At 40.2% G+C, this 124849-nt stretch overlaps 4 protein-coding genes across 5 annotated transcripts; 1 reads left to right on the top strand and 3 right to left on the bottom strand.

Moving 5' to 3' along the window:
* Positions 1-43379: 43379 nt before the first annotated feature.
* Positions 43380-85080, top strand: LOC124292520 (QRFP-like peptide receptor). Its single transcript, XM_046729639.1, has 6 exons — positions 43380-44098; positions 66286-66407; positions 69384-69507; positions 70702-70904; positions 80818-80959; positions 84042-85080. The coding sequence occupies exons 1-6, from the start codon at positions 43739-43741 to the stop codon at positions 84456-84458; spliced, it is 1368 nt and encodes a 455-aa protein (XP_046585595.1). The 5' UTR covers positions 43380-43738; the 3' UTR covers positions 84459-85080.
* Positions 85081-93562: 8482 nt separating this feature from the next.
* Positions 93563-102925, bottom strand: LOC124292540. 2 transcript variants are annotated; one of them, XM_046729661.1, is made up of 6 exons: positions 102884-102925; positions 100753-100837; positions 99499-99552; positions 98357-98473; positions 97694-97804; positions 93563-93679 (listed from the first exon to the last, which is right to left on the bottom strand). In XM_046729661.1, exons 2-6 carry the CDS (start codon positions 100826-100828, stop codon positions 93663-93665), a joined length of 375 nt encoding a protein of 124 aa, XP_046585617.1. In that variant the 5' UTR covers positions 100829-100837; positions 102884-102925; the 3' UTR covers positions 93563-93662. The 2 variants fall into 2 exon arrangements, with proteins under 2 accessions (XP_046585617.1, XP_046585618.1); XM_046729662.1 differs by having other exon boundaries at positions 99499-99543.
* Positions 102926-104467: 1542 nt separating this feature from the next.
* On the bottom strand, positions 104468-109544 carry LOC124292539. The gene is made up of 7 exons (XM_046729660.1): positions 109445-109544; positions 109016-109100; positions 108517-108540; positions 107609-107725; positions 106278-106394; positions 105873-105983; positions 104468-104549 (listed from the first exon to the last, which is right to left on the bottom strand). The coding sequence occupies exons 2-7, from the start codon at positions 109089-109091 to the stop codon at positions 104539-104541; spliced, it is 456 nt and encodes a 151-aa protein (XP_046585616.1). The 5' UTR covers positions 109092-109100; positions 109445-109544; the 3' UTR covers positions 104468-104538.
* Positions 109545-116675: 7131 nt separating this feature from the next.
* LOC124292552 lies at positions 116676-119864 on the bottom strand. The gene is made up of 7 exons (XM_046729686.1): positions 119672-119864; positions 118850-118934; positions 118598-118621; positions 118133-118249; positions 117639-117755; positions 117178-117297; positions 116676-116763 (listed from the first exon to the last, which is right to left on the bottom strand). Exons 2-7 carry the CDS (start codon positions 118923-118925, stop codon positions 116753-116755), a joined length of 465 nt encoding a protein of 154 aa, XP_046585642.1. The 5' UTR covers positions 118926-118934; positions 119672-119864; the 3' UTR covers positions 116676-116752.
* Positions 119865-124849: the final 4985 nt, after the last annotated feature.

Here is a 124849-nt window from a genome sequence, read left to right as displayed (position 1 = left end):
TCGAGCCTATCTTGTAAGAGATTGGCGGTTCCCTCTGGACGGGCATTTTCAACACCATGTCTTTGGTGTCAGCAGACTGATATCAAGTGTATCAAGTACACTGCCGATGTATCAGTTTTACGGACCCCTCTGAGCCCTTTCATGCTTTGGGCCTCATTTAAGAATCCTTAAGATAAGCAGAGAGTGGCCCTAACCTACTTACACCTAGAGGACACGATGTTCTTATAAATGCTGAACCAAGGTAACGTGCTGCTTATACAAGGAGCTACAAAGGAACACTTCTCGCCGACATACTGGACATAACACAACCACACCATAACTTGAATATTCGTATTGAATCCAGTGAGTCTCTGAAAACAACAGATACAGACACTGACTGACTGTCTGTCTGACTTAGCATGGTTTTACGCATGTTTAGCAATATTCCAGCAATAGCACGACAGGGGTCACCGGGGAATCGAACCCGGGCCTTGACCGTGATGAGCGAACGCTTTAACCATTCAAACGTCCGTTTGTATAGAGAGGATTTTAAATTAGGGCAACGTGTGTCAAAGTGAACTAAACTTGGGACTTAAAGAGGACTTAGCTGTATTCTCCTGTAGTAAAGAGACGTGGGAAATTAGTTAAAAAGACTAATAAGGCGCCTGGGTGCAGGTTGTGAGCGTCAGTGCAGCTTTAACGACAGAACAATACTTCATGGTAGCGATCATCACAGAGCTCTGGAGAGTCACCAGTACTGATGATGAACAGCCTTGACCTTCAGTGGGACATTTGACAAGCATAGAGCTGGAGATCATTTCAGGTGTAATAAAGTACACAATGTTTACTTGTTGTCTGGAGATCGAACATTTTCTACACAGTCAGTCATATGAAACAATTAGAAAATAATATTGAACATGTGTCGAAAGTCAGTGTTGTTTCTTGTCTTTACTGAAATACAGAAAGGGTGGGAACATAGTGCACCTATTATCAGTGTGTTTTGAAATACAAAATATTTTAAATGGCTGAATGTACTTGCAATTGTACAATATTAAGGATTGTGTGCAATGATATATTTGGCTGAAGACATTGTGAAATGGAATCCAGGAATATTATCGTATATTCCTAAATCCCTAATTTAGATAAACAAACCCAAATGGCATTCGTTTTTATAGTATAAGATATTCATAAAACGAAAACATTAATTTTATAATGTACGTAAACATTAGCATTAACAGATTTAAGTGTTATTATTCGATACTGGGAAACCCTCGTTTCACTTTCACCATTTCGTCTTTACTTCGCACCGACTGATCACTGACATGTACTGCAAACAGTACAAGGTAAGAGTACGGACAAGGGCACAGTTGAATCATCTGAAGTCAACTACCTTAGACTGTCTTTTCATAGGATAGAAAAAATGTGGATTTTCGAAAAAAGGGACAGCGGATGATACAGAGAATAACGTGCTCGTAGCTCCAAAGAGAAAATATGTTGCTTTGTGAATAAGTATTGAGAGTCAATTCACGACCGGTACTCGTAGCTCGTAGCTCGTAGTTCCTAGCTCCTAGTTCTTAGCTCGTAGTTCTTAGCTCGTAGTTCTTAGCTCGTAGCTCGTAGTTCTTAGCTCGTAGCTCGTAGCTCGTAGCTCGTAGTTCTTAGCTCGTAGCTCGTAGAATAGTCTGAACTCAATCTGTGCGTGAATGTTCAGTTTCAGTAGCACTTCCTCTGTATATAGAATAAATCGCAGGGAGACATTAGAAACTTCCATGAAGCGTTCCTTGAAACTCACTCTACACCCACCTCTCACCTGCATTATATCATCAATGAAAACTGAAAGCTTTGATTTCAAGATGCAAATTATGTTTTGTGAAAGATCCACATCTTTGTGAACTTGGGACGTGAAATCTTTAAACACAATCAGTGCTACTTTAGCACAGCGTAATGATCAATTGTCTCATCCTTGCCACAAACTAGTTGTCTATCGTTGGAAACGCCTATTGGTTCCTGGCAGGTTTACAGTGACCACTGATTGAGACCTTTACATAAGGATGCACTCCTTTGATTTACACTGGTTCATGATCACACCAGCCGGTCCCCCAGCGGGCAGATCCCGCAGAGTCGGGCAGGATGGTTTTTATCCAATTCAACGACAAGATCCCATGTAATTTAGATTTCAGCGTGGGGAAGTTTTCATCTTGAACAGGCAGCGTCGTCGTAATAACTCTGATTTAGACAAGTAACCATTCATTAATTGGGGATCAAACCAAAATGCTGTGAACATGCATCTCACTCAAGTCTCGACTGGGATTGTGTTTCTAATATGGTTAGAAGCCCATCAAGTATATTGTAAACGTCATCAACGTGACAGATATGCCAAAGTATATTTCTACTTTCAAATGCTAGTCATACTTATGCATAAAGTGATTTCTTCTTATGTTTCACATGTGTCATGAATCCATGTGGGTATGTTGTTAGGTTTGGGAAGTTTGAAGAAAAATCGACCACGAAACCACTGAACCACTCCACTTTCTATTCCTCTGTTTAGCGATAGGAGAGTTTAGATCTGACGATAAGATCACATATCGTAATTTCAGCGGCAAAGACTGAAAGAAACGATGTCATAAGAGCCGGATGTCTGGTCATTTAACAACACAGAACTGTTTACAAACAGATCAATAGGCTCTGTATACGGCGTGTGGTATTGTGGACCTTTGCTCTATTCAGTAGTGCAGATGGCGACCTAATTGTTAAATGATTTACCTACCTACCTATCACCCTACGTCCACTGACGTTCTTATTTCAACCATTTCAACCTGCATAGTATCTCGAGTTTGTCGCCAAGACCTTAGCTCTGGACAAATGAAAGAAAATGAATGAAAGTTAAGAATTGTTCTGGGATCCTATCGGTTAATTTTCATTTCTTTCGTATTTTTTAAATAATGTAACTTTATTTCTGGGACTAAATGTCAGTCTACTGCCTCTCATTAGTCTTCAGCTGTCCTGACGTGGCCGTTAATGTCACCTGTCAGTTCGGCCATACTGCAGTCGCAATAGACGCCATCATGTACAACGTCCAAGGATACGTTTGTATGTGGTGTGTTTATTTTCTTCAGGATTGTATAAATAATGTTCTCATGAACCCATCATCATTAACAGGAAAACAACGAGATTCAATGGACATTGTATCATGGCTGGAGCTATTTGAGGAGGAGTCAAAAGTTCAGGCAGTAGCGCGTGAACTGTCCCTAATCTGGGACTACAGTGGGCGAACACAGACGGGAGCAGGGCGACACTCTCAGATAATGGAATCACCATGCGCTCATTCAAGGACAGTCGCTCACAAATTGCATTGCAAAGTCTTCTGTGAAATCCGCAGTGATTGATTCAACTCGAGCTAGTAATTCAATTAAAGGTTATTTGTGGACGAAAATGGTATTTTTATCACCAATAAATTCTAGAATGGTATATGAATGAGCGGTTTTCCCGTTCAGGTGCAAAGCTACATCAGATTGTGAACGGCTTTGTTTCACTGTGATTAAAACTCGCGTGATGTTAATGTTTCAGAATTGAACGTATAAATGATTCTACCCTGTAACCGCCTCCGCTTCTGGAGTGGACAAGGGTTTCGACATGTTCAAGGTGAACGCAGTTTAAAGTATCGTGACCCCACTAAATCACCGAAACATTAAGTCCCTCAGTGTATTCCCCCCGTGTAGCGTACCGCATGTATCACATCTTTTGTCATGTGTTTTAGCCACCAAGTAGAAAGTTAGTTTGCTTAAAGCCATAACCGCGACACACGCACGGCTTAATTTGAATTAAGGTGTATTTTTCAGATATTTGCAGACAAGAAGAATGATAATAATAATACCAATCTTTCAAATGAAGCCTGATAAGCCATATTTCAAATAACTTATTTACTACGAGTCAGTAGGGGTGAAACGGTACGCTCTTACCACGGTACGGTACGTATTGCGGTGCAAGGCCTTCGGCTCGGTTCGTTTGGGTTCGGTATATTAGTCTAGTCAAATGTCTAAGAAATGTGGATTTTAAGGATGCATGAGGCATTTTTGAGTAAAAGCAAGCAAACAACATTTTCTAGGGTAGTTTTTCGTGCTGAATACGAACCTTGTTTGCTAGCTCAAAAATGCCTAATTAGGTCACAAATTGGGTTCAAAGGTCAATGAGTGCAAAATTCAAATTTTTCTAAAAGTGTTTTATTTATCATTCTCCATCCATACAATGAACTCATTTTACAATATATTGATTAATAATGTTACCACGGGATTTCAAAATGTTGGATTTCATGGAAATGCTGAAGGAAAAAATTCGTATTTTTGCAAATATCTCCCTAATGGAGCGACTTTTAGTATTTACTTATACCGCGGTATACCGTTTCACCCCTACGAGTCAGTGAGTTGGGTTAACATGGCTAAGGACAATATAATCACGGTGTGTCATCCAAATGGGGAGGAACGCCCGAAACGGTACAGGTCTGAGATGGTAACCACTTTAGTGAAACCCACCCACAGGTAGGGTGCTGCCAAACCTAGACATATAACCAGTGAAAACTTTGATTTGAACTCTCTGTCATGGGCCTCCCACGGGATGCAACTCTGCACAACGAATCGCGGCGCCTCAGACGAATTGGCCACCAAAGCCCTCGTCACCATGAAACCCCGAATAAAATCCCTGTTGATACAAAGTAAAGATGTACTATTCATTCAGGTTACCAACAAGTGCGATTGTCAAGGCGCACTGTTATCCGAGTGTTATCCGACTATAATCCAATGTTTTCAGGTCTGCGTCTCGCCTTCAGCATGTTCCAGAAGTTATGAAGATGTAAATAGTAACGTACATCGATCGAGACTTATGATTTATTAAATCAATGTCGTCTAAGTCGAGTCATAGACAGCAACTGAGAGACTGAGACGTATCGACACTCCCTGTTTGCAGTTGAGTTGGTGAATATGTTTCAACAACGCTTAATAATTCAATGATTACTAGTTGAGCTATATCACGGAGGTCTGAATCAGACAAATCATTGATACCAGACACACAACGATCCACGACATCCGGCATTTTGTCCAAACACAGCCGGATTAGACAATATAGTCAACCAATCCCTAACACCCGTATATCAGAGAAAACAGAGCACACGCATCCTGGTCATATCATCTACGCCACTGGTCTTCATTCGCATCAGCATCACACCAAGATTTCAAATCACCCCAAACAAAAAGGAGAGACGTTCATTTCAAAACGTCTCATATAATTCTTACTTTTCACGATCTTAAAGGCACAAGGACTTTCTCAAACAACTCTAGCGCGTTTGGATCAATGAAACACACATTGTGGTGGCTGTACGCTGCATAACGGTCTGACAGGCAACACCACCGAGCTCGATGACCTCATGTATGTTGGACATGCGTTACTTCCCCGAGATGTGTCCCGAGACTTCTGTCATCCAGTGCATGCATTGTCTTATTAAAATAGAGTAATCTTGGGCATCATTTTGTATGTCGGTGCTAATACTGAAAAGTAACATGATATGTAGCCATCCCCGGAGGGCCATCGACATTAAGGTCTTGTTAGCCAGTTTCTGTTGCAGGGAGTCTGCTATATGTAATAGAATCACAGTGAGACACATGGACGCTAACAGGAGTGTGTGTTTGAAGAAACGTCGATGCTTTTGCTCTTATACAACGGATCACTGGATTGTCTGGTCCAGACTCGATTATTTACAGACCTAACCGCCGCCATAGCTGGAACATTGCTGAGTACGGCGTAAAACTAAACTCACTCACTCTTGTACAACGTTTAGACTGACTGACTGACTGAGTTTGGTTTTACGCCGCTTTCAGCAATATTCCAGCAACATCACGGCGGGGGGACACCAGAAATGGGCTTCACACATTGTGGCCATGTGGGGATTCGAACCCGGGTCTTCGGCGTGACGAGCCAACGCTTTAACCATTAGGCTACCCCACCTCCCCTACAACGTTTAGAACGTGACAGTAGTTGGATTGCTGCTTGCTACTCTTTGTCCCAACTACAGATGCACAACTGAATATATCTGTGTTACACGTGATAAAAAGGGGGTTAGCCCTAGGTCAATATGGCGAATGACTGGCCTCCCGAGGTGCTGTGAGAAATAAATCCGTTTTTCATATGAAATCAATTACATGATATGAAAACAGACGCGATAAAATCTCATCGGGCCGATGCCTAGTCTATAGGAAGCATGTTTTATACTGCTGCAAGCGAATCAATTACCAGAAGTCGTCCTAACAGGTATGGAAGCAAATGTTAAACAGGGAAACCAGGAAGCAGTACATATATCCATATATCTGTGTGTGTATGAGTTACCATTATCACGGTAGATCTGCTACTTGTCATACGTGGCCTATCTACAGCATAGGCTAACTATAACAGGCCAGTTGGTAACACGACTACTATATCGGGCCTAAACAAGATACAATTCTCCAACATGGCTTAAATAGTCCATTAAAAAGTGCAATTTGACATTCATACTTTCTTTTTACTTTCACACTAATTTCAACATATATACAAACCTAAATGGCAGATATGTTTATAAGTGAACATCTAGAAGATGTCTTGATTGAATAATTTCATCTGAAAATGTCCAGTCAACAACAACATCAGTGACATTCATACTTTCTTTACTCACACGACATCAAAACCTAACTGGCAGGAGTGAACATCTGTGAATAATTTCATCTGAAAATGTCAGTCAATATCAGTGACGCAACAACGACATGTGTGTCCATCAATATCTTGTGCGCTGCAAGACATGCTCGCAGTCTTTGGGGCATTGAAAGACACACATTTCTCAGGAACAGCTGTTGGATGGTCTGCAGCCTCTGATGGTCTGTGGTCTGATCATGACACCACCCCTCCAAAACGATCATGTTCAAGGACACAGTTTGGCGCAAGTCTTTCTCCTTTACGTCGATAAATCTGTTGACGTCCATCTGCAAAGGATAAGTTAAACCTGGATTCATCTGAAAAATGACATCTGGCCATGTCCTGTTGCCAAGATTGGCCCCATTTGCTGCCCATCGCTGTCTGGCAAGTCTGTGGCGATGCAATAAGGTTGGACCACGGTACGGGTGACGACACCGGATGTTGAAGGCAGCAAGGCGTCCTTGCACCTTTGGGCGCTGAAATGACGTTGACTTGTCCCAATTGTCCTCCTTGCCTAATCATCAGCTGTTTGGAACCGATTTCGCAAGTGTGAAACTCGGATATTGCGGTTTTGTCGAGCTGTTATCACAGGTGGTGCACCAGGTCGCGGACGATCAGCAACACTTCCGGTAGCCCGAAACCGTTGTCTGAGTCGACTTACAGTGGATGGATGCACATTAAAGTGCCTGGCAATCATCACATCTGAAGCACCTTGGCTGACCATACCGATAACCTGATTCCTTTCGTCTTGTGTCAAGTGTGGCATTTTCTCAAAGTGATTGAGTTCCACAATTCCTTGTGCTTTTACAGGGCCTGGGTGCAGGTAATGCATGTGCACAACGTGTTTCATGAATGTGGTTGTGTTTACGAGAAATGTCAAAGGTTCAGTTTTAAGTATCAAAGTTCATGTGAGAGGAATGCTCCGGGACTCGAACTCGAAATGGGCCAGAATAACAGCCTTTTATCCCTACATCCTCTGTATCGCAGGAAAAATCTTATTTGTAAGTTTCAATAGAACTTTAACTCGTAAGTTTCAGGACAACAAATACCAATTGCTGTTTTTAATGGCTGTCCGACACGCTCAGTATTGTGAGATCAAATCTGTTGTTCGTGTGTTAGTTCATTAACGAACATGAACACCATTAAATCCATGTCCTGTGTCAGACATTCTGGTTTGGTTTTATCGCTTCATGTAATCGTGCGTTATATAAGTTCATCGGACTTGGGTTCGATTCCCAACATGGGTGCAATGTGTGATGCCCATTTGTGGTGTCCCCCGCCGTGATATTGCTGGAATATTGCTTAAAGCGGTGTAAAACTGTATGACTATGTCGGAAAAATTCTTCATATTTCCCTGTTCATTCAGTTTATCATGTTCTATGATTCCTCTGTATCACGTCGCATGTACACTCGGTGTAATGTGCATATCCATTCATTCAAATTACCCAGTATACACCCGGTCCCTTCTCCACTGTACTTTCGTTTCGGCTCGATGACTTGGTTGACACATGTCATCGGTTCCCAATTGCGCAGATCGATGCTCATGCTGTTGATCACTGGATTATCTGGTCCAGACTCGATTATTTACAGATAACATAATGTGGACTTAGATTGAAGTAACTAAAGTGACTCGTTCGAGGACAATAACATAATGTGGGCTTAGATTGAAGTATCTAAAGTGACTCGTTCGAGGACAATAACATAATGTGGGCTTAGATTGAAGTAACTAAAGTGACTCGTTCGAGGACAATAACATAATGTGGACTTAGATTGAAGTAAATAAAGTGACTCGTTCGAGGACAATAACAAAATGTTGGCTTAGATTGAAGTAACTAAAGTGACTCGTTCGAGGACAATAACATAATGTGGGCTTAGATTGAAGTAACTAAAGTGACTCGTTCGAGGACAATAACATAATGTGGGCTTAGATTGAAGTAACTAAAGTGACTCGTTCGAGGACAATAACATAATGTGGACTTAGATTGAAGTAACTAAAGTGACTCGTTCGAGGACAATAACATAATGTGGAAGTAACTTAGATTGTTCGAAGTAACTAAAGTGACTCGTTCGAGGACAATAACATAAAGTGGACTTAGATTGAAGTAAATAAAGTGACTAGTTCGAGGACAATAACATAAAGTGGACTTAGATTGAAGTAAATAAAGTGACTCGTCAGAGGACAATAACATAAAGTTGACTTAGATTGAAGTAAATAAAGTGAGTCGTTCGAGGACAATTACATAATGTGGACTTAGATTGAAGTAATTGAAGTGACTCGTTCGAGGACAATAACCTAATGTGGACTTAGATTGAAGTAATTGAAGTGAGTCGTTCGAGGACAGTAACATAATGTGGACACATTACTCAAGCATATTGCGCTGAACACATGGCGCCCAGACATCATGTCGTCGCGAGAGTCTATGAGTGGCATGTCATCCCTTGCTTAGATAGGACGGAATCCGGTGTTTTTCTCTCAAAGGACCAGTGCTACACCATCCCATTGGAATATTTTACAACATTAAGTAAATGATTTCATGAAATGTATCAAGCGTCGAAGGAAACTTAAGACCCACGGTCGTCCCAGTAACATCATGCTGAATAGCTCCAGTTATCGATCATTTAAGTACAAGAACAAAATACAAGTGGTTATCTTTACAAGTGATTTAGCTGCAAGTTCTGGTTGAGTCAGTATACATTAGAAGATAAAGTCACGTGGCTCAACAGATCATTCCACAGTAAAGCCATACAAATGGACTTCACGTTTTGCAAATTGCCAGAAACCGATGGTTATTGCTTTTAGTCCTACTGTAATTATAAATAATCGGTCCGTGATCAGCTGACAGGCACATCACACAGGAGCCCCATGATGCCAGTGGTTAAACAGACCCGAATATGTAAGCCTATCGTTATGTCAGTGAAGACTTTTGTTCCACATGTCAAGTTGAGAAAATAGCGCGCGTAACAATGTAACTGAAGGAATATAGGTTTTTCGCTTAAACATGGTATTTCATTATTTTGGCTAAATTTCGACTAGAACCGCATCTCATTCAAAAACCCGCAATATATTTTTGCATCGTGCAGAAGGAAAACGGGAAAAAGTCACGCATTAAAACCTAGTGCCACTGCATCAAAGAGCTGGTGGGCAGCTCTATAGCTGATAATGACCAACTTTCCATACAGAGGAGTGCTGGACCTGCAGCTGTTGGTATGTGTGTTATGATGAGGTGGATTTAAGTTACAAAACATCAAAAGACACTTATGATGCTTTTTTATCATATTACATCTAATGTGTTTTCAAATTAAATTCATGAGTGCTTTTCCCCATTCCCCAAATACGTTTCGAAATTGAAACGGAACGTAGGACGTAGGGAAGTATCGATTATTGGGACTGTTTCCAGTGTTAACAAAACAAAACTTGCTTTATTGCCGAGGAAATATGTAGCTTCACTAACAAGAGATCCTAGTTTGACACTGCATTGAGTATACAAAATATACCCCGGACTAGGCACAGTGGCTCAATACTGGGCCTCCATGGCCAGCTAGATACACATACTTAACAACAACGCCAAGGTGATGTTGATATGCGGATATGGAAGACAATAACAAATATGATGTCGTTAGGTACCAAATTGAAAAAAAATGAACCATTGAATAATTGAAGACGCAGCAGGGATTAAATGTACAACTTGAACTTAAAACTACAGAAATACTACCCAGTAGAACGACGGGACTATTCCACGTGGCAGCTCTGTGGGTATCATGACAAGGTCAACAAAACTGGGAAACGTTCAGGGGCGAGAGGTGTGTATGTGTGTTAGTTGTTAAAACTATGTTTCAGCAACTGTATATATGAGATGTCATGCCACTGACGCACAACCGAACATATTCATGCTGCATCGAGCTGATGTGAAGGGCAGATCGGTGGTGGTAGTGTCAAATGTGGGTAAACCTGCCACAGTGGAAGAACAAGCCTAGGCCATGTGCAAGGAAAAGTAACGACCAGAAGACAGTGAGTCAAATCCCATGGCCGTACGTGTTTCCCATGATCAACTATATCTCCGTCATTTCACCTGAACCCAATATAACACCTATAGTTGCCCTGTCACTCTCGACGGTATCATCAGTTTACACATTCACAGCCTCAATAAGACAACGTGTGTTCCGGATTCGTATTTAGGGTGAGTGAGTGAGTTAAGTTTTACGATGCACTCAGCAATATTCCAGCTATATGGCGGCGATTTGTAAATAACCGAGTCTGGACCAGACAAGCAAGTAATCAACAGCATGAGCATCGATCTGCGCAATTGGGAACCGATGACATGTGCCAACCAAGTCAGCGAACCTGACCACCTGATCCTGTTAGTCGCCTCTTAAGCATGGGTGCTGAAGATCAATTCTTACCCGGACCTTCACGGGTCTCGTATTTAGGTCATGGGCAAGAAGTGCCAGACAAACCTTTACTCTTATAGTAGACACCAAATTGTATCAATGAATTCTCATGGCCATTCTCAGCGCCTTGACCTTTAGCATGTTGCATGTGAAGTAAACCCTAAGGGACCATCGAATTTAGTTCGTGATAACCGTACTTCGTCAGTGACAAAAAACAGTTCTTTCTATCCGTCATATTGTAGAATCGATTACCAACTTATGGAAGCGTCTCAGCTTTGGAAGACGGTAAGTCAGTTTACAGAAACATCACTCTCGAAACACTTCATCCCAGTTGGATATGCATCATCCGCCAGTGTCAGGAGTTGTGTCTCCGCTTCCCCACATTGTGCATCAACCTTTCTTCCTTGAACGTCTCTCCTGATGTTATCCATCGCACCACTGTATGTCTGCTGTGACGGGTGCACACAATCATGGACGCATAATGTCTCACTACCAATGCCCTGAAGACTAACTGTCAAACAGATATTTCATCAGGCAAGTTTTTAAGACAGATAAACTATACACAAAACCACCGTTCGTCACCATTTCCTCTTGTCTGAAGCAATATAACAAATCGTTGAGATATGTTATTCCCCCGTGTATGTGTACAGTGTGTAAATAATGGGAGCAGGTTTCGCAGTGTTGTGAATGTATATACTCAGTGTTAATCCCAGTAGAAGTAACCCTTCCAAACTGGACCTCAGCTACATGCCAGAATATGTTGTTTAATGTGTAATGTTGTTTAACGCCGCATTCGGAAATATTTCATGTCAACCTCGGCGTCTTGCAATACTCTGGCCCAGACAAACCACTGACTGAAAACACAAACTAGGCTCCACACAGGGTACATTGCCACACAACCAGCAACGTCACCTGATTTGTACAAAGCAACTTTAGCGCTACGCAATACGTAAGTGTATATTATGGTATGGGAATTACGATCATCTTAGCGCTAGGCCATACGTAAGTTTATGTTATGGTATGGGAGTTACGATCATCTTAGCGCTAGGCCATACGTAAGTTTATGTTATGGTTTGGGAGTTACGATCACCTTAGCGCTAGGCCATACGTAAGTTTCTGTTATGGTATGGGAGTTACGATCACCTTAGCGCTAGGCCATACGTAAGTGTATATTATGGTATGGGAGTTACGATCATCTTAGCGCTAGGCCATACGTAAGTTTCTGTTATGGTATGGGAGTTACGATCACCTTAGCGCTAGGCCATACGTAAGTTTATGTTATGGTATGGGAGTTACGATCACCTTAGCGCTAGGCCATACGTAAGTGTATATTATGGTATGGGAGTTACGATCATCTTAGCGCTAGGCCATACGTAAGTTTATGTTATGGTATGGGAGTTACGTAAGTCAAGGGATCCTGGTTAGAATTGATCTTCAATAACCCATGCTTGTCGTAAGAGACGATTAACGGGATCGGGTGGTCAGACTCGCTGACTGAGTTGACACATGTCATCGTATCCCAATTGCGTAGATCGATGCTCATGCTGTTGATCACTGGCTTGTCTGGTCCAGACTCGATTATTTACAGACCGCCGCCATATAGCTTGAATATTGCTGAGTGCGACGTAAAACGAAACTCACTGACTCACTCGTAAGTCTAGGTTATGATATTGGAGGTACGATCTCCTTAGCGTTAAGATCGGTTTGTACAACGGAATCCAGGTCACCCAGCATGTGATACTGGGGCACCTTCTTTCACATTATTAACACGGGGAGCAAACAGATATGTAATGATCTACCACAAAATTAAATGTATTTCCACGAGAACCTGGATTTAGCCCATCACTTCCATCACACATTATTCTAAATGTCATTGTATATTCTATCATCAATGATGTATACCGAAAGATGCACATTCGTGCTAGACGATATAACTTAACTACACTTATAAAAATATTGGCAATAACTTTCAGTTACATTCAGAATGATGTCATCTAAACGTTCTGTGGTGTATGAAACATGTCCCATAACATAATAACGTGTAACCATCACTACAATGGATATATCAGCATGCACTGCGTTCCATTTTGTATGATTCCGGTTTTTGCAATATATGAGTGTGGCACTCGGGCGGCTTACCCTAAACGCCCATTAACGGTAAGCTTTTCTTTTCTTTAGAAAACCTATGTGACCAGATTCGAAATCAATATCAAAACATCTTTTTCAACAATGATAAAGATACGGTTTAACAGATTGTATGAAATGATTCCATGTAGCAGGGCAAATAACGCAACCATGGGTACTTCACCAGACAGGATCTTATGAAACCTTACCAGAAATGCCTATATGTATCTATAGAAATAGTGAAAAGCGTAACAGATAATGGCGTATTATATTCCACTGCAGCAGCAACATGATAAGTAAAACGGTAAGTCAAATGGCATTGCCGGAAGTGCTTCAACTCTCATCAAGTAGGATGTCAGCATCTAAGACGTCACCAGAAGCGTTGTTACGTTAAACGTATCACCAAAAGTGAGTTCTTATCATGTTATGAAGAAAGGGATATATCTTGTCCTGAAAATGAGCTTGCAGCGTTGAACTATTTGTCGCTGCTCGTAGCTACAATTATTATTACCAACATCTAGTTTACAGACCATGTGCTATGACTACGATGTGGATGATTCCTTACTTCCCATTATAAGCTTGTGACAGACTTGATGAGTCCATTAGTTTCAGATCAATACCAACATGAAAGAGAGTCCGTCTGTACGTGACACGTTGGTAGACCGACTAATTACTGAAACTCTTACTTACAAACCATGACGTCTCTTGTTCCCTAACTCCCCCAGAAGCCAGATGATCTGTGGTATTGCAGTTCATACACACGTGATTAGTGTCAGTTTGCTGTCCATTCCCCACACGTCCTGGACACTGAACTCAATTGGCTGTGATCTCTGCAAGATTAGGTAAGCCAGTACAAAATGAGAAAATGAAAATGTTCTGTTTTGATGAGCGGATCTCGATCAATACAATACAGAAATATACTTGTTTCAACGTTGGTGCTACGAAAATGTCAAATTTTGAATCTACGTGTCATTATAATTGAAACAGAACGGAAAATGAAACTGTTAAAATCAGATCTCGCATACCTAGCAATGACAACACGAAGATGGATTGTTTGCAGAAGAACGTCAGTCAACGGGAACTTAAATATGTTATAGCAGTTTGATTCAATCGATAAGTAATTAACCTGAATAATAACCTGATGTCAAACTGTTACACAGACACGGCCAACAACGGCCTACAGTGGCCTACGGCGGCCTACAGTGGCTTACGGCGGCCTACAGTGGCCTACGGCGGCCTGCAGCGGCCTACGGCGGCCTGCAGCGGCCTACAGCGGCCTACAGTGGCTTACGGCGGCCTACAGGCGGCCTACAGTGGCCTACGGCGGCCTGCAGCGGCCTACAGTGGCCGGCGGCACGTCAGGGCCTACTGGCGTTTACGGCGGCCTGCAGCGGCCTACAGTGGCTTACGGCGGCCTACAGCGGCCTACAGTCCTCACGTCAGGACTGGCGTTTACTTGTCATAAGAAGAGCTTACTTTCAACGAAACTATCTATGATACGTCACGTGACTTTATTACGGACGTTGTCAAAGTATCTTTGCCTGGTAAGCGTGAACATTTAACCAGAACTGTAAAGATGTGATTCTCACCGACTGCTCGGTAAATCTCAGTCACGAGTCTATAGCAATAGTGATAGTCCGCTTCTATGGCGCTCATATCCAGGCACAGTGCCTGCTCACGGCGCTACGTACATCACAATCCCCGGTCATAGGACACTATCGTACTTTCTGATACTTGTTCAACTCCCTGGGGACCATACAGCCATGCTGCCTCTTAGGAGCAATGAACTTAACACTCACATTGCCAGCACATCCTCACAGGTACCCATTTTACAGCTGGGTGAACTGAGACAATGTGGATCAACAAACCGAAACATGAGTCTCATTAACCTATTCACACAATGACCTACTTTTCAGCCGATCCGAATTTTCTCGTGTGAAAGTGAAATTAGACATCACAAACAACTATGGTTACACTGAATTCCAATTTCTTGTGTCATATGAAAATGGTATTTACAAATGAATCTTGATTCTAAACTTTAATGACATCGTATTTCTACATTTTATGGTGTAGGCAGCATGACCTTACCTAAGACGTCACAGACTACCCCATTGTGATGAGGTCGTAAAATGATTCACAATGCATCTGGCTCACTGGTTACACCTGCTTTGTGTATCAGTGTAGTTCTGTAACGCACAATGTGATTGATATAATATCAATTCCGTACCAGACCGCCAAACGTTTCTAGCGGCAGAGCCTCGTTTTGAGAATTCCACGATTTCCAGGTGTCAGTGCTCGCTGTTCGACACAGCACGCAGCACGTATGTTTGCAAGGATTATAATTAGCGTAGTGTTGCAAAATGCAAGTGCTCAGATGTATAAAATAATACTGATTAATATTTATGTATCCAGTTAAATGAATTGGTCTCAAAATTCTGGACTGGTTATTGTACTAAGTTGCGCAATAGGACGGGACACGAAACAAGGTGCCTCCACCGGGAATCGAACCCTCGGCCTTCAGCGTGATAGGAGGGCGCCTTACCACTGCACTATTGCGCTCCACAGAACTCAGTGTAAGGAACTATGAACACTCGTCACGAATCTAACGCAGACACGAGTATATTGCACAAGTGTTAGGAATTAGGCACAGCCGTCATTAGTGTTATCAGTGTTTGCAAATTACAACCCCATATATTCTTTCGTGTATTGAGTCAAGAAAATATGTTTTGACGTATTCAAGTTTCAGGGCGATATGTGACCAGTAGGGATGTATCAGTAGACTTGGTTGTGATGTATAGTTTGTGTTGCTAAGCAATACCAAATTCCGTTTAAGATGAAAGAAGAGGACATTACTGGTCTGGGAGACACCAGAATATATGTCCTTCATCCACCCTCCCCAAAACAAACTTACAATGTCCTGCAGCACGATTCAGTGTTACCCACCGCCCTTACCAAGTATTAACCTGTCTCCGTTTTGTGGCGGAATATCCCTAAAATACAGGGGCAGACAGAGCTCACAGCACCCAAAGTCCATATTGATATATGCACGGATCATGTCGTAATATTTGTTAGGCCATTTGTTGAATAATCACGGTTTTGTCTTCAATGGCGACTGACAGTTTAAAGGTACTTCGCACTGCTTCGTCGACAACAAATAAATACACCTGGGGAAAATAGATGGCTACAACCTTTTTCGGCCATGTGAATTAATAACTACTGCGCTGACGTCAAATCTATCATGTTGAAATGACAAGTTTGCTACCATTTCTTTGCCGTCAATTAATAAAACGACCACGACGGTTTAGGAATAAGGAATTAATTTCAATGACTGAAAACGTACCTGACTTCAACATGGATGTTAATGTTTCAGACTTCAGGTGTAACGTGATTGGGTGACCTGGATTCCGCTGTACAAACTGATCTTAGCGCTAAGGTGATCGTAGCTCCCATACCATAGCCTAGACTTAGTTTAGTTTTACGCCGCACTCAGCAATATTGCAGCTATATGGCGGCGGTCTGTAAATAATCGAGTCTGGACCAGACAATCCACTGATCAACAGCATGAACATCATCTGCGCAATCCCGTTAGTCCACCCGATCCCGTTAGTCGCCTCTTGCGACAAGCATGGGTTACTGAAGAGCAATTCTAACCCGATCTTCACGGGTTTGACTTCCAGTGACGAGGACGTCAATAGTGTGTACACTCTCATATACATGTCTATCGTATTGAGATCTTGACTGTGAAGGATGAAGTTGAAGAGACTATGGGGAGTGTTGACGAGTCTGGTAATTGTGGTATCAAAGTTGGAATCCGGGATTTTAAAGGGGACTATGTGACTAATGCAAATATTCCTGGGAGTGTATGCATTCGTAAACGTGTTTCTATGCCACAACAATAATCTCGTATCAACCGACAATCTTCCTCCAGGTCTTCAGGTTCCAGACACGTCTCGCCAAACATGCCAAACTGCTGGCATAGGGCTCTAATTGATCGCCCTCCTTGATACGATTCAATATTTGTTATCAAATGGGTAATTCAAGTTTCCCACAGACGGGTACTTGTGGCAAAGGGTTGTCAATCAACTAAGTTAGAGCAGGATGCGATCTTTGGGTGTTGACGCAGGGTGTCAAGTAACTGTCAAGTTCTTAAACTGATTCCTTTGCCGATATTTTTGTGTTAGTTTGCTGATAACCAAATTCTAACCGAGTTGGGCGTCCACCAATTTGGTAGAAAAATTTCTGCGTTAATAATGTCTATTATTCGCCATCTTTCGCCGTCAGATTTAGCGGCAGACCCTATAGCAGTGATTCACGTAGCACACAAAGGGTAGCTGAAATAGTTTTATGAAGGATACATTCTCATGTCGGTGGTATCCTCCGTTGAAAACATTAGAAACACATCTGCACTGTCAACAGTATCTCCAGCTGAAAGGGAGAACTAAGACAAACAGCCACCCATGAAGATGTGTGTTAACTTTAGGGAATGATGGTCCTTCCTTTGTGAGCGAGGTTCAAGAAGGGAGGATACAAAGGCCCTGGACTGATTCCCGAAAGGTTAGATCATAAATGACCAAATTAAACTAATCTAAACTGCATGAGAATAACAAGGCCAAGGGTGTTTTATTCCACCATAAAACGCTGTCTGAACATTTTCCGTATTTTTCATATTTGGCACCGTCAGATTTCCAAATCTTCCCAAACAATTATGCAAATATTGATAACGTCATATCTGCTGTAGGAGACATATTAACCCACCTTGGCCTTCTTCACAGGGGGATCCAGTTCTCGCTGGTATCAATGTAAGGATCTAGAAGGTGATGTTGAAACATATTTAGCTTTCAAACACAGTCTCCCACGGTTAGGATCAACAAGGTTCAGTCACTTCTCGTTGCTATGGATAATAGTTCGTGTCGTTATCAAAGTGTTTGCATTCGCTGTCAGACGAAACTGATTAATGTCTTCTTGGTGTATGAAATTAGCTCCTGATAGAAATGTTGTTAAATGACTTTGAACATGAAGTTATATCCAAATATATGTAAGTAATCGATAACTGAGACCAGGGTTATTGATATTATGAGTAATGCGTTTCAATCGTACGATAATTGACGGCAGACTAATTCTTAGCTTCCCATTCCACAAGGGAATGGGTGTTTAAGGGCAAGACTTATTTTAAATGAGACTAGTGCTGTACCTTTGACTGGCGCATTGACCGTTAAGTGGAAAGGAAACGTCTCAGCAAGTCATGAACTATGTGCGTTGGACAGAGAGTATCTGGGTGGGTGACATCGCTCGACGAGTGTGGGTCCCAAAGGTATGTCTGGTTGTGGCCAAACACAGCCTGCAAAACATGTGAAGCAAGTCAGCTTGAGTGGCTTGAGGATGCTAATACAGTCATCTGTACTGTGATGTCGTGTTAACCCTAGCTTGGTGTATCCTCCAGAGAAGACCAAGAAAACTATTTGTCATGTTTTGCACTCACACATGGTTATTTATGACCTGACATGCATACTATCTGCTTGCCAAGTGCGGACAGGACTTCTGTCTGAAATCACCGAACACCTGCCAGCTTCGAAGCATTCCCCATCAACAGTGTCAGTGTTCTGCAAACATGCTAGTTAGTGCCTGTAACCATTCCCCATCAACAGTGTCAGTGTTCTGCAAACATGCTAGTTAGTGCCTGTAACCATTCCCCATCAACAGTGTCAGTGTTCTGTAAACATGCTAGTTAGTGCCTGTAACCATTCCCCATCAACAGTGTCAGTGTTCTGTAAACATGCTAGTTAGTGCCTGTAACCATTCCCCATCAACAGTGTCAGTGTTCTGTAAACATGCTAGCTAGTTAGTGCCTGCTAACCATTCCCCATCAACAGTAGTCAGTGTTCTGTAAACATGCTAGTTAGTGCCTGTAACCATTCCCCATCAACAGTGTCAGTGTTCTGTTAAACATGCTAGTTAGTGCCTGTAACCCTGTAACCATTCCCCATCAACAGTGTCAGTGTTCTGTAAACATGTGTTCTGCAAACATGCTAGTTAGTGCCTGTAACCATTCCCCATCAACAGTGTCAGTGTTCTGTAAACATGCTAGTTAGTGCCTGTAACCATTCCCCATCAACAGTGTCAGTGTTCTGCAAACATGCTAGTTAGGGCCTGTAACCATTCCCCATCAACAGTGTCAGTGTTCTGTAAATATGCTAGTTAGTGCCTGTACGAATCCATATCTTGGTTAACCTTTGAAGTCACCTTGCAACAGCATAATAAATATGTATTGCAAGTTGTTTAGTCTGATCTTTTGACCTCAATAGAATATATTAAATATTTAATGATATTATTGCAGTATAATAGTATAATAGACCTGTGTTAGTTCAGTGCAGTTGGCTCGTCACGCCGAAGACCCTGGTTCGAATCCCCACATGGGTACAATGTGTGAAGCCCATTTCTGGTGTCCCCCGCCGTGATGTTGCTGGAATATTGCTAAAAGCGGCGTAAAACCAAACTCAGTCAGTCAGTCAGTAGTTCAGTGCATTATCGATGTTAAGTGGTATTACTGTTTTACTTTGCCAACAGTCTATTGCAATAAGACCGTGGGAAGTAATCGACAATTCGATCAGTCGTTGTGTTCAGCTTGTCACCATCTAATTGCAGCCAAATGGAAAGGTCAGAAGGGACAGCGAGTAGTAAAACGTCACTCATTTGAACTTACATTGTGTGATTGGAACAACGCTTTCTTTCATACATCATGTCGGTGACAATGACATAGAGTACATAGACATATGCACTACAGTGTTTGTGATCGGTGTTACAGCTGTGTGAGGGCGAGAGCGAAGGATGCAAATAGATGTCAATGTTGCGTGCGCCACCTGGATATTTGTGTTTAGCTGAGTCTCCCCATAACAAAGTTACAGTGTTCGGAAACTCTGTTGAGTGATACACCCAGTCCAGGCCGACTTGCAACCTGTCACCATTGTGTGGCTGAAATATCCCTGAATACAGCGGAAACTCAACCTCTTCCAACGAGAGGCTTATTCCGTAGGATTACTAAAGATATCTGACTGATTGAAAAGGCATTAGGATACTGCTAGCCCCATAACCAAGTTATAGCAACTTGCTTGGTGACCACTGGTTGAAACCCCGCCCAGACAAACAAAACAAACAGGAAAATACTGGAAATGAAAATCAGAAAATAGTCAAACCATACATATCTAACACATACTGACTGTCACAAGAATGATAATCCTTTACTACATTTTAACCATTTGCAATCCGAGAGTTTTATTTTAACCTGCAGAACCTAAGCATACACCCACGAAGAATCCTTCTGCGACTAATACAGGACCACACATTGCCTCAATACCGAAGGGGAGGAAGACTTTCACTGGAATATATTGATTTGTAATCAGCCATTGTATTGTAACAACTGCCAGGGGCAGATTGAAGTTTCATTGATTCGACGTTTCTCCACGACAAATAGTTCTGGTTCTGAAATGATTGTAACTGGAACTTAAGGCGAGAAACAGGGGACCATTCAGTTGGTAAAACCCTAGACAGTAAGTCTAACTTGACTAGTATATCAGTCAGTCTATTACTATTCGCCTGGCTTCTTTAACTAGGAAGGTTATATTGTCTGCCCATAGTCATTGATGTAATATAGACAAACTAAGCTAAACAGCCAGACCAGAAATAGCCATATCTGAACCAGAGAGGAAAAGAACTTTCCCACCTTACAGGGATCTCTTATTACCACATTTGGATTGGGTCCTCTGACGTCCCGTTCTTACTAATTATATCATTGTGTTTGGGCAAGATCATCTGGGTGACGCCTGTAATGCTCACAGACGTTTTTAGTGCATAGATTATTTTACTGCTTACTATTTTCTTTGTAATATAAATGGACAGACTTGTTAAATACCTACGTCTTGGAGAATAGAGAAGTTTGATAATAAAGCTATCCTGTAGACCGGTCAGTTCAAGTAAGTTAACATTTAGCTTCAATGTGTAGAACCATAGCAACACTTGCCGAGACAACGATTGTATGACCTGCGTGAAGAACACATTATAATGCATACTCACCTCGTAGGTACGTTCAATATAATATCTGATTGACGTTATATTTACATTATTCATAGAATTAGAGTTGGCACAAACGAATCCGAAAACAATTACTCAGCAGGTTATGATTTATGATTTAAAAAAATGCTTTATGATTTGAATGGATGACCAAATGGCGGAACTTCGACTTGGTATCGCGTCTGACCGAGTGCAAAGCAACAGCAGCATATAATATATCAGTACAGATTATACGTTTTGTGGTGACTGTTGGTGGTAGCAAATGATTGGAGCACTGGTACAAGGTCGACCACTGTCGGCGGAAAATCGTAGAATGTAGATTTACCCCCTCCCCCCTCCTCCCCATGTAAACCGCCATAGAGGCTCTTTCCTTCAATAAGTATCGATATGACAGTTTCTTGTACGTATATAACAGCTATACGAGGGATACAAACCTTACATGGCCTGATGAAATATAGCACCAATTCCTTCCAGCTTCCTGAGTCAAGAGTGAAGATACCACTGTTTCAAGGCATTCCGCAATGGAAACATCTGCACATTCAAGAGTGGACTGAAATACATTGTTGGCCCTGCTGCTTATTGCTGCTTCAGTTGTTTACTGCCCTGTATCGTCTTTTATGATTTTTAACCTGAAAATCTGTGTTACTGTATGAACTGTTTACTGCACACTGTGTGGCCCTGGTCCTTATAGTAAAATAATGCCGATGCGCCGTTAAATTTTATCTCACTCTCGTGTGTTCATATGTTGATTTCACAAATAGTTTCGAACTCTGGGTCAACATCTTCGTTTGACCTCATGACAAAGCGACTGATAATCAAGCATTCAAGTAGTGTATAGTTGTACGTGAGTGCTTGATTATCGTCTTGAATGGCGACATTGTAGTGATCATTGCGCCCCTAGTTGACATCCTCCCCTCTTGTCTCACAGTACACATTTAGTTCTTCATTATTTACGTCAAGGAGATTCCATGCAGTAGGCATGTTTTTCATGGAAAGCAGGAAAATGGGACAGGAGTTACATTGTAAATACATTTAACAGACACGGATGCTTTTGTTCGCGTTCGCGTTCATTTGTTACATTCTTGTGCAATGTACAACGTAAGTAGTTACTACGGACTTTCATATAACATACCGACTGAAAAAGATCACGACATATATGAATATATCACTTCAACGCCAGAGAAAAATCCATTTTCCAATATCAACCGAAACTGATTCAGTTGGGGGTAAGAGGCAAAGGAGTAGTGGGAATTGTATGAATGGATCACTGAACATACAGTGCCCTTCTTTCTGTATGTAACCCTGACATACCGAGAGTGAAGAAACAGAGTCAAGAAATCGTCAGAAATATATGTTGTCAGTATGTTTCTAGTTGTTGATACATGTATTTTACTTCGTGGTGTCTATGTACATGACATACACGTCTGTCAGTAGTTACAGAACGATGAACTCACCAAGACAACTTCATTCTCCTGGCAAATAAACAACTTCTAGTCCTCACTGTGATATCTGTGACACTACTCAGGTTAAGCCATTTGCGTGGGCATCTCTGCATAATTCATACAGAGACGGCTTTGTTCAAACAATACCGCAGCCACTTTATTGATATTTGTTTTTTATATGATGATTGGGTGCACATATAGGCAATAGGATGGCACGGAGAAGGTTGGGCGAGTGTGCTTGAAGATTCGAAGGATTACTCGACAGAACACCGAAACTGGTGCACCGTTCATTTACATATCATGTATATTGTATAATTGTTGTGGCTAAGTGTCATTCAAGTGTCCATGCAATTCGTTCCAGCGATCAAATCCATCAGCTGACATTTGAGAAATTGTCTTTGTCTCTTGATAACATAATACTGTAATATCACAGGTTGCAGGAGTCCCTCTTTTGTCAACTGTGAGTGAGTGAGTGAGTGAATATGATCTTTCATCGCTTTATGCTATTTTCCAGAAATATCACTGCTGGAGACACCACGATTGGGAATCATATATTGTGACAATGTTGGGGAGCGAACTGTCAATAACAAACCACAATGTCCTTACACACATGAAATACTGATGTTTAGTCAGGTGAGCTAAGAAACTGTGGCTAGCCAAACTAGCCGAGGAATCCCAAGCATCTCACTATTTTATATTACTATTTGGAACGGTAATATACTCCGATAACATATTCACACTTCTCATGCTGACAAAATATTAGGTACAAACTTTGAATGATTGTTAATCCCTCTTGTATTTACAAGTATTTCAGATTTCCCTTTGCTATGAGATATTACTTCCTGCAATCCCGCCCTATTCAATATTCAATAGAACCGGCAGTCTCCCTGTTGCATTAGTGACAAACTGTACAGTGAAACACAAACAGTGAAAGTACGGTACCTTGGATAATTTCAACCTACAACCAACATGTATTCCTGATCGCCAGTACAACCAATCTCATCTGACGTCCAAAGGGTATCTGCCCATTTATTGAATATCTGTGTATGGTGGGGAAACTTACATCACATGGGATAATGATACATCTATGATGACGAAACGAAATGGCAGAGAAGGACCTGTGTTAAAACTGACGCTATGTAATGTGCACGCGTTTTAAGGTTTGTTCTGTGTCCGCTTGTGAGTGTTTGTTATTTCTTTTTCTCAGGCATCTTAAATGAATATAATTTTAAATCCCAAAGGTTTTGCCCACATGACAAATGAGTGATTGACTATTTGTTATACCTCTAAAAGATTTAAACCACTTGTGCCATTAAAACGTATTGCCAGTAATGACTGTATAAAACTCCTCTGTACTCTGTGAAGAAGGGTTTTCCAACACAAGGCCTCCATAACTTTACCCGCTCCGTTTCCGTTGAGTGTATGCACTATGATGTAGATATAACCACTGTATTTTCTAAGCTGATAATAAATTGGCATAATACATTAATGTTTTGACAACAAACGTTAACACAGTCTGAACTGTTGAAGGAATGTCAGGATTCATTCTGGGTCAGCCCACTTTGCGCTGAGTGACGGGGGTGAATTACAGAAGCAAAACTTCTGATGGAACCAATTAGGCGAGTTGTAGGAAGACCTGGACTTCAGATATAAATGTTGATAGCTGACGGGGCAACAGACCAATCAAAATCCTATACAGCTTCTACATTTCACCAGCATGCAGGTTCTGGTACTTTGCATGTGACGTTTTAAACAAATAGTCCTTCGTGCATCATCATCTCAAGTATTATCTGTCTCTACTCTAGTTATTGAGCGTGTAGGATATCATTGATAAAGCATACCCCATACATGCGTCTTTTACTTGATATCACATTGGACGGCAGGTTTACATGGAACAGACAGGACAACTCTGCTTTTACCAGCCACTCAATTAAGGAAGTACAACAATTCAACCTCCATCCCTCCATCACGTTTTGATCGTAATTCGAGTGATGGTTGTAGCTGGAGCTTAAGGCAATGCTGTACTAATTTACCGCATGGAAGTGAACCTAATACGACATTTTTATTCTGCTGCATTTACTTGGGACATGGGACAATACTCGGGGTCAATTCAAGGAGCATGAAAAACAAACAACAAACTAGGCTCACTGCGTAGCCATTAATCTTCACACACAGATTACATATATGAACCTATGGCAGATGATTGTCGCTTCTGTCTGCATCTGACATGATTGTCGATTGTATTGGTGAACGGACACAATCATGCGTCTTGATGCCCTATCGATGGAGACAATACCCACCCAACAGCTATAAGATACGAACCGTGGACCTTAAAACTCGAGTATTGCAGCCACCGGCTGCAATTAAGACATTTATTACTATCAGTTTGATTGGCAGTGAATATTTGAAGTGAGCTACCAGTATCTCGATTCTTGAGTATGTGTTCTTGAGACAAAGCATTTGATCTGGGATACAAGTATGTTTGTTACTCTAAATTTCGAACATTGAATGTTGAATATTTGTAATTACCAACAAGATGTCTCCAGTTGACTGGCCTCGAGTGTCACCTCACAGAAGGGGAGTCGGCGTACCCCTGTCCTCGAGTGTCACCTCACAGAAGGGGAGTCGGCGTACCCCTGTCCTCGAGTGTCACCTCACAGAAGGGGAGTCGGCGGCACCCTGTCCTCGAGTGTCACCTCACAGAAGGGGAGTCGGCGTACCCCTGTCCTCGAGTGTCACCTCACAGAAGGGGAGTCGGCGTACCCCTGTCCTCGAGCGTCACCTCACAGAAGGGGAGTCGGCGTACCCCTGTCCTCGAGTGTCACCTCACAGAAGGGGAGTCGGCGTACCCCTGTCCTGGAGTGTCACCTCACAGAAGGGGAGTCGGCGCACCCCTGTCCTCGACGTCACCGTATAACCAACTGAACATCTCTTAACGCGTAAACACAACACATTCATCTCATATTGATATTTTACAAAAATATATCCAGCTATGTTTCTGTCGGTTCAACACGAAAATACCTTCAAATCTTCACTTTTATGATTTAGAAATGAACTCTATTCGCATTCATTCTCTTCGGTTATTTCACAGAGTACTCAAACAAAATTGTCACGATCTTTTCTTTATAAACAAACACGGCTCTCGGTACAATTTGCTAAGTGATGAATCCACTATATCTTGTACAGAAAAAAAACAAACCCTTGAAAAATGTTACTAAAACCATTTCTTTGTTGATACAAGTTAGTCGCACGACTGGCCTCAGTATGTAATGACATTGATTTCTAAAAACGTCTGTAAACTGAAGCAGACCACAATGTGTCACATGACTGAATGTCTCGTGGGGATTCCGGCTTAGAATTGGTCCCGAAAAATCTATGCTGGCCGTGAGAGGAGACTAAATGGATCAGATTTGGTAACGTGTCATCATGCCCTGGCGGCATGGCTCGATTTTCACATCAATCACTTGATTGTCTGGTCCTGAATTACAGGCTAACGTCTTATAGCCGGGTGCAGCGTTAAACAAACAAACATGATTGAATGACAAGTAATAACTTAAACCTGATAACACCAAGAATATATTGTGTATCTTATGTGTGATCAAATCACAGTCGTGAACCATCTCCTCTCATTCACAAAGCACATGCGATTTGTGCACATGCATTAAACCTCAGTGTGCAGAAAGGATGGCTGCCGTGACCACCGTGTTGACGATTGTAGAAGAATCTCTTGATCATTCCCAGTTATCATCTTTGTAGGGATAACATGAGTTGTCCAGAAATTGGTCCCCAATCCCAAGGCCAATGTCAGAGACTAAGCTCGCTTGTTAGTTAGGTTGTCATATCAATTTAATGTTAATTATAAAAATAGCATCTCATTGATGTATGCGTGGTCGGAGGAGGTTGGCCGATTTGTCAAATAGTTATCGAGTGTGTTCAATTTATGTTTTATGAATGCAACCTGCTATTTCAAATTTCACATCAAAGGAAGTGTAATGGCAGGATTACTGATCTTTGACATCAGTCGGAAACACGTAAATCAGGAACTGATAACTAAACACCTGTTTTCCTTTGAAAAGGGAGATGGAATTGATACATTGTTTGCATAGTTTTAAGCCCACACAATATATAACTCACACTGTCGAGACTCTTATCACATACCCATCTTAGTGACAAATGCTCCTTGTACAGCTGTCATTTAATAGAAATAGAATCATAGAATTACTACACTGAAACTATACTAAATCTACCAAACAAAAGCATGCAGTCAGTATTTTAACATTGATCTTTATTATGCAATTTACGCTCTCTGCGTTAGCAGGATGAGCTGTCTTCAAGTTGCATGACCTAAACCCATTAAAGTATAATAGCTTTATACCGCTTGTACAGTAATTCATGTAATATCAATGCCGGGAACATACTTTGTGCTCATGTTTGTTTCCGTGTAACGAGCTTGTACCACAACCAAACGGCAAGGGTTTATAATGTCACTGTGGTATAGATCATAACGACGGAGCCTCTGTAGTAGTGGCGTACTTCATATGAAATGGCGATAATGATTCCAAGAGGAATTGAATTCTTTCATCAACAGACAACAAAATAGTATATTTTTTCTCTGAGCGGAATTTTTTCGAGGAAGCAATTATAAATATTTCGTGGAAATTGTTTTTTCATCAGAACATCGTTATGCAGATAGTCCATGAGGATGAGGATGACATTTTCTTCCATTTGGAAACCTTGAAAAGTAAGTGACATTGAAGGACGCGATGACGCGTATTCCGACGTCTTGATGTTAAAATTGAACTTTTGGGGAGTGTAAAGAACATGTGATATTTGATAAGTCATCCAATTTGAGTGCGCATCTGCACGAACGACAAACAATTCCGCCCAGTGTCAACGGGTATTTGTTTTGTATGATTGTCTGCATATATATGTGCAGCACTGTCAGAGGTTTGCGTGTATCGTTGATGGAGCACGGGACCTCTTATTGGTGGAGATGTTTCATTGTGCTTTTATTTGCTGTCATCAATCATCTGTCCACCACCTGCCGTGAACTGGGTTCTGTCATTTGGTTGAACAATGTAGTCTATTACACCAGTCTATAAGCTGTTTTACTGGCTGTCCTTTATAAGTACCATTTCAACACCAATATATCAAAGGAAGGAGTTTCCATCATTATCACCCAAACACGACGGTGTCTTCTGTCATAACGGTACCAGTGTGAACTGAAGGTCAAGGTCGGTATACAGCTGGCCCCCCAAAATAGCATATAGGGCCCTTAAGTAGGTCACGGCACTTAGTACTTCCGGTGACAAACAACGTTTCATACCTTTCCGAATTGTCTCATGGTTGTCAGTTGACAGTAAGGAACCGTATATTCTTGCAGGAATAACACATTTCCAATCTAACAGTCCCCAAATTAGCCAACTATTACGACTGTCAACACCTGTGACAGCCAAGCATGGTTGTACACTTGATTCGGTCTACTAAGGTCATATTTGGCTGTCGCGCAATTTGGAACCAGAACTGTTTTTTGAATATACGCTTGTCACCGGAAATCTGGTACCGGAAGTAAGCCGGGCCCCGTCTCGCATATCGCAAGTTAGCGCACGCAAAAGGGAGCGGGGAAACAGCGTAGTACCGGAAGACTTACAGGCCCTATTCACATTCTGAAAGGTGTGTACTTGTTGGGATCGAGGACTTAACACATCACTCACCCACGCCTGGTGACATATTCCACTTGTAAGAAAAGAAGAAACAAGATCAAGAGTGGGGAGTACACCCAGTATGCAATGTGGATACAGCACAGTGTACGTTTTGAACAGGATTAGGAACACATATGTACACTGCTTGGTGCTGAGTCATAACATATTATGCTCCATTTACCCTATCTTCCTTCCCCCCTTCTCCCCCCCCCCCCATACATCCATATATTTAATAAGTATCGCTGACCTGAATCAGTCGCTATGACATATGATCGTACATAATGACATTACACTTATGACATTTGCAATAATGCTCTAATTACCCCTTTACAAAATACCACACTGATATTTAGTTTATCGTTTTGTTTATAGATGTGTATGTTTTTCTCAATAACAAGTTGATATGAGTATAATCTAAATATTTTCAGCTCATCTATATTTCTAGTGAATCACTTATGATCTATCTACCATACCCGTTGTATTGCATTGTTATATTTATTGTATTTGCCTGCGTTGTTTACACACGTACATGTATGTCCAGCTGTCGACGTTCAGAAAGCTATTGTATTTTCATTATATATATATGTTACTAAGAAATATGTCCATTATATACCTGTGACAGTGCCTGTACCAATTCCTGTGCCTGTGCCTGTTTGACTGTAATTGTATGTGTATGTGTGGGTGTAAGTGTGCACATTACTCGTTGACAATGTTGATAAATAATTAGCGACCAACTGCATCAGTTTTTAGGCTAAGAACATTTCAACCACCCCTCTAAATGATATGCGTATTATTATCGAAGTTTTCAAATCTGCTTGGCAACTCAGGTGAGAGAATTCCTTCGATGAGGGCCATACCATAAAAATGTGGTAAGCATACTATTCGTATTCTGTATTTCAAGTGTGTGTCAACTTTGGTCGAAAACGGATGGACCTGGAGTTCCTACAAAGTGACATTTTAACTTTGCATAATCAGTAAATTAGTTATGCACAGTTAAACTGTTACTTTATCAACATGGTCCCCACTTGTCATCACTGACAGTTGATGATGTAACTTGTACTTTAAACGAAAAAATGGTCTACATCATTCAACGGATTTGCATCTTAATCTCTGTGATGAAGATTTATAACGCTTCTAGAATTTGATTTAAATTCAAACATTAATGCAAATGTTTAGAAATTTGAATTGATTAAGGTACGTGTACAGTTTCCAACTGATAGACGTCCTTTACGGGGGGCAATTTGTCCTTAATGTCCCCATTAATCAAAGTGTTCTCCTGCAACATATTCAACAAAGGCCTCAACAGATATATTGATACCATTATTCGTTTAACCAAACCATTCAACGACACTGACAGGAAAACCGTTTGTAGTTATTGTTTAATCCCTATAAAAGTATTTGCCAAATGTCGTGCTGAAACAGTATACCAAGCGATTCAGTACTCCAAGCGATTCAGTACTCCAAGCGATTCAGTACTCTGCTTACTCGTGGTATTGCTCTCATCTATGTCTTATATGTGGTCATTCAATTTCATTTCTTTCAAACAAGATATGGATATATTCAACTGACCAATTAAGATGTGTTTGTTAACCAAAACAAAATTTCAACATATGAAAAGATATAACATGTTATTGTAACAATAATTAAATATACAAACAGGTAGGAAGTAGTTTCGTTCCTTAACAGAAATTATTCAAGTCGTAATTTGTCAAAATATATCAAATCGAACAAGGTATTTCTATTTCGTGTCTTAATAATTTCCATATACGATATCTTTTCTACATGATCCGTGTCCAATCCCAAAGGAGATTTGCTCCAAACCAGCATCGTGTAACAACAGACTCGACATTTATATACGTAAGACAGGAAAGAGAATTCCCGATTGATAGTCTTGTGATCTGTGAGTAAACAGATCATTCTGCGGCACACGACGATTCCATCACATCCTTGTGGATCTGAATAAATGACCTGACTTTGTAGCCATTGTTTTGGTCTTTATACTACTAGGGATAGATGTGGCTCACGTGGATCCCTTTCGTATTTAACAGAAAAATACCAAGGTATGATTTTTTACTCTTGAGAGTTTCTGGCTATATCTGTACATACAAAACTCTATTGTTCCATAGCATGCGGTTCAACATTAAATGTGTTCCTTATAAAGCTAATTAAATATCAAACAGTGAAATATGCGAATATGTTGTGTCTACAGTTAGCGATAATCGTCACTTGTTTCTTGTTTTCAACATCCACAATGAACGATAATCGTTATGTCGGTAAATGTTGGCCGGGCGCATGTTTTAAGAGAGACGTTTGGACATACAATTCACTAACAACAAAATTAACTCAGCTTTTGAACCAGCAGTCTCAATCCATCCTACTCGGTCTCTTTAGACAAATGAAACTTGCCCGACTCACAGGTAAAATGTCGGCACCAATACGTTGCAAACAATTATTTTCCTGTTGGTGAAATAAACACTGACAGGCGGGGCATGATTTACTTCACAGTCGACCCAATGTCGATGATATATTGTTTGAAAGGACCAGAGACACATACATTACATACGCTGAGTGATACCGTCAATAAAAGTACCTGTATCTGCTCAAACTAATTGTGCCTAGACCCAGTTTAGTTAAGAAAAAAGAAATAGTATATTAAGCGATCGTTTTCAATTTTCGGAATGCATCAGTGAATGATATATAATAATAGTAACACACCATTGATTATTCAAGTAATCAGATTAACAGACTTGTATGTAGAATACTGGTGGACTGGAAAGAGATGTGTGAAACATACCCGATGCCCTAGCCTCCACTGATGCGAGTAGAGAGTTCAAGTCATGTGTGAAAACAGATTAATTTTATAACTCTCCGCCTGAATCATTCGTTATCATCTGTGCAAAGTAAGTGGTCATGTATCAATGATTTAATCAAACATTTGAGCTGCAACCATTGCCATTTGGAGAGGAATACAAAGGCAATCTTATCGACACGCGCGTGAAGACGACGTTATTCATGTAGTTTCCACATCGGAAGTGAGTTCATCTTTACACCAAATGTAATCCGTTTCTGATGATTTTCAACTCTTGTTATTCCTTTCATTGACGTGTGATATACATATATGTGTGCATGTATATACCCGTGGAGATACGGGTTAGAATGAACCTTCAGTAACCCATGCTCGTCGTAAGAGGGAACTAACGGGATTGGATGGTCAGGCTCGCTGACTTGGTTGACACATGCCATCATATCCACATTGCGTAGATCATGCTGTTGATCACTGGATTGTCTGGTCCAAACTCGATTATAAACAAACCGCCGCCTTAAAGTTTAATATTGCTGAGTGTGGTGTAAAACTAAACTCACTCACTCACTCACTCATGTATTATGATATATGTACTGCCTAGTTGTACAGCGTAACAATTACTTCATTCTTTTATCGCCATAGCTGTCTATTCTATGAATGACTGACGATGGTCGCAATGCAGTAAAAGTAATTCTACTTAGTAGAAATGTCGTTCATGTTCATGACCTGGCTATTGATATCCATCATGGTGGTGTTAACTCCGTATATACGGTGATGTTTATGTCTATATGAACTCGTTGTGGCGTGCCACTTTGCACTGCTTCGATCAATAGTTATCAAACATCAATTCTTTGACCGTATCCGTATGTACCGTACTCGATAACATCCGATAAAATATAACTCTATGGTTTGATGATCCTGGGAGCGCTATGAAAAAGCGTTCTTGATAGTCTACTTATAGGTTGGAACGGCATTCGCCAGCAGCAGTAGAACCGAGTGATGGCACTGAAAACATGATGAATTGATTCCTGATAGACATGTCTGGGTAGGACCAACAAACACAGCTCCAGCTTGGTGTAACCGATAGGGCAAGTGTATCTGACAACGTATCTCCTGGGAATATCTGAATAAAAAATGGATTTGCGTTCAGCCAAAAAAGGTGAAGACAAGCGGACCCCCAAACAAGGTTAACCAGAAATGACTTTGATAGCACAATATCATTTGTAACGCTCACACAGGAAGATGAGACGATCGGTTATGGGCCAATAAACCTTTATCTGACTAGCACAACAGAATGTTAGCACGTAACAGTGTAACACGGTCAAATGAAACTAGGCAATTGTATTATTTCTTGAAATTCAGTCACATGCCATGTGAGCTATTGTGTTTCTATGAGGACTTATGGTAATGATAATGAACCCTGTCCTCTGCAGGCGTCAACACAAGGCACAGACGGGTATGCCGTGTCTGTGAAGGCACGTACGTCAAGGATACATATATTGTCCCAAACACTGTGTATTGGTATATGTAAAAGACATGATCTTCTCGATGGATTACACAATGGTTCGAGGATCACATCATGAAAAGTGCTTAAAGGTCCCCCAAACCTTTAGATCCTATAGACGCTGACTGTATCACGATCGTGACTATGGAATGAAACGCCAACAGTGGCCACTTTGTATCTGTCATCTCAAGTGTCTGTATATTTATTCACATTGTAGAATCTTGGGCCATTGGCCCTGCTTTCACAACTTGACACATGTCGGTATGCCACGAAGCAAACCATAAACACGTACAACGACGTGTTGCAAGTGTTCTCAGCATTGTTAGTCTGGAAAAAATGTTTTTCGATCGAGGTCTGTACTTCGATCTGGACTATCACTACTGTGAATTCACACACGGGAAGGAATGGCAAGCCCGGCGGCCACTGCTCTCATTGATAGTTAATACCGACTTACTCAGTTGGGGGCACATGCATCTCAATTAGTTCAACATCCTTATAATTATCAGGAATGTTCACCCACGTGTTATTAACGTTACAACTCCCGTGACTCTCGCACATAACGTGGATTTATTGCAGTCCCGGCGCGAAGGTCGCTTTGAGAAATGAGTCCAGATTTGATTGTTCCTAAGTGACGATTCCATTGAAGGGATACCCAGGTGCTGTAGCAATGTACATATGTGGAGACGTAGCCATGTAGCGGGAAGTGAGTTAATTACCACCGTACAGCTGTATCCCAGGAATGTGAATAGGGTTACAGGGCAACGATAACAATACAGTTGCCAGTGGAGTTCACACTCATGTATGTAATATCTGTCCATGGACAGCTGAGAAATGGTGACACTTATAGTGATGTATCCTCTGATCAGAAGGCACTCGTTACCATTATGAGTTTAGTTTATTATTTGTGTCAGTGACCTATAACTTAGTGATAAAGAAGTTAATGCCTTGATGTCTAATCAGGGGGCAGCTGAAGCTTTTCAGGGTTCTTAACAGTTTTCGTAAGAACACTTTTTTAAAACAAATTCCATGGATGTAAATGATATCTGGTATGCATGTTTTGTTCAATGCATTCCCAGTGCTTGCATTAACCTCATCTATAATCATCATGATATATAATGACTCAGTGAACCTATGGCGACCCAAAGTTTAGGTCAGATGAGCGTCGCTTGCAGACCTTCCCGAGCAGGTGCCATAACGTTAGCAGGAGTGAATCAGCGACTTATGTTTATGCCACCGCTATTACATCTACATCGTAGATTTCTGGGAATTACAGACTGGGAGAACATTCCAACATCCACAAGGGACATCAAAAGACAGTATAGATTTCGTGATTGTACTGTTTGCTTGTTCGTTAAGGACCGCTATATATACCATGCCTCGCTTGATAATAGTCCGCTGTTGATGTTAACCTATGCGAACCTGTCCGATCTTTATAACTACTCAGCTAAAGTTTAACCCACATAGGAACTGGAACTCGAGCTCTCTGCATTCTCACAATGCCTCAATTAACATTACAAGTAGGTATTATGAGAGTGCCAAGAACACATCTACTCTCTCACAAACAGCCATACACATGTGCAGTTATTTGGAAACAACTAAATCATAGGAACACAATAAAAACAACTTTTAGGAAAACAATAAAAACGTCAACTTTTTAGGAAAAATGTTATTACACCCAAGATCTGCGTCAAGGAAGCTCGATAATATAATAAGCTTACCTTTTACCCATGAACTGATGAAGCTCGATAATCACCTTACACCCAAGATCTGCTTCATGAAGCTCGATAATAAGCTTACCTTACACCCATGATCTGCTTCATGAAGCTCGATAATAAGCTTACCTTACACCCAAGATCTGCTTCATGAAGCTCGATAATAAGCTTACCTTACACCCATGATCTGCTTCATGAAGCTCGATAATAAGCTTACCTTACACCCAAGATCTGCTTCATGAAGCTCGATAATAAACTGCTTCTGCTTCATGAAGCTCGATAATAAGCTACACCCAAGATCTGCTTCATGAAGCTCGATAATAAGCTTACCTTACACCCAAGATCTGCTTCATGAAGCTCGATAATAAGCTTACCTTACACCCACCTTTTACCCATCTGCTTCATTACCTTTTACCCAAGATCTGCTTCATGAAGCTCGATAATAAGCTTACCTTACACCCATGATCTGCTTCATGAAGCTCGATAATAAGCTTACCTTACACCCAAGATCTGCTTCACTCGATAATAAGCACCTTACACCCATGATCTGCTTCATGAAGCTCGATAATAAGCTTACCTTACACCCAAGATCTGCTTCATGAAGCTCGATAATAAGCTTACCTTACACCCAAGATCTGCTTCATGAAGCTCGATAATAAGCTTACCTTACACCCAAGATCTGCTTCATGAAGCTCGATAATAAGCTTACCTTACACCCATGATCTGCTTCATGAAGCTCGATAATAAGCTTACCTTACACCCAAGATCTGCTTCATGAAGCTCGATAATAAGCTTACCTTACACCCATGATCTGCTTCATGAAGCTCGATAATAAGCTTACCTTACACCCATGAACTGCTTCACCTCGATAATAAGCTTACTTACACCCATGATCTGCTTCATGAAGCTCGATAATAAGCTTACCTTACACCCAAGATCTGCTTCATGATCTAATAAGCTTCCTTGAAGCTCGATAATAAGCTTACCTTACACCCATGATCTGCTTCATGAAGCTCGATAATAAGCTTACCTTACACCCATGATCTGCTTCATGATCGATAATAAGCTTACCTTACACCCAAGATCTGCTTCATGAAGCTCGATAATAAGCTTACCTTACCCCATGATCTGCTTCATGAAGCTCGATATAAGCTTACCTTACACCCAAGATCTGCTTCATGAAGCTCGATAATAAGCTTACCTTTTACCCATGATCTGCTTCATGAAGCTCGATAATAAGCTTACCTTACACCCAAGATCTGAAGCTCGATAATAAGCTCGATAATAAGCCCTTTTACCCCTGCTTCATGAAGCTCGATCTGCTTCATGAAGCTCGATAATAAGCTTACCTTACCCAAGATCTGCTTCATGATCTCGCTAATAAGCTTACCTTACACCCATGATCTGCTTCATGAAGCTCGATAATAACCTTACCTTACACCCATGATCTGCTTCATGAAGCTCGATAATAAGCTTACTTACCCCATGATCTGCTTCATGAAGCTCGATAATAAGCTTACCTTACACCCATGATCTGCTTCATGAAGCTCGATAATAAGCTTACCTTACACCCATGATCTGCTTCATGAAGCTCGATAATAAGCTTACCTTACACCCAAGATCTGCTTCATGAAGCTCGATAATAAGCTTACCTTTTACCCATGATCTGCTTCATGAAGCTCGATAATAAGCTTACCTTACACCCAAGATCTGCTTCATGAAGCTCGATAATAAGCTTACCTTTTACCCATGATCTGCTTCATGAAGCTCGATAATAAGCTTACCTTACACCCAAGATCTGCTTCATGAAGCTCGATAATAACCTTACCCCATGATCTGCCATGATCTGCTGCTTCATGAAGCTCGATAATAAGCTTATGAAGCTCGATAATAAACACCCACTCCATGATCTGCTTCATGAAGCTCGATAATAAGCTTACCTTTTCATGAAGCATGATCTGCTTCATGAAGCTCGATAATAAACACCTTACATGATCTGCTTCATGAAGCTCGATAATTTACCTTACCCCAAGATCTGCTTCATGAAGCTCGATAATAAGCTTACCTTACACCCATGATCTGCTTACCTTTTACCCATGATCTGCTTCATGAAGCTCGATAATAAGCTTACCTTTTTACCCATGATCTGCTTCATGAAGCTCGATAATAAGCTTACCTTTTACCCATGATCTGCTTCATGAAGCTCGATAATAAGCTTACCTTACACCCATGATCTGCTTCATGAAGCTCGATAATAAGCTTACCTTACACCCATGATCTGCTTCATGAAGCTCGATAATAAGCTTACCTTACACCCATGATCTGCTTCATGAAAATGCTCGATAATATGAAGCTCGATAATGCTTACCTTACACCCAAGATCTGCTACCCATAATAAGATCTGCTTCATGAAGCTCGATAATAAGCTTACCTTTTACCCATGATCTGCTTCATGAAGCTCGATAATAAGCTTACCTTACACCCAAGATCTGCTTCATGAAGCTCGATAATAAGCTTACCTTACACCCAAGATCTGCGTGAAATTATGACCGATATTTCGACTGGGGTGTATTTCATTTTGCAGTTTGCGATCAACACTGTTGTAATTGTATGGTCTTATGATACATATCTCTAGATAAAGGCTGACTCTCCATGGTAGATATACGTGGGCCGTATATCGATGTATTTCCCGGAAACGAAATCCTAGACATCTTGTTGGCCGCGAGATTGCCTGACTATGGTCGTGTAGATGATCGCCACGTTACACACGGCGGACGTGTCGGTAGTTACATCACAGGTAGTTGGGACGTTACAAGTAAATATGTGTCATTTGGTATTACCTTCATCTAATGACTGATCTAATACATGACAACTGGGCATCTATATTACAGACGTTATTGGGTTAACCTTGGCGTACATTTAGTTCATATCCATTCAAAATGGTCTCTTTTACCAAGACATGTTTTCACGAACATTTCAACCATTGTCTCATAGAAACATTACCACTTATATCCTTTATACGCAGTTTTTTAGCAGATATTCGAGACTACAGATTGCCTGTCGCTTTAGATGCAAGAGACTTATCGATGCTAATCAAAGCTCAGTGTCCCTATACTGTACGCTTCTTCATACATAGGTAGTTCTCTATAGTGCATAGTAATACCACAGTTGTTGTAACTCATTCACTACACATTGTCTACGATTAAGTGTCCTAGCTGGCGACAGTTGGTGCTACTGCGCTGATCCTGTTAATCCTACACTTGTCACCGTGCTTCAGCGGTATCTGTTGTTGCAATGCCGTGTTCAACACTCGCTGCACTCTTACACTTCTCAAAACCTACCTTCTCTCTACACTTGCTAAATGTCCATATGTGTCCAAATGAAAACCATCGGTAAAATACAGACGTGATCACTGTTTCTGAAGGAACATTGGATACTCCAAAAGCCTGTCACACCAGCATGCTGTACAACAGGCCTGAAAGGATGCCTGACAATCAAACTGACAAAATGTCAAGTCAAACGTTCCGAATATTCGGCTGCTGAACACATTTCATTTGGGCAAATATACCGAACCAGTTAACAAACATATTTCGTATGTATCTCATTAACTGCACAGCTAGAAGCATAAGATCACACAGAGCAGAATAATGGGTAGTCCACTACGTTATAATTGCTATTGGTTAATTATGCTTTGAAATACATTATAAAGGATATTATTTACTTTCATCCTAAATGGAAACATAGAAAACCAATAAACAATACCTGCTAATCCCCTGTGGACACTAAAAGTAACCTAAATGCATCAATATTTTCGATTGAGTTACAACTTCCCATTTATGTCATTACCGTGTAACATGTTTTGTGCCAATGTATTCTACAATGTATTCTAAAGTCTTGCTTTGGAATACAATCTCAGAGGCAAAGATCAGATAATTCGAGTTAATGAGCTTAATGGTCGACTCCACAAGCAGGGAAACATGTTACTGAGTATACTTTTGAAGTGCACATTTGGCAACGGAATCAACTATCGTACTAAAATATCTCGCTATGTGGCAGTACATTTGCTTGTCATTGTAACCAAATACTAATACCTCAAAAAGCATCAAGCTCCATAAGAGTTGCCCACAAAGTTCAAAGTAGCCTTCAATTTGGATTGTGCATTTTATTAATATACTTCGTGTAAGTGTTTTGTGGCAAAGCATCTGTACCGCTGGCTAATGACACTGCTGATAGATGGGAATGTATTCCTTTGTAATGTAACGAAATGATCCACCAGAAGGTGATGCTGGCTCCTCTATATTCGGATTCAACGTGACAGATATTTCGCTCTGGTACTCGGACCCCAATTTTCGTCTTTTGTACTGAAAATATACAGAACTACCAGAATGTCTGTAATGGTAATGTCCCTATAATGGCAGGCCGTAAGTGCCACACAGTCGTATGAGGAGAATGTCAAACTTGAATACCACTGTAGTGTATGTACATGGTTCTATTAGCTCCAAGGACGCGGGGTCACAGAGGTGTCTAATGACTTGTGTATATACTGGTCTATTCTGAGGTGTTGTTTATATACATAATGTATAGCACTGCGATGCACCTTTCCTACCAAGACCATTTGGAATGTTAGATAATTGACCGTATATTGCTTTACTTCGTACCACTAGTATATCTAATGGCTGTGTGGTTAAGTGTTCCGAAAATAGTCCTCGAGAAGAAATCCCACATTGATGAAAAACAAGTATTATATATCGACAAACACGTAAAATATTGTGTTAAGATTAAAGCGTCCATTTATCTTCTTACCAAAGTGAGAGTTGGGTGGACTATGAATTATTTAAACAACATATTTATACTCTTAAGAAAACCAGTCATACCAGACACTCCTGTTTGCATATTTACATATTTGTTTTCACAAGAACCCAATCGTCACTATCCGACCCCGCCATGATGTTGGTAGAAACCTACAAGGGTTACCCATGTACGACCGTCAGCGCCTGAGTCTACCAGCCATTGCAGAATACATGACATACAGTTCCTCCCTTCTATTACATGACTACATATAACACAGATGATGTGCATGGCACTGCCAGTATCAATGACATCGGGACATGATCAATGTTCATTTCTCCTCACTTAACACCTCCTTTTGCGTATTTCATGATACACAAATCACAATGAAAAAGAACTTTACGCATTAAAACAGAAAGTGAATGAAAAACAAATCATACATGCAATGGTGATATTCTTCTTGCGTCTCTTTGTTTGATCAAGACAGCTTACCACGGACTGCGAATACATGTAAACATACGTGAAGACGACATAGACACTCTTCTTTACTTTTATTGCATTTCAGCTGAATCGCTCTACACCGGGTGCAAGGTGGCCGAGTTGTCGAAGGCGCGCAATTTGCTTGGGCAGAAAGCCAGAATCATTTGTTCGATTCCCGGTTGGTCCATGTCATGGTTCTAGGTCTGTCAGCTCTATACCCGAGTTCACCAAGGTCTGTCAACTCTATACCCGAATTCACCAAGGTCTGTCAGCTCTATACCCGAGTTCACCAAGGTCTGTCAGCTCTATACCCGAGTTCACCAAGGTCTGTCAGCTCTATACCCGAGTTCACCAAGGTCTGTCAGCTCTATACCCGAGTTCACCAAGGTCTGTCAGCTGTTTACCCGAGTTCACCAAGGTCTGTCAGCTCTATACCCGAGTTCACCAAGGTCTGACATAACTACATCTTATATTCGGCAATAATCCAACTCACCCACTCATTACATTGAGTTTTATTCCGTATTAAGACCTTTCTCCCAAAATACATTCATGTGCTCCATATACTATACACACACACACTAGGGACACACACACACGTACACACGTACACACACACACACACACACACACACACACACACACACACACGCACGCACGCACGCACGCGCGCGCACACACACACACACACATGTATGCACATTAAATATGTTTGAGCAATGTAAGTTAGCAACTATTTATAGTTGAGAGATTAAGACTTTTTGACAACATAGGCAGTGATAATACAGTTAATCATTCAATCAACACGCACATATAACCTGGTGTAAATGATTCTTCTGATGGCAATGAAATGTTTGCTATACAAAAGGCCGGTCGTTAATCAGTCTAGGTTTAAGACCAAGTTTAGTACCCAACACGTGTCAAATATCTCTCGGTATTTGCACGCATTAAAAAGAGGTTGCATTCTTCTGTTTATTCCTGAAAGAAAGATTTTACTGACAGATTATCATGACTGGAACCAGGGACATATATCAAAATGCAGTCTCGCATTAAAGCATGATAAAATATGGTGAAATACCACCATTTTCTTTCATTTATAAACTAACATAAAAGATATGTGTGCTTTAGCATTATACTGGTTATATAACGAACATTCTTGAAAATCTGACATGACCGAATTTACTGAACGGCTCAACTATCCGATTCAGGTATACGATCCACATTTTACTAGATCTGATAGAGGTCTTATGTACGTTGGAAAACTACTTTCAGAACGATGAATGGCCATATTGATCCCAGCAATGTTGATTCAATGAATGAAATGAGTCTTGTCTTGACTGCGTCTTGTAATAAACATTGAGAGAATATTGGTCAATAAAATGAAACTGTTTTCATGCACATCTGAATAAGCTAGACCAAACAGTGGCCATCTTCTGCTGTAGAGGGGTAATTTTTATCGACATTCTGCATGTATAGGAAAGCACCCAACAACAATATTTAATTCACATTTGTGAAAACGACTCTGGTAACTAAACTCCAGTCAATCTCGACCGACATCCTTTAGCCCTCAGACCTGGGGTTAATGTTCGACTTTGGCATCATGAATTGATGTTGTAGCTGACGTCTCCCCAGAAATACAGGAAATGTTGGATAAGGTGTCCTTAAACCATGACTTGTCTTTACGACCAAGAAAAGCATTATCAGAACCAAAAACCACAACAGAAGTTTTGTTTTTCGACAGAAACTTCACGACTGTGACACAGTATTAGCGGGTAATGGCCGGACGAGAAAAAGCTCCGAGTCAGGTTGTCACTGAACAAATCCTACTTCTACCTGTGACGCCAGATAGATTGTGAGGCGAGAGGAAGCAACACGAAGCACTACTGACTGTTACGTGTGGTTGACCTTATCTCAGAGAAAAGGGGACTGAGTGGTTTTTGGAATTTCAAATCTTAATTTAATTGCAGCTCAAAAACATTGGTAGATGCACGTGATGGTAAAATAAAACCAATTGTCTGTGGCACTTACAACATCCCGCTAAAGCAGAGCGCCAGGAAGGGAAACTAAAGGTACCATTCTTTAAAGTCTTGGCGCATCCGGGGATCGAAAAATCGACCTTCCGCTCTCCGCTTTATCTACGAGATCACGGAGGCTGTCTATATATAACATTTGTATCATTTGGGATTACAGTTTCTCAGTAAATTACAGATTCAAGTACTTTTTGGTTTGAGTCTGGATTCGAAGTCACACTCTCAGATCCAGGCACCTAATCGACAGCAGGCAAAGCAGCGATCTAACCCCCACAGCCATCGCGGAGACGTATAAGGATCGATTGTGTATGAAAAGATGTACTGACTACACGATGCCACAGGACACTGTAGATAGCATACTTAGTTGAAGAAATAAATATTGGTGTATTCCTTTTACACATACAAGCACCATATAAACAAAATATAAACTAGAAAGAATATGCTATTCGTTCCTTACCCGTGCATTTTAACTGAGCTAAGCCTTTACTGAATGATGCAGTGTGTTTACAACTCATGAACACTGGCAAGCTGCTTCCGTCAGTGGACTAGGTCACTCGTCCTTCACATCTTGATCTGCCCATTCAATCGGCAATTACGAACAGCGCAGAACATTCAATTTATTGTTGTAATGAAACGTTACAAATGTGACCTTAATGTTCTCAGACACCCCACCATGTTCAGATACCGTAGTAATGATAACCCAATATACATGAACCACAAAGGAACTTGAATCCACTCATGGATCCTCAATGCGGGGTACATACAGTGCAACTAAAGTGTTCAAATGATGACACAAACACGAGATGATTCTACTAATGTGTATAAGTAGATTCATTTTAATTTGACATCCAAACGTTAAGACAGATTCAATAAGACGAAATTACTAGAGAGACCAAACCTTCACATCTTGAATCCAAGATAGTTTGATATTTCATTGGTTCGCGATGTTATCGCCTTCATGGTGCTTCTGTCTCCATTGGCCCTCTCTTGGCCGTACAGTTGATGAGATGCTTCTGCAATGTTACCATGGCTTGCCGGATTACGAAGATACTGTTAATGTTTGGCCATACAGTTGAGGAGATGGTTCACAAATGTTACCATGGCTTGCCGGATTACGAAGATACTGTTAATGTTTGGCCATACAGTTGAGGAGATGGTTCACAAATGTTACCATGGCTTGCCGGATTACGAAGATACTGTTAAAGTTTGGATACGTCAGAAAAACGGACAAAAATACATAATCAAAGTTTTGGAATAAAATTTTCATGTGCAAAGTACAAATTACTTCTCTAAAACACAATATATTATTGGACGTGAATCTCAAATGGGAAGGATATCTCCGTAGTCTGATACATCGCCATGTGCAACACAACCGACCAGTTTCATCATTATATCAATAAAATAGTCCTTTATAAAAGTAAAGGATACCTTTGATTAAATATGTTAAAACAACAAAATTCTTCAAACACAATTTCTAAATTAGATATATTGGAGTTATTTTCCTCATCGTATATATATCACAAACATATAACACATTTTGCAGAAAGAAGACGCTGAAAGGAAATTACGCCACTGGACTATTATTCTACTAGGACTGTGGTGGGAACGCCCTTTCTGTTCCACCATACTGATATTCCGTCTGGCTTCACAAATTGGCCACTTTCCTCAACTTGATGTCAATAGTTCTTAAGACATTATCCGGTCATGTGACCCGTGGGCATACCACGTGGTGGCGAAACGTTTAAAACTAGTGAGTCGCTGTTGTAGACGCCAGTCTCCGTCACAACACCTATTGCGCAGCTCCTCTGTCTCCTTGAACTGGCGGACAGGGATATTGATTCCTTCGACGCTCCAGCCGTCAGCAGAGGGAACTTTCCAGGAGTTACAACATAACTTTCAGAACATTTCCCGGATTTTCTACCATGTTTGGTAACTGAACAGTGTTTGTTTTTTAACGTTATTCTAACCTGCGTGTCTTGGATATAAATAAAGTGACAATAAAGTCCATGTGCAATGCAGAACACTACAGGAAATATTCCATATAGGGGTAGTTTTACCTGGCCTACCCACGACGTAGGAAGCACCCCATATACCAGCACTGATGTGAACACGACCAGTAAAGTCAACGATACCTACGACATCAACGACTATTATGATTACGACTATGATGTAGCGGTGACATCTCTGCCGCTGGAGGAACTCATCCCAGTGTCGCTTGCGTACAGCATCACCTTGGTGTTTGGACTGTGTGGCAACTTCCTGGTCATCTTCGCTGTGTGCAGGTACAAGAGTCTACGGAGCATCACCAACGCCTTTCTAACCAGCCTTGCATCAGCTGACCTGCTTCTCGTGCTCATCTGTGTCCCCGTCAAGGTGAGAGGTGTGCTTAGTTTCACACTTGCAGACCGAACAATGAATGAATGAATGAATGAATGAATGAATGAATGAATGAATGGATGATGGATGAATAATGAATGAATGAGTGAATGAATGAATTTCTTTGATTTCTCTAGAATTTTCATCCGAACGTTTACAATATCCTTGTTGTTACTCAGAGCAAATACATGATGCTAGTGTGTACATTATATAAATATGAGCCCCAGAAACACAAGGTGTATTAGCACATATTCTGTACTGCATATGTATACAAATCACAGCTATTGCTATTCAGAAGATGAAAAGAGAGGATGGTCTAATACATTTTTCAGATGATGGACATATTTACAGAATAAGAATGATACACTTTAACTTTCCCAAGGAGGTTGGCCTACAATTCCAGATAATATCTGTTCTGAATCTGAATAGTGCAAGCATCTCATTTTAATCCAAACGTTCAATTTGAGCATATTTTTCAACATACAGTTTGACAATGAGGTTGGGGAAGAACTCATTTCGTTGAATTATATAACAGTATAAAAGTACATGTTTGTCATAATCAAAAGCATGTCTGCTACATTTGGAACATTCTCGAGATGTAATTGGTCTGGAAGCTATCTTAAGAGATGCAATATCTAAGATGAGGATTAGTTAATACTCATTTCCATAGTATATGCAGCTTAAGTTTTGAATGAGTTGACCTGTAACTGACCAGATCTCCACCTATTTTCCTCATACAAGGATATTGCGTCACTTACCATTTTTCTCCATTCGTTTTTGCAAAGGAATGGTCCAGTACTGATAAAGGTCGACATGACATTTTTAAGATTGTATTTACAAGCCAGTCTCGCTACCAAACACTCCGCGTTACAAATGTTATTGTCCTACATGTTTATAAAGGAAATAGTGAAATGTGTACCCTTCGATCTTCACGTGATGAAGTACACACGGTACTGCCCCGTGTTCATGCTTCATCCAGTACTAAGCAGTAGCACAGTTTCCTAAAATGGTGTCTTAAAACATCTAGGCATGAAAATCCCCCCCCCCCCCACATTTTTGTAACATTTGGATGCGAATCCAATAACTGAATTATGGTGGCCTGAGCGTATTTTGTATTCATGTAAGCAAAACTCGTACGCCTATTAGTGTCAGTCTTGTATTTCTGTAAATTATCCATGTACGCATATATCAGTGGTGGGTCCATATAATTACGGTGGCTCAGAACATATGACCAAACAAATCTTGTCAAAGTACTGATCATGACGTATAATATGGAAGAGGCGATAGAGGGTAAGGTTGAATACGATTTGATGCTGTATTACTCGGGAAACAAGGCATGTGATTAAATATATGGAACCATCTGCGAAAGAAATATCCTGTGACTGAAACCAACGAAATAGCTGCACCCAACCCACGCCACACATTTTATCGACCTCCATCTTCAAACAATGTCCTAACACAACCCTGAATTCCTCCAACCCACGTATTTATGTATCAACATATGCAGCAAAATGAGGAAAACATGCATCAAGCGGAATCATAAGAGGAATATCTTTGAAATACACGGTCAACACCAACCGTTTCCTGGAACTAATGCAGTCAGTACTTTCAGTACCAACGAACGAAGATTAAGCTTTGTGCACTGACATTGAATAATCACGACACACGTTCTAAACCGATTCATTCGGATCTGGTTGGTGATCACAATAACAATCCGACTAATACTTGAAAAATATAAGAATTTAAAAAAGAGAAAAAGACATACTAAACTAATATAAGACGCGAAACAGTCACGTGTTTCGTACTGCTTTAGAGTTGCATACTTCGATCTATCTGTTCTGTGTGTCCTTAAACAAAACGTATTGTGTAACTCCATCTAAGTTTTAAATCTTTACACGGTTTGTGATATATTTCATATATCGTATTACAGACATACAGAAGGGAACGCACATTTGTGTTATGTCCCATTTTTACTCATATATGCACCTGGGCGACATGAAATATGTATATTTGTGTACATGGATGGTGAACCTGTCCGTATTGCCCATTTCACTGCTGCTATTATCAAGGTTCAGTTATCAATGCATATTTATGATGCCTTTAAAATAGAAAAGAGAGAGAGAAAAACAGTACGTAAATCTATATCCCCCTAAAGGAATCCACGTGGGAAGTCAAATAATGAACAAAACAGTTGTCTGTGTGCTTACAAAGTAGTGAATACTCTTTGGGTTATAACGTCATGCAAGATATTTACATACGTTACTTTCGCCATGTGTATCTGACATGTGGCGGAAGAACGCATATGCTTTCTATGATCTGCAACATCTTCGTCCCCATGATCTGACTATGGACCTGAGCTGACGAACATAGTGATTCCCTAGGCACTGCTGTAATTACCCACTTGACTATAACCGAATATATATACCCCCTCCCAGCAGGCGTTGTTAACAAGTATCGTGACAGTGTTTACTCTCTGCAGGCATGGTGGTTCTGGTGGAGATGATGACAGGTCCCTTTTTCTAAACATATTTCGCAAGTAGAAGAACGTGGCAATGGCAGTACAAATATGTTATTTACTATTTCTTCTGTCTGTCAAATTGCTTGGAATTGCAGGACAGATTGCTGTAAGGTGATATCTTGCATGTTCTCGGTATAATTAGACTTTCTGAAATTGTGCTATATCTTCTTCACGTAACGAAATCCAACCTTAGAAAATAGTAACGTTGTAGCCTTTCTTATCCACACGATAATTATTTCAAGAACTACATGTTAAATGTTATCTTTTGAATATTACATATCGAATGTCAGATGCAAAATATGTGACATAAAATAGCATGTGAATATATGCACGATGTGTATCAATGTGTATGTTATAACACTGTTATGTGTTTCCCTGTCTATAGAATATGTACATCGTAGTGTCGGACTGCTTCATTGAAAGATTGGTACTTGACTGCAACGAAATTGACGTACTGCCTGTCGGACCCAGTGCATGATCGAGAATTGCAATGAAAAAATACCTGCGATATTTAAGGCAAAAGAGAAACATTACAACAGTCAGTTGTATTTTCATGCTGCCAGACATAGTTGCCAACATGACTGCATCCACTGTTAAACCTGACGACAGAAACAGAAGGGAGTTCTCGGGACATTTGGCTCTGGGCTAATGCCGAGATGACGATAAGGCGTCTGGGAAGCCTAGTTACCACGACTTTGTTTGTAAACGATATTGTTGATGACCAATGTCCGATGGTCAGCCGATGAGGCTATCAACATCGTGGTGGTCACTTTGAGCTGGTCATCCCCGTTTGGACGCTAAAGATGGTCTTGTCCGAAGAAGATTGGTCAGTATTACCATCAGTTCTTATTCGTTTCAATAGAAGTCTAAATATCTGAATTGCCACACGATTGACCAACACGGACGGTCCATTTCATATGATAGATACGAGAGGTGTAGAGCCACTTCTTTTTCTTCATTCTTAGGCACAGCTAATTTCCAATTCAACCTTTGAAAAGAACCTAAAATTGTCTCACATTATAACATAAAAACATAATAAGCTTGCAGCAGTAGATAAACAGAAAAAAATGGAAGAATACCTGTACCTTTCAGGAATATACTTTTAGGTAGTCCGATGGGAGCAAAAAACAACAACAACAAAAGAAACGTTAACAACATGAAATCTGAAACGAGTTGCACCATGGAGACAAGCAATGCCCCAAACACAACCAAAACAATCTGCTGGGTTATGTAGCTACTGTAGTACCCGGATCTCCCCGGAACTTGAGTTGGAAGTCAACGTTTTTTATAAACTACAAAGATATACAAGAAAATCCCTACCCCCCAACCTCCCTCCTCAAGAAAAACAATAGGAGTGAACACGTGATTGAAATATTACGTCAAAGAGCAACGTATAATCACAATGCCACGTCTCAAGAAAACTTGACTGCATGATCGAATAACATGCACAAAAAGAATAAGTCGCCACACGCATGCGCTGTTACAGACAGATAGCGAGACCTAAAAATGATGGACCTCCTGTAACCACCACCCAGAGAAACACACGAATAGTCAATCTGAGGAATCGTATTATCACCATGACAAAAGCTGAAATAGTTATTGTTATATTATTTGCTACACAGTGTTGGTGCAAGAGCAAAACTTATACAAATGACCACAACCAGTCGTAATTCTGACACAGGACACAGGGTTCAAAACCTGTAGTTGCGGGGAAAATATACCGAGTCAAAAAAGAAACTTCACATTCTTTCTGCAGGGCACTATAAAAGAACAAGAGATGGCAAGATGGTTAAATTGTTATTATGTCATTGCTGAGATCTGTGTGATGTACTCGATACACTGACAGTGCCATAATCAGTTCCATTAGGCTACACCGCCGTTCCAAAACATGGGTATACAGAATGTCAAGTCACAAGAATAAAAATGCGAAATCTCTCAGTTCAATATCGTGTATGGCCGCCCCGCGCATTCACCACTGCCAAACACCGTCTCCTTATCGACTGCCTGATGCTTGTGAACACGTGGTTGGGGATTCTGCGCCATTGCTCTTGCAAGGCAGCGCCAAGTTCCTGCAAATTCTGAGGTTGGATCCTAAGACCACGAAGCCTTCTCCCAAGTGCATCCCAAACGTGCTCTATTGGGTTAAGGTCAGGGGACCTCGATGGCCAGTCCATGACGTTGATTCCAGCGTTTTGAAGGAAATTTCGTGTCAACATCGCGGTATGCGGCCGAGCATTATCATGCTGGAACTGTAGACCTGGGCCATGAGCCGCCATGAAAGGAACGAGTTCAGGGGTGATCACCTGGTCGCGGTAAGCAGCAGCTGTAGGTTTCCACGGATGACCAGAAGTCGGGAAAGGTTGTTCCCACAGAAAGCACCCCACACCATGCAACTTCAGCACCCGAATCTGTCGACTTCCTGTACACAACATTGGGCATACCGTTCACGACGTCGTCTCCAGACTCTATGCCTGCCGTCCGCGAATCTGAGGGTAAACCTGGATTCATCGCTAAAGACGACTCGATTCCAGTCTCTCTGGGTCCATCGGAGGTGACGTTGGGCCCACAGCAGACGTTGACGTTGATGAAACGGCGTCAATATTGGCCCACGATATGGACGTCGAGAATGGAGATTGGCAGCCCGCAACCGATTTCGAATGGTCTGTGAGGACAGTCGAACTCTAAACATCTCAGCCCTGGTTCGTGTAGCCGGCAGAAATCTGTCACGTAGGTGACGTAGGACGATTTGACGGTCTTCTGCTCGTGACGTCACACGTTGACGACCCGACCTTGGGCGATCAGAAGTGGTGCCAGTTTGTTGTAGACGACTTCGCAAGTCATACACAGTACGACGGCTACATCCCATTGCTCTTGCGACGTCAATAACTGATCTTCCCGCTTGCAACATGCCAACGGCACGTTCACGTTGCACATTTGACAATCGTGGCATTTCAAGTACCGTTAGAACTGTGGTTTAAAAGTGTTTTTTCAATTCTTGAGGCCAATGCAAACACGTGCATATGAAGAAAACTTCGATGCGAAGATCACATGATCGACTGCACGTGCAAAACCTGATTTGGCACTAACGTCATTTGCACGAGGAATGGATGGGTTTGAGTGGGTTTTGCTAACGTTTTTCTAGAGTCGAAAGATTATCATCAGAGAAAAATTATTCATTATTTTTCAAATTACATTTTGTGAAGTTTCTTTTTTGACTCAGTATAGAAACATGTAAAGAGCTACGTTCATGGCAGATTACAGCTTGGTAATCGCGGACGAGGAAACCGATGTAACGTCATCGATGATGTCATCAAACCTCATACAAGGTCTTGCCTTGGTTGCCACAATAACCAGACCTATAACCTATGGGTCACCTTGACCTTCACATTAGAACAAGATCAGATCGCCCTTGTAACACGGGGCAGTCACGAAAGGCTTTCGAGAGAGAATGGTGTCGAGTCCCATTTCTTATGATCAGGCGTCTCACAATGACCCTCACGGATGTTGACTTACAAGTATGATATTCTGAAAGATTAAAGGGAGTTCGGACTTAGTTTTGATGGTTGAACGATTACTGATCAACTCCAACATACTCCGAACTGTGGACACAATACCTTCATGTATGTTCTCATTCTCTGCATGGATTGTATTACAGACAGTAACGGATGGCATTGTCTAGATGAATATTATCAGCCGCACATTTCTCGATCGAGTGGAGATATAAAGAACATCTTTCAGAGAATTCTTCCTAAAAGTAATTTCGCATAGAAACGGTATTATCATTTTCAGGCTTTGAAGACAAATGGATAATTCCAGTGTCGGGTCATCAATAACAAGCTTCGATTCGAACTTACGACAGTAACTCCACGTGTCGTACATCGGAAACTCAACCACGCAACCTCAAGTGGTAATCCGCGATCATCTTAAAATTTTAAGACTAAACTGGGTCTGGGTTTCTTTCTTTCTTAATTCTAGCTGAATTTGGTGCACGGGTGCAACGCCTATGTCAAGTAAATAACAATGCCAACTTTTTTCGTAGAACCAGTAAGGCACTTAACACTCTGCTGGTATCAGGCAGACAGACAGACAGTCTCACTTCTGTACAGACATGGAAACAGCAACGGTATATATATATATATAATATAGTATAGAAACGTCAATATAATATAGAAACGTGACGTGTGACGTCATGGCAACGCCGCGTCACAACATTTGTATACAGTTGCATTGTGACGTCATGACAAATTGACGTCATAACATAATCCGTTTAACTGTAATCACTTCTCCCTGAAGTTAAAAGTGAAACATGTTGGAGAAGATCCGTGTTGTGTGATTATTTCAGAAACTTCTTCTATATATATATAATATATATATATATATATATATATATATATATATATATATATACACACACACACACACACACACACACACACACACACATTTTGTACATAGTCACACACAAACCATTTAGCAATTGTATTTGGAACATTTAACAGATGACCTAAACCAATATGATCAAACTGTTTTCGTATCCTTCCATTCCAACTTTACATCTATAACAAACCTTTCAGCCCAATTAAAAACGTGCTTATTTACATGACTTGGCATATTTTTAAGTCGACACCATTGCCTTGATACACATTTCTATTGTCTGAAAATAGGCGGTATCAAACCCATATCCCCATTGACTGCAAATTTAGAGGCATATTTACCAAGTCCTAAAATCTAATGGCCCTACGATGCACAGCATTACCAGCTGATTCATCATAGCTTCCCCAAATAGCCGCCTGTAGTCAAGAACTGGCCACACCAAGGTGTCATATAATTTGGAATAAGTCTGGAAGTGCATACCGTCTAGAGCCTTAAATTTGGAAATAAGCAGTCCCAGGGCTCTGTTTGCCGATTTCGCTGCCGTATGGGCCATTGCATGGAAATCTAAGTGGCCTGTAAGCTGTAGACCTAGGTAGTTATAACTATTAACAGTGTCAAAAGCAATATTGCCAGCATTGAAAACATACTTCGTCTGAACAACAGACGGATGTCTAAAATGGACAATCTTAGATTTGTCTTTATTAATTTCTAATTTATTTGAATGACACCATGTATTAAGAACATCCAACTGTATATTAAGATCCTCGTCGCTCTCTGCTAACAGAGCCAGATCTTCTGCGTATGATACAGCGGCAATGGTCATCTCATCTACCTTAACTCCTACATTCAAACTGTTAAAAGTATATAACAAATCATTAATAAACAGGTTGAACAACAAGGGGGTAACAGACATCCCTGTTTCAGACCTCGGTTAACCTCGAACCAAGAAACAAAAAAGCCATTTACTCGCACACTACATTTAACTTCCTTGTATAAAGATTGTAAAGCTGTTAACATTTTACCGCTAATACCATTTTGGGAAACCTTGTCCCATAGGATACTTCTATCAATACAATCATAATGCTTTTTTAAAAATCTATGAATTGGACAAATGGATATTTCTTTTTTATTTGTCTATTTTCAATAATAGATCGATGTTAACGTTTGAACGTGGTCGGTAGTAGAACGTTTCTGTCTGAATACATTTTGTACATCGTGGAGGATGCCGTTAGCTTCAGTCCATATTTGGAGTCGTCTATTTAACACACTGCAATACAATTTATAGAGGGAACTTGTCAATGTGATACTCCTGTATGAGAGGTAATTTCGTGGATCCAAGGTTGAATATTTCGGAATAGGGTTAATGAAGCCTTTAGACCGTATTTTTGGAATTTAACCAGTATTATAACAACAGTTAAACATAAAGTGATTTGGTGACGGCATCAGACCTCAGTACCTCGACGGGGATATTATCAATACCAGTTGCCTTTCCTGTATGGGTCTTGTCTATAGCAGTCCTGATTTCAAACGGCCTTATCTTGTCATTTAAAAGCACATTCTACTTAACGTTTTCTGTGATTCGTTCTTCATTTAATTTATCATCACTAGGTCCATTCAATAAAGTGCAAAGGTCAGTCTCCCATCTCTTTAGTACTATGTCCTTATCTGTACACACAGAACCATCGTCATCAACAATCGACATGGGTATAGTCTTACGCCTCTCTGAGCCTACAACCACCCGCTGATTTGTGCAGAGTTCATCTAGACTGATCACCGTGCCCTTTACATACATTGCACGTTTCGCCTGTTGAACACTGTTATCAAATTTCTTACGTACGGTAACAAAAACGTGTTTTAGGAATGATTTATCAGCTTAATCTTACACTTGGATCACTTCTTTCAGCTTCACACATCTCATTCAAAAGAACTGTCAATTAGGAGAAAAACCCCTCTCCGCCTTAATTTTGGTGTAACTTTCAAAGTCAATTTAAACTTACCAGGATTTTAAACGTTGTATTCTTGTTATTTTAATGTTGTTATTCATACTGCCTTTAGCAGAGATTTCTTATGAATGTGGAAAGGGTTTTATAGCTTCTGTCTACTAACAATGTGTTTTTGATCTGTCTTACCATTTGTCGTATTCTGGTTTAGGTGCAAACATGGATGAATGGTAAAATATGTTTTACTCGGCCGTTTTCGGTATTGCAATATCATTTTTTATCTTGACATGTAATCATGTTGTACTTTGTCCAAGTAAAGATACATTCACATCACAGTGAAACTGTTTCATTCCTAACATGGCTGGATCAGGGAAATCCATAACCTTGTGCAAGGAAAACTGTGACTTGCGTGATCTCGTAAAATGGAAGAGTTAAATAATTATTAATAAATAAAGGTTACATGTATACTGACTCTCATGTCTATGTGTATACGTTTGCTCACGAATTACCCTGCAATGATGAGAATAGCCGTATTTTGGGCGACATTGTGTTGATCGAGACTGTTCACTTGATTTCAAACAGATGGAGGCTCAGTTGTTATACTTACATCAAATTATGAGCTGTGACGGGTTTTTTCCAATCATATCCCCATACTCCAAACTATTTTTCTAATGATTAAGAAATTGATGGAATGGCTTGATTTGTTCCCTCAAATATTCCCGACCAAGAACAAAGGGAATATTGAACCAATATTTAAAGATTTAACGTTTGACAAAATTATGCTGTAAGAGTTTTTCAAGAATGTAATTGCAACTTTTACTTTCTATGAGTGATTATCCAAGCGACTGGAAAATCTACATGGAGCTATTCACTTTCATCCTATGGCAATTTTGAACATTTTCCGACACAAATGTGTCCACATGTACGTCACTTTTAACGACGTTTTAAACTTTGACTTTCAATAATATTACCATAATCATTCTTTTGAAAAAGCCCCAACTTTCCAGCGGATTATTTGACATGACCACAATATTTCTATCACATTTAGTAACCGTTAGTGATAAGCTTTTACGTTTCAACGTGTTTCCCCACATGTGGCCTTTTTCAGTAGACCTAAATGAATGTGATTTCCAGTGTAAGCAATGAACCAGTGTCGTGAATGGATTTTAACTACAGAGTTTCATGTCAGTAATGTTTTGTAGCTGAATCTATCCTGTAGGTAAAGAACCCACAAACACACCTGCCATCATGTATTGGTAACATCTAACCTAAAACAGTAAGCACACATACCGGAATATTTAAGATAATTTCTCCTATTATCTGTGTATGTTGGGGGAAATTTCACTTTCTTTTCGTAAGAAGTGACATTTTTTACCTTTAAACACCACCAAACTAACATTCATAATTTCTACCATCCCTAGTATATGAACAAATGACATGTGCATCTATAAATGCCACACATATATAAAATAAAACCTTTGGGCACATAGCAATTTCCGAAAAGTGAAACACTCAGAAAGTTGCCAGTGTTGTGATAACACAGGAACGTACTGAATCTTTGTGGATCAAAATGGCTGTTATAGTCTTAAAGATCAGTCACAAGTGAATGCTTTTCATTACCAAGATTCTTCTCGTGATAGTTTAATGACCATGTGCCACAGTGTAATAATTAACAGTCAACATAACAGTAAACGTCAACAATGAAAAACGTCTCGGTCTCAGGAGAATCTCTGTTTGAGCGTCTGTCACATCTTGGAAGATTTACATCCGGGAGTGCATCATGGGGGTTGACTGCTTCTACAAGCTGTTCCTCCTTCTTCCCTCTGACATTTCAGTCTGTGACAGGCCGTGTGATGCCACACAGAGACTGTAGGATTATAAACTCCCCGAAGACTTTTCCCGTTGATTCCTGATTATGTCAGACAGCACAAAACATTCTGTGGGAAACATCAAATAAAATGTAAAACATTTCCGGCTATGGAATACCAATTACTGAACTTTATTTTTATCAAGAACCCAACCTCTTTTTATTTCTCCGTCCTCTCCCGGAAAGTGTGGGGCTGCATGTCCCTTGTTTGAAAGTCACATGACAAGTTGTCATAGTACCCTGGAGGGAAACCAAATAGCTACTTGGGAGAAGCAGATATTTATCACTTCTCGGAAACCAACGGGGGTGGATGTATAGAAACGAATATCCTTACCAGGGCGAATCTGGGATCCAAACCCTTGACACCAATGGTGTGGAGGGCGGACGAAACGCTAGACGCCGTTATATCACTTGGCCGTAAGTGAAGCCCTTGATGTTTAAACATTATCGTCTCTGCATCCCTGTCATCTCGCTGCTCACATGTATATCTATATAAGTGAAGTATCCAATGGCTCTGTGCCAAGCAAAATCAATCTGTTCGTACCAAGTTCCATAGATGACGAGAACATGACGCCCCCATGACGAACAGAAGCTACTCAATCACAAAGGAACACAACAATCTTGTTAAACACTTTATGTGATACATGGCTGAATGTAAGTCGCTAGTTTTGTTTGAGATAGAACCAATCTCTTTCATGGTTCTTCCAAGACAGTTTGAGGTATGGATATGCATGCCCTAGACCGTTCAATATGGCCCACTTCTCAAAGCAAATATAGGAAATTAAAACCTTCCCCGTAACAGGGATAAATGTTATCAAACTATTTGCCAAATGGCGCTTTTGAAATGCCTGGTTTCATTTTGGCCGTCGTAAGCAAAAAACATGTCTCTTCCTAAGCTTACTGTGCTTAATTGAATATAAGAGAAGAACCATTGGCACCGTGGCACATTGACATGCTGTGGCTCTGGAGTACCACTGGAGTGTTTTCGTCTAGGAAACTGTTGATATTGAAACATTCGCCTGGCATATGTGATTTCATTATTTCCGTAACATCTTCATGTGACATGCAAACACGTGTTTTCAGCTGTGCTGGGCAGATTACTGTAAAAGGGACTAATCGTATTCTCATGCTCTGCTTAACGGACAGGGTTCATATTACACCAGGAAGGTTGGTCACTGCCGTGGGTGCCACCAGTATCATCAGAACATGTACTTGGAAATATGAAGTGTCAACGTCAAGAACAACGGAATTTCCCCACAAAACAGAATCTTCAACTTGGATGTGCAGTTTTGGTTTATTAGCATATACAAATCGTGTGTTATTAGAGAATTTTGGCGAGAACTTTAACTCAAGCTTAAGTTCCATATTTATATATATTTATATATATGCATTAGATTCATAGTCACAAACCCGCCACGAGACTGTATGATAAGAAAGATAACTTCAACTGTTTAAATTTTCAACGTTTTCTTTAAACAATTTTCCTGGATCTTATGCCCTTGGCGTCTATATTTCACAACTTTTCAGACATATTGGTTTTTTTACGAAAATGTCAACGTGTCATTTGTCATTTGAGAATATTGGTCAAATGTGGTTAGACTTAACTTTGCCTGTGTTTGTGACGGATCCCCCGTGCTGGGGCAAGATATGCTCACCTTTTCGTGAATACCCAATGCCGTCCAGGTATAGGACTGATTTTATTGACAGCCTCTGATGCAGTCGGGGTGGTAAAGTGTCGCCGTATTTTTTAAGTGATTTCTTAAGATTGTGGAAATGTGGCTTTTGTTAATCACACCCAGGCTTACAAGTGTCAAAGACATGTGTGACGAATTGATATTTAGGTTGGTCATTCGAAACAGTGACGTTGACGGAAGGGGGTCATGAAGTAAGACAGACTGTTTTATAACTCGTTGTCTCCTTTGTCAGCGGTAAATTGATAGTATGATGGTATAAAGTTCATCAAATGTTTTGTATATACTAAAATTATTTCACGAAGTCAAGCTGCTAACTTTAAAGTGAGATAATTCTGGATCAGTTGCAGCCAAATTCCACTGTATAAAAGATCAAATGTCTGTTAACATGCATAGCTTATAAAAGTTTCAATAAGTGAAGGCGTCAGTTCCAAGTAGGGCATTTCTTCAATATCTGCTTTGAATTCGACCTTGTAGAATCTGGCCCATTCGTCTTGCAACGCCTGCGACAGTTGATCTATCGTCTGGGGCGCCGGTTGACGTCCGCGTCCGCGTCGGCCGGGGTCATTTCATATTGTTTGATGGCGTTGAGGTCGGGCCATGGAAGCACTGTAATCTTCTCATACTGAAGAAGGGCATATGCTGTGTGAGGTCTCTGTACCGATTAGCAGTTAAGTAGTAGTTAAATAGCAGTTAAATAGAAATGGATACAAATACAAATGGAACTCGGACATGGTAGTTTGGAACACGGAAATAGTACCCCAGTACTCTACTGAGAATGTGTGATCCCAAATACAAAATCAGACTCAACTAAACAAAAGCACTATACTCTCTACATCACCGAGAAAGTGTAATCTCATATATATATATATATATAAAATGCTACATTGGTCCACTTTCTGAATGGCATTGGTATTCCTGAGCTACGAGGAGAACGTATCCAGCCCCATCGGTGGCACCCGTCACAAACACATGCAAAGACACGTTACTTTTCCGCCTGAAAAATGTGTTTACCATGAAACGTTTTGAAAGTTTTGATGAGGCCTAGGTCTAGATTTTCGAAGCTCTCTTAGCGCTAAGATAGTCGTAAGTGCCATACATTAATATTACCTTACGACTATATTAGCGCTAAGAGAGCTTCGAAAATCTAGGCCCTGGAATGTTGTTACCCTGATCAAGCAACTTTAGAGCAACAGTCGTGTGACGCTCCTTTGACATCGCCCCCAATTTGTGCAATGTACAGACCAAGCATTGGAGTGCATCAGTAATGTATCTTATGTCAAGGTGGATGCACAGATTCCATTACTGTTGATGAATACCTGTAGTGCGTTATGTACATGATACAATATCACTTGGAATCTTACGCTGTGGATGCATGCTGTTAACCTGGCTTCCTCATTAGAAAGTGACTCATCGTTACTTTATTGACATCACAGCCAAGTTTAAACCCGTGTTTTTGCTAACACCATTATTTCTTTTTCTTTCAGAAGTAACGTAACTTTCCGTGGCGAGTTGTTGCGTCCTTTAATATTTTATCAGCTCTTAGCTCTTTTACATTTCAACGGTTTTGCTGCAGTGCTTAGATTGACAGATAGATATCTTCAGACATTATGATCTCCCTGTATATCAAAATATCCATCCACATACAAATCACTAATGTTCTGAAGTTAAAGTTGTTTATCTGGTCAGCAACAACATCAACAACAATATGAAACAATTTGACATCCCAGTCTTGATACTCAGTGAAACATTAAAGCTGTATGTTGATGTTGTTGATAATGTGCATGATGAGGAAATACATAACGGGACTGGCACTACGAATATTTTGGGCCGAATTTTGATCAACATTCATTTCACCCGATCAAGGAGAAGGCATAATCCAAATTCGAAGCGCTGTGTTCCTCTCAATGAAAACGTTTACTTCCATTCATTTTCTTCCTTCCGGTGGTTGGTCTGAACACCATGGAAGCGTGTTAGGCCACAGTCTGAAGTTACGTCAGCTACGTGAATTTGAGCTATATGATACTAAACTTTGCTGATTTTTGTGAGTGAGCGAGTTCAAATTTGACATCGCACCGGCAATATTACAGCCATGTCGCGATGATAACAAGTTAGCTATTATGCAATACGTCTACAAAGGACAATAAAACAGTAAGGTAGGCATCACAGTTGTAGGTATAAATGCAACTATATCAATATTACAAACAAATCATGTTTTAACATATCAGTTTGTATAGATTAAAACTAGGCTATAGACCACTAGCAACCAAAGCTAGACAACTTACTTGGGATCATGGGGATCGGTGACTAATATTTGAGATATGTGGCAACAGAGTAAGAATGGTGTTCTAACATCACATATTCCTGTGAAACGGACCTTGAATCAGAAGTGGTTTTCCTTTATTAACTACTGCAAATTTAACTAAATGAAGGAATCAAAATAGATCCTCCTTCAATGTCACGGTGGAATATTGATTAAAAGTTGGTCCGTTCACTCCTTATGTGGTCGCGTGTTACATAGAAGTACTTGGTCAACCAATAAATTAAGATTATTTCACCAGCAAATCTGATATGAAAATAACTCTGTCCATTTACTTAACACGATTCTTCTCCATGCAATAATTGGTATTGGAAAGAAAATATTGACGTTAATTTCCTAAAGTCAATATCCTTCCTGTTACTCTAAGAACGCATATGTTGCATTACGTTAAATTGAAAACAAACTGACAGATGACTTTTCAATACCACAAACAAATATTTTCAGAAGACACCAGAATAGTGAGGTATTTTCATTTCGATATCTAATATTGAACATCTTTGTGGAGTCCTTAGATTTCCAGATATCCTATCCTGCATATTATCTGATTTACTTAACATTGTTTTGGAATTGACGTTATTGTATGTATAAGCACTTACATTATGTTCAGGATTGATTTCGTAACTCAATAAGTCTGACATGTTGCAGCCTAATACGTGTTGTTTAGCGCTAGACACTCGGCAGTAGGCGTCATGGCGTATAGTGTTCCACGGTTGGACAACAGATATGAGTGGCAACAAATACCTCTAATGACTCATCGTTGTTGTACATGTCGTTCAACAGAAGCAGCAGCAAAGTAATAGAGGCCAGGATGCTTACAACAATACTTTAGCTGCATCCATTACTGTTTTTATCTGGACTAGATAACCTTGACAATTATCTGTTTATATGTTTACTGTCTGACCACAGTTTCTATAGATGACGTCTTTTCATGACAAACAGCTGAAGGCGTGTGCTTCTATACGAGGGGCCGGTGACAGTGAGATATGTCTGAAGTAATGTGGGTTCACCGGATAGATTCCATTACGTCATGTGTGTTATTCTGACAGAATCGTAGAATTCCATTGAAAAGTCATGCTCAACATGACGTAAATCCTGTCATGACGTCGTAGTAATACATGCTGCAGCATCAATGTAAGAAGTCGATTCCGTGTTGTTATAGCAAGATTAACACTTGCCTGTGTAAACCTTTGTGTTCAATTAGGGCAGGTGTATATATTGATGATAATGTATATAAAACGTTTCTTTTCTATTCAGTAGCCTCTGATACACCAGGGTAAGATACCGAGATGTAGGCCATACGGCGTAGACCTGGAGGTTTTGTGGTTGAAGTCCCACTGAATCGTGGCAATGTAACCATAGTGCGCAAGCGTATTCCTTATATCTAAAAAGTCGTACATTTATTTGACAGTCAGAGTTATCAGATATAATTTAAGCCCTATTCACATGTGCAACATTTGCTCAGTGAATATACAGTGAATAGATTGTGTACATGTAACATTTTTTCACATGGACTTTAGTAAGGTATCTAATTTAAGTTTGTATAGCGAACCCACACACAGATCTTGAAACTTCCTCAGTCCGTTAATAGGTATTAACATAGAACGATGGTTTGCCTATCGGAGACATATGAGACGAAAAATATCTTATACACAGAGAGCATCTTTACTTATTGGTCTGTCAAGTTGGATTGGATGAAATGCAGGTATACACTTCCTACTAAATGGAACAATAGTGTTATAACATTTCTACGTTAAACGTTTGGTTACGACGTTTACATACGTGTGCATATTTTTCTAAGCGTTCACATCACAACATTAATAAATACAGTCACCGTGCAAATTTGAACATATGTAAATTAACATTTGCACCTGATCCAGACCACATACACACTTGCTCCTGAAATTAGACACATGACATGTATACATACGTGTGTACACTTACCCAAAATATGCAAATAGACACAAGTAAATAATCGCGATCACATGACATGTATACATACGTGTGTATATTTACCCAAAATATGCAAATAGACACATGTAAGTAAACGCGATCACATGACATGTACACATACGTGTGTACATTTACCCAAAATATGCAAATTGACACATGTAAATAATCGCGATCACCTGACATGTATACATACGTGTGTATATTTACCCCAAATATACAAAAAGACACATGTAAGTAATTGCGATCACATGACATGCATACCTACGTGTGTATATTTACCCAAAATATGCAAATAGACACATGTAAGTAAACGCAATCACATGACATGTATACATACGTGTGTATATTTACCTGTAAATAATCGCGATCACATGACATGCAAATATACACACGTACATAGGTGCATGTAAATGGGGCTTAAAAGTTAAAACAATATGCAGCTGTTAGACAAAAACACCTGTTGTGAATATCCTCTGTGTCTTTCCTATATACGTTTCTTCAGAAACAATCTCGATTCCTGATTAAATTGGTCGCTCTGAACATGTCAAGCCAAACGCTCTTCCACCACATGACTCCCGCGGGGGTATTGTTCCCTTTCACATAGACACACCTGAGACCCTTATAAAAAAAACCCAAGATAATTTATATTGCATTTTTGAATTGAAACATATATATCTAGACGACTTGTTCTGACTATCAGGTTGTGGATTTGCACAATGCACAGCATCAGTTTTCAGCCACAGCCCCTTCCACGCCAGGAAAATAGGGGGAGTTTGATTGCCTCACGGAGACACTGGCACAAGACAAGCCGAAATTGGGAGATGACACAGCAGGGCAGGAAGACATACTTCCGGCCACACAATGCTCATCTCGCAGACCTCCCAGATATTTTAGGTCTTTTGTTGGATTTCACTGAGGAACAAAATGGAACTTTCTCTTTCGACCCAAACGGTATCCAGTGATTGTGAGGTGTAATTATGTCTGGGACGGAGTCGAAGGATTCATTTTATCATGCAAATTGAATAAAAACTACAAATAACTACTAATCAGTGGATTGGGGAGGATTGTGATGAAAGACATGGATTGTGTTGTAGGGATCAACGAATTCCACTTGAAACAAACAGCTCTAACCAACAAGTGAGGTCTTCCTTTTGGTTTCTGACATGTGTTCTGAACTCCAAACCTCAGAATGAACTGGGGCTATAGACAGAGGATGATACCTAGACAGACCTACTAAGCTCGCTATCATGCTGTGTGAAGCCATACTAATCCCAGCTCCGTCCGAATCCGGGAGACATTATTGACTACTTTAATGCTTTTTTTCCTGGTTGCAGAGGTTCCTTTGAAGACATTTATATTAAAATCTCTCCTTGTAATTGTTTCACGAATACAGACGTATCTAATTAATGTGTAAGAACTGAAGACAACCAATGCAAGGCTAAGGTCCATTGTGAAACTTTGAAAGAGACATTAACCTCCATGGTCTGTCACAATCACTCGCCTTCTATCAGTCTCAATCAGATGGTAATTCAATGCTTTCAAGTTTCACAACTAGAAATGGAGATAAATGGATTATATAAAAATGTATGAACTTCGATTACATTGCATAGCGATATATGGTTTTAAAATAACGTATTTGATTTAGGGTGTATTAAATGTCCATGTATTTTGTAGACAATGTTTTATTTAGTTTGGTGTATGTTTCTGAGTTTTGATTTAGTACTCAAGGGTGCGTTAAATGTCCATTTATTGGATGCTAATGCTTACTCTGTTTCTATATCTTAGACAGCAAATGTGCACATAATCATCGGATCTTATACAATTAGCTGAAACACGAAAAGCGTGATCGCAAACCATAATATTGAACTGACATTCAAACCCTTGAAACTCATTGTCCAGACATGCGTATGTGTCACGGATTTGTGTTATTGTGTTTGTGTGACATCTGCTTGCCCACTCTCATGTTTCAGCACAGCAAACCAAATACAGACAGGAGGCATAACACTGGTTCAACCACTCAGAGCAAACTTCGAACATGTTGATCCTGTGTTTTTCATTAGGAGGATAAGCAAATATATTAGTAAATGTTTTCCACTAATATACGTAGAGAAACAAATAAAGTAACACAGAAAAATTCAAGTGTTCCTTTAATATTTTCTAGTTTTCATTACAAGCTTTGAATAGCTCTGTGGTGATGTAAACTGGAAAATAATAAAGGAACGCTTGAATTTTCCTGTGTTCCTTTATTTGTTTCTCTACGTATATATAAATAAATACTATTAGTGTGAAGTTAGATAATATTTTTGTTTTTGTCTTGTTTTACAAATGTTCTTTCAGCAACAAAGCCAGAATCCTTACATGACAAAGCAACATGTCACTGCGTGTACTAGAGTACTTCGTGCCTTAACAATTACTGAATAGGCCATACTCCTATCGCAATGACACCTTCTGATTCTTCATCCAGACAACAGGCGACGGTGGACATAGAGTTGTTGCTATGCCATGCTTATTGGGTTATGTGACATCTCTACTGTACTGGGTCAGGCTGTTGTCGAGAAGCTTCAGGGTGTCACAAGGGCCTGGCGCCATCTGCGGAAACACTCTCAGAGCGTGATCAGTTCATGTCGACAAAACATATTCAACAAATTCTCCGAAAAATAACTAGCCCCGCTTTTTAAAATCATTTGGTTCGTATTTAAATAGAATACAAAGCAGAGTATTTTTATTCCAATCTGTAAAGACAAACACATAATCTGCACATGATTACGTTTTAGTCTAATATCATGAGTGGCTTCCAATTCATGAATTACTTTCGATGGCATCATACGGATTTTCAAATAATAATATACCGTCAAAATACGAGGCAAATACCCAATTGGCATTTGCAAAAATATTTGAACGGACCAACATGGAGAAAAATGCGATCTTCGCTATAATCAGGTTTGAAATACACATCCCTGTGATCATGTCATGTCAGGAAACCGAAGAATTATGACGTCAGAATGTTTTACAACAAGGAAGTCGAAAATGGCGGAGTTAACTTGGCGAGAACGTTGTAGCGTGGTGCATCACGTCCACCGCTCTGATCTATGATACTGAAAGATGTCTGTGAAGTCGTTAACGTGTTTTGTGTCTCATGCACATGCCACCATGTTAGACTAACATACAGAATATCAAATCGTATTCTGCATTTTCTAATATATTATGCTTGAAATAACATAGCAAGGTTTTATGCAGGCAGTATACGACTCGGCGATAGAAAGGAATAGCATCAGTTAGTCCAGTATAAAGGATTGTAGCTTGCAACAGATGTGCGGTCTGAAGGCAGGTTCAGGTTCAACGTAGAAGTAGACGTTTGTTGCCAGGGTGTCGTCAGTGTGTGTTTACACAGGAACTATTATATATACTTTGTAATCTAGCTGTAAATAGTAGCAGGTCGACCTCTTGATATGTTATCATTATCTAAGACCTTCTCAGGGATAGTACAAGATAGAATCGATACGAGATGGATGTGGCAGTAAAGGGAACATAGGCAGCAAGTTGTCGGTCCTGTTGCCGGAGACATTCTCTTGTCAAGCATTGTACAAACATGAAAAATGAAGCAACATCAAGCTAATTGTTAGGATAAAGATTTCTTCTTGAATAAAACATATTATTTCTCAATAAATTTACAACTGAACTTTATGAATTTTATCAAATATACTAATTTTAGTGCTTTTAAAGCACACTGGCTACTTAAACTTAAACTGTTGAGTGTGACAATCACCTCAAAGTCAAGCAAGGTTTCCAGTTAAAACAGTTATGGACCGTCCCTTTGTTCTAGTTATGAGATGTTCGCCATGTTACTTTTAGGAGTAATTTCGGATTCCAGTCATGTTATTTACACAGTTAGCAGTATTTTCGGATCCCAGCCATGTAATACGGAATTCCAGGCGGTTAGTTTTGGATACGTATGGTTGCATAACATATGTTCATAAGTCTACGAAACTATCAACGAAAGTTCCAGTATCACCAATTGTTTTCAAGAGGTATATTCAGCAGTTATTATTAGCTATATTCGCAGCTACATAATCATATTTTCCTGAACGTTAAACACAGACTCACCCGTGATGGAGTTAGTTGTGGTTGCCGATATGGACAGGGGCAACAAATTGCTTGCCGTTTGTCCGTCAACTGACCCTTCGGATCAAACCATTTGTCCGCTAATGTACGTTTACAACAGGCCATAACGCGGAATGGTTCAGGGCACTAGACCACGATATTACTTTGATTGGTTTGGGCTGGTTGGGCTTGGCACTACCAAGGATCGCATTGCTGAAACGGCGGATTTATTCACAGACGCCGAAGCAGGCTAATGTATTGGCAAAGTCCCTTTTCCAAGACATGGTTTAATGACACGCCTGGACATTGTGTGTATTTTATATTTTCTAGAATAGTGAACGTGTACATTGTTGTATTTCGCTTAAAGTACATTTATGTTTTTATCTGGAGATCAAAGAAAGACATTTCCTTTCAAAATATATCCCCATAAAGGATACTTGTTGGTCGACTTGCTTTTTATGTAGTGTATGTTAAATGGTGCACACGGAATGATAATATCATTCATGAACACGACTTGTGTAATTGAGGGAAACTAAAATGTGACAAGTGCATCGTGAAATCACTGAAACATATACATAGTCAACGAGCTCCTGATGGAAAAAGCCTAGTTGCTAGTGCGCCAGGGAATTACTGAACCTACCAAGGGAAATGCAATTCCTATACTGGACGACCATGGTAAGGGGAGTTTTAATGAAGTCATTTAGTCAGTGATGACATATAAAACATGTCAGTTGTTACTTTCACGCATCCGTGTAGGTCGCGATTTAAAATCAATAACATTATTTACCATACTCGTCTTGTTTCTATTTAGCAGAATGTATGAAAACCATGCGGTTTTCAGTTTCTGAACGAAGAGTCAAATGTGTTACAGAAGCTACAACACGCCAGTCGTAATTAAATTTAAAATCATTTTGTCAGGGAAAACATGGTAGAAAAAGTAATGTCTTTAAATTCCGGAAACCATGTACTCGTCCTTTGCGTGGCCCCCCTCAAACGCGACGGTTTTGTCACAGGCAGCCTTTTCACTGAAACCAATTATTAAGGTTGTATTGAAAAAATGTGGAAGTCGCGTAATTGGTTAACCATTAGGAAATCAATTTGAAGTGTTTGTGACTCATACGTGAAGTATTTGTTGAGTATTTGACAATTTCCTTGAGTCTGTCCCGTAGGCAGCCACATTTAAAATGTAATGTTTCGGAATTTGTTGATACCTGGAAGCTTACCACTTATTTAAATCATGTTTCTCCACTTTCCTTAGGATATGTCATTAGCTATATTCAAAGAATGAAAATGTTAAGATGCAAGTGAGATGTGACAATAAAGGGCTAGGATAAAGCAGGCTAGGATAAAGCAGTGAACATGTACAGGGCATCACCACAAAGGTTGCTAGCAGTCTTTATTCTTGGTGCATGTCTTCTTTCAGTGCGCTGCATTCTTTACCTTCACATGGTCATTCGGCGCCTTCCTGTGCAAGTTCGTCCACTACATGCAGACGGTGTCGATGATCTGCTCTGTCATGACTCTTACTGTCATGAGCATCGAAAGGTAAGCAGAACAATAATGAATTGTGAGTTGTGGATGTGTCCACAGGGGCAGTGTAACGCTGTGTGTTGGAATCCCAAGTTTAGCACCGGTGGTATCCGTGACACGTCATGGACTCATCATATGCTACCCCAAAGACGTTTCATTCCGTGTTTCTCCCGGGCAATTCCCTACAAGATTCACATTCCAATGAATCTAGATGCCTCCACATCCACCACCACTGACATTTACATTGTCTCTTGAAACGTCCCCTGGAACGTCTTTGTAAACAGGCGTTGGCTGAGGCGGTTCATAGGAGGTTTGTTTTAACACGTACTGTGTGTTGAAAACCTTTGTAGTAAAGAACGGTATTTGACTACTAGTGTAAAGTGTAAGTTTATGTACCCGTAAAGAAAGTGGTATTTCCTGTATTAAATGGTGTTAGAGATAATTACTCTGCCTTAGTAATACAACATACACAGCACTGACTGCTTTCTCAGACTGAGGTTTTCTTGGTAGTGCATTCATATAAATGGTTTGATAAACGTTGATTAACCGTTCACGGACAACCAAGAACTGTCCTATACAGGTATACCCACTGGAATGTTGGCCTGGTGATACTTTGCATCATCATCGTAATGACGTCGACTTGTATTTCCCACACATTGCTGCCATGCATGATGTACATAGTTTTCATATTCCAGCTTTTTCCCCAATTACCCCACCCGCTGTGTACTGAGAGTGTTTGTAAACGATGGTAGTCTTCAGTGTTGAGTTACTGAAATGAAGGCACATTCTTGTGGACCTTCCTCAATAAACATTTGCACGACCATACATAAATGCTTTTTTAAAGGCTTTGAGCTATGGCTGTAGACGATTGTTTGCAAGACACTGGCTACGGTGAAACCCGACTAACATGGTGTTGTGTGTGTGACATAGACATCGATGGAATAATCCCAGAATGTTTTCACAGTAGCCGATGCAGAGCTTGCGTCACAGGAGATCAATTTGAAATCGTAATTACACGTACGTAACGTCCTGATAATTGCCTTTGTTTATTGCGGAAGGCAACAATGTCTGCACTGCTTTATGTACGTCCATGTTCCACGTGCCAATAAGTACATCGCTGCAAAGGTCATAGTTTATATTCAGTTAACTCAACAGCCATGGAGACACAATGTGTCCGTATAGAAGGTTAAAAGTGAAGATAAAAGTGAAAAATCAGCAAATTAACATTTGACATTGCAATGTTGAGGGAAAAATAGCCCTGATCGTGAATACGAAGCACACAATGTCATGCTTTCACAAACACTGACCATTTGACATGTCTTTATTTTGCGAGTCAAAGTTTAATACTGTATTCCCTTATACTCGACAAAGGGCAGACAGACCACCAGATCATTTTTATTCATGATAATATTTGTATCATATTTCGTGTGGTGTTTCATCCCTGTGTCAGTGAACTACAAAGTCAACTTTAAAGAGACAGGAGGACAACGGCGGGCTAATCGCAGCCCCTCAACTTTCACCTGAATGTCATGTGCACGTATTCTACCATTCTAGATATTTAAACCATATAAGAAATTTAACGGATCATGTAACACAAATCAGGCTACATGTGAGTGACGCGAACTGACAGTTCTATTGATGTTTTCTTCATTTGGAAGCAGATCGTCAGCTATACGTTCATTGAAAGTTTACTATGGATTTTTTGCCGGCTATTAGTGACCGCGATGGTGGTTTATTGACATCATATCCAGAGATTTCTTAACGAGGCAAGACAGCTTCTTCATGTCACCAGTTTCATGATGGGACATGATCAATCGGGTTTGAAACAGTTGGCATCTGCATGTATAAAACGTGCATTCAATGAAAATATGGCTTTTTATGTTTTAAGCATACGGTTTAGTCAAACTGGCACTGACAACATATTCAAGGTATGGAATGAATGGCAATTAGTATGTTATTGATCAATTGGATTAGTGTGACGTACAGACAGATTTTCGATATTGTGGAATGAGGGACAATTCGTTTGTTATTAATCCAATGGAGTATCGTGACGTAGACAGATTTTCGATATTGTGGAATGAGGGACAATTCGTATGTTATTAATCCAATGGATTATCGTGACGTAGACAGATTTTCGATATTGTGGAATGAGGGACATTCGTATGTTATTAATCAATGATTTATCGTGACGTATTTTGGATATTGTGGAATGAGGGACAATTCGTATGTTATAAATCCAATGGATTCGTGATGTAGACAGATTTTCGATATTGTGGAATGAGGGACAATTCGTATGTTATTAATCCAATGGATTATCGTGACGTAGACAGATTTTCGATATTGTGGAATGAGGGACAATTCGTATGTTATTAATCCAATGGAGTATCGTGACGTAGACATATTTTCGATATTGTGGAATGAGGAACAATTCGTAAGTTATTAATAACTTGGATTATCGTGACATACAGACAGGTTTTCGATATTATGCAATGAGTGGCAATTCGAATACAGCGTGGAACAACAAACTAAAACAATGTCCACATAGAAACACTGTTATTTTTATAGGGCCAAGCTGTGTCTGCTTGATGATTTAGAAAATACCTTCCTTGTACTTGCCGGTACGGGGCGCATTCCCGAACGACATAAAACAAAGATGTCCCGAAATGGGTTGTAAACGTCCTTTGGAGGCAAGTTTTATGACGTGTCAGAAAAAAATCCATTTCGGAAATGACTTCTGTTATGAGATTAGCAGTCACAATTACAAGAAACATCATACAAATCCTACTTGACGTATGAACTTTGCAATATGATATGCCGAACAGCAACATATTGCAATTTCGGAAATTAGATAGAGACCTACACTTTCATTCACACTATTGATTTCGGTTCAACGCACTAGCAATGAGACCTTGGGGTATCTTTTCGATGGAGGAAGTTGTTTCTTGTAGACGTAATGGAATTATATGGATTTGCAATCATTTCTTCTTGCAGGTTTATTGCAATATTGATGCCCCTCAGAGCCAAATATATCTGTACAAGTGCACATGCACGCGTCGTCATCTTCTTCACATGGGTTGTGTCTTTCTCCATGGCTACCCCGGTTTTAGTGATACAGGTAAGCTCGTTATAGAACACGTAAATGGCATTAATCAATTTCAGTTATGAATTGGATCCGTAATAACATCACGTGAAAGGGCTAGCATCTTCAGTTACGTCCACAGTTACGTTGAAAGTAGTTATGTCGTAGTAAAGAAATCAAACACAATTCTTTCTAAATACGAGCAATGGTAAATATACATACCCAAAGGCAAAAGGTATTGTTACACACAAAGACTAACAGAATCGGTGTTTTTACTGCCGCGAATGAAATGATACTACATGGAAAGGCAGGCGTTCCACTATGGTTCCAAACAACAGGCCATAAGAACAGCACCCCTGACCTATGCAAATGAGTTACAACACAGGAAATGGTTCACAAGTAAGTTCACATAGACAGTAGCGAGTGTGTCCACCTTGTGCATTGATGCAGGTCTAGCACCTTGGCCTCGATGAGACCACTTTACGACTATGAAAGTCCCGGGGAAGATCATTCAATATCCGAGGAATGATTTGACGGAGTTCTTGCAATGTTGTTATGGAGTATCGCCATACGTGCCAAATGATGTTTCTATGGCCGTTGAATGGACAAACGACGTCACACTGCGAGGTAGCAGACTGAAGCATGTCTGCAGCTCTCTATATCCCCCGAGGCTTGGCATGTAGAACTTGTTCCAGAACGATTAATGGACGTGTTTTGTTTTGACGCCTGCACTTTGATAGACTGCATGGAGTGGACATGATGAGCGGCTGGTTGACTGTCCATGTAAAGTGAACATTGCTGGCCATTTGCAAATATCATGCAATTCCAACAACAATTGCTTGGCTGTGTTTCTTAAAACATTGTAATACATGCTTCCTCTGGTTCACATCAAAAAGGTCCATGACTTTTGGGGTATGCAAAAACTGATGTTAATGTTCCAGAATAGATAAACACGAGAAAACAACATTCATCACTGTTACTGAATAGATTAACACGTGAAAACAACATTCATAACTGCTACTGAATAAGAAACTGCGCCAACAAACCAACCTCTATAGGATGCAGTGACCACATACACAGATCTGTTTATGAATGAGTTTCCGTTATATTAGATTCCTGCTGATATGAAAGACGGTCAAATCTCGCAAGTGTTTTTTTCTCAGTGCCTCCTGCTATTCCAATTTACATGCCTGTTGTCCGTTGAATGCTGTTACTGTTTGATGTTTCCAGACGCACCATGAAGTCGGGACAGTACGGAAGGCCTACTGGTGTATCAAGAAGTATGGTGACCCAAGTCTGGCCATCTTGTTTGAGTCGTACATGTTCATCATTATCTTCGTGGTGCCAGTACTGGTGATGGTGGTCGCCTACACGGGGATCTGCTGTGAGCTGTCGCGAGTGTCAGGCGCCAGATTGGCACTAGGTGTTACACAGTAAGTTACACACACTCAACCCAGGGGTCGTGAACAGCAGTCTCCAGCTTAAACAACAACTTGTAAACTGATTCAGCTATAGGTTACAGACAGAGTGTGTAGTTTATGCCTTATCTACTCTTGGCATTTACAAATATGTGATCTGCATTTGGTGGATTGATAACAGATTGGTTTTGTTGAACTGTACAAATGACGGGCCACACATTGTAGTTGCTATTTGTTTTATGAATTACCTTTACAAGCAGTTTTCGACAGGTTCCGTATTTGACGCTGAAAGTGAAAGTGAAATAACTTACAAACGTATCAAATGCATACAGGATGGTGTTACTGACATGGCAGATGGTTGTTAAGAGTCTGGGTTTGGTGTTAGGCAGTTTTAGTAATATTCCAGGAATATCATGGCGGGGAACACAAGAAATGGGTATCATTGTATCAATGTGGAGAAATCGAACTTGTGTCTTCGGCGTGACGAGTGAATGCTTTAACCACTAAGTTTTACATGCAAATGGAGTCGCGTTAAGTTGGCAAGTGTCGTCATGGTATACCGATTGATGTGTGTGATGCTTCATTTTAACATTGACAGATACATATATGTGTGTGACACCCTTTAATGATATTGTCCAATCTACGTCCAGTTACTAAGTTCATTACGTCATCTGCATGAGGCCATTATTACATAATTGTTTAAATTCTTACCTAACACTACCAGGTCAATAAATGAATTTGGCAGCACTTTCCGGCAGCACTGAAGTTTAAACTGTCATATGTTCCATTGCGAAGAAACTCACAACCCACAACTTTCTTTTGGGGGAAAGTATCAAACTGCATGACAAATAAACTGAACAGCCAGGTTTACTGAGGTCTGACTGAGATGTTAGTGATCTGCATCATTCTTATTGAGTTGTTAACATACGGTAAAACTCAAGACATTTCTTGACGTGGGTAGCTGCGTACTTGCTTATGCAGCGTTAAGTGATATTATTCTTGACAAATATGTGTTACATATCGTCTATATCAGTTCACAGAAATTATCGTTAACTTACGTCACCACAGAGAAGCCACACAGCTGCCTCCAACATGTATACACGCACATTATCTCGTCAAGTTTAGTGAACTCGACCAGAAGAACTACATGTCGTTTCAAACCCTAAGTTACCTTAGAATATCCTGACTTGGAACATCTAGACATCCCATGAAGCGGTAAGATCTGATCATATTTTTACTACGTTTACCACTTGGAACAAACACCGATACGTCGCATATCTTGTAATAGTTGTATATCTATAGAACTATACGCCTTGTTCGTAACAAATATTCGTACCCAATGTTCTCTATATGCGCCTGGGCTACGAGGGTCAAGTGTGTGTATAAAGTAATCACATTCCACTGTCCGGATATATGAAGGAGTTTGTAATTATCAAGCAATCATCAAACCTCGTCTGATGGTTATGATTACCTACCATTCTAGTCTTCCTCAATCTTCTCATCTTTCAACTTCGATCTGGTCTCGACGTATGTTCGCAGGGATAGTCACGTTCTGTACACTTCAATTACTGATATGGACAGGAACACTCCAGCCAGAGGGAGTGGCGGCTTTGGAAACGTCTTCTGTGTTCAACGGATTACCAGTTTGTAGAATTTTCAGTTTACAGGAGTTTAACTTTGTCAGACTTGTTCCCTTGTCCCAGTCTGTGTGGCAAATATTTGTCCAGATACTGTAGTGTAAACAAAGGGGTGTGGCAGTGGCATCGTAAACAAGGCTGCCACACCCAGTCTCCAAGACATCTGGATGTGAACGTACGGCCGACTGATAATGCTGGATGATTCTTGGGCTGTTTGTTTCCTTGTCCAACTTGCATATTCGATTAACATGCTGTTACATTATATCAAGTACTAATATAAGTACTATATTAGAAATAGTAGAATTACACGAGTACAATTCCATAAGAGATCATCTGCACCCCATCCATGTACCCATGTACCCGTGTACCCGTGTGGCACGGGCACACACTGATAGTATTACATGCTGACAATATACCGATGGCAGGACCCCAGTGCCATATGTGGGTTGCCTTTTCCGCGCGGTAAAGGAGGTTTTGGCTATTTCGGTCATGACTAAATTGTATTCTGTCCAATTTCACCCAGGAACCCTGGTACTGAATTTGAAATCTAAGTAGAAAGACATTAGCGGTAAGACATACGAGCGGGTCAGGTGGCTGATGGGACTGTACTGATGATTACGACTGGGGCAGAATTATGCTCTGTAATCTTGTATAGATCAGTTACAACAAGCCTTCGGATCGAATTTTGTGGTTCACGCTATCTTTTCGGGAATGTTTTTCTTCTAATTCTCCTTCAGGGGACATGCTCCAAGCGTCCCCTACATAACTTCAACTTACCTTCATGTGAACACAGATAACATTATAACGGAAGTGAAACTGAAGTTTCAATGAATGCGTTTGAATTTACAAAATACGCCATATCATGGCGATCTGTAGATATCGAATTAGGTCATGGCTCATCAGAGGTTGACAGGCATCGTCAATGACAGTTGACTGACAGACGGTCAGCGCGATCACACATTCTGACCAACTGATCCCCATTTGCCGGCTTTTGTTACAAGGCATTTCTTCTGCTTCAGAACTCCCACAGGGCCTCCAATGTAATGGTTTCTCATCAGAGGTTAAGCTGAAAATCACCTCTTTCAAAGCCAAATATTCTAGACATTGATTGACGTCTGATAGTCGAACATTCGCGGTGGTCACCGGTCGACAGATAACAGTTTTCCAAAGTGTTCTAGACATCATGGAGCTTCGCTTTCTAGATCTTTCTACAGTTACATTAACTTGCACAAAATAAAATAAAAATGTTTCTCGGTGAACTCACATGAAACGTTCTCTCAATTGTAGCATCAGAGGAACTAAGTTGAAATGCAATTTATATACAAGTACTTGAACATATGACAGTTGAAGCAATCAAACGTATTTCCTGCCATTAACTGGCAACCATGAATATAAATATAATTGCTGAGACGAAACGGTTATTGACTGACGTATTTCTTTCTAGCAACACGCATCCCCTTGTATACTGTGACTAAACTATCAGCACTGCTTAGATCTGACACTCATTGTGATTAATATTCTTTTGACATCATGGCCACACAATTGGGAATAATGTAACACTTTATGCACTGCCTTTAAGACCAGAAACCTGATTAAACTCTGGAAAAAAAGTGTCGAATCTGACTCTCGTTCAATATAGAATATTTTATTGCACTAATCAAGAAACACATGAAATCGTTCGTCACTCACAAACAAGTCCCATCTCAACAGCTTTCGTTTCAAGGCTGGAAAAGACTTCCTTAACAGATTCACATCACAGTTTCAATTTCATAGCCGTTCTGTGATCTAAACTAGATACTGCCTTTTTAGTGCAAGTGTGAATACTTCAGGGTATGCTAGGAGGCACAAATCCTTGGTCGTTGCCCTGGGCCACTATTGTTTAACAGTGTAATCAAGTACCAAGCCCCGGGTTTTCCAGTATGTGTATTTGCAGTAAATCTGCCTAGTTTGGCTAATCACAGACATGCGGGTTCTTCGGGCAGTACCACTCAGCTATGGGAACGTCCATGTTATTCCTGATTTCCGATGTCAGACGGATCAAACACTGCAGCTGTACATAGCTAGGAGTCAATAATTGCTGCTTGTCATCACGGTCAGCAAGTGCTCTTTAGCGTTAGTCCTTTCTCTGCTCAAGTTGACTTCTAACGTATATCTTTATTAGAATGTTTAACGGCTAATTCCGATTTTTAGGTTTCTACATCCGTGGTGTGGGTGAATAAGTTTCTAACTGCATTGTGCCCGTTTCTATTTTATAGAGTATTGACCAGAGAAATCCATGACGTAAAACACAAGTCAGTGATCCTCGCCATGGAGTTTTCTCAACTATTCTTATGATAGGATTGTAGTACTATGTTCTAGCCTCTGAATATGTCCTTTACAACACGTTCGGTGGGGTTGCCTGGTGGTACAATCAATCGTCGCGTTCAACTTTCCACAACTGTACAATGTGTGAAGCCCGTGTCTGGTGTCCTCCGCGCTGTCATATTTCTGGAATACTGCAATAAGGGGCCTGAATTCATACCCACTTAATCACTTAAGACAACTTTTTTCATTTGATTTTAAATTGGTATGGAGAAATGAAAGGAGAAGAGAATTAGGTCAGGTAATTATTAACATATTGTGTTGTCCTTCATTGTGGGTGCTCTTTCGTCTTCAAACAATAACCATATTGCACGGTACATACTGCAAAATAAGCCTAAGGCGATTTACAATTTACAAAATATTCTTTCAACAATGTCATTTTCCTCTGTCTCAGACTAAAGCGTTCATTTGTTACATTGGCCGGCTGTCAAACATTACATAGTCCTCTCTAGCCCTTCCCTCAGTTTCGCAACCTTACATTGACCTACAAATCTGACGGATTGGTCACCATGAGATGTTTCGTATTAAACCCGACCCTCTGGTCCCTCCGTGAGGTTAGTTTGGAGCTGAACCCAAAGTGACACAGGTCGTGGATGGTTCGTGCCGACATAAATACTGTACTTGTAGGGCGTCTGAGTTTCAGAGAACCTGAGTGTAGTCAAGGGAAAGGTACAATGAAGAAAACTCAAACTACTTAATATAACGTACTTCAGTAAAGTCATACCTACTTGATGAAGTTAATGTCTGGTCTGCTATGAAGGATACTTAAATGTGATCACAATAGATCCAGCTTTAAGGACGCTAGTCATTGCACAACAGGTGGATGGAAGTTTCGTACTCCTTCTTGTACTAAAGGAAAAATGTAACCGTGATTCATATAAAGTGTAATTAATATTATACTCCGAAGTCAGCAGTGCATCCGTGCATCCGAAAATATCTCGATTTGGTCGTGATTTACCATTCAAGCGTGTTCGCTTGTGTACACGGCACAATTCGGATGTTTGGTAGCTTATTTCGAGTATGACCTTAAATGTGCGAGCAGTACTCAGTGATAGATTGTTAGACCGTAAATGTCGTTTACGCAATGCTATGACATGCCAAAAGCAACGATATGCCTGCAATATGATCTCTTAGGAAAGGGAAGAAACACAATATGATCTCTTAGGAAAAGGAAGAATCACAATATGATCTCTTAGGAAAGGAAGAAACAAAATGTGGTCTCTTAGGAAAGGGAAGAAACACAATATGATCTCTCAGGAAAGGGAAAAAACACAATATGATCTTTGGAAAGGGAAGAAAAACAATATGAAACACAATATGATCTCTCAGGAAAGGGTAGAAACACAATATGAAACACAATATGATCTCTTAGGAAAGGGAAGAAACACAATATGATCTCTTAGGAAAAGGAAGAAACACAATATGATCTCTTAGGAAAGGGAAGAAACACAATATGAAACACAATATGATTTCTTAGGAAAGGAAAGAAACACAACATAATCTCTTAGGAAAAGGAATAAACACAATATGATCTCTTAGGAAAGGAAGAAACAAATGTGGTCTCTTAGGAAAGGGAAGAAACACAATATGATCTCTCAGGAAAGGGAAAAAACACAATATGATCTCTTTGGAAAGGGAAGAAAAACAATATGAAACACAATGTGATCTCTCAGGAAAGGGAAGAAACACAATATGATCTCTTACGAAAGGGAAGAAACACAATATGATCTCTTAGGAAAGGGAAGAAACACAATATAATATCTTAGGAAAGAGAAGAAACACAACAGGGAAGTAACACTCGACGTGTGACGTCACGTCAACATGATAACAATATTCGGTTGGTGCATCTACAGTGTCGATACCAAATACCATATTAACAATTCTAGGTCGAGACCAATTGGGGGCGGAATCGTACACACCCTTTTATGGAGTACAACACCGACATATCGACGTCCATGGAACGCCCTAATTTGGTTACAGGTCTCCTTCAGGCAAGACTGGCTAGTACAATGTTCACAGTTGAATCCTGGTTTCATCTGGACTGCTCGTTCTTCTGCTCTTGGGGTCGTGCAAGAGTCTAAAAGGAGAATGTTATAGCGACGCCATGGATAACGTCCGCCCACACGATAAACAGATTTGTAGATCACCATAAAATAGATGTCGAGCTATGGCCTGTTCTTTCCCACACCTCTTCTCCCCATGGCTGCCTCGTCAGTATCACCGCCAATGGCGGTCAGGCATTACACTGTGCCACTGTTAGGTTTGCTGGTACCAGGTCTCGGTGTTGTCAATATAGTAAGTTGTTTTGATAAAGCAATGGTCAGACAAATAATGAAATAATACATTGTTGTTTTAAAAAACGATTATAGTTACTACATACATCATCGTTACCCTACATGTAGAGGACAGTTACCTTTTTCCGTTAGCATAGATACATATATCCTCGCACTGGCAGCCAATGTTTTCGTGTAAACCCGATAGGTTGCAAAGCTTTATATGCAGATAGTATCGAGGGCTTGCCCAACCTTTTTAGCAACAATCATGTGTAAGCCCGGGCTTTTTTTATAATAGTAGCTACGCCCCTGACTGGTTATCATTCCAAAGTCTCGAAACATCTCGGTAGGCAACATGTAGATTAGACTCCATAACTTAGATCATGTAAAATGTTCAGTTGCCGTACTCGGTGGTAATAACCCGGGCCAATGCCAGTCAACAGCTATGCAAGTGTAAACAAAGTCCAAATCATAATGTGACCTTAAATCGCTTTCAAAATGCTGCAATATTTAAAATAAAATGACGACACGTGAAACCGACAATTTTCCCACAGCGATTGACTACCCTGAAGGACATTCACTGCATGTGACTTGATCCCCCGGGCTTCGCCCCACATCAGCAATCTCAGACGTGCTCCCCAAAATACACTGTTTGCCAAAATGGATTGCAAATCCGCTCTACGATGATTAATGTTTTCTACTGTGAGGTAATCTTTGCCACTAGCCCCATCGCATAGATTCCCGACAATGAATTCTGTAAAGACAGTAACACAGGCTTGAGTTTTCGGCCTCGTCTACTTCCCCCTGTTAGATTAAAGAGCACGGGTTGCAGCATGTGTTTATCCCGCCAGGAGGGGCTAACTTAGACATGTCTGGTGATGTAATTCACCCTGGTAATTTTTGCTGTCCATCTGCCTCATATGTTATGTCAGAATCTGCTGCTCAGGCCTTTGATATCACTTCATGTATTCTTTGTTATGTTTAACGACTGCTGGAAATACCATGTCTTCTTTGACTAATGATTGAAATACTTGCTGATGCAGAATAAATGGGGTCATGACTCCATTAAGTTATCAGTCTTGATCATCTGTTGTTCTCGTCACGATATGGCTGAAATATTGCCGATGTGACGATAAATATTAACTCACTCACTCACTCACTTGATCATCTGTTAAAGTATGACATGTAAAGACAACAGGTGTAAGATACGTCAGTGTTGACGTGTTGGCCGTCTCGGGGATTGCTCGGCCTGCCAGTCTACATGAATCAGTCAATTACCAACATGAATCTTGATTCTATACACGCTCACATTTTACCCTAATTATAAGAGTTACAAGTTCAACGATATTCAAAACAAGCCAATATATGTAATAGGTAATGTATATATAATATTTTGCATGGTACAAGAGCGCGTTCTGTGGTATCTAATGGTAATGGCACATATATACTGAACTGTTTTACACTTTTGGTTTAAACCGAGCTGCTAGTCAACTGGTTAACTAGCCACTGTCACATATAAGATGAAGACAGACTCGAGGACCCATTTGGCTTGGTCCCAGTGGGTGTCCTTGATGGAGACAGACTCGAGGACCCATTTGGCTTGGTCACAGTGGGTTTCCTTGATGGAGACAGACTCGAGGACCCATTTGGCTTGGTCACAGTGGGTTTCCTTGATGCAGACACACATCCTGTTCATACTGTCAACGCGTATACATGTCGACATTGGAACTAGCTCAGAATTATACGTTCAAGAAGACGAACGAATACGTTGAGTCCCAACTTCTTTAGTCGGTTATAATACAATGAACAGATTACATTAAGAAATATGTCGAGTAGTGATTAATACTCTACTATGACGGAAGCACGGATAGCCTACTCACGGCCGTACACACAAGTGCAGTCGGAGTACCTGACACTATAGATGTGAACATATAGATCATTATAGACGACAACAGACAGATAAAGAAACAACAATAGACAGATAAAGAAACAATAACATTGCTTTGGGATAACTGTTGTCATGGCAGACACGGTCAAGAGGATGACCAGTTATGAATATAAATGTCATAATAAAGCTTGTGTGGCACAATGTGGAGCAGCCTTATTTACACCAACGAGATGAACATCAACACTTTACAACAGTGAAGCAATCGAAAAGCTATAATGTTGAAGGATAATACCTTGTCAAAACAGAGTACCCCATAGTCACTCTGTGACAGTACTCACCAGCTTCGACATGGAATAATGAGCATAATATATATATATTGTCGGGCGGTATTACACGAACTGTATTAAACACAGAAAACAGGCCACCACAGTGACAATAATGAGGAAAAGTGAGAGATAGATCTTGACTTGACGTGCGATATACTGTTCTTGTCCTGGAGTCACGTATAGAATCCGATATCTAATGTATTTAGGTGATGTAGGAAGTGTACCAAGCACTGACTCATACAGGACGTCACGCGTGTCGGCGAAAAGCATTATTCCTATATACTAGTGCTGAAACTTGACCACATCTCATGTACTAACACTGCCATCTGTGTTAATGTCTGTCTGAGTAGGGCGTAAGTAATATTTCTGAAACTGGTTCAAACAACTCTTCTAAGATATTTCCCAGACAGTTTGGATTTGACGCAATTCATTCTGAGATATTCTAAAGTGTACAGCAAATACGTAATTCCTCGGGGATGATAAATCAATGTTAACGGTCGAGCCCTTCGGTCGAACACTCCTTTCGTTCCATAACTTTGGTCATAAAAATATAGCCCAGTTTTTAGTCCTACGATGGGTCCTTAAGAGACATTATTGCATTTTTAGGATCTCTTGCTCATAAATGTTGAAAATGTTTTCCCATAAACTCTCGAAGAAATAACTTTGCATTGTTGCTGGGGGTTTGGTGTCCATTTTCTCGCCACTACCTGTCTAATGCTTCACAGTTGTAACACTGATGTCTCGGAAGTATGGGCATTGTGGTCCGCACTTTGTGTGGTGTATTGCTCTACCTTGATAACACTGATCAGTGTATACTAAGCTGTGTTGATGGTGCTTTTTCTTTGAACCTGAATTTGATGTGGCACCTTTATGTTTTTATCTGGCAACTAATGGACTTTAGGGGACCATCACGTTCAAATAGGCACTCTGGTCCAGTCACTGCAGCAATTACATGACACATAGGAGGGTGTTTTTTTAAAGAAGAAGATATTTGCATTTCAAGTTAGAAACATATAAGATCTAAAAGTGTAACTACTAAATGTCGACTAAACAGTGAACAGTACACTAATACTCACATACACGGGCCTGAAGTATTGTGAGTGGCGGGAGCTACGTATTGCACATAATAGACGTTCATCACTTCGACGAGTCGTTGGTGCTGACAAACCTTGAAATATACTCAGGGTACATCCACACCCGAATCATCGATCACAAGTTTCGGCCTCACAAAGGGACACAATTTAGACAACGCACCTATGCTCCCTTGAAATGTTGAGAACTACACCAAACACCGATAGTCCTCTTACCAACATACAAGCCCTTACTCACTCACTCTACATACACATTTACACGTACGACTACAAATCCCTTATTTTGTCGTGCAACATACGTTGTCTTAGGTTCAAGGGAATATCTTTACAGATAACGTGCAATGTGTTTCAGGGGCGGGAGTTACGCATCTCATGAAAGAACACCAATGGTTCGCCAGACAGGTGGCTGTGTGGCTCCCATATACAGACACCCCAACCAGGTGTTTAAAGAGCCAAGAGAAAAGAAGTCACGACTGGATGAAGAGAAATGTAAAGTTAGTGCCTGTTCCTCATTTCAAATGTCTTATTCAGTTTTCCTCAGATGTAATCTATTTTCTGACCGTACAGAAAAGCACGTTTATCTGTGGACGTCTTTCTCGTTTATGTGTGGAAGTGTTTACAATAGTCACTGAAGGCATGCATATGCTAGAAATACACTGAACGCCAAAAGAAACGTTACCCTTCTTCCTTAATGACGGAGGTACCCATCTTCAGCTGGCGTTGTGATACATGGACGTCGACTTCTTGGTCTGTCTAAGATGACCCCAATCTGTCTGTAGCGATGAATAATAGCTGAAAATAGTATAGTTTTAATAGTTGAAAAATGGTAACTTTAAATGGTTTATCTTTGTCTCAAAGCAGAATTTTATTTCAACCTTTCTTTTGGACATCTAAATGACTGTTATTGGTTTATTTCGGCATGGTCGAATAAAGGACAATTTAACACTTCTGAAACAGATGCATTTCACCAAAATATGAATGCATTTGAGAATTTGTTTTTTGCGTGATTTGCATAAAGCTGTGTTGTTAAGTTTTCTTGCAAACTAATACCTTCTAACATATCTTTGATAGTTTCAATGTAATTCAGTAGTGGTAACGGTAGGAGGGTAGCGTTTCGTCTTGGCCTGTAGTGTATGAAAAACTGATTTCGATGAAATGACGTTTGTGTGTTAGAGTCCACACTCAGACATATACACGTGGCGTTGTAAGAGACTTAAAAATGGTCGACATGTAACTGCTACTTAAAAGTACCTCCTGAAATATTTTTGGAAGTAAAGAGCACGTGTTCAGCTTGTCGTGAAATGTGTCTGTTTCGAATGGGATGTAAATTCGAGTTAAACATCGAACTATTATTATGATGCCACGTCCAGACTTCAGAATGATGTAACGAGTTAAGCTAGTGGGGTGAGCATCTTGAGGATGTTTCGCAAAGAACTGAGTGTCAGTTTACAGGAATCTTGAATCATCAACTTCAAGGAGCCTGTTGACTTACTATGTCTCATGTGCCAGAAGCCGTCAGTTTAAGCTGTCAAAGTGGACGTAATGTGTTAGTGGAACAAACACGGGGGTGGGGGGGTGGGTGGGGTGTTAAATTGTCCGCGAGATCTACAGTGACTGTTTCCTCTTGATTTTACCAAGAGAATTGGATTGGTTGCCGTCCTTGATCAACATTCCCTCTACTGAAACAGTACGCAGTTTAATTGAAAACGTGACAGATGCTTACTTGGGTATTAAATAAAAAGTTGATGACTTCTTAGAAGTGAGAGTGAGTTAATTTTTCTCGGATCAAGTTGTCATGTAAAGGACATGGAGGTTTCCCCGTCTACCATTACGGAGACTGCAGATTGTTAGAGGCAGTATTGGCGAGCTGATAGATGTCTGGTCGTTAATCCTACATTGATTGCACGGTGCAATTCAAGGACGTTGATGCAGATGCATGACTTGTCGCGACTTCTTCTGGAAAATCACTACCTCATTACTCACCCAAACCAAAGAAAATAAACTGCTTTATATGGAGTAGTGCTCTGGAATCGCCCGGAGGACAAGTAGTTGTGTTAGAAAAATTCCCCCAGTTATCGTCACCGAATCATTATCATCGTTAAGGGGTTTGAAGTATTTTATATAACGCCCTAAACCATCACCTTGTCGTCAATAATGATTTATTTTCGAAATCATGTGAGTTTAATAGTTCAAAATCAGATTTGATCATTGTATTTTAAGTGGTTTAATGCATCATGAGAAATGAAAGTGTGTGCAATGTCAACTTTATTCCTGGCGTTATGATATCTAAAATGAAATCAGTAGTCGGTTGAATCATCTTTTTAGCCAAATGGGACAGATGAAAATCAAGGGCGTTTTTGTAGCCATACTCTGGTTGTAAAATTATTGAAATGATTACTGTCGAATGTCGCATTAAAATATTGTGAAAATCTTCACAGAGGCTTGTTTGAAGTGTTTGTTTACGGATATAACAGTGATATCAGTTTATAAAATCAGAATTTGGAACTGTTCGCAAGACGAGTGAGTGAGTTAGTTGCGTACAACGCCGCTTTGAATTGCATTTCAGACCGCAATCTGTCACGGTCTGACTGCTACATATGGAAGTGAAGCGATTCTCATCGGTCGTAGGTTTCTTGCGCGTCCATGGGGCGAAACTTTCATACGCTTGGGCCAGCCGCTGGGGGGGCTTGCTTTGTGATAATAACCTTGACCTATTTTTCGTTATCAAATCAGAATTAAGGACGTCTCTATTTCAGAATTAAATGTTCTTTTGTTGCAATTTGACATTTAGAGTTAATGTACTTTCTCCCGAGTGAACGGTATTATTGTAAAAACAAAATTCATATATAGACCTACCAATGTTTCAGGTTTCTTGTCTATCTTACTGATCTTACTCGGAAGTGTGCAGTCATGGAAACAGTTCTTTTTGTTTTTCAATACAATACGGGATCAATATGTCAAGATGACCTAAATATTACCACACATTTACCTGTACATGAATTAATACTTCACAAAAGGTGTTTTAACGTTTCAGGCGTCGCAATTACATGTATTCGTGCACATTAACGTCGGTTAAGCGTGCCGGAATCCAATAATAATTATTGTGGGTTGCCTTGATTATAATTCTTGGTATATTAGCACAAAACACAAACTCGTAGTTTTACCGTAAGTTGGTAAATCCATCAGACCTGTGGCACTCCGGGCCTTAATGATGACTCGCCATGATGTATTGGAATATTGCGATATATGCGAAATATATTTACAGAGAGTGAGTGAGTCAGGTTTTAAGCCGCGTTTAGCAAGATTCCAGCAATATCATGGCGGGGGACACCAGAAATGGGCTTCACACATTGTACCCAAGTGGGGAATACTCACACAGAAAGCAAGAGAGATGTAAATTTGATTTTGGATTACAACATAATTCAGTCAGCGTCACAAGACTCACACACTCACTCGATATTGCATACACTTAGAAAAGGACACATACATTGCCATTGGGCGATTACACCTTGCTTTATTGAGTTATAGTCCAACATTTAATCTTCCTTCGTCACATTAGAGTTGTTTCTGTTTCAGGTGATCCAGATGTTGATTGTGGTGGTTGTGCTGTTCATCATCTGCTGGGGGCCTATCCTCATCAACAACCTCCTGGTATCCACGGGTGTATTGCCCGAGCTCCACATTGGCTACCTCAAACCAATGAGACAGGCCTTCTTCCTTATGTCATATATGAACAGCTGCACCAACCCTGTGGTGTACGGCTTTATGTCCAAGAACTTCAGGAAGAGTTTCAAACATGCCATATTGTGTTGCTGCCGGACAAGGGTCAGAAAGAGGGAGATGGAACAATCCTTTGCCACAAGAACCACCATGGTGGACAGCAGTAGCCACCAACTGGACAATATCCAAGCCGGGAGTTACAGATCTACACCAGCAACGCAGTACCGGCATCTTCCTCCACAGATGGGTCACAGGTTTAACACAAGGATATAACACAGCTGGTATATAGGATGTTCACACACTCTCACGTATATATCAATAAACTATTCCTGCTTCGTTCCAGAAAACAGTCAAGCCTGGTTGAAACAGAGGGGCTAAAGTTGTGTTGTGCTTGTGAATATCATTCTCGCACCGAGTTCGCATATTCAGTAAACAGTAAAGCGACCATAGCTTTGTGAAACAGAGGAGTATATAGCCTCCTCAATATGTATCGTTACTTTACTTTGCAAATACATTTTGAAGAAATTAAAGTATCTTAGAACTAAAAACAATAACTATGTAAAATTTTGTCACTGACACTCTGCTAACGACAGGACAGGTCATGTTTACCCTTTTAGCAAACACCTGCTGTCATCACCGACCTCCAGTGGTCCATTCATATGATTTACATAGATGGAATCTATTTCTAAAGGACGGGATATTCTTTTATAATTTCAACCAATCTTATCAATGTTACTTTTGAATTAACAAAATCATTTTGGGGGGCTGAGCTAAGAACTTCGATTTGGGTTGAAATCATTACTGCTATGACATAACGAAGAACCATACATATGTATGATACTTGGAAACACATACATGTATATAGATGATACTAAACAACCTTTCGTGTAATACCATTTTTATTGAACGAGTTAATGATTTGGTATCAAACGAGCGAATTCAGTATTCTGTTTATTATTCTCCAACATCCTAAATTGATAGAAACTGCTTACAGTGTGATGACTCTTAGCTTTCCGCAAGTCAAGCAAGGTCTAATACCATTGTGACAGAGGTTTTAACAATATGACGTCATAACTGTGAACCAGTATGACGTCATACGTCTAGCAGTATTACACTAGCGTAATAATCCCGTAAAAATATTACATAGAGGATATTATATGAGTGCCCATGTCATACTATGTTTACGACACGAGTGCCTAGATGTTGGTATTTCCCGAACGAGAGCGAGATATATACCGATATTTAGGCACGAGTGTCGTAAACATAGTATGATATGTGAACGAATATACGATTCTATTTATTACCGAAGTCGTCAAATTGAGGAAAATAAACCCAAATTCACTTTCTAACATAGGCTGGCTACCCGCTGTCGTCGCATGTAGAACACAACGTCATAGAAGAAACGTGACGTCATAGCATTATTCATGACGTCACGTCACCGTGACAAAGTGATAATTTGCCCTAGGGCATCGTATGAAAAATATGAATCCCGATATTTTAGCCCTCGTAGGTAATAATATAAGTAACTGTTGTTCTGAACAACGTATTTTTCTTCCTGAACATCTCAATGTTAACTTTGAACTGTTTTGAAGCACGGGTATTGGATCATGATAAGGAGTACCGGAGTTGGGCAACAACCCAATCACTGTAACATAAAGTACCAAACGAATTCCCGCAGTTCGGCATTTCCAGCGGGTAACATAGAAAATGTTACTCGCTTGTAAGCGGGGCACATTGACTGGCTTTGCCAATCAGAAAACGACATTTATGTGCGAGGTAAGATAATAGCGGTTGTTAAGTAGAACAGTTGAAGTTATGATTTTGAAGTACGATAACAGTGGCATGGGAATTACAAAGTTGACGTTTTGGGATCAGTAGTGCGTAATACCGCCACAATTTGTTAAACGTCCATTCAATCAACGAGACGAGATATGAATCTAGCAAAGACGATTTGACTCCATCTCTGCATGATATAAGTCAAATCGTCATTGAGAGATTCATTGAGAACTTTCTGCCAACGTAGTCGGCGGCCTGTCAGGTTAATATAAAACGTCAGTGCCGAAGAGTACCCACTCACCATTTGTAAAGGGGTCTAAATAGCTCTAAAAATCACATGAACAGTGCCACTGAAAATCTTAAGCTTGAGAGACAAAACGTCGACCCACACACCTTGCAAACGGGACATCAGTAGGCTATGTTCTCTAACAGTATTGTCCAATGGCAATATGGTTCAAATCTGGTTGACATTGGCTCGACCTTCAATTCGACGTCGCCAGACGCGACCATGCTTATCTAAGAAGAGCAAAGTCAATCGGGTCTCATCTGAAAACATGGCACATCAACAGCGACAGTTACCCCAGTTTAGACGTCGTGCACACCATTGATGTCTGTTTGCAATATGACGATTTGTAAGGGGCAGCACAACACGTGGCGACGAGCTGCATATGGACGATCGCTAATCATCCGACCCACAACTTCAGTAGCCTGAGGAACGTTTACAGTAATTTGATTTGTCGTTTGTTTCGTGGAATATGGTTTGAATCAATCGATCCTGCCCTTTCGTTTTGACTTGGGACGTTCTGAATGGGCTCGGTCTTCAACATTTTTGTGTTCGTTGGTATCTGTTCCACAGTTTGCTAATCACAGACTGAACTACTGAGCATACGGGCGAATACACGCTTGCTTCTGACGGTTTCCAACATGCCAATAGCCCGTAGTTAATTGCATCGATTGCAATTAATTTAGAGCGCCCAAATCAGGATAAAACACCAAACGCCCATTTGTGGCGCTTCTACCTGCAGGGTTTGTTTTGGTACTAAGTTTTACAGACATGAAAGGTTTTTCATAGGATGGTCGTCATTCATCTCTGACCATTGTTACAACATATATATGTTATGCTCCCCTATACACCTAACATATAAGTATGTTACTATAATCCTGTATTTCGTACATGTCTCATGGTGACTATCATAATAGATTCCAGTTTTAGTTCTTGGAAATATGTTGAACAGAACAATTTCAAAGCATGATTTTGTCTTCTCCTCTGAACTATGTGGCTCCATTTTCATATTCAATTCTATTCTTGATATGAATAATTCATTTATTGATCTAATAAATCGATCTTGAGATATCATTAATTCAGATTTTTGTATCAATAAATGGTATGTACTTTAGATTTCACCAAATCGAAATACTGATATCAACATATGTATTACTGATATCACAAATACGATTTTTTGATATAACCAAATGAATGTTTGATATCACAAATCGAAATGAATTATTAATATCGCAAAATTGAATTATGAGATCAATAATTCACTTCTGGGAATATGAAAAAAACTTATTCTTTCGTAAAGTCATACTGCGGCAAAACATACTTGTGAACAACATATTGTTTGTCACTTTTATGACACGAAAAGTACATTCGAAAATATTGATTCGGAGAATTATTGAAAATGAATTTGTTGCTGTTTCATTTGGCTTGATATGAGATAATTTAATAAGTGTAATTTCCACTAAAGCGTGTCTGCAATCTGGGAATAAAATATGTTATGTCAATAAATCCCTTTGATAAAATCAATATTTCAGTTTGCGATATCTAAAATTGTGATATCAAGAATCAATTCATATCTGTAAATTGAATTTATATCGGTAAATCATATATAATATCATAAATTGAAATTTGGGATATCACAAACATAAACAAATATATAGATCAAATTTGTGATAAGAATAAATCATTTATCCAATATACCATGGATACCACGCTTGGTAAACGTAAACTATCATGACATGTATTCAAGACGTTTGAATATACAAACATATTAAAGCAACTGAAAAATAATTTGACGTCGATTGCTACCCCGGGAAATCAAATCTGTGAATACTGCTAAAATAAAACAGTTTAAATAAATATCATACAACCGTTTAGCAGAAAACTCACGAAGCTAGTGTTTTGGGGACATGATAATTGACGACTAACTATAAGAAAGATAAAATGACAATATATGTTCACCCTTAGGACAAGGGTGGTGAAAAAAAATATACACAAATGGGAGTTATTCCCCTTTGCATACCCTATAGGTTCGCGCAACTTGGAAGCGGGTTGTCCGGTGAATACTCGGTGAAGGCTTTGGTGTGAGCTATTTTTCTAATGTTTTGTTGATATCTCACAGGCGCGAGCTTTTTATATGTTATGACAGTAAATTAACTGTTTATATAATTTCATTTGTCTATTTCACCACACGTTCTTCCTACCGAGTCACTTTCTCAGTTCGATACTTAAAAGCAATGTCATTATTTAGCGTTGACAGAATTTCTAACTGTGATATAGATATGTCGTTGTCACAGACAAAACTCAATGTCTTGTTTTATTGACACCTGTGTGTCTGCCTGCCTGTCTGCTAATGACAATATTCAATACACAACTGCGATCACTGACCACATTTGAACTTAACACCAATCAGGCTATACACCATAAACAAAATGCATTGATTTATGGCCCGAGTTCGGTCTCTGTCACATTATGTAATTACACAGACAGGCAGGTGTGATACTTGAACACATGGCATGTTATGATGTCTGTTGATTGCAAAATGTTATACACAAAAAATGAGCATGTATTTACAAAACCCAACATCTCTATATATACACACACAATGAGCCGTGAGGGCATCTGCAAATGAACCAGCCGTTACACTTGAGTGCACACCCACCCGCTCTGACTGGGTTCGGTATCCCGGCTGCTTCGTTTCTTGGAAAGTAAACCCAAGTACATGTACACAATATTGCACTTTTGATTTGCGATTGTACGCTTATAATTTTGTTTATATGTTTTTTCATAACCAGCAATGTATATTATATGTCATGAATAAGTGATAATTAATAAGTGATAATTAATTATGTTTGATTTTTTGGTTGCATGTGACCTTTAAATATTTGCTATTTAAAGGCAATTTTGATGAGATTCACAATCTTTATTCGATACTAAAGTTTAGTAATATTGTACCAGGTGGTAGGACAATAGGCCCACAAGGACATAACACCCTCGGACAATCTAAACCTCTTATATACAGGTGGGGAAGGATCATTTGATAATACATCATTAATTGATAAGCTACTCCAAACTTTAAAGAAGGAAGCAGGAAATCAGGAATTTAATTAAATTAACAATAGCACTGACCATCTTAATAGACCATCTTTATAAACACCATGTTCATTGACTTGCCACAATGAGTACCTGCCCAACAAAATCAAACATAAGAGGAAGTGACCAATTTCAGCCAGTTCTCTGAAACAACATTTAGCAGATTTAATTCCATTGTTAAAATAACAACATCGTCACTGAGGAGCCTGTGACAACTGGCAGCAGTGGGAGGAATTGCTTAGAAAGCATCATGTTATATTATCATGTCAACTCAAAATATACACCGAGGGTGTTTTATCCTGTGGGTTGAAATTTGCAAGGGCTTTTTGTCCTGGGGGCATTTAGCCTAGGGGTGTTTTGCCCGAGGGTGTTATGTCCTTGTGGGCTTATTGTCTGCCCAACGGTTTAATATAAAATGTCATGTAAGGGCAAATGTTATCAATGATATATTGTTAGATAATGGAACAGATGAATATTGATTAATTTAGTTAGAAATGTATAGAAAATGTCATGCCCTGCTGAAACAATGTAAAAAGGTAAATGTTTTTGAAGAAACCTATCCTTTCAATCACTGTCTCTTTGCTGCTGAACACATTAAAGGTAGCAAAATACGTTTTGAGAGATCAAGAACAGTCATAACAAACGGGAAGATGTTTTCAAGGGGATGAAGAAGAGGAAAACTACGTATTAATGGTAAATACGTACCCCCAAGGTATAAGTGTTAAGTGGCTTCAGTTCAAGATCATTATTTAATATCCCGTCAAAGAGGAGCTTCCTACACAAAATCATGTTTCCAGCTTCCTCCAAATGGTAACTTTGCAATAGTGCCTCTAAAAATAGTTATACTATTTTATGTGAGTGAATGAATGTATAGAGACTTAGGAATAGACGGACACGATTACTAAGATTACCAATAAATACATCATGTCTGTATTTAAAGGTAAACATCATCACTTCCTAAAAGCCATTCTTTCTTCTGTAAAGCATTAAATTCATAGGAAATAGAAAACACGTTTCACCTTACTTTCGATTAATTTCGAAATAGCAAAATATCATAAAATATCAAAGTACGATGCGTTCCCTGCATATCTATCTCTTTATCACAATGGAAACATTGCGGTAAATGCTCTTGTCCCGCCGAATTACACGCGTGCAGTATTTTACACGCGTGCAGTATTGCATTACTCCTAAGACGAACATTTCCTCATGCCATGGTCTTGTCGGTTCAAATAAACACGTGTACTTTTTCCGATATCTTAAAGTACATGCGTGTATATCACGCCGATCAGAACAAAAGGCTTGTATCTACAGGATAGTTTGTGTCGCCACGGTGAATAATGGTAGTGCTACCCGTGGGGCGATGGGATAGCCTTAGTTGTTAAAGCGTTCGCTCGTCACGCCGAAAGCCCGGGTTCGATTCCCCACATGGGCACATTGCAGTTATTTCAGTGTGTTTGTTTGTGTGTGCGTTAGTGCATGGATCTGTACACGTTTGGATACTTTACAAGTGTTTTTCTAAAGGAGTACTTCTTGTCGTTATACGTTTGCCTCTGTATTCCCCACTCGATCATGTCATTTATCTGCAATGTTGCTGATTGCAGCGTTAACCTACACATAGACCATACGAAAAACCTTCGTCCTTCCTGACAATTCAATTTATTGATATCTAAAATTCATGATCATTTTTGATATCATAAATGAATAATTGATATCACATACTCGATTATCCAAAATATATATCAGATATATACGGAACATATAGCATTGCGGGTTAGCTCCCCTTGACCACGGAAACTAAAAAGGTTGGGAAGTTCATAAACTTGCTACGACTTCAGTTAGAGAAGGACCTTTGTGTTTCAAAGTTCTGTTATTATGGGCAGGATATCGCTGCACTCAATACGTGATAAATATGGAATTGTCATATTAAATACTACAATAACTCGAGATCTACTGCGGGTTATAAACATTGATCCATCAACCTGTGCTTGACGTTAGAGGCGACTAACTTTGCCAATGCGTGTCATCGCATCCCAATCGCGTAGATCGATGCTCATGATTTCAGTCACTTGGTTGCCTGGTCCAGACTTGAATATTGCTGAGTGTGTCGTTAAACAACAAACAAATAACATATTTGACGACGGTATGTTAGAAAAACTATTTTATGTAACACTAACACCATAAGGTAGGTGAGATCACAAATAAGATCAGAAATAAGTTATTATTGACAAGGTACCGCGCCACGTATCGGGCATACTTGATTCTGGGAAGTTCGTGCAAATCACGTAATTCATTAAAGTAGAGTCAAGGGAAGGACAGAAGAAGCCAGAGAAGTTGACGCACCGTATTCTAAGAGAAGGAAGGTATACTACCAATGGTAAGTTCTGATGTTGATAGGGGTGACGGAGGAACCCCTGGTTTAACCATTCTGCGCTTAGTGCGCGGGTGTCGGCCCTGATGCCACTGTCTGTAAAGCAGAAAGTACTCAGTCGGCGGATAGTGAAGCCTTTCGGTGTCTCCAATCAGTGTCTTCCCTCACATACCAAACAGTTAAGACCGCCAGCACCAAGGAGGGTTTAGCGCAGTTCAGGTGACACTTGCTCCGGTAATCCAGAAGTCCATGCATTACGTCTTGTCCAGAGCACAAACTGGCGTCAACGTACCAAATACCATAGAGGGGCAGGTATCATCCTTTTTCGGGAACAGGAAGTACTTATATCGTAGTTTAGCTGAAGTACCCGTATCTAAAATAATTCAAACTGGAATGTTTGAAGTGCTAACAGCTTTGGTGCAGGTAGTGGGACTTCTATCACAGTTGTGTTGCAGTAGACATGGACGTGTTTTCACGACTAGAGGTCAAAATCTTTAATCCAGAACGAGATTTGGAGCTCTACCTCGCTCCTGCTCTGCTCTTCTGGGAATACACTGCCCAATATGGTCTAATTCATAGAATTATTTTGACCGATTCTTTTCCAAATGAGTTTGAATTTGTTATTTATATCTTCTTAGACGATGGACGTATGATTTCCTTAAATTTGGAAACATATATTTGAGAAAATGTATGAGGAAAGTCATCATTTGTTATTGTGGAGGAGCGATTTTACAACAGTAAGAACATTCTAAAACGTTTCTGTTTTGATTGTGAGTTGTGTTATGACCTGCATAACCTTTGTTATAACTACATGTATTCTGTAGTATACTGGCACGGGGTTCTCTTTGTCGTAAGTTCGCAGTTGGAAATGCAGAGCTGCGTCACTAACCGTGGCAGGTTCGAATCCCGCTTCCCCCGAGAATATCTCTAGGTTTGTATATCTGTGCTCGCAGTTTATATTGATTCCTTTAATGTCCTCATTAAGGTTGCTAAATTCATATAATTCCTCGCTAAATTAGTTTTATTTGAGGTGTGGTATTTTCGGAAAATACAACAGACTTCTTCGTCGGGCAGTTAAAGAAAGGCCTCGGGCTTCTGCATCTGATACTGCCCTGAAAAATAGCGTCCCCCTTGTATACGTAATGTCACAACGTAATAACAACATTGCAAATTTACGATGAGGAAACGTTATGCTTTGGGCTCCTCACAACGTTATAACAACGTTTGTTATAACTTGGTGTCACCATAGAGCTTTGTGTAAAACTTATCACTTTGCTATTCTGTCTTCACTATTCAGCTACAGCTTCAGAAAACACACGACCAAAACAACATGCACATCGACGAATAAACATTGAAGTGAATTTATGCTTTGTTTCTTATGTACTGTTCACAAAACTCTTCAACTATTGACTTTAAATAGAACGTTAAGACAACGTAAAATACGTTAGCATCAATACATTTAACCTTGTGGCGACGTAAAATCTCAGGCCACAACGTTGTGACAACGTAAATGGGAGTCCACAGAATAACGTTTTCACAACAAAGTGAACGTTGAAGAGCCCTTGTGACAATGTGACTGCATGAGCTGGGCCACGACGTGTACGTACCGCCAGTCCACTGAGGTGATCTTAGCCCTTAACATTACATACAGTAGGAGAAAACATAACGGTTGTCCTTCGACTTATCTTGGTAGATCAACCAAATCCAACACTCGTGTTTTACTTGCATCATAAAAGTCTATGCCTTTCTCAAACTTTACTCTGTAAGTTCAAACTTCTGAATGGTGGCCACGATTGAAAAAAGTAATAATATAGACATACCCCAAACCCGAAAACAAACACACAAGAAAGGGGTACGAGATGTTATTTTAAGATTTATTGCACAGTTCCCTGATCCATCAAAGTGACGTTACGTTACAATGACTTTGCTGCTTCCAAGTTGTGCGACACTTGCATTTGCCCTACTCATTCGAACACGCTGAAAAAAAGAAGAAATTGTTAGTTGTATGTTCATATCTGTAACTATAGAATACTGCTGGTAGGAAGTGGACGTGGCGCTGTACTAGTTAGAGGAGAGCGAGGAAACATGATATTACACATACCAGGGTACATTCAAGGACTGAATTAGAAAACATGTATTGTACATTGAAGGTACATTTTAGAGTTGCGTAGGGGAGAATTACGTGGTAATATACATTGAAGGTTCACTCTAGGGCTGTATGGGAGGGGAATACATGGCATTATACACTGAAGGTTCACTCTAGGGCTGTATGTGAAGGGAATACATGGTATTATACATTGAAGGTTCACTCTAGGGCTGTATGGGAGGGGAATACGTGGTATTATACATTGAAGGTTCACTCTAGGGCTGTATGGGAGGGGAATACATGGTATTATACATTGAAGGTTCACTCTAGGGCTGTATGGGAGGGGAATATAAGGCATTATACATTGAAGGTTCACTCTAGGGCTGTATGGGAGGGGAATACATGGTATTATACATTGAAGGTTCACTCTAGGGCTGTATGGGAGGGAATACGTGGTATTATACATTGAAGGTTCACTCTAGGGCTGTATGGGAGGGGAATACGTGGTATTATACATTGAAGGTTCACTCTAGGGCTGTATGGGAGGGGAATACATCGTATTATACATTGAAGGTTCACTCTAGGGCTGTATGTGAAGGGAATACATGGTATTATACATTGAAGGTTCACTCTAGGGCTGTATGGGAGGGAATACATGGTATTATACATTGAAGAGTTCACTCTAGGGCTGTATGGGAGGGGAATACATGGCATGATACAGTGAAGGTAAACTCTAGGGCTGTATGGGAGAGGAATACGTGGTATTATACATTGGAGGTTCACTCTGGGGCTGTATGGGAGGGAAATACGTGGTATTATACATTGAAGGTAAACTCTAGGGCAGTATGGGAGGGGAATACGTGGTATTATACATTGAAGGTTCACTCTAGGGCTGTATGGGAGGGGAATACGTGGTATTATACATTGAAGGTAAACTCTAGGGCAGTATGGGAGAGGAACACGTGGCATTATACATTGAAGATTCAATCTAGGGCTGTATGGGAGGGAAATACATGGTATTATACATTGAAGGTTCACTCCAGATCTGTGTGGGATAGGAATACATGGTATTATACATTGAAGGTTGACTCTAGGGATGTGTGGGAGGGGAATACATGCCCTATACATTGAAGGTTGACTTTAGGGCTGTATGGGAGGGAAATACATGCTCTATACAATGAAGGTTCACTCTAGAGCTGTATGGAAAGGGAATACATGGTATTATACATTGAAGGTTCACTCTAGGGCTGTATGGGAGGGGAATACATAGTATTACACATTGAAGGTTCACTCTAGGGCTGTATGGGAGGGGAATACATGGCATGATACATTGAAGTTTCACTCTAGGGCTGTATGGGAGGGGAATACGCGGTATTATACATTGAAGGTTAACTCTGGGGATGTATGGGAGGGCAATACGTGGTATTATACATTGAAGGTTCACTCTAGGCCTGTATGGGAGGGGAATACATGGCATGATACATTGAAGGTTCACTCTAGGGCCGTATGGGAGGGGAATACGCGGTATTATAAATTGAAGGTTCACTCTGGGGATGTATGGGAGGGCAATACGTGGTATTATACATTGAAGGTTCACTCTAGGGCTGTATGGGAGGGCAATACGTGGTATTATACATTGAAGGTTCACTCTAGGCCTGTATGGGAGTGGAATACATGGCATGATACATTGAAGGTTCATTTATAGGGCTGTATTGGAGTAGATCCACGTGGTATTATACATTGAAGGTTCACTCTAGGGCTGTATGGGAGGAGAATACATGGTATTATACATTGAAGGTTCATTTATAGGGCTGTATTGGAGTAGATCCACGTGGTATTATACATTGAAGGTTCACTCTAGGGCTGTATGGGAGGGGAATACATGGCATTATACATTGAAGGTTCACTCTAGGGCTGTATGGGAGGGGAATACATGGCATTATACATTGAAGGTTCACTCTAGGGCTGTATTGGAGTAGATCCACGTGGTATTATACATTGAAGGTTCACTCTAGGGCTGTATGGGAGGGGAATACATGGCATTATACATTGAAGGTTCACTCTAGGGCTGTATGGGAGGGGAATACATGGTATTATACATTGAAGGTTTTCACTCTGGGGCTGTATGGGAGGGGAATACATGGCATTACGTAATTGTGGAACATTGGTCCAATTGCACGTGCTTGATTGTGGCATATTTAGCAATGTTGGACAGAGCAAGCATGTAGTAACGAATATGCCAAGACCTACGCAAACCCTAACGAGACAGGGTCATCGATATGGTCAATATGGGTTCTTTACAGCGTCAGCTGGCAAGAACCTTCAGCTGTAGCCAGGCCACCATCACAAACCGCTACCACCAAACAAGCCAATGATTGGGAAGACCAAGAGTCACGACACCGACCGAAGACTGCTACATCCGGCAGATCCACCTCAGGAATAGATTAGTTACAAGACAAGGAGACGCCATCAACAGTCCCGCGACGACTTGGTATGGCTGGTATACGAGCCTACCGCCCCTTCCGTGATATGGCCTTGACCCGTCTACACAGTCAACGCAGACTGGACACGAACTGTACGTAGGTGGTAGCGAGATGACTGGGAGAGAGTGCTCTTTACACATGAAAGTCTGTTCAGACTGTTAAGAAACGATGACAGAATTCGAATTTATCGACGTAGTAGAGACTGACTGGAGCCAAACTGCGTTCAAGTTCATCCGTTCGATAGAGGTGGTATGGGGCAGCGTTTGTGGCCAGAGAAAAGAAGGCTGGTTATCATCCGAGGAAATCAGAATGCCCAGCGATACAGGGATGAAGTGCTGAGACCTTTATTCGACAACAGCCAAGATGAATCATTTTGCAGCACAACAACGCAAAGCCTCACACCGCCAGAATTGTTCGAGAATACCTGCACGACGTTAACGTCAGCGTATTGCCTTCTCCAGACATGAACCCCATTGAACGTCTCTGAGATCATCTTGATCGTCAGCTGAGACAGCGTGTAGCACCTCCAGCGAACCGACAGGAACTTGAGCAGACTCCCTTGGACTTAGGAACAAGATTCCTGCTGACGTCATCCGTCGACTGCTGACGTCAGTGAGTGCCCAGGGTGGTCACACTCGCTATTTATGTCGTGTCCCCTGACTTCTGTCTCATTATGTGACTCTTTATGCACTTTTTGCAAGACCAGCAATCACATTATTGGAGAATGATTTCTGCATGTAATATAATTATCATAAATCTCACATACACCTTTGTCTTGTGAAGTCGGTGATAACTTTCTTTTGTTCGCTAGTTTATGTCGCGGGGCATTATGGGAGAGGCACACGTGGTATTGGACATTGAATGGTATTATATGTCACGGGGCTGGTGAAAGAGTTAGATCGTCTTTATAGCTGAAATGGAATAAATTATCATGAACCCCCCTCTGCAAATGATAATGGCCCGCGCTGACTCCTTAATCATTATCAGTTCTGTTGTCAAATGACATCACAGCATAACGACGTCATAACGTCATGACGTCATAATCTTGTTCCATGACCTACAGTGTTGTGTCAATAGTCCGTTGCGAGGTGTTTTAAGTAAACCCCAAAGTACATTCCATCCATTTAAGCTATAATAGGGGTAACGCTCTTTCTAAGGGCATTATCATTTGGAGAAGCCCACTGTCTTTTCAACTCACTCCTTCTTCGGGCAGTTAATTGAATACGTAGGGCTTCTGCAAATGACAATGCCCTGACAAGCAGCGTTACCCCTATAATACAAGATCCAACCGGGGCTGTTCTCCCCTAAATACGTAACACGTTCTGTGTTACACGGGCTCTGTTGGAGAGAAGGGCACAGAGCGTCGAAGACCATCAGTACATTCGTTGTGAGAAGACTAGCGTTCTATCTCTGGCAACTTACCTGGGTCATCCTGGATGAACCCAATGACGCCAGATACTGAGCACGTATATTCACAATTGCCAAAGGTTTTCTTGACACCTCCTTCAAAACAGTCACTACCAAAGGCACATTCTGAAATATTGAATTATATTCAATTCACGAACCATTACGTTTAGGGAACTGAATGACAAACAACCAAAAAATTACAATAATACTTTATCTACTGACATTGATCTATCTTTATCGAAGATTACATGGTATTTTTGACATGTGAATGAAAAGATCGAATACATTATACGCTATATGTGTTACTGGCGTGGTGTTCGTGGTTTTCCGAGCTAGGGTAGCTTGAACACTACGAGGCCGAACATTTTACGATTTTGTCATTTATTTCACATGTTACAGAGAGCTAGTAAGTGAAGATATGTGTCTCACACTTGCAAATTGTGGCGAGACAAAACAGTTGACGTCACACATTATGACGTGACGATGTACGTGCCGTCCGGCCAGCCGGCCAGCCGGCCAACCAACCAGCCAGGTTGTTTTGTACAAGACGACGACCGCCCAAGCATATAACTAGTTATTTTAAAATGCAGGACGTGTTACACACAAAATATACTGTTTTCTAACAGGTGTATATACTGGGTTAGTACCTGTCAGTAAACCAAGGACTGATAAACTTACTCATGTCTCCACGGAGGCCGTAGACGTTACCCTCAACTGTGCATGTCAGGGGGGTGCAGGCGTTCAGCTGATAGGTGCCCCCAAGATCAACACATCCACCACCAGGCTTGGGGCAGGCTGCAAACATAAACCATATGTCTCTCACATGCCGCTGCGACGATCGTAACTAGATGAAGGCAATGTCACGATTACTATAATTGTAACTTACAATTCAAAATCTAACTTTTAGTTGAGCATGGTCTGCCTGGACTGTGCTGGAGCTGTACTTTGAATGAGTTTGTATTATTGTATGATAGTTGTATTATAGTACGAACAACCAGTAGCTCGACAATTGTTTGCAGCAATGTGGATACGGTTATATACATTCAACTCGAACTGTGTGATCCATATAAGTTGGTTCTCGATACAAGCGAAGGTATTGATATTAATATTAATATAGGATATTTATATAGCGCACACATCCACGCACTAGTGCTTGCTCAAGGCGCTGGTATTTTTTCCCTCGATCATTGGATGTCAATCTCAATGGCACATCTTATTATCAATCTCAACTCCCTGGGGAGTATACAACTCTTGCAGCCACTAGGCGCACCGAGTTATCGTGGCTTTCTCATCCTAACAAGGTACCCATTCACAGCTGGGTGGACTGGGACACATAGTCACAGTATTTTGTCCAAGTTCACTGCACGTTGCTGTACCCGCAACTAGGTGTTTGCACGTATTCATGTGGCCACTATCTGGTCATATACCAACGGATTCGTGGGTTCTTTTAAGTGCACAGGGTTGTGTACTGTACACTACTCGGGAAGGTCCTCGGGAAGTAATCTGACACGGAAACCCCACAGGGAGAACATGGGCTGTAAGGTAGCTCAGGCGCCTGTGTACAAATCGAAATTCCACAGAACTATCGGAAATACTCCTGGACGAGAGTGCGGTTTGTCATGATATATTTCTGATTGTGACTGAGTGACCTATTCACGAGGCTCAGATAAGGAAAATCATCGTTGGTAAAGCACACATACAGATATTGTTGGACATTTCTCTGATTTGGGGCAAAATAAAGTAATATTATTCTAGTAAACTTTATCTCTGTGAATAATCTCCGCGAACATTTCCGTCATCGCGATGGAGGTTGTACTCACACTGTTTGGCTGCGCAGTCATCATCGCCACCACCACTAGCACCACCAGTATCACCTGTGGACAAAACAACATGTTGTACTGTTTACTAGTCGCCATAGCCCCATATATAGTTGACTAGAAGACTAACACATCGTGTGACTGGAAGACTAACACATCGTGTGACTGGAAGACTAACACATCGTGTGACTGGAAGACTAATGCATCATGTGACTGGAAGACTAATGCATCGTGTGACTGGAAGACTAACGCATCGTGTGACTGGAAGACTAATGCATCGTGTGACTGGAAGACTAACACATCGTGAGACTGGAAGACTAACGCATCGTGTGACTGGAAGACTAATGCATCGTGTGACTGGAAGACTAATGCATCGTGTGACTGGAAGACTAACACATCGTGTGACTGGAAGACTAATGCATCATGTGAAATGATATTATTGATGAGTAGACAAGGGATTCAGCTGATGTGAAATGATATCACTGATAGGTAGACTAAGCACTCAGCTGACGATAGATAATATCACAGATTCGTATACTAATACCTCATCTATCATGGAATGACATCACAGATTCGCATACTAATACCTCATCTATCATGGAATGACATCACAGATTCGTAGACTCATACCTAATCTGACAGAGAATGATATCACAAAAAGATTAATACTTGATGTGACGGGGAGTGTGTGACGAGTATACGACATCACAGAATAAATGTGATATTGAAGAATGACATAATATGCATGATTTGATAGAACTGTAGATAGGCGTAGTGCTGAAGATGGCAATGTGACAAGAGAACACACCCTCTAGGGATAAATTCATTCTGATATCATTGGGTCCTGGTTCCTGAATATAAGATCATACCTCACACCGATCTGTCCAAGTTTAACTAGTGTAGGAGGGTTTTACTATTGTAAAAGCCGGTTCAAGTACATCCAAATAGTGACGGCATTATGGTGGATTGTAGCGATCTCTACAGGGCTCCCACGAACGTCCGAGGTGTATATCGCATGTTACGACAATCAAAACCAACACAAAGCATTGCCTATGACATGCATGGACTCGGGGGCCTCCGTCCACAGTAATACCTGTGGCTCATTCCTGTTCACACATGAAGTCAAGCTGTTGTGGGTCTGCACTGATATGACGGGTGTGGAGGACTGGGGTAAAACTGTTGACTCGGGCGAAGAATGTTACGTCCATTAATGGTAAATAGGGGGATCTGTAGTGTTAAAAGGTCATCAAATCTCACCTCCCATAGCGCCGCCAGCGAGAGTGTATGCCAGACATACGGCAAGAACACACGATGCGAGGATGAATCGAGCCATCACGACTTTCTGTAGCATAAACACAAAGTCAAAAATGTATACCTGACTGCTCACATCAAGAAACTGAACATGAGATCAAACTACACCAAACATTGCTGAAACATGTAATAAGTCATGAACCTGAATGTTAAAGGCACATTAGATAATTGCCATTTTAAAACAGCAGATAACAATTGGTCTTAACATTTAAACTAAATCATTTCAAGTTGTCGGGTATCCTTCTCCAGTAGTTAAAAAATCTAGGTTTTTAACAAACTTGTAGGGGGCTCTAACTGATAGCATGTATACGGGAACATCATGTCTCGTACTGCTAGGACCTGTACGGTACTGTCGAAATTTCCATACCAAAAGCACGAGAAAAACATATGTATGCTCATCAGTTTATTCAAGGTCAGTATCAAATTGATGGAGCTAACTAAAAAAATCAGAGTTTAAAAATGGTTTTAAACATTGTATTGATACTCAGAACGGACGACATCTAAAACAACCTTTGTTTGGCATAGTTGAATGCAAAGCTACCTATACTTGTTACAGTGTGGTGAAATGACTTTGAGAGTTGTGAAATTACTTTGTGCATATTGAACTACCTGACAACTTTCTAATTTTTATCTAAGAGTTCTACTGCTCAATAAATACATTATTTTAGATCAAGTGGGGCATAACGGGACTTTTAATACCTCGTCCTGCCTGAAACACTCATCCATGTCAAACAGACACCATAGTTTGTATAATAGAAGACACATACTTACAGATGCGCGTCTTAGTTCGAGTTAGACAGTGGCTGGGCACATAGAAGGCCGACCTTATATACATGTACTCGGTAACAGGTGATGTGATCATTAAATCTTATGTTGGAATTAAAAGACTTTGGCTTGGCAGAAATGTGTATCCCCTCTTTGTGAGATGTTAATGAAGCGTCATGGTCACGGTATGTCACAGCTGTAATGAGTCCTTAATGATCCGAGAAATCCATAACTTAGAGTAAAGTAGAAGAATTTAGAAATTATCTGGACATGCCATCCTACATATGATCTACACATGCCTGACTGAGTATGGTTTTACGCCGCTTGTAGCAATATTCCAGCAATATCACGGCGGGGAACACCAGAAATGGGGAATCGAACTCGGGCCTTCAAAGTGACGAGCGAACGCTTTAACCATTAGGTTACCCCAACGCCCCGATCTACACATGAACAAGCAAATCTTTACAGTAGTTGCCAAACTTGGCCGTGTATTTAGTATCAGCTCATTGAGAGATTGGACCTCACTGGACCCCGCACATCCATGAATGACTTCTTGTTATTTAAATACTGTCGCGTCTTGTCAGTGCCACACTTTCATTTCCCTTCAGCTCATCACGCACACCCCGACATTGTGATGGTGGTGGTGTTGCAATATAGTATACAGTTTGGGACCTACCCCTTTTCAAACATTCTATTTGTGACATTATGCTGTAAAGACATGGCGGGAGGTTTATGATCGCACGTCGGCCGGGGTGTACCGTGTCAGCTCGATACGCCTACCCTAATTGAGTCCCCGTTAACAGGGTGATATCTTTACCTCTAGGCTACCTGCTCAGAGTGTAGTAAGAGGGGATACCGAGTCCTTAACCTTGCGCCACCACATAGGTAATGTCAGTGTACCTGTCGGCAACCCACATCAAACCAAACTCAAAGAGATAACTGGTGAAACGCCAAGCTGTACATGTGAAAATTGTTATACAAGAAATACTTTAAGGAAATTCGTACAATTTTTGGCCACGTGTATTGTGTTTTCTGTAAGTTCACCCCTTTCGCCAGTCATCTTGCCACAGCCACGAAACTCTCTTCTTAAAGCCAACATTTCCAAATTGATGTACACGGCACAGCTCATACATAAACAGGATGTACACAAGATAATTTCTTTTTCGTCCTCATAGATATGTAAGAAAGTGAGAATAAAAAGTGACGACTGATTCTTACATTAATATGATTATACAATGAATGATTGCTGCCTATCGTTAAGTCATTGAAGTTTAGACACAAGTACATATGGAAACATAAATGGAATACTTACGCGAGTTAGCTAATAGCCTATACACCAAGTGGTGACGAGCGCTGGTAGGAGAGGGCTTATATAGGAACAACAAGCAACAAGTAGGAGGAGTCTCAAATTTGAAACCAAACAAATTCACAATAAAAATTTATCAACTTTCGCAAGGAGTAACAGCTGTAATGCTACCGAATTGATTGCGTGTTGGACTGTATGTGAGTTTATTGGTACCTTGAACACAGACATTGATGAACAGACGATTTCTGTGTGGATGATAGCATGTGTTGGTCGTGTCGGTTGATTTCTTCCACATGTCTACGCTTGAAGCTATGGTGTGCTTAATTCATGATATAGACATATCGGTTCAATTCATCTTTCCTCTTTGGGAGAAAATATTTTGGAGATTTAATGGTGCAAATGCTCTATTGTTAAATCTTTTTATGTTCAGTGAGATAAATTGCAGTTTGAAATTTAAACGCAAATTGACCAGACACATACACCTTACAAATGGAACACACTTAACTAATCTAGAACAATGAGGTCCAATGGAAGGATTAGTGATGATGAGAAACACACATGGTTATACATCTGGTTTAACATTGCCGAAGCTCCTGAGAATATTCGCCTTAACGTGTTCATAAAAGCATGGCGTTGTGCCCATTCCGTTATAGTCATTTCAAGCAATATAATATTTAATTGACTATCAATCGATATTGTTTATGTTCAACGTTAAATGTAGTTACTGTTCCTCCATGGGAATTTACAATCAATGACACAATATTTACAATCAATGACACAATATTTACAATACTTGCTCAGTTTACATCTGTGACAATGTCAAGTGAACCATCAGTAATATGTAATTATCATGTACAATATAAATATAAACCTGTCTGGTAACTCAAATATGTCAGTACTCTAGAAGTTCAAGACGTGTTGTGGTGCTATTATTTACTGATATATATCTGCACTCTTTAAAGCCAAAACAAGCTTGGTGCTTCACTGAAATATATGTGCCTTGTTGAAGGTTACCACATGATGTAGAGCTTCACAGAAAAGCCTTATACTCTTTTAAATCCAACCATATTTTCGTGTTCGTGCTTTACTTAATCGCATAAGCATATGTAAGAACCGGGTATGTGATTGTGTCGTTATGAAATAAGTGTTGTCCATTGTCAGTTGCAACAGGCGTTTCACTCATTCTCGAACACAGCTATGTGGCAGTTATACTGTCAGTATATTTCTGACAAACGCTCAGAGATTATCGTTGGTTTGTATAGCGGCACCTCCACGACATCATTTCATAACGTGCCTTCAAACATGCCACATGAACACGTGTTTAAACGTTGGTTTACAGACCAAGATTGTGGTTTGAATGATAGTCAGTGGGAACAGAACCATGGGCGTCCACGACGTGTTTATGTACAGGAATTTAGCTGGGGATATTAAAATATGGTGAAGGGAAACTCTCAGTTTTGTAGCAAGCAGTCGTAGAATATGTCTGGGTTTTGTTGTGTGGTGCGAGAATACAAACGTGTATGTACTTCGGTCGAAGAGAACTACTGAACAGAGAACAGGTTAACAGAAACAAAACACCCAAGAAAATGATTAACAGAAACATGTGATCGTTTATTTCAGTCAAATATAATGTAACTTGAAGCAGACTGGTCTCAAGTTGATTATACGCAATCTGAAAAGATAACAGCACAAAATAGTAAAAACATCGACAAAAAGTCAGATACACATACATGTAGTTGACAGGCAGTGAGAGAATGTACGTCAGTACAGAGACATGGTCATCTCATTATTTGGGATCAGTTTGAAGACTCTGAACGATCCTTGTAAACGGGCAAATCAAATATTTGAAAATCGTAACGGACTCTCGTTCATGTTGGTTATCTGAAAGACAACTGCGGTTTTGCAGCTTCAAAGTGACGTCATCGTTAGAGCCAATTACTTTATTTGATTGAATCAGCCATGAAAAAGTAACAGCATCTAATTAAATATGCATTGAAATATGCAATGTGCGTAAAATAACTGCGATGATGCTGCATCTCCATTCGGAGACAACTTGGGTTTTTAATAACCAAAACAAATAGTGATCTTCTTCCCGATAATACCATGTATTTCTAAATATGTACTTATATAAGATACATGTATTATCATGTGGTTTCTGATATGATGTGTAAATGATACCTTCAAATACTAGCAGCTTTCGAATCGAAACAGAATATACAAAATCATTCTTGGAGCATGGAACAACACCAAAAACTCTTAATTCACCCATACGACTATCAACCAAACATCGAGCAACTGCCACTATATTTTGCGTGGGTTTAATGAAGTATTTGTATTAAATTTCAATACAAGTATACGTGTCTGACCCGTGTGGTGTAGGGTGATTGGCCATGCCATCTTTGGAGCATAGAACAAATATTGAAACCAAAAACTCATAATTCACCCAAATCGACCAACTGCCACTATATTGTGCGTGGGTTTAATGAAGTATTTGTACTAAATTTCAATACAAGTTTACGTATCTGCCCCGTATACGGTGGTTGGCCCTGCCTTTACATTATAGGCAAGATTCGTTAATTATTACTGTGTTCCTAATATCGAACACATTGCAGGCAGAATACATAGTCATTCTGTCATACATCCATTCGGAAATTTCTATAGGATTCCATCGTGCGGAAATGATAAAAAGTTTTGATCCCCAAGAATGGCTCGACCCACTTTCTAATTATGGACATTTAAGCATGTTCATAAGGTTTTTCGGAGAACGATTTTTTTGTTAGTTATTGGTAAACAGCATAAACTGGAATATCTGCACTGGAAATACTTGGTTTAGATTGTATACATTTAGTGTAGATTGCAGGAAGGGTATATACAGCTGAAATATCTGATTCCTGTGTTATAAAGTGAGGGTAGACTTTGAAATGGCCGATATGTCATTCATTGTTTACGCTGTCGGTGTTTGTATCGGTTCGTACAGAAGTAAGTGGTAACGTACCTGCGTCCTCCTTGACGAAGCCGACCATGTCTTTGACAGAACATGAATACTGACAATTCCCAAACTTCTTCTTTGAGCCCCCCTCGTAGCAGTCGACTCCGTGTGCACATTCTGTAAATTTGTGATAATGTTATTACCATGCATGTTCGGTTGGAATCTAGGAACGACCACGTACAGAACCTTTAAACATATATATGCAGGTTGGTAACAACCAGGCATTATCAACAAGGCGATATCAAACACACAGACGGCACTGTTCTCCTTGACGACATTCAATTAAAATACAATCTTTGATATATTATTTTTATAATATCAAGTTACAGATTTGCAATGGTACGAAACGAGTTATCCAGATATCCAGGAGTTACATCATTCAGTCGACGCAAAATGTGATGTGATACTTACTGTAGTCACCTGTAAACCTGAGGTAGTTGTCTGTTAAAGTGCAGGTCAGAGTTGTACATGCATTGAATTCGTATGTTTCGCCAACATCTTTACAGTCTCCAGCTCCTGTCACGCATCCTACAACAGAGAGAGACAGATAGAACCACTTCCAGTCAGGCCTCCTATAACCCAGAGAGACAGCCAGGACCTCTTTCAGTCAGGTGTCCTATAACCCAGAGAGACAGTCAGGACCACTTCCAGTCAGGCGTCCTATAACCCAGAGAGACAGTCAGGACCACTTTCAGTCAGGTGTCCTATAACCCAGAGAGTCAGTCAGGACCACTTTCAGTCAGGTGTCCTATAACCCAGAGAGACAGTCAGGACCACTTCCAGTCAGGCCTCCTATAACCCAGAGAGACAGCCAGGACCTCTTCCAGTCAGGCCTCCTATAACCCAGAGAGACAGTCAGGACCACTCCCAGTCAGGCCTCCTATAACCCAGAGAGACAGCCAGGACCTCTTTCAGTCAGGTGTCCTATAACCCAGAGAGACAGTCAGGACCACTTCCAGTCAGGCCTCCTATAACCCAGAGAGACAGTCAGGACCTCTTTCAGTCAGGTGTCCTATAACCCAGAGAGACAGTCAGGACCACTTCCAGTCAGGCCTCCTACAACCCAGAGAGACAGTCAGGACCACTTCCAGTCAGGCCTCCTATAACCCAGAGAGACAGCCAGGACCTCTTTCAGTCAGGTGTCCTATAACCCAGAGAGACAGTCAGGACCACTTCCAGTCAGGCCTCCTATAACCCAGAGAGACAGTCAGGACCACTTTCAGTCAGGCGTCCTATAACCCAGAGAGACAGTCAGGACCACTTCCAGTCAGGCCTCCTATAACCCAGAGAGACAGTCAGGACCACTTTCAGTCAGGTGTCCTATAACCCAGAGAGTCAGTCAGGACCACTTTCAGTCAGGTGTCCTATAACCCAGAGAGACAGTCAGGACCACTTCCAGTCAGGCCTCCTACAACCCAGAGAGACAGCCAGGACCTCTTCCAGTCAGGCGTCCTATGACCTACAGAAACAAGCAGAACCACTTCCAGTCAGACGTACTATAACCCAGAGATACAATCAGTACCACTTCCAGTCAGGCGTCCTATAACCCAGAGAGACAATCAGGGCCACTTCCTGTCAGACGTCTATAACCCAGCGAAACAAACAGGACCACTTCCAGTCACACGTAATTTAAAACAGAGAAACGAATTGCACACACATTTGCGTATTACAAAACTACAAAACAGAGGAGCAGACAGGACTCAAATATTCAGGCGTAAGCATAAACTACTTGATAAACTTACTCATTGTCCCGCGAAGTCCATAGATGTTGTTCTCCACCGTGCAGGTGAGGGTTGTGCAGGTGTTCAGGATGAAGGGGTCACCAAGGGCAACACAGCCTCCACCCGGTGCAGGACAAGCTGCAGGGTAAATGGACAAATACTCGCATTAGTCATGGCACATAGAGATCAATCATCGATGCAGCTTTAGGTATAAAGGAACGATGTTCCCATAATTATGTTATAAATAGACACACATTAGCAATGTTTGTGTACAACAAATGTTAGAGCATTCTAGAATACAGGGCATGTTCACAAAAACGTCTGTATGATCCTCCTAATAGTCATTTCGGACTTTAGCTGTTGTTGTAAATTAAATATATATATATTTGCTTCTCGAGCTCTATACAGCAAGAAAGTCCACCGGTAACATTTCTTGGTAGTAGATTTTATATTTATAATTTGCCGATGGTATCCATTAAGTTTCCAGATTTATCTAAACAAATCATTAAATGTCATTCTGTTTGAATCATGCAGGGTAACTGCTTGAGTGATGATGTTGGCATTATATAATTTTGTGTCTTAGCAAGTTTGTACTTTAAAAAAAAAATATATAGAAAAATTCCTAGATTGTATGCTCTGTTTCTGATAGCTTATATCTGTACAACAAAGTGTTACTCAATAGAGACGTGCAAACGAAACATCCTTCATCCTCGGGTACTTGGTCTTCAGCTGAGTGAGCTAATAGTTTAGGAAAGTAAAACCATCGTTTTGCAACCTTATTTCATCTGTTTGAAGCTGGATATCGTTTTATATCTTGGTGAAAGTGCGATTAGTATGATCACATGGTTCTAGAAATAGAAGTTAGCCATTGAAGTTACATTAAACTTTCAGTTGTATAGCATCAAGTGCTACACTAGTTCTGTACTCACAACTACTTGCTGCACAGTCCTCTGCTGTAAAATAAAAAAGATTACAGAGTTAAGTTTGTTGAAGTGTGATGATCAACACACAGGTATAGCTTACTATCGTTACAGAAAAGATCATGTTAGGGAAATTTGGAGAGTCTTGGCAGATTTTCAAAGCAGTACACTGTCCACGACGTCCAAGGAATTTCGGGGAGGGAGCACTGCTAATGGCATGATGGTAACCTTGTAACACTGTAAATATGCCCAGTATCCAAACAAGATTATCTAAACTAGGCCAGTATCTGTGAGGCTTACATTGAACAATATGTGCGGTACTTACTGTATCTTTATAGCAAGAATGTTAGGCAGTTGTTGTCAAATTGAAATTGGGTCTGTTAGCAATGAACTGGGAAAGACTTCAAACCGTCCCGATGTTTCCCTAAGTAGTAACTATGTGCTGTTACAGTTGTTCTATGTTAATCATTATTGGGAAGTGAACGTGGAAGGAAATATAGATACGCACCTTTCTGAACCGCTTGAGTAGATATACATGTTACGTACATGACGAGGACGCCGACTGAATAAAATACCAAACCCATGACGACGTTCTGTGTCAGATACAAAAAACACAGTAATTAGCTGTTGTACCTAGGGGTAACAAGCTGATTCATTCCGTTTTCTGTTTATCCATGGCCACATAATTAATTCCAAACTTGCTGCATAAAGCAATGATCATCCACTTACTACAATTAACCCTCAGCTTTAACATGAAATGCTGAATCTTTACAAACCTTTTACCACGTAATTTGCAGCGAATGCTGACTTGAACAACGAATCTAAGATGGATTTCTATTCCATTTCCATGTGTATTCTTCAACTTGAAAGCAGTGGAAGAATTCCCGCTCTTTGACATAATGTTTCGACAGCTTACACAAGGGAGTCCAATACTTACGTGAGTGTGTCTGTGCTGGATCTGAGCGGAATGACAAGGAGGTGGTGCACGGCAATATATACCAGGACACTGACAGCAGGCGAGACGTTCTCGAATTTCACAAATTCATATTACCGAAACATACATGTGTCCGAACCCAAAATGCAATCAACTGGTAACACATGTTGTGCTATCAGTGCTCAACAGTTCATGTACATGTATGTAACCGTGATTACAGATTTCGCTACTATACACGTGGAAACATATGATCGCAAAAACTTTGATTTTAATCCCCGTAAAATCATTTATATTCCTATTATAGTTATGTTTGTTTGCATTGTTATTTTGACCCTTGTTTTAACCATATGCACGTGTACCCGTCAATAAGCAAATATGAAGTTCAAGTAAATTGTTTTCACTGATTTGGGAAAATCAATTCGCTTTCGTTGTTGGTAAGCATATATGGGACCTTCTCAACTGTCAACTGCCAAAGATGCAAAGTATTGTATGCGGAATGCTGTCATATCACTGATGGCCACTGCCAGAGATGTTGGTTGTCATTGGCCAGACAACATCAGCAAACTATTGACGATAAGGACCGTCAGCGTTCAGGTAGACCACACATGGCACATCCTCGGGAGGATACAGCAAATGAGACTTCATCTCTTCATGTTAAGTGGCTTGTAAAAAAACATCGTCGTTTTTGCAACAGAACGGTTTCGAAATGGCTTAAAAGTGGTGTATCAAACCCAGACGATGTTGGAATCAAGCTCGACGTCACCTGAATTTAAGGTCATAGGGATATGATACACATGCGCAAGGGAATATCTTTCTAGCATGTACCGTTTTCCGGAGATTCATTGATGGTGTGGGAATGGCTCTCAGATGACTGTACACCCGACCCTGTGACGATCAGACCAAGTCTCAATGGACAGCAGAAAATCACTGACATCATAGACAGGGTTGTTGTACCACATTTCGATGACCATCCTCTAAAGTTCTAAACGTAAGCCAGTCTTCATGGACGACAATGCTAGGCCACCTGGTGCATGTGCCGATAGTAATGTTTTATTCAAAGAGACCCAATGAGGAGAGTTGGGGATGTTATTGTAGTTCGTATTAAGCCAGATATTCACATTGTGCTAAGTTATTGATCCTTCTGTGATTTCATGAGTATTGTGTGCCAGAATCTTGAAAATGGCAGCACTTGTTTGCGTCATACGACCATAGTTATCAGCACTACAAAATAAGTCAATTTTTGCAAGTTTGGTTTCCTGGAAATATTACATATTGTTTTCTTTCTGTGTTTAGATTTGACATTTGATCACCCATTAAGAATAAATCCATCCACATGATGCGTTAAATTGAGATTTGGGTAAGTTCCTTTACTATGGGTAATGGTAACATACTGGTACCATGAAACATATTGATGTTGCGATACTTTTTTCCATGTGTACATTTCAACTGTACTGTCTGCATGCATCACAAATGGCCACTCGGCGAAAGTTGCAAGGTGGGGTTTAAGCGAAATAGCACAATTGGATGGAACTTATTTCGGAAAGACATGGATAGAAGAACCTCGTCGAAAGTGATGGGGTAATTTTTATACATCTGTGGGTTTGTGGTTCATGTATTATATTTTCATCCATGTATGGGCCAATTTCTCATAAACTGTGTTTCATAGTTTCACCCACGTATGTATAGGCGTCCAGCAACACATCCGTGTGGTAAGGTGGTTTGTTTAGTGCAGTGTATGGCCTGCAATCATCGAATCTGAACGACGGCTTTGGTCGATGCTCGTGATATGCTCACTGTTTTACTATGAATCTCTTTTTAATACACCCTGGATAGTTGTAGTACTGATATTCATTTCGTGGCCACTTTGGCCTCGTTTGTAGTTCAGGATTTTCATGTCTAAATGTCAAACTACCACGAGGGCCTGTGGTGCAAACGAGAGACCTAGGTACCCGACTTTGTGATCAGAATCATTTGTGTACACAAATATCATACACTTTGTCACTGTGAGACACACATATCATAACCATGTCACAGTGAGACACAAATATTACATACTATGACACAATGAGACACAAATATCACGCACTGTGACACAATGAGACACACATATCACACACTATGTCACAGTGAGACACACATATCACACACTATGACACAGTGAGACACAAATAGCACACACTATGTCAGAGTGAGACACAAATACCACACACTATGACACTGTGAGACACAAATATCCTTCACTATGTAACAGTGAGACACATATATCTCACACTATGTCACAGTTAGGCAGAAATGTCATACACTATGTCACAGTGAAGCAAATATGCATTATGTTATCAGATGCTCTATGGTACAGTATAGTACAAAGCTAATATGAGGCACCCTATAGTTTAATAATATGCTGTAAGATCGGGTGTTCCATAATATTGCAGGAACATGAGACCAACCTAAAGAACAGCGATGTACTTCTATAATATACACTACAATACAGTTATACCATTATGCACTAATATCACGTCCTTTGTAGTACAGTAATGCACTAATATCAGGTTCTCTGCGGTACAGCATTGCACTAACATCAGGTCCTCTGTGGTGCAGAAATGCACTAATATCAGATCCTCTGTAGTGCAGTAATGCACTAATATCGGGACATTCATGGTACAGTAATGCACTAATATCAGGTCTTCTGTAGTACAGTAATGCACTAACATCGGGTCCTCTGTGGTGCAGAAATGCACTAATATCAGATCCTCTGTAGTGCAGTAATGCACTAATATCGGCACATTCATGGTACAGTAATGCACTGATATCAGGTCCTTCGTAGTACAGTAATGCACTAATATCAGGTCCTCTTTGATACAGTAATACACTAATATCAGGTCCTCTGTAGTACAAGAATGCACTAATATCAGGTTCTTTGTAGTACAGTAATGCACTAACATCAGGTCCTCTGTAATACAGTAATATTAGGTCATCTGTAGTACAATAGACAGACAGACAGACAGTTTATTCAGTAAGGAGGCCACTGGCCCATAATACATACAGATAATAGTTTTTTTTATATCTTTCACGTGCGCATGTTTTAAGAAGGTATACGTAGCACTCATTTGTTTCTAGAATTTACAATATTGTTAACATGGTACAAAAACAAGCCGATGTTGTACATAAGATCATAACTTTCATTTTGAAACAGATTTATCATAGTGTGTACAGTGTAGGGTTCTTGTATATATTTAGCAATGTATTTGACTCTTAAATCTTTATAACAACCATACACAAATATGACATGCCATTCATTTTCAATATGATCCAGACCTTTTGATTTGCAGTACATACAAAGTCTTTCTCTTAGTTCAATATTGCCATATCTTCCAGTTTCTACTGCTATCTTAAATTGGCTACATCTAAATCTTGATAAAGACATCTTCAGATACACTGAAATATCAGAACAGAAATATCTTTCAACATTCAACAAAGATTTATATGGCTTTTAATATAAGCATTTTGAAGAATCCTGTATTGATGAATACCATGACTGTTGTAGATTATCCTTTAGTCTTTGTTTAAAAAGAGAAATGAACATACCAACATTTCCAATTTCTTGATAAAACCAAGCATAACCAAAGCCATACCTGAGTAATAATTGTTTAACCTTTGAAACCCATGTGGTGCGTCCAGCTTCATGTAAAGATCTTAACATAATATAACATTGACAAGGCAACCTATTTTCAGGTAATTGTACGAGACGACACCAGTATTCAATAACACGCAAGAGATAAACACATTAGAGAGGGAGTCTGTCACACTCGCCTAACACCATACCATTAAACGTAGATTTGTTTACTCTTAAATACTGTTTACAGAACTTAAGTTGTACGGCCTCAGTAACTTTACAATATTCAGTGCCCCATATTTCTGCGCCATAGCAGAGTATAGGTGCAATCACTGAGTCAAATATTCTAAATAAATCACAGCCATCTATGTTACCAATTTTTCTTTGAAAACTGAATAATGATAAAATTGCTTTGTTAGCCTGAGATGATAAACATAGTTGTGCTTTGCTCCACACAAGCTTGGGTGTGAAGACAATACCCAGATATCTATAACAAGAGACAGATTCAATCTGTTGGCCATTTTCTTATATGATCGTAGAGGACCACCATTCCTAAATACCATTACTTTAGTCTTCTTAAGATTGACTTGCATTCCAGTGTCATTGCACACAGTTTCTAAGACATTAATCTTCTTTAGTAAAAGGTGACATGTGTCAGCAAGTGCTGAGATATCATCAGCAAACATAAGTGCACATAGGTTGTCCATGGCTTGTGTAATAAAAACACCTTTACCACCATCATTTAACATTTTCTTGTACAGTTCATTTATAAAAATAATAAACATTTGTGGACTTAATATGCACCACTGACGGATACCCACATTACAGGTGGAGCATGATGACAGCCCACAGTTTGTTCTTACACAGGATGAAAGTTGAGAATACATCGTGACAATAATGTTGTAATACTTGAAGAGATCTTAAAAGTACATCATGTCTTATTTTATCAAAGGCCTTTGAAAAATCTATGAAAAGGCTATAAAACCTTTCTTTTTTCTTACATGCATATTTTTGAATAATTGCCTGTAATGCAAAAATGTGATCAGTAGTTGAGTAGTTGGCTCTGAAGCCGGCTTGAGATTCACTTATTATTTGTTTTAATTCACACCATTTCTGTAGTCTTTTATTCAATATAGAGGTAAATATTTTACATGCTGTGTCAATAAGGGAAATACTGCTATAGTTGTTTGTGTCTTGTTTGCTTCCAGTTTTATTTAAAGGACAAATAATACTGTTACCCCAACTTTTTGGAAATATGCCCTTGAGCAATATATTGTTGAAGATATTTGTCAAGTCATCATCTGTGTCGTCAGAGGTGTGATGTGTGTTAAGACTAGCTACATGTAAAGGATTGTGAGTGTCCAGACAAGGAAGTCTTGTAAAATGTTTAACCCACTGGTCATCTGTTATAGTTTTAGGGATAAATGCTTTTCTATTTTGCTTAATTATTTTCCAAAACAGTTTTCGATCATTTCTTGCAGATACTAATTCTTCTTTTTGCTTACACAAATACTGTTCTTTCTTCTTAGCAAAAGTACTTTTGAATAAATATTTGCATTTCTTGTAAATACTGATGTCAGTGTTCTTGTCTCTGTGGGCTCTAAGAGCTGAGTATTTCTGATGTTTTAAAACTTCGAGTTCATGGTCCCACCATAAGGATTGTGTATTCATCTTTAGTGCAGGTGTACCACCATATGTTGCCTTTGTGTGATCAGCAGCATTTTGAATCATGTCTATGAGAAATGATAGTGAAGTTTCCATGTTTTCATTTATCCAATTAGATAACGTGTCATGGGAATTGTGCAACATTTTTGTCAGATTTGTTAGAAAAGTGTTATTTGTATCCTTGCTCCAAAAGTATTTTACCTACTTATTTATTTGCCTAGTGCTTCCATATGGGTTAGTTGGTGAAAAATTGTTTGTAGAATATGTACAATAATGCACTAATATCAGGTCCTCTGTAGTACAATAATGCACTAATATTAGGTCCTCTGAAGTACGATAATGCACTAATATCAGGTCCTTCATAGTACAATAATGCACTAAAATCAGGTCCTCTGTAGTATAGTAATGCATTAATATCAGGTCCCCTGTAGTACAGTAATGCACTAATATCAGGTCCTTCGTAGTACAGCTATGCAGTAATATCAGGTCCTCTGTAGTATAGTAATGCATTAATATCAGGCCCTTCGTAGTATAGCAATGCATGTCATGTCCTCTGTTGTACAGTAATGCACTAATATGAGGTCCTCTGTAGTACAATAATGCACTAATATGAGGTCCTCTGTGGTACAATAATGCACTAATATGAGGTCCTCTGTAGTACAATAATGCACTAATATGAGGTCCTCTGTAGTGCAATGATGAAGTAATATCAGGTCCTCTGTAGTACAATAATGCACTAATATCAGGTCCTCTGTAGTACAATAATGCACTAATATCAGGTCCTCTGAAGTACGATAATGCACTAATATCAGGTTCTTCATAGTACAATAATGCACTAAAATCAGGTCCTCTGTAGTACAGTAATGCATTAATATCAGGTCCCCTGTAGTACAGTAATGCACTAATATCAGGTCCTTCGTAGTACAGCTATGCAGTAATATCAGGTCCTCTGTAGTATAGTAATGCATTAATATCAGGCCCTTCGTAGTATAGCAATGCATATCATGTCCTCTGTTGTACAGTAATGCACTAATATGAGGTCCTCTGTAGTACAATAATGCACTAATATGAGGTCCTCTGTGGTACAATAATGCACTAATATGAGGTCCTCTGTAGTACAATGATGCAGTAATATGAGGTCCTCTGTAGTACAATGATGCAGTAATATCAGGTCCTCTGTGGTACAGGAATGGACTAATATCAGGTCCTTTGTAGAACAGTCATGCATTAATGTCAGGTCCTTTGTAGTACAGTAATGCACTACTATCGTTATCTCTGTAATACAGTAATGCACTAATATGAGGTCCTTTGTTGTACAAAAATGCACTAATATCAGGTCCTCTGTAGTACAGTAATGCACTAATATCAAGTTCTTGTAGTACAGTAATGCACTAATATTGGGACCTCTGTAATACACTAATATGATGTCCTCTGTAGTACAGTAACGCTGTAATATCGGGACCTTAGTAGTTCAGTAATGCACTAATATGAGGTCCTCTGTAATACAGTAATGCACTAATATGAGGTCCTTTGTAGTACAGTAATGCACTAATATCGGGACCTCTGTAGTTCAGTAATACAGTAAAATCATTTCCTCTGTAGTACAATAATGCACTGACATCAGGTCATCTGTTGTATAATAATGCACTGATATCAGGTCCTTCGCAGTACAATAATGCACTCATGTTTGGTCCTCTGTAGGCAAGCCTGAGTATATCAGGGATCTAATATCAGGGTCTTTGTAGTACAGTAATGCACCAATATCGGTACCTCTGTAGTACAGTAATGCACTAATATCAGGTCCTTCGTAGTACAACGATGTACTAATATTAGGTTCTCTGTAGTACAGTAATGCACTAATATCAGGTCCTCTGTAGGTAAATAATCACCTGTTCGGCGAGGCCACGCTAGAGCTACACCATACGTCATAAAGAACAAGCAAGAATATGATGAGTGTCCTAAATCATATATTTATTGCTGCTGTTCTTCCAACAAACGACTTTGGTAGTTTGGTACTGCCCCTGTAGTGTAGCTTATCCGCAATCTGGAACACAGCAAGATTTTCATCTGTGTTGGACATCATTCCAACATGTCCATATAAATTGTGACTCGTATCAGGTTTAATTATCTGACGAAAACCATAATTTAGTACACAATGCAAAACACTGACAGTGACGTAGAGAAACCGATATCGAGTATCTAATTATACATTTTTTAAAGTTCATTTGCAATTGACAACCAATGAAAGTTCACTTGCATGAAGTCGTGCAAGAACATGAGGATGAACGTGCAGTTCTCCATTTACAACACATGCTGTTTGTAGTACAGACATTTATCGAAATAAATATTTTCAAGATAAACAAGAAATGAGGACATTTTTTGTCGGTGGTATGTTTAGTACTAAGGACTAAGTAGGAAAGAGAGAAATGAAAGAAATGAAGTTTTGAAATGAACTTACTAGAATTGATTTTCATAAAGCCGATGGTGTTTCCACTTAACACACATGTGTGTTTACAGCCGTCGATGGTTACATTTGCACCCTGTCCATAGCAAAATATTGGGTCACCATGGGCACAACCTGAAAATAGTTTCGTTTTTATTACAAGAAAATCTATGATTACACAATGCCATTTAGAAAGTGGTGAAGGTAACATGTGTTATATTTGGGATTACACTTTTTTAGTAAAGTGCAAATTCTAGTACTTTTTTTGAGTTGAGCCCCATCCGGGATTCGAACCCATACCCTCAGAGTCAGGCACCTAATCTCCAGCACACAAAGTCAGCCGCCTAGACCGCTCAGCCACTGCGACTATTACAAGAAAAGTAAATTGAGTAAACTTGAGTAATCTAATTATTGGGAAATGTCAATATCTCTACAAACGAGTTAGATATAACGTGCAGATACGAAGTAGAACTTACTATAAGTGCCCTTGAATATGAGAGACGAGTTAACGGACGTGCAGGTGACATTTGTACAGGCGTTGTATGAATATATCTGGCCAACGTTGACGCAACTCCCAGCTAAGGTGGCACATCCTTCAACGGAGATTAAAATTGTGTTATGAACGAAGTAGTCCAAGTGAGTGGAGTGAATCAACATGTCAGGTATTGGTGCTAAGATGTTTACTTACTGGAAAGAGGCAAGTGAGTGAGTATGGTTTTACGCCGCTTCTTAGCAATATTCCAGCAACATCAGGGCGGATGACACCAGAAATGGGCTTCAAACATTGTACCCATGTTGGGAATCAAATCCGGGCTTCGTCGTGAGGGGCGGACTCTTTAACCACTAGGCTACCCCACCGCCCCGGAAAGAGGCAGGAAGCTGTATATCATGGAATAATGGTTTTATCTGGACACATGATAAATTACAGATAAAGACATTAAATTTAGCTGTACGGTTCTATGTAACGTACCCATGTTACCGCGGAGCCAATATACATTGGACTCCAAAGTGCATTTCAGCTTAGAACAATGGCTTAGTTCGTAGGTTTGGTTGACAGGAACACATCCACCCCCGGGTTTAGGGCAGGCTGTAGGGTAAAGTGGTCAAACATGTACAAAACTGTCAACAGACTTCCACAGCGGCCTCGAAATACTAACTGAGGAAAAATACCTATTAATGCTATAATACATTTAGATTAGTTACATTTAACAATATGTCATTTACTACTGCAGGCAGCATCACTAACCGTTACTCACTGCCTTGGGCATTTGCTTACGTTCACTTGTAGCTCTAGTTCAGTACATATGTTCACTTACGGTTCTTAACTGTGTTCTTAGCTGTGTTCTTAACTTTACCGAGTTCTGAACGTTACCAAGTTCGTTCTTATATATTCTTATAAATGTATCTACAGTTATTTACTTCCCCATGTACTTACAGTTATTGTCTGCACATGTAGTCTCTGTGCAAACAGAAAGGTTAAATACATCTGACACTGTAATATTACATGACCATCTAGGCACAATGTATTCTGCAACCATGATAATGGACTACAACTGATAGTGAAGATGGATGGTGGATGGATAATAGATGACTCTGGTATGTTGTTTTTAATAGTTCAAACCAAATATTGCGGTGTGAACATTTGACGGTAAAGAAATAAGAATAAGTAGATGTTGTTGACATGTACCTCTCTTGATCACATGGGTGCCGACATAGGCGAGACACAAGGCGAGCGCGCACACTGCCTGGATGCTCACAGCCATATATGGTGTCTGTTTAAAATACAGGAGACATATTTCAACATGGGTATTTTATGAAAAGTAGGGTAAACCTGCCTAAAAAACCTCACCTCATACAGAGATGTAATGAAAGAAAGGGACCCTGGTATAAATAGTCAGTGCTGCCAATGAAAAGAAGAAGGTGACCCGCACAGGTCATAATGTACACACTTGGCTTCAGGAATGGAACGGAAGTTTGTATTGACATTTTGGGTAAAAGATTGTACCTTTCCGCATGTATTCCATATGAAGATTTATCATTTATCTCTGCGGGCTGTTGTACATATAGATGTTTATTTAGGAAATGATGGATGCGAATGTGACAACTTCTAGTCTTGTATTCACGCTGTCCTCAAACTACTGTTCGGCGCGATAGACGTTTGTTGAACATTGTAAATGTTTCAGTTTGACGAATATTTTACTCAGTAGTTATCAGTAATTCGCCGGGAACAAAACAACCACATCGACTGTTTGCCTGCATCACTATTTATCGACAAACACGTCATGTGAGTCACTTTCAGATATTGACCTACATGTAAACAGAAAGCTCTTCCGAATGACTGAGTTTGCAATGTCTGCAAACATTACTGACGTGCTGTCAAGTGTTCACGTCTCTACGACTGATCAATACGTGGGCATTTAAACCTCTGGAAAATATGACAGCCGTCGTCGGTCTATACACCTATGGAATATTCAGAAAACGTATGATAAAACATGTAAACAATACTTACAAAAGTACGTCAGTTGTGAATACGCTGTGGAACACCGAAAGATGATCCGGGCTACACGTGTAACACATACATGTCACTATAGCCTGACATAATACAACACAATACAATGAATAGTTCAGGTCCATGGAAGACCATAAAACTGTGACAGATGTGGTAAACTATGTGTGCACTACTGAAACAGACACGCACGACACACATCTGGGATAACTCTAGATCCTACCTGGATTTCACGTTATTATCATTGGCTGATTGAGAAGCGACAAGTGAAACAAGGAGTAGTAGGTTAGTCTGTCAACCCATGTATACGCCATTAGGGCAACACGTTAACCTCTAATACAGGAGTTAGTTCAGTCGGACACAGGTCACCCACTCAGCCAAGGCAGAAATTCGCGATTGTGGGTTCAAACAGCAGATTCACACTGATTATGATTGTTGAAGAATAACCGTTTACAATTAAAATTGTCGATTAAAAGATCCTGAAACTGTAATTACCACTTGCATAGATCAGTACATCGGCGGGTAACGCTGGACGCGACTTCATTGAGGTTTTACTTCTCCCTGTGGCTAATTTCGGTTAAGTAATTACTCCATAATTATTATGAAAAACACTACCACCCAACATATGTTTGTTATAATCACGTATGTTATATTTACCTGACACGCTTTTATGAAATACTGAGACGTTTACCCAGGGTTGCCTAAAATGGGATAATTTGCGAAATACCGTGGAATAATTGATATATTGACTAGAGACCAAACATAAACGTTACCAAGTTTGTAAATTATCAGTATGGATATTTTCCGAAAGGAAAAGATGAACATAAAAGATTGAAACTAATAGAAATTATGGAAATATATGGGTTTTTTCAGAATGAACCTGAAAAAAGACCCCACTGTTTGTTTTCCTATTCCTATGAAATATGAAGGGATTTGGGATTCCGAATGAGACGTCAACGTATGTGAAAACACAATTAGATATAGACAATTGTCTCTCAGGCATTTCAGTATTGATATTTTATCATTAGAACAACTATAAGAAGCGGATATGGTCAGTACAAGTTCTACCAAATATTACATCACATTCTGTGCAGGTCATACAATTACAAATTACAAAATTACAAAAAAGCGTCTTAGTTTTTTGTAGAGCTTTTGGTTGACAGAGGAGAGATTTGTAGCTTGTACGTAGCCCGGGAATTGGGACTAGTGGTGCATCTTCGAAAAAACAATATCCCTTTCTGAGAAAGAAAGTTTGTCTTACAGCTAACAGTAGAGCAAGAGTTTCTTTTTCAATACTTTCTCTGAAGTTTGTTACATGTTCTTGATTAACAACAAACAGGGTGATCAAAGCCTGAAGCATCTCCTTGCAATGGGCCAGTTCCAGCACAAATGGCACAAGCCTCTGTTGCAAGTTAGAAAGGTTTTTCAAAAGTTTGCGCATGGAGAACAGCAGCATTCAAGATAACGGATGTAATCTTCTCAAAAGCAGCCTGACATTTGCTGCCTCAAGCAAATTCTTTTTTCGTCTGAGAAATTGGTGATAGTGGATACCACAAGATAGAAAGGTGAGGGGACAGGGGAGTTTTAAAATATTAGACTACACCAAACCTTGGTCAATCACATGACTTAAATATTTTGCATGTGCCTGTGCAAATTCAATGGCAGCTATGTATTGAACGTCTTTCTTCGGGGTTTTAAGCTTGATTGGATTTATCTGTAAGGGGTGTAGTTTCAAAAACATCTCCATCTACAGCATGACGCAGTATATATGTTTGGCTTGGTACATATGGAAAAACCCCTTCCATCAATTCTGACACTTAAACCCTTTGCTCAGATGGCAAGTGTACTAACTGAAATATCTAAGTTAGCTAAAGTTAGGAATTCTTTAGTTTACGTCTAACGTAGTCAGCAATGCCACCCAACTTTACAGAATCACATGTCTCCCAAGTATCACTCATGGGGAAAGTGGCAACATAATCTTATTTCTTTTAGAATACTTTCTAATTATATTGACATGACAAAGTTGTGTATCTGCATGACTTCCTTTTCAATAATATATGGTTTATGTTACCTAGCATGTAATGGTTGACCAAGAATTGGCAAACACACTGAGACTTTATCACCAGGCCTGAAAATGACTTTTTGTCACAATGTACTTTCATCTTGTCCTGAGCTTCGTTCAGATTATACTTTGCAGCTGCGCAAGCTTTAGAATGCTTAGCGTAAAATGATGAAACATACGTATACCATAAAAACAAACTCATTTCAGAAGTATAGTGAGCCCAGACATTGATCAAGAGTACCTCATAAATGTTCGATGGGGTTAAGATCTGGAGACCTTGAGGGTCATGACAGTACCTTGATGTTGTGGTTCCTCAAAAAGCCTTTGTTAGTGTTAATGTGAGGGATCGGGCGTTGTCGTGTTAAAGTTGACATATGTCTGTGTCATAAAGGGAAGTACGAGTGGCCAAATGATTTCATCTGTGTAACATTGTGCCATTAAATGGCCATGGGCGTGTACCAAGTGTGTTCTATCGGTATGGGAGATGGCAGCCCCAATCATTACACCCACGCCCCAAACCTATCTACTTACTGTATGCAGTTTCGATTACAACGTTCCCCGCGACATCTGTAAACAAGACACCGGAGAACGGAGAAGCAAAAACTGAACCAACCACGTCTCCATCGCTGTTGTGGCCGGCCATACTATGTTTCATTGACACCATGTGCGTCGTAGCCGACGGTGATGATCAGATGACTGTCAAGATCACAATTAGTATAATGTATGCTGTATTTTTTGTTCGAGGTATGATAGGTTTGGAGTGAGTACTTGCAAGCTGGAGAAGTGATGTAAGCAGTGAGCGATTGTCTGTGTCGGAGGTGTGCAGCATGAGAGGCTATTGTATGTATCTGGGAAGTAAGCTTGGGGGGCAATCAAGTCGGGTATATAGCTGTTGGTGCGTGCGGTACGTGCGCGCGCGCGCGTGTTACGTTTTAGTTAGAAAATGTCATATAAGTGATTTCTGCAGGTGTTTAAGCAATAAATATATAAATATATATATTGATATTTAATGGTATTTCACCTTAGATTGTGTAACCTGTTTGATTGGTCTGTTTGATTGGCATTTTAGAAGTTGATGTATAATAGAAAAGTATTTTGATTGCCACGTCTCCATCCACCTACAATGACCTGATAAGAACAACAGAACATAACACTCTAGCCACCGTTGCTAATTAATCCCATCTGCTATGTATACCTTGTTCCGCCTCCTCAACATTGGCTTCCTCCCTTTGTTATTGTATTATTACCTATTCCATTGTTGTTGTTGTTAATCCTTTTTATGTACTCCCCCATATTGTCTTACGTAACCCCTGTTACATGTATATAAGTCGGTTCTGTGCTGTATTACTTTACTCTTGCTTCACAACGGTATAAGATGCTATACCGAAACGTCGCATCATAACAAATAAAGAAGTTGTTATCCATAAAGTATTATACGTTTCTAATATGTAACCTTAGCTTAATATTATTGATGAGGTTAGTAATGTGATGGTATATGAAATCATGTTATAATGTCACTGAGGTAGTGTACTGTGTAATGATAACCATCAGTCAGCAGGTCACGTGTAATGTGTAGGGGTAGTTCTGTGTATCTAGTGTCAGTAAAACAGGCCTGTGGACATACCCTGTGTATCTAGTGTCAGTAAAACAGCCCTGTGGACATACCCTGTGTATCTAGTGTCAGTAAAATAGCCCTGTGGACATATCGTGTGTATCTAGTGTCAGTGAAACAGCCCTGTGGACATACCCTGTGTATCTAGTATCAGTAAAATAGCCCTGTGGACATATCGTGTGTATCTAGTGTCAGTGAAACAGTCCTGTGGACATACCCTGTGTATCTAGTGTCAGTAAAACAGCCCTGTGGACATACCCTGTGTATCTAGTGTCAGTGAAACAGCCCTGTGGACATACCCTGTGTATCTAGTGTCAGTAAAATAGCCCTGTGGACATATCGTGTGTATCTAGTGTCAGTGAAACAACCCTGTGGACATACCCTGTGTATCTAGTGTCAGTAAAATAGCCCTGTGGACATATCGTGTGTATCTAGTGTCAGTGAAACAGTCCTGTGGACATACCCTGTGTATCTAGTGTCAGTAAAACAGCCCTGTGGACATACCCTGTGTATCTAGTGCCAGTGAAACAGCCCTGTGGACATGCCTTGTGTATCTAGTGTCCGTGAAACAACCCTGTGGACATACCCTGTGTATCTAGTGTCAGTAAAATAGCCCTGTGGACATACCCTGTGTATCTAGTGTCAGTGAAACAGCCCTGTGGACATATCCTGTGTATCTAGTGTCGATAAAACAGCCCTGTGGACATACCCTGTGTATCTAGTGTCAGTAAAACAGCCCTGTGGACATTGCCTGTGTATGTGACATATCTGTGTGTATGAAGATGTCCATATTGAGTGTGTGTGTAAAGCCACCAAGTACATGGTGTTCTTTCAGTATCCAGTGTTCGGGGTAGGTGATACACCTGGTAAGTCTGTCCCGCCGATCGATACCGATCGCCCGTGAATTTGAACTGTGACATCTGAATGTGTTTGGGGATAGTGATATGCTCCTCCTGTACGGCTTTCCCATCTGATGGTCAGGGATCATATCAACATGCCACCTGCGGTTTAAAGTATCAAAGGTTTACAGATCTACATGCAGGTGGGCTTCTAAACTACCACAAAAGATCTGAACTGACTGTAAATTCCACATGTGTGGTGATAGTAACATCTTCACTGATTGTGTCCAGTATACTATTAATTTGTCTTTTCGTTGCATTTGTTTCGGATGAGTATGGACGAACCAATATGAACCTGTTTATATCCTGTTACCAGTTTTCCAGGTAAACATACACACTGAAAAGTGCGGCGTAAAACTGAACTCACTCACTCACTCACATCCTGAAAAAACAAACACCTCTATACTCAACCGTACTTGTCCATTCCATAAATCTGCATGAAGCCAACTTGTGGTCGGAGTGGTTTATCAAGATCGACCTTGTACCTGAGAGATCGGTTACCCTGGCATGTTCTCATTTCGCCTACATCCCAATTCGCCTACAGTCTTAAAACAACATTTCATGGTCTGTTGACTGTTGATTACGCAATGATAAACGAGTGGCACCCC

Source organism: Haliotis rubra, unplaced genomic scaffold (genome assembly GCF_003918875.1).
Source record: "Haliotis rubra isolate DU_JTF1 unplaced genomic scaffold, ASM391887v1 Scf52, whole genome shotgun sequence".
Lineage (NCBI taxonomy): Eukaryota > Metazoa > Mollusca > Gastropoda > Lepetellida > Haliotidae > Haliotis > Haliotis rubra.
The sequence above is the reverse complement of the archived record's forward strand: the minus strand, read 5'-3'. Positions and strand labels throughout refer to the sequence as shown.

Coding starts and splice junctions, on each gene's coding strand:
- LOC124292520 (XM_046729639.1), top strand. CDS start 43,739: ATGCAGAACACTACAGGAAATATTCCATATAGGGGTAGTTTTACCTGG. Junction 44,099..66,285: donor TCATCTGTGTCCCCGTCAAG/GTGAGAGGTGTG, acceptor GTCTTCTTTCAG/TGCGCTGCATTCTTTACCTT. Junction 69,508..70,701: donor CCCCGGTTTTAGTGATACAG/GTAAGCTCGTTA, acceptor TGATGTTTCCAG/ACGCACCATGAAGTCGGGAC.
- LOC124292540 (XM_046729661.1), bottom strand. CDS start 100,828: ATGGCTCGATTCATCCTCGCATCGTGTGTTCTTGCCGTATGTCTGGCA. Junction 99,553..100,752: donor CGCTGGCGGCGCTATGGGAG/GTGAGATTTGAT, acceptor TTTTGTCCACAG/GTGATACTGGTGGTGCTAGT. Junction 97,805..98,356: donor CGGCCTCCGTGGAGACATGA/GTAAGTTTATCA, acceptor TCAATATTTCAG/AATGTGCCTTTGGTAGTGAC.
- LOC124292539 (XM_046729660.1), bottom strand. CDS start 109,091: ATGGGTTTGGTATTTTATTCAGTCGGCGTCCTCGTCATGTACGTAACA. Junction 107,726..108,516: donor GGACTGTGCAGCAAGTAGTT/GTGAGTACAGAA, acceptor TTTACCCTGCAG/CTTGTCCTGCACCGGGTGGA. Junction 106,395..107,608: donor TGGACTTCGCGGGACAATGA/GTAAGTTTATCA, acceptor TCTCTGTTGTAG/GATGCGTGACAGGAGCTGGA.
- LOC124292552 (XM_046729686.1), bottom strand. CDS start 118,925: ATGGCTGTGAGCATCCAGGCAGTGTGCGCGCTCGCCTTGTGTCTCGCC. Junction 118,622..118,849: donor CACCCATGTGATCAAGAGAG/GTACATGTCAAC, acceptor CTGTTTGCACAG/AGACTACATGTGCAGACAAT. Junction 118,250..118,597: donor TACATGTGCAGACAATAACT/GTAAGTACATGG, acceptor TTTACCCTACAG/CCTGCCCTAAACCCGGGGGT.